General features: G+C 32.6%; 3 protein-coding genes and 1 long non-coding RNA gene across 4 annotated transcripts; 2 read left to right on the top strand and 2 right to left on the bottom strand.

Moving 5' to 3' along the window:
* Positions 1 to 12173: 12173 nt before the first annotated feature.
* LOC134701224 (uncharacterized) lies at positions 12174 to 21274 on the top strand. Its single transcript, XM_063562356.1, has 4 exons — positions 12174 to 12242; positions 14208 to 14513; positions 19757 to 19875; positions 21083 to 21274. Exons 1-4 carry the CDS (start codon positions 12176 to 12178, stop codon positions 21272 to 21274), a joined length of 684 nt encoding a protein of 227 aa, XP_063418426.1. The 5' UTR covers positions 12174 to 12175.
* A 13361-nt stretch (positions 21275 to 34635) lies between these two features.
* Positions 34636 to 40637, bottom strand: LOC134701315 (uncharacterized). Its single transcript, XR_010104088.1, has 4 exons — positions 40396 to 40637; positions 38381 to 38449; positions 35960 to 36028; positions 34636 to 35395 (listed from the first exon to the last, which is right to left on the bottom strand). It is a non-coding gene; the product is annotated as an uncharacterized LOC134701315 (long non-coding RNA).
* A 33165-nt stretch (positions 40638 to 73802) lies between these two features.
* LOC134701319 (uncharacterized) lies at positions 73803 to 102433 on the bottom strand. The gene is made up of 7 exons (XM_063562454.1): positions 102373 to 102433; positions 90806 to 90873; positions 89887 to 90207; positions 87001 to 87116; positions 85150 to 85327; positions 73978 to 74082; positions 73803 to 73882 (listed from the first exon to the last, which is right to left on the bottom strand). The coding sequence occupies exons 2-7, from the start codon at positions 90849 to 90851 to the stop codon at positions 73803 to 73805; spliced, it is 846 nt and encodes a 281-aa protein (XP_063418524.1). The 5' UTR covers positions 90852 to 90873; positions 102373 to 102433.
* Positions 102434 to 119466: 17033 nt separating this feature from the next.
* LOC134701276 (uncharacterized) lies at positions 119467 to 120818 on the top strand. The gene is made up of 2 exons (XM_063562402.1): positions 119467 to 119778; positions 120152 to 120818. The coding sequence occupies exons 1-2, from the start codon at positions 119577 to 119579 to the stop codon at positions 120643 to 120645; spliced, it is 696 nt and encodes a 231-aa protein (XP_063418472.1). The 5' UTR covers positions 119467 to 119576; the 3' UTR covers positions 120646 to 120818.
* Positions 120819 to 124737: the final 3919 nt, after the last annotated feature.

Genomic DNA, 124737 nt, shown 5'->3' with positions numbered 1-124737 from the left:
AGAGATGTACGGGTCGGAGGAAGAATAATGATAACCATATTTCTATATCCAAGTCACCCTTGGGGAGGTTTCTATTGATTCAAATATCCAAAAGAGTCTTTTAATATGACAAGCTTGTACTGTAAGTAACTGTAGTTCAGAAGTACGAGTTTCTACTACTAGTATATTTATCAGCAAAACATGATTTACCTGACACCATAAAAAAATCAACGAAGAAACAGATCAGCAAAATTATCTATTGTAAAGGATCCTACAAATTAATGTAAGAAACAGTCACAGAAAATATTTATAGATATAGGAAGATGTGGTGTGAGTGTGAATGAGACAACTCTCCATCCAATTTAAAAATTAAACCATTATAGGTTAAAGTACGGCCTTCAACACGGAGCCTTGGCTCACACCGAACAACAAGCTATAAAGGGCCCCAAAATTACTAGTGTAAAACCATTCCAACGGGAAAACCAACGGTCTAATCTATATGAACAAAACGAGAAACGAGAAACACGTATATATTACATAAACAAACGACAACTACTGTACATCAGATTCCTGACTTAGGACAGGTGCAAACATTTGCAGCGGGATTAAACGTTTTAATGGGCCCAAACCTTCTCCCTTTTTCTGAAACAATAGCATAACATCACAACATATAAAAACATACGATAAAATATCAATTAGCAGACTTAACTCAATCAAAAAACGTATGATTACACAAAGAATTTATAAGTACGTCTGAGCCAGTGACAACTCTACATCATATTTATCCATCTGATCACCAGCAGTGATGGTGATACATGGCTGTGTACATTATGTATATACAACTCGTCTAAACACCAACCCAACAATATGTAAGATCTGTAAATTTGCTTTCGCAAATTTTTTGTTCATCCCGGGCCGGCATTCGAACCCATGCTACTGAAATAACGTGACATCAAATCGCCTGCACTGTAGCCGTCCCGCTTTTTTTAAATCTTTATTATGTAGCCGTCCCGCTAGACCACACGACCATCTGGCTTCATAAAAATGAAGCTTCCGGTTACCGGGTGTTAACTTTCCACGTAAGTTTTTATCTAGCGTCGTACTACAGTACATGATATATAAGGCATGAAGATGTTATTCTTACAGATGAGCAAAATTATCTATAGTAAGGGATCCTACAAATTAATGTAAGATACAGTCAAAGAAAATAATTATATCTATAGTATGTTTGAGCCAGTGACAATTCTACAACAGATATATCCTTATTGTTCAATCAATTTTTCCCAAATTAAGTTAAGAGGGGGGTAGGGAATGAGTGAAAAAAAGTATATGAATTACAGTGTAAGTTTGTCATCCCACATTGAACTTTTGATGTCGTCCCTTTAGTGTCACGGTCTATTCAATTTCGTTATGCCTACCCAATTCTCCCATTAAACACGCCATTGGATGGGGAAACATCTAATGCGTTTTATTCATACCTTTGATACCATGCACCATACATGTACATGTACCTAGCATCATGAACACTGACTCTTGTAATTTTAGTGACTTTGTCATATTTTGAAATTTCGTATTTCAGGACAGACATTCCTTCACCATAGAATTCATCTGTGTTTCTAGAATTAACTAAACAATTGAAACTTGACCTCAGATTGAATTTTGGTAAACATAATGTGTCTACTGTACATAAATCCAAAATAAATGGTGAATGTGTCCATCGGACACAGATGATACCCCCTCTTGCATATCATATAATTTAAAAGTTATAAAGAGACATAACTGAAGAACAGTAAAAGTGAAGCCACTCATATGTGTACTAGATCTGAGTTTTGTGGTAATAAGTTTCATAAAAATTTGGTTAATGCAAACTTCAGTTATATCGATACGTACACGCAAATTCAGCAATTTTACATTTGTAAATTTTTATAACTCTTGAAAAATAAAAGTGACACCCCTTAATTAAAATTTGATCTTTTATTAGAGGAAATAAACAGTGCGTATAAGTTTCATAGCATTTTTGTTAAAATATTTATATAAAAATTATAAAAAATTGCAGGCAGAGAATAGAGAAAAACTTTGCATAAAATTTACTGAAATACAGAAAAAGGAACCGTGATTAGGACCATCATATAATTTTGAGGTAGCCTTGGGGTGGGGGTTGCTCGAGGGAGATTAATTAACATGTTAAATGCACCTGTCTACCAGTCCTTCGCACTAGATTATTATCTGATATTTCATACAGCTACCATTTTGTTAATCAGCGGATAAATATATGACTGGTGTAAGTAAAATGAGATCGGAAACGGTCTATTCCATTACGAGATTATTGGTCCTTCCTTTTGGGGATTTCTTTACGAAAGACAACATAAAAGTTTTGACCATTTATTTTTAATCTTAAGCGAAAATGATACCTCATAGCTGCAAAAAACGCCACATCATTTAAAAGTGTGTGTATGAATAAGGAAATAATTCTTCCTATTGAATGTGTATTTTGTTTTTATTATTCCCCTTACATCATCATTTGGTCTGTATGTGAAATGAAATTGGACAATCATTTAAAAAGATTATGTTTTGATAAAAATAAGAATTTTCCCTTATTTGTATTTTGAAATACCCCATTTATTGTCAATGTGTATCTGCTATCATTCTTCTATGTGATTTGTCTATTTTAGAATGCAGTGAATGCGGTACGGATACAAGACCGAAGTGTAATATTTACCAATGTATGTGTCGTATAAATTACCGTTTAATGTCAAATTTCTTAATTGGAAAATTTTCAATGAAAATTTACATAATTGTAAAACATTTCAATACATTGCATCAACCTGATAAAGTCAGAAGTTACTGAATAGCACAAGTTTTTTTTGAGGTAAAACACATTATTTAATACATGTAATATTATGTGTCCCTCTTCCCCCTTTTTTCTGTTTCTAAAATATAAGATCTGATGAGTTTTTTCCATCAATTTCCATCTGATTTCGGCAGTTTGTTCTTATGTTGTACAATTTTTTCCGCATGTTTGATTCCGCCACATTCTGTATGTGCATGTCCCATGTCAAGAAGGAGCCTTGTATTAAGTCAGGCCAGTGGCGGATCCAGACCTTTTCATCAGGGCCGGGGGTCCGCTGACTAACCTAAGTCGGGCCCGCTCCGTTCATGCTTCAGTGATTCCCTATATGATCAACCAAGTTTTCCCCACGAAAGTGGGGATAGGGCCCCCAGGTCCCCTATTGGTCCGCCTATGTAGGTCGTTTGGTGCTTATGTCATGTCAGGATTTTATGTGCTTGACAGTATGGTATTGTTTTTGCTCATTGCTGGGACCTTTGGTTTATATAACTCTGTCATATATATATATATATACACTGTAGTTTTCGCTTAATTGAAAAATTATACCACTCCTCCTATATATCTATATCTATATACTATGAATGATAATAAAGCGTACCAATTTATGTTGTCTCCCTCCTCCTTTGATTGTGGTATAGCAGATACCGATCAGTGTAGATTTTTTAATTCAAATGTTAAAATTTAGAGAGTAGCATGACATTCTTGAGTAAGACTGTTCGTGTAAACAAAGAAATGGATGTTTAATTGTCATGGTTTAAGACTGTGATTTACAAAAATAAACAGCAGTGAAAATCTTTTTGTTTTATTCTTTGTTTTGTTTTGTTTTTGTTTTATATTTTTTTTTAACTTTGAGACATGAGGGGAGAAGACTATAATTAAGCATAATTTTCTAATAGAATGTGATGCAAATTTACCTACTTTATCATGTATCAGGCAACAAGTTTTACACAACAGGTGTTATTATTGTATTTTTTGATAACGCATAATATATGTAATACGAACTACATTTTGTCAAATTATAAAAAATATGGACTTTAATTACGACCTCCATATAACTTGGAATAATTCAAATCTATACATGCAGCGGAAGTATCTCTTCTGTAATACGAAATGTAAACGAATACAATCCCTTTTCAGATATAAAAATTCATTTCAAAACATTTTACTAAGACTAAGTGATATGTTTACAAAAAAAGTTGGAAGGACAGGAAAAAAACTAAACATGTATAAATTTGAGAATATTTTGACTAGACCTGACAAAAGACTTAAAAGTCATGGTTATTTCAGTGTACAATTTTGTTCCCGTTAAAACGACTGGTTTGAAGTTCTTAATTCTCAATTGCTTCAGTATTTCTAAGTTACGAGTATTTCTGGTCCCCAAAAATAAATTTAACTGAAACAAGATTCTAATACATAAAAACAAACATTATAGCTCTTTGTCACAGATGTGGAAAAAAGTATGCATATTGACCAACATAACAATAAGAAAATAAAGATTCAATCAGCGAACAATCCTCTTGTACCCCGTTTTCCTCAGAAGAGCAACATGAGCAAATGGTCGCCTTATTGATCAATTAAGGAATAAATGATGAATTGAAAACTAGATCTTAGATAAATAGGTTTATTTCTAAATTTTATATAAATAGGTAGTAGAACTGCAAAAATGGCAGAAGTCTAAAGAATTTTCTTCTCATCATACACCATGCATGTACACACGTGCATGGCTATAAAAATAAGAAAACGATGTAAACATGCATGCACATCGCAATAATACGAGGTGACCTCATTCATCTAAATGCAGTAACAAAGAACTGGGTGAATAACAAAACATGCATAGGGTAAGTATTTCCTTAACTTTCTTATCGTTTATTTGTTAAAACATAAAACATGTAAAACCTAACATTCAATTTGCATAATCCGACTAATAAGTTTAACATGTTTAAGTAAATAAATGTTGAATAATTCATAGGTTTGAATATCGCCTTGTTGCAAGGATTTTCTGACGATGTTGTTCTTGATTGTTAAGAGGGGCTAGGACAGGGATTACAATCTATCAAAAATGCAGGGGGGGAATCATCCTTACCCCTAACCCCCTTAAAAAGATTAACTATCGCTGCCACAGTGAAAAGTAACTTCGAACAAATGTTCAGTAACTATAAGTTCTCTTAGATACTCTGTAGTTAAATTATGTCTTTTTTTTGTTAGTACTATTTGTTTTGTCAAGTCTTTTTGTAACTAAATTGTATATCTTATTCTAACACATATATGTATGATGTTACATTTCTCAGTGAAAAGTGAGCGCTGTTGTGAAATTAAATTGACTCGACCAATTGTGTTTGTGTGGTCTTTTTTGTAAATTAAAGGAGTCGGATAAATGGGCTGCAAATTACCTAGGGCTTAATAAATATACAAACCAGTCGTTTAAACGTTATTTTGATAGTTCCAGAAATCAACTACAATGTAACTTTACTAATAGGGGCATATACAATGTAACTTACCAAGAAAAACTGACGTAACACACTCCTTTTTAGCTAACCTGGACCAAAAGAGCCAAGTGAACTTTTATCAAAACTTGGCGTCCGTCGTCTATCGTCTTCGTCCTGTAACTTTTACAAAAATCTTCTTCTTTTAAACAATTGGGTCAAATGAAACCATAAAGAGTTATTGCCCAATTATTTCTTTCCAATTTTTCGTAATTTGTTTTAAATTTTTATAAAAATATTCGCATCTGAGACTACGGAGCCAAATTGAACCAAACTTAAACTAAAACATCATTAAGGTATCTTGTTTGAAAATTCCAAAAAGTTGTGCCAAAAACGGCTACGGTAATCTACTTCTGGGGTAAGAAAATCCTTAGTTTTTTTCGAAAAATTCAAGTTTTATAAACAGAAAATTTATAATGTGACCATATAATTGATATTCATGTCAACACCGAAGTGCTGACTACTGGGCTGGTGATACCCTCGGGGACGAAACGTCCACCAGCAGTGGCATCGACCCAGTGGTGTAAATAGTTATCAAAAGTTCCAAGATTATAATGTATACGCCAGACGCGCGTTTCGTCTACATAAGACTCATCAGTGACGCTCAGATCAAAATAGTTAAAAAGCCAAACAAATACAAAGTTGAAGAGCATTGAGGACCCAAAATTCCAAAAAGTTTTGCCAAATACGGCTAAGGTAATTTTTAAGTCTTTTCTCGTCTACTATGTTGGAGAGTGTGATTAATGTCCATAGACCAAGGTGAGCGACATAGGCTCTTTAGATCCTCTAGTTTTGTTTTGTGTCGTCTACAACATTGTGCATAATGTTTGATATGTCCATAGACCATAGTTTTGTTTTGTGTCGTGTACAACATTGTGCGTAATGTTTGATATGTCCATAGACCAAGGTGAGCGACGTAGACTCTTTATGGTGAACCGGTCTCTAGTTTACGGTCACTCTCACTGAAAACAGATCCTTAATATATTCAAGATAATGTTGTTTTTACCAAAAAAAAACAAAACTCATTGTGCATTACAGAACAAGGGATGCGCACAATGGTTTTAAAACGATTTCATACGTCGATGGCCCATTTCATAGGCATGCAAAATACGTTGATTTGAACGAACTTTGAACTCGATATGTTTCTAGCTTTTAAATGAGCATTTGTGAGAATAACTCTTAACCGTGATAGTCATGCTGAAATGCGATGGTTTTGCGCTGACGTGTGATTTTGATCAAGCTGAAGTGCGATTGTAGCATATACTGGCGCTTTCTTGCTGACAGCTAAGCTATAACGCGATAGTGCGATGAATTACATAAATAATATTTTAAATTCATGTCGAATTAGATGGTGATGATGATGGACGCTGCTTAACGGCTAGCGATAAATTAATATGCATATTCATGTCGAGAACATGTTAATGCCATTTCAAAAATTACCCTTTTTGTACCGTTTGAGGCGGATTTTTAATGTGCTACATTTAACAATCTGCAGGAAGGCATATTATATGTCACTGATTGGCCAAACAAAATCGTACTTTTTCTACTCAAAATTATGTTTCCATTTATCGACGATGCATGGTATACATTATTTCAATAAGTTATATACATTGTAAGTATAAAATGCTGAGATTATGGATTTTTTTTCTGTTCTTAGAAAAGACTGATTGAAAAAAACGACTGTTAACCACCTAGTGCTATGCATACACATAATTAAAACCTGCTGATTATTCATATTATGTAGTACTGTACGTTTTATTTATTATTCTAGATAAACAAAGATATCAAACATGAGAATCCGAGATAAAAAAAAACTTTTCAATTTAAAATCAAATACCACATGAGGGCAGTTCTTTGTTTTTATAGGGAACACGGTACTCCACCTACTATTTATTCTGCCATAGGCGACAACACTAACATTTTCTAAATTTACCAGTTTTTATGATCAAAACCTGGAGAAAAACAGTTATGTGTGATCTGGTGATGTTAGTACTTTATTACTCTATTTAAAAAAAAATTGAAGTCAAATAGTATCATGACCAATTTCCAACGGAGCTTGATTATGTTATCCAGGCCGTCATTTTGCACCAAATTTATGAAATTTTGGAAGCCTTTTCGAATAATTCTCTAGAAAATATTTCAATTGGTTTTAAAATTTATATATTGTAAATTTACACACTGCAGTTATTCATAGAAAAATAAAAAAATATATTGTACCCTCACATCCAATCACAGCCCTCCTGAGTTGACTTCCTTCACCTGTCTTGGATACACAAAAGGCCAACCTAATGCTGGGAAAATGTAATAGTACCGTTTTCCCTTTGGTAAACTATCTGTAACTGCATTTTGGTTATTTTTTCCGATTGGCCACTCAGTGTTTACAGCGTGTCTTTAATTATGGCGGGCTTTTCGCAACATTGGAATTGCAGTAGTATATGGAGCTCTCTAATAAGGTAAAATCTCTAATCTATGAGTTACACGTATACATTTGTACATTTACAAAAAATGCCAAATTAAAATTCAATCAATTTTGTCTGGGACGACCAATCAAAAATTCAAAATTCAATGAAAAAGACGCACCAATTTACCTTTAGAAATGTGTTTGTTGTTGTTCACTATTTCATCTTTTATAGGCCAACACTGTTAATATAATTATATGTGTTTACATTATAAATAAAGCATGTAATACGATCATAGCAAAGTTATCGAGACAGCACAATCATAAACATGCTGTTTATTTTATATAAAAAAAATAATAAATGGACAACTTAGAATTAAAGCGTTTGTTTTTGATGTATTAATAAAGTTAATGTAGTTTTTTGCTTGGAATACAATCCCTTTTAGACACAAGGATTGTGACAGCTTTAATTAAAATATTTATCTCTGACAACAACAAAAAAATGTCATTAAAATAACAAAGACCATGTATTAATCAATTGTTTTAAATGAAATTAAAGATGATTGTTAACTTTTCATCTTATCTTTGAAAAAAGTTTCACTCAAATACTTTATTAAGGGTTGGGCCGGGGGGCTTGTTGTTTATTTAATTCTTCCGCGTCAAATTAAATCATTCCGAATTATTGTAGTAGGCAAGGGGTACATGTGCATTATCTTCTTCTGACTGTGGTGTTAATTCATTTGTGCGTCTGTCTGTCTGCTTGTCTGTGCCTCGGGGCACAAACTATTTTGACATTTGCACATAATTAACATTCAAGGGTTCAGTGGTATACATAAAACATGCTAACAATTATTTAAAGAAATTGTGACATCGTCCTTTACGAGGGAACGGCAATGAAACTTGTTATCCTTTTTTAATTAATATCTAAACATGTTAAATTCAGTGAAGCCAAGGTGTTACTCTCTGGGGTGTATTCCAGTTATCTGACCATAGATCTGACCAAACGTCTTTTATGTATTGTATTTTGGAATCGAATTTATATCTTCGTAATGAAAGATGAAAAAAGGGCAATAAGAAAAAAGTGTTTAAGATGTGACGAATTTATTGGGAAAGAAGGTGATATTATTGCGACTATTTTACTTCTTAACAAGAACGTGATGATAAGCGGGGAAAATATTGAAATATATCTATAGGTCTGTATTTTTGTTAATTAATATATGACAAGGTATATATTTTTTATTAACAAAATATATGAAAAGGGTGGGGTACTTGATGTCTCAGCTGCCCATCCCTACCAAAAAAAGTTTGAAGTGCCCCCCCCCCCCACGAGGTCTGTGTAGTCCGAACGAAACGCAGTCCCGTATCGGAAGTTTGAGAAAGTGTGGTAGCTTAAGTCCACAAGGGTAAATTTGACACAATATTGATTTGCATATAGATACCCTCATGCATCGTTTCCAAAAAGTAATTTTAGAAACAAACCAATATTTGTTTTTTTCGCCTAAATAGCTTGAGCTAATTTAAGAAAATAAGTTAACGTTATCAAATTCCCAACTAGATCAAGTTACATATTGAATGCGTGTCTTTCCAAAGTCATTATCTCCTTGGTTGTCCTTAAACAAAATAATGTAGTATGTCATATAAAATTGAATATGACTTTCCAAATATCGTTTCAACCCCTAAAATTATGGAAAGCCAACGGGGTCAAAATTCTTACTTCGTAACTTGTAGTTGTGTAATTTCATAATTCGTAATGCGTAAATTGTCAGTTTGTAACTTGTATATTTGTAATTTAAAAATTGTTAATTCGTAAATTGTCAATTTGTAACTAATGTCTTGTATAACTGTGTGATTTCAAAATTCTTAATCGGTAAATTGTCAATTTGTATATTGATCATGTTTTGTAACTTGTAACTTGTCGATTCGTGATATGTCGATGTGTGAAATGTCAAAGTGTTAAAATTAATAACGTTGTCGTTGTATTATGGATATACCTAGTTTCTATGAAGTTAAACTTAAGGTAAAATATTTAGAAAGCTGTGAAAATTGCAAAATTTGGTTGAACAGATAGGGACTTTTAATTGGTGGTGTGACACTTACATTGTATACCATCTTCCCGCAAGTTTATTGTTTTCTGTTTGGTATTACATTTTTATATATCTTTGTTCTCAATAAACCATATACATACATGTAGGTATAGAGAAGACATGTAATTATGTACAATATTTACAACAAGACAGAACAAACAAAATAGTTGCTAAGACAATATATGAAGTCCATTTTAGCCAGGAGCACATACACCTGTGTTAATAATCTTTATGAATTTACATAATTTAATCAACACTCATTTGTTTTTTGAAGACATAATCTGTTTGTATTTGACAATATTTGCATTTTTTAAATAATAATGTGACAGATGTTTTTTTCCTGTTTTCTTCAAAGTATTTACATTTTAAGAATTGAATGCTTCTTTTTGTAAATTCATTGGGGTGTAAAAGCGTTGACCGATTGGAAGTACATTTTGTATGAAGCGCGGAAATGTGCGCACGGTCAACGCTTTTACAACCCTATGACGTTTCAAAAAGAAGCATTCAAAACTTATAATTACATTTTTTAGCTATGATCATGAAAACACGAATTTTATAACTTTTTTATTCAATTCACCTGTGCACTTTATTGTGGGACCACGTGCTATCATGAATGAAAAGTTTTATTGAGTGATGCAATTGCTTGAGGAATAACATGTGATTTGCAGTTAGCCAATCAGAATAAAGTATTAAAATGAAACATACATCTAATGTAATTATTATAATATATAATGCAATTCATCACCAATATCATGTTTATAACATAGAAGACAAATTCTATTGTTTCTAACTATATTGTTCCATCTACCCTGTTCAATAGGGAGCTTGTGATTTGTGGTCCGAAATCTACACAAATCAATTATAGATAGTTTGTTCCCAAGAATTTCAAAATAATCTTCTTTTCCAAAAAAATCTTTAAAAAGTTTGTAATTTAGTGCTTTTGGAGAGTTTTCAAGTAAAGAATACCAGACTTGTACATATTGATCTTTAAGTCTAAGTTTGATGAATGACACTAACCACTTGCAATTTATAAAGATGGCGTTGCCCATACATTTGGAATACCACATTCATTCAGAATAGTCATTATTCTGTTTAACCATGAAAAATTCACATTGTCATTAATAGACATGTGATAACACAATTTATATAAAATATATGATAGTTTTGTCTCTTTACCAGAGTTTAATTTTCCCCGAAATCTATCTAGTTTTTATGTCCAAGTCTATAGGATATCTCCCAAGCTCTCCATAAATCATATTAGAGGGTGTAGATGTTTTCAGACTTAATAACAATTTACTAAATTTTAGATGTACCCTTTCAATCATGTCGTTATTGCCAATACCCCCATACTTCACAACCGTACAGTAGTATTGGCTTTACCATTTTATCAAATAAATCTAGCTGGTTATATATAGAAAGATTATGTAGACGACTTAGTCTAAACACTTCGTAAAGACCCTTGGTAGCTTTTTCTACATTAAACTGTTTTGTTTTATTAAAAGTGCCTACTCTTGTTAGAACTATTCCTAAGTAGTTGAATTCATCAACAATATCTATTTTTTTGCCATTAAATAAAAATTGAAAATTACATGATGGTCGTCTCCTTGAAAAAACCACGACCTTTGTTTTATCAACATTAACTTTAAGCTTCCATACATCTGTGTAATCTTGGAAACAATCTAAAAGTTTTTGGAGTTCAGTTTCTGATTCGGCCATTAAAACAGTATCATCAGCGTACAGAATGACAAAAAGTTTTTAAAAAATGCCAAGTTTTTCCTGAAGCTCTTTTGACACTGATTTTAGGCCATCAAGGTTACAGTTTAGCAAAATATAATCAAGATCATTTAAAAATAAAGAAAAAAGAAAAGGCGATAAATTTTCGCCTTGTCTAACCCCGTTACTACATGGGAAGAAATCAGATAAGGCATTGTTATATGAAATACACCAAGACTTTGTACCTTGATACATATTTACAATTACATTATACATACATCCATTCATATTATTTATAAGCATTTATAAGCATTTTGTACCACAGTGCATCTCGCGATATCGATGCAAAAGCCTTTTCGAAATCAACGAATGCACAAAATAGTTTTTCCTTTTTTAACTGTAAAATTTCGAACAATGTATGAATCACAAATAAATTATCGGTTGTTGAATAACCCTTTCTAAAACCACATTTTAAAATGGTGTCCATTCCAACCATAATGTATAGATTAAGGCAAGGATTTGTATAGTTAGACACGGATTTTAGGCCCTCAAGGTTACAGTTTTGCAAAAAAAAATCAAGATCATTTAAAAATAAAGAAAAAAGAAAAGTCGATAAATTCTAACTATACAAATCCTTGATTAAGGTGACTAATTGTAATTTCAGACAAAAATGAAATGGACTACCGTATGCCAGCTTAATTTCTTCATCACCAATTTAGTATGTACGTCGACATCAGGTATGCAGTGATTCTTAATTTTTATTTATTCTAATCATTGTATTCTCTGGTACTTCTTAGAGTGTTAACCAAGCTGGAGAGAATAACGTATGGTTGAGACACTCAACAACTGTTTCTAATGTTGTTCTCTCTGAAGAAAGTGCTTGTCAATAAAGGCTATTTTAGTATTAACAAGTCTTCTTTTACATAATTAAACCTGCATCAATGCTCCCTAAAACAATATCATATGACAATCTTTTCTCTGAATCTAGTTGCCCAAATTGAACGTTAAGCAAATTTCAAGGAAATAAAAGAAAAGTCCAATACAAATATGCTTTGAATGATGTGGGTCAGAAGACAAATATGACCATCAGAGGCAAAGTTTGAACATACAAGATTCAACTTGTATTATAAATGACTTCTCTTCAGAAACTACATATTAATAGCGACATTTTTGGAATAAATAGGGGAATAATGATTGAAAGTCCCTCCACTGATAGTCTTCTATTTAATGGTGACCATAGTAGCATTGCAGCATTGGTTGAACACACTCCCCGTTACATGCCTATCGTTTCATGATATTTCTATTTGACGACCGATACATATTTTAAAATGTCCTTACGTGTATTAGTTATTACGTACTGTACTCTTCAATTCATAAGGGACTCAACTTTGCGTTTATATATAATTGAAAGCATTTGCTATTCAGTGAATACAAAAACAAATATTTTTCCACAACGATATGATTAAGTAATGCAATATTTGGTCACAAATTGACCACTTAAAAAAAGGTTCTTCATTTCCATTGTATTTTATAAAAGGTGCATAGAAACCTTATACCAAAGACTTACATTAGTATTTTGAATAATTATAGCCTTTCAGATTTAAAGAACAAATGATATTTTAAAATTATACGAAATCTGTAGTAATAATTACATAGAAAACAAATTTCAAACATACTTTTGAAAAAGACTTTTATGTTTAAAATGTTTGGTAAAAGAAATGCAAACCATATTTTTTTTCACTATCCGTCATCAAAACAGACATCAAGAATTAAAAAGCTGTAATGCCCTTGTTTTTTCTCGATTATAAATTTATACCCCGAGTAGGATTTTGTCTTCCCCTTATGAGAAGTGTTCGTCCATAATTTTTTGTTACATGCTCCTCCCATTTGTTGTTTTGGAAGATGCCATGCCCTTTTTTGTACAATAATTTGGGTTTTCCCCTCAAAAATACGTTGTGGTGGGTCATTTGTAGAAGTTGTATTAGAAGGTATTTTTTTCACGTAGTAATTTGCACGTTCCATATATCTAATTCTATTTACCCAAAATTGAATTGGGTTTGGTTATGAGTGTAAACACTTCAAACTTCCAAGCGGCAGAGGACATTTGAGCAAAAAAGTCGGATTCCGTGTACCATGGACTGTTTTATAGGTATAATACAAGTCAGGAATCTGATGAACAGTAGTTGTCGTTTGTTTATGTAATATATACGTGTTTCTCGTTTCTCGTTTTTTATATAGATTAGACCGTTGGTTCACCAATCTAATTAAAAACCGATCTCTCGTCGCTCCCGTTTTCTGATATGTCGCATCGCTTCTGTTTTCTGATATGTCCCATGCGACATTTTTAATTAGATTGATTTTACACTAGACTTAGTAATTTTGGGCCCTTTAGAGCTTGTTCGGTGTGAGCCAAGTCTCCGTGTTGAAGGCCGTACATTGACCTATAATGGTTTACTTTTATATATTGTTATTTGGATGGAGAGTTGTCTCATTGGCACCCACACCACATCTTCCTATATTTATATAAAAACATTTCACCGATTCGCCTTAACTGTGCACTCAAAACAAAAATAATTCTACAACGCAAATGGGATCCCAGAATGGGATTCTTGTTCCTTGTTTATATGCCCGTGTGTTTGTATTCATAGCAACATATATTCCAATTTATTAAGATAAATATAATACATCTATATGTATTGTAGTGACATGGGAACGTGAGCCAGGTGTAATGAGAATCGGCGAACCGGTGACTTTGATATGTACCGTCCATGATGAAAATACTATTGACTATAACCGGACACGCCAATGGTTAAAGGGGACAGAATTGATCGTGTACAATGGTCATTTGGATAAACCTTCAGAATATAAAGAAATATTGACCAGTCATAACCAGTTTAAGCTGTTGATCAAAAACCTTACAGAATCAGATTTGACATCCAATTATCAATGCCGTTACGGTTTCGATACTGTCACGAGAAGGTTACAAATAAATGGAGGGATTTTCGAATGTAAGTAATAGTGTCTTCTTTTTTCTTTTTATTTTGTGGTTTGTCGTTCTGTCATGGTTTATAGTGCATGGATTCACCAAACCTGTTAGTTCATACAAATATTGTCATACCATTTTACAAATGTAGTGGAGTTTTTTTGTTGTTTTAATTAAATTTTTTTTTTTTGGGGGGGGGGGGTAACTCCATTCAATAAGTGTATGCTAGCGGTATGTCTGTTACTTTGGATTTCTTCCTGATCCAATGCTGATATTGGTTTACGTCGACATACAAAACCAACACACATAATATAAAAAGAAAAGACACACGAAAAACGCCTTCAAAGCTTAATCGAATACACAATTTTAACTAATGAATGGACTTGATTACTCCCTTTTAGTTTAGTAGTGTATCAAAATTGTTTGTTGATTGAATGCTACTGACTTGTTTAATATCTTTTGGCGCGTATTTCATGTATATATAGGATGGCTGGTTTAGAATTAATGATGCCATACTATAGAAATAAGGAAATGAGGCAGGATGGCTAATGAGACAACTATCCAACAGAGTTCAAATAAAATTGGTGCAAGCAATCAATCCATATAAAGCAGGTTTTGCATGGTTCTACGACGAAGATTAGAGACCATCAAAAATGTTTGGATTGCCACTGGAAAATAAGGATAATTTATGTTGGACAAGGACAGACATTAAACCCTGTAAGATCCTGTAACAGGTCACACATGGACATTTTAGAGAGTTGTTGCGGTGTTTTTTGAACGTTTAAAGTGTGGCCGTTTGATTTATCATAAACATTCCGATCTGACGTGGTGTGATTCAAGATATTGATTGACAAGGGTTTTAATATCCTCAATCAGGGTAGTCTAGGGACGACAGTATTTGGTATAGCTTAGTCAAAGCCTAATTTGTGGTTTCAACAATTTTAAATTAAAAACATTAAATATGATTTAATGGGCTCATACATTATATAGCATATTCACGGTTTTGATATTTAATTTTTTTTTATGGAAAATTAAACAGGTTTCGAATACCAAAAAAAAAAAAATTTGGAAAAATTACACTGCCAATTCTAAAATAAAATTCGAAATTCGAAAACATCAAATATAATTTAATGAACTCATACATTATATCATATTCACGGTTTTGATATTACAATTTTGATGGAAAATTAAACAGGTTTCGAATACAAAAAATAAATAAATATATATTTGAAAAAAAATGCACCGCTATATTTGTTATTGGTAAAATCTGTATTATGTTAACCTTCATAATTTGTTTACATTATCATAAGCTACATCAATCTGAATTATGATTGTCACGTTAAATTATGTTAACTATTTTTAGCTAACTCTATACATGCTATAGTCGACTATAATGGTTCAAGTGTCACGTCTCTAAACGACACTTAAACTGTTTATCTTGATAAGAGTCTGATATAAGAGTGACTGATATTTTTTTTGTGTGATCATTATACACGTTGGCAAGGCCAACATTTAAAATATCTTTGTTTCCCCTCTCCCGACTGAGTTTGTTAGGGTATGGGTAGGTAGGTAGGCACATTATTTTATTTTATTCCTTGATATGGTTTTCTATATTGATTTTTTTACAAAATTCAACAAGTAAGGCTCAAGTCAAGAAAAGTGGGGTATTCCCTGTATTCTAATTCAGTGTACACCCCAGTTTTCTAGTGTTATACAAAAACAGTATATAGGGACCTCATTTTTTTCAAGTAAAAATGCTACATAGAAAAAAAATCATGTTCATATCATGTATGTACTAATGTGAAATTGTGATTTAATTGAAAAAAGGGGGTCTTGTCACGAAGAATAAAAAGTTACGCTATGTTGAAGTCAAAACATTTTTTTTCTACTTTCTGTTTGCTATTTTTACTTGGCTGCACCACTTCCAGTAATTTAAAACATGATATCCTTCCACTTTTTTGGATTGATATCCCCAAAAGATGCAAGATTTTTTTTAAATAGATATAGGAAGATGTGGTGTGAGTGCCAATGAGACAACTCTCCATCCAAATAACAATTTAAAAATTAAACCATTATAGGTAATGTACGGCCTTCAACACGGAGCCTTGGCTCACACCGATCGCGAACAACAAGCTATAAAGTCTATTTATATATATGTTTCAATTCACCATAAACCTATAATCTAACAGAAAAAAATAAGTTCAAAAACAAATTCAGAGAAAAATGCACTTTTTTGTTTCCCTCCATGTTTTGAAACTGGAGATGTAATACAAGACTGGTACCATCACTACAGCATCTGAAATATATCACCAATAATCAACATAGCAAATAATATAGTGGAAAAGAATGGCCAATACAATTTTTCGGTTCGCGGTGATTTTACCGGGTCGGTCGGGTGAGGGGAAACAAACAATATTTTATTTTTTGCCCAAACATATTTTTTTTCTACAGACTCCATTGTGTACTATAAAGTGATAAAATTAAACAACTTATTCGCACTAGACATGTGTTACCGTTCGTGAACGAAATATATTAAAAGAAGTTTAAAGTCTTTTGTCAAGACATACACCTGTCCAATTTGAAAACAGCTGCACAAGTCATATACAATGTAAAAGTGTGCGAATGATATCGAATTGAAATTAAATATATCTCAGCATAACTTCAACTGCATCTGCTTATGTTTGTACCACGCGCGCATTGTGTAGGACTTAAAAATACCACGCGTCCCTCCGTCCGGCCTTGTTAGCACTCTTTCATTTTCAATTATTGCCAGATTTTTAATGAAACTTATATCAGAGGTTTTTATTAGCAATGTCTTGGACGAGTTCGAAAAGATTACCAATCGTTTTTTTCTACAGATTTATGCCTCTTAAGAACAATATATATTTTTTTTTTTTTGGAAAAATCGCTTTGTTAGCGCCCTCATGTTTACAATTCTTACCATAATTTTATAAAACTTGTATCAAACTGTAAGGTTTATATTTAATAGGAATGTCTTTGACACTTTTGAAAATAAGTGTTGATCAATAATTTTTAACAAATTAAATATACAAATGTACTCTGCGGAAGTATTAATTATTATGGAAATTCCATTGCATTTGCTCATATCAAGAATTTCTCAATTTATATATAATCTCAAAATATTCAAACGCTTAGTTATTTCTACCGTATCCGAGATATATATTTCATAAGCTGTATTTGTAAAACTATTTCGAATTTTCAGTTTCTAATTTGGATTTGCAACTGTTTAAAATAAGACGCTAAAAGTGAGTCTTATGTAGTATATACCTCGTCCTAATTTTAGTCAAAGTACGAACATCCGTAACCTAAATAAAAACAAATTAGATCGTGTCGTTAACTCTATACGAGCCCCTTTAATGGTTATATCATAGTGTCAGCTATGATGGGTCATGAATTCTCATTTAAATAAAATCGATTTTCATAAAATTGTGTTTACCAATTTGTCAAAATTTATATAACTAGTTGCTACTATCAATAAAATAATATTAAAATTAAACGATCACATGGCTGAGTGAATTTTATTGCAGTTTCTTTTTAAAAGAGAACGGTAGAATAACACTATAGTTAGTACATTTTGTACTAATAATGTCAATAATATGTAATCCGAAATTTTATAAAACAATTCGGCTTGCATTTTGAGAACATTGCAAAAATGAACTTCACTTTAAATTGTTACTAATTTATCAGATGTGAGATTTTTGCCTAATTATAGTATAAATAATACATGTATTTACAGCACCCCCCCCCCCCCCCAAAAAAAAAAAACACAATAAAAAAAAAATAACCTCCTACAGAAAATTTATCAATCTCTGTCACAGCCCTCCCCCACCTCCCACCCACCCGACCCTAGGTAAAGGACTCTTGTGTCAATATTTCCAACATTGTTAAAGCCCTATCAGTATCGTTATTGCTGTGTTTTGGGGTGTTTATCAATGGGTTACTGTCTTCTGTGTAACCGATATCTATAAACATGAAAAATGCGCGAACATTTCGAGTGAACAAAAACATTCCTAAATTTGTATCTTTTGTTATAAATTCATGATGTTTTTCAATGGGTACTTCTAAAAAAAAATTTTAACATAAATTAATAGTATGAAATTGTTTTGTCGTTATAACTATATATGATGTATAAGTAAAATATCTTTAATTATTTTATCTATGCGTTTGCTCTGCATTTAAGTGTGAACGTTTGCCGGGAAAATATGAATGCATACTCAAATCCAATCTATTAGAAAAATCGAATTATTACAGAAGAGTGTCCACCGGGTTCTTGCACTGCACTATTATTAATAAAGTAGAATAGAATGTTATACAAATGGATGAATATAATATATACATGTAACGGAAATATGCAAATTTTTATATAAAAAGTTTTTGCGATGAGGTTGAATTCACCGTCATTTATTTATAATCCACGCACGAACTATATTTTTAATAGTGTTTCTATGTTGTGATGTTATACTATTGTTTTAGAAAAAGGAGAAGGTTTTGTACCATTCAAACGTTTATTCCTGCTGCAATTGTTTGCACCTGTCCTAAGTCAAGAATCAGATGTTTAGAGGTTGTCTACTGTTTATGTGGGTCATAAATGTAAGTGTTTCTCGTTTCTCGTTTTTCTATATATTATACCGTTGGTTTTCCCCTTTGAATGATTTTACACTAGTAATGTGTGGGGTCCTTCATAGCTTGCTGTTTGGTGTGAGCCAAGGTTCCGTGGTGAAGGCCGTTCTGTGACCTATACTGGTTTACTTTTATAAATTGTAAATTGAATGGAGAGCTGTCTCATTGGCACGCATATCACATCTTCCTATATCTATTTATCTCACTTTTAGGTATAGAGATGTGATTTTTTTTCTAAGATAAGTGCTTGTGACCATCCACAAGAACTTGCAGTCGTCCGATGTTCAGTACTTCAGTACTTTGATTATTTTATTGTTTTGTTTTTAATTAGACCGTCAGTTTCTTGATTGAATGATTTTGAATGTGTCATTTTGTGTCCTTCGTAACTTGCTATGAGGTGTAGGTTTGCTAATTTTTTAGACCTTATGGTGACCTACAATGTATAGTTGGTATTTTTTATGTCATTTTGATTTCTGTTGAGTATTTGTCTCGATCATTGCCATTTATACCGTTGTACCGAGTCTCCCTATCAAATACTTACTATAACAAGCAGTTGTAAGGAGTTGTTTCTACCAACACATTTTATTTTATTTTTCAACCACTTGTTTTTTTTTTATTTCATTGTAGATCCTCCCACTGTTAAAACAACGAATGTCATATACAACACGTCTAGCAATGGACGGACATCTATACATCTTCATCTTGCAAAAGTTTTTCCATTGCCGAATTGTACTTTAGCTTTAGAGGTAAATATGGCAAGCTTTCATGATTACATTCTATATTAACGTGAATTATGCATTTTATACTTAAAATTTAATACAAAAAAAAATAAGAGCCTTGGCTGAAAAATAACTCAACTTAAGAAAATGTTACATTATAATCATATAGTACGGTTTGAAACATAAATATTGTATTTGGTTTTTTTTACAATTTACAGCTTCGTAATGCAGGAAACAAATCTTATCAATATCATTGTATGCTTTACTGATATAATTTGGTTTATTGAAACACTATCATAAAGCATCAACAACAGGACAAGTTTGAATTTGCAAGATTTCTGTTCTGTGGTTCCCGTATGCAATTCCTTATCATTTGGAACATCGAAAAATAAGAAGTTTCTATGAGTAGAACAACAATTACAGCAAACTTTAAGGCAATTTTTTTCGAAAAAGTTTATTCATGACTAACATAGTTGTCTCATTGACAATCATTCTACAACTCCTTATTTCCATTTTAGAACAAATTTATTTTGGTCTACACAAAGTGACAATGACTGATTTGAGCAATACAAGAGTGCTTGTTGATTTGCATCTTATTTACTCGAACTACAATAAAAACGATAGTATATAATATACTATAGGGGGACTGGCGAATAGAATTATTGTCCATTTTGTGTTCTTCAAACTGCAATAACCCCTTGCAAAAGTAGGGCCTGCACTATGCGGGATGTATAAGTACACAATAACGCCCGGTTTCAATGGGTAATTCAAGTAAGATGCCTCGTTTTGAGTAAATGCAACACTCTCTGCACACAGAACCTTTTAAACAAACTATTTTAGAGGTCTATAAAAGATGGCCTGTTGCAATGCAAAATGTCTTTTCTTTCCAACCTTTATTACAGTACCTACATTTTATACATGATTGTACTCAACACTGTATGTAAATTGATAATTTGTTCTCGTTTTGAACATCCATAAAATATTTGCCACTGGATGTTTTAAATTTTAAATTTTACATGACATTTTGTTGCGGGTTGAACAAAAATGCATGTAAATCGTTTTAACGAAATACACTTTCAATGTAAAAAAAGAAGATGTGGAATGGTGATCTGAAATTAACGTATTTGCGCATGCTGCTCTTTCCGAACAACTGTAAACAGCAAATATATTTGATGGAAATAATAAGCAGTGAATGAGTTCGTTGTCTTCAATTGGTGTTTTTTTTAAATTTCAGAATAACTATTACCAATTCAGAAATTCCTCCATTCTCAGACATAGCGTTTATTACGAAGTCTTCTTGAATTGTGAAGTTACTAGTTGCAACATTAAACCAGAGATACATTGTCTTTTGATTAAAGAATATCCGATACCATGGACGGTGTTTCTAGCCTGTAGAGGTATACTAGTAATTAGGACTATTTTTTAGAAAACCAAACTATTTTGTGCAGATAAGAATCCATTCATTTAAAAAAGGAGGTTCCATCATATGTCCCCTTTCAATTATCTGATCGTAAAAAGGGGGTCCCTTGATCCGCCACTGTACGTTGTGAATAATTCCACTCTCGCAACAGATGTTTAGGCTTCGAAGGAGAAATTTTTACTAAGGGAGCGACCATTTGATTTTTATGTAGGAAGGGGGCAGAGGATTAACTTTGAAAAAAGACAGGACAAGGTTTTTTTTAGTAAATGAATCGAGAGATTCAAGTGGAATGAAACACTAGTGAATGGTAGAAAGAAATGGAAGTTACAGATTTAATAGCAATTTCGGTCATGTTGACTTATTTGTAGATCTTACTTTGCCAACATTTATTGTTTTTACAGTTTATCTCTATCTATAATAATATTCAAGATAATAACAAAAAACAGCAACATTTCCTTAAAATTACCATTTCAGGGGCAGCAACCGAACAACAGGTTTTCCGATTCAGACCTGATTTTGACCTGATAAACAATTTTAATCCATGTCAGATTTGCTTTAATTAAACGCTTTGGTTTTAAAGTTATAAGCCAAAAACTGAATTTTACCCCTATGTTCTATTTTTAGCCGTGGCGGCCATCTTGGTTGGTTGACCGGGTCACGCCACACATTTTTTAAACTAGATACCTAAATGATGGTTGTGGCCAAGTTTGGTTTAATTTGGCCCCGTAGTATCAGAGGGGAAGATTCTAGTAAAAGATTACTAAGGTTAAACATTGACTATAAAGGGCAATAACTCCTAAAGAGGTCAACTGATCATTTTGGTCATGTTGACGTATTTGTAAATCTTTCTTTGCTGAACATTATTGCTGTTTACAGTTTATCTCTATCTATTATAATATTCAAGATAATAACCATAAACAACAAGTTTCCTTAAAATTACCAATTCAGGGGCAGCAACCCAACAACAGGTTGTCCGATTCATCTGAAAATTTCAGGGCTGATAGATCTTGACCTGATGAACAATTTTACCTTGTCAGATTAGCTCGAAATGCTTTAGTTTTTGAGTTATAAGCCAAAAACTGCATTTTACCCCTATGTTCTATTTTTAGCTGTGGCGGCCATCTTGGTTGGTTGACCGGGTCACGCCACACATTTTTTAAACTAGATACCCCAATGATAATTGTGGCTAAGTTTGGTTTAATTTGGCCCAGTAGTTTCAGAGGAGAAGATTTTGTAAAAGTTAACGACGCCGGACGCTGGACGCCGGATGTAAAGTGATAGGAAGGGCCAAGTGAGCTAAAAATGGAAAAATCTGTCAAATTAGAAACCAAACGGCCTGTTTTTATGTACATGTATGTACTAATATAAAACAAAAGACAATAACGATGGATTGTAAGCGACGACAACTTTTGGATTAAAGCCTCCTAACAAAAGACGTTTAGTTTATTCATGTTAGAAACAATAGAATATGAGAACAAACAAACAAAAATATCTTGGGAATGGTTGTGATCATTAGAGTGGTACTAAGTGCAATGACCAAAAAAGCCATTTTAATATAATGTTACAATATCAAGAGGAATAAGAGAAAAAAAGAGGGATCTACACACCGTTTATCAAACACAAAACTTTTCACGATAACATTTATATGTCACATCTAGTAAACAATGGGTTATTGTGGGTAGCATTTAGAATTAAGACTTCAAAAAGTTGAAGGGTGACTGACACTTGTCAAGATCTCCATCTACTAGTATTTTGTTAAGTGTTTTTGCATTGTTTTATTTAACTTTTAGATACGAATCATTAAATATTTGTCACATCAGTTCAAAACGAATGTTCTGCAACATTAACTAATTTTAAATAATGTTTTACCACAAATAATTGTGACCAAGTGATATAAGCAGAAAAGGCACGCAACATATAATCTGTATAATGATTGATACTCTGCTGAAGGATCATTGTTAGTTATTGAGTTTTTCATCAGTTCTGTGGTCCTGTGGTTAGTTATTCGCCACTAAAAAACTAATTTTTCAAAGTTTAATTTACATTTATAGTTTTTTCAATCAATGAACTAAAACATTATTAATTAGACACTTAAGATTCAAACATCCTCTAGAAAAGTTGACCTTATATTGTGTCTTTTTTCTCTCCTTGAAGAAGTACAAACGTAAACACATGAGATATAATATGTATAGACTAATTCAAGACAATTGTATTAGTTTGTGATTGACTTGGGTCTGTTTATTGGAAACCACTTGTGATAGGTCAATGATATCCCTGTGTTAATCGTTGGATTCTATTCATTTTAAGTCTTTTTTTTTTTATCTTTTTCGCCAAAAACTTATAATTCACTGACTTTCAAGTCTTATGATTTGACCATTCAAGACGAAGAATAATCCAAAAAGCTCTTCAGGCTTAAGAATCACTACTTTTATAGAGTGTTATTGTCATGCGGTATGGGAACTTTGGCTACTCCTATAATATGAGAAAGGCCATATACGGGCCAGTAATTATTCACATCTTTGTCCCTTAAAATAGGAAAGATGATTCCCGTATTGGCAATCTTCCTGCGTGTCCTTTTTTTATATCAAAATATCGAGTTTGAATAATTATTACATTTTACCTCTAGTGGCAAAGGATTCAAATATCAAACATCGGTTTGAGATTTTGAAAAGTTGATGACACTTACATATGACTGGTTGCAATGTTAAAATATCGAGGTAATGTATATCTAGGTAACACAGTATATCACACATTATGTTCAGTATTTAGTTAATTCGAATTTATGTTACTAGACATGTTAACAAGAAAACAACATCAATGAAATTGCACATTCCGTTTCCTTTTGGAATTATTCAATGTAAGAACACTGTACAAATTTGAAATAAGGAAATGTTGTATATTGTGTGATAGCCAATGACACAAATCTACTCCAGAGAACAAAAGACGTCACTGAAACAACTATTATAGGTACGACTTCAACAATGAACAAAACCCATACCGCATAGTCAGCTATAAAAGGCCCCGAAATGACAAACTAACGGCATAAATATGTAAAAGATAATGAACGGGGAAAAAAAGAATATGTTTCACAGCAACGAACAACAACCACCGAATCACTTGCTCCTGACTTGGAAATAGCACATGTAGAATGTGGCGGGGTAAAACTCGTTCAAAGGCGCCAATCCTCCCTCTAACCTGGGGCAGTGGTGTTACAGTACAACATAAGAACAAACTATCAAAATCCATTTACACAGCAAGACGTTTTCTTTAAAAAGTGGAGAAAATCAGTTCTGTGTTTTACTGTTTGCACTATTACTCTGCACTATTACATCTATTAATTAAAAATGTTGGTTATTTTCTGTTATTTTTAGATAATGGTGACGGGAAGTCTAATACAATACTGGTGGCAAGTATACTATCAGCGGTCGTCATATGTATTGTTATTATTGTTATCGTGGTTTGCTATAAAAGAAAAAAGAAATACTCTAAAGGTACATACTTACTTCATTTAGATTATTTGTGTATGATTAATTGCTAGTGTTGAAAAGTGTGAAGGAAGTTGACTTTACAGCTTCTATGTGGATTTGTTTATTTTTGAAGGCTTACTTTTCTTCCTTCAAAACGATCTTCTGAAAGTAATTCTATAGTTTCAAATTGATTGTGTGGCAGTAGTGTTAGGAAGGTTTTCAACAAACGAGTTTCAATTTACTCCAATCGTAAGAACAATGTAGCTGCCAGAGTAGATTTATTTGATTGTTATAGACTTACATTAAAAAGAAACTTCGGCTAAAATAAAAAGCAAAAAAGAAGGAAGAAAGGATATGGGTTATCCATCCATGACACAAAATCAGTATATTCACAACAAAAAACACAACACGCAAAAGAAAGTCTTGTTTGGAGATGCAAATGTTTTCTTTTTAATATATACGAATTAAGGATGCACATAACAGGGACTTTCTATAGTATAGAAAGTCCCTGCACATATAAAGGTTCCCATTGACATACTAATGCAAATAATGTCATGCTGGTAATTTTTATTCCAGACTGTTACTTATAAAGTTTCATAGAGTCTATGATATTATAAAACAGATTGTAAAATAATAATCATTATTCAGTTCTGGTCCGATGGAAAACAATGCAGTTTGAGTTATTGGTTATTCGTATTGACAAATAGTAAGATATGATGTAAAATTAAGTGGCCATAGGGAGATATATATCTTCTATTGAGGTCCTACAAGAAATAAGATTTTCATCTGCTCTCTTGCTACTTAGCTCATAGTCTTTTTTGAAGATTTTGCATAAAACCTCCACATGTGATCCGTTTGGATGAAAACATTTTTAATAAGGAAAATGGGTCCATATTCGCAGTTTGTCTATTTTGTGCCCCTCCCCCTTTTTATCTGTTTTAGAGAGTGCGACTAAGTGTCGCTAAAGCCCAAATATCAATTATACAAGATTTGACAGTCCTTACTTCGTCATCATTTTCCATTATTGGTATATTATTCTGTTCGCATGATATATTGGTCCCTATCATTCTGTTCGCAGGATATATTGGCCCCTATTCTTTGTCTTATTAAATTACTTGCTACGGGGAATATTTCACTCCAGTTCAATATGTTGCTTAGACTTTTTTAAATATCACGCATCGTATCAACCCTTAACCACTGCAACCATAATGCAGATTTTCCTTATCACATTAACGCAACTGGCCCAAAGATTCAGAGTTAACGTATGCAATAACATTGGGTCCGTCGTCTGTTGTCATTTCATCGTTTCGACTCCTCTGAACATATACTTTGAACAAATAAAAAAAAAAACTGGCCACAACTATCCTTAGGGTTTTTGTTCAAATATTTGCCTACCCACCACATTAAATATATTTTTAATTTTATCAAATACAGTTCCCGATGGCAATGTCAGAGCCTTCTTATCACCTGCTGTTATATTTGAAAAACAATCTTTCATCTTCGCAGGGTCGTTTGCACCATTTATTTGCAATACAAAAAACACCAGTTTGCCCATTTTAATTTCCCTTGTAACACAAACGTCATCTTCGCTAGCCAAGGGTTACGATCCACTCCCTTTCTCTTCAAGAGAAAGGCTAGCCAAGGGTTACGATCCACTCCCTTTCTCTTCTCTTCAAGAGAAAGGGAGTGGATCGTAACCCTTGGCTAGCGAAGATGCACAAACGTTTGCATAAACGTAATACACGAATATTATTTTCTTGTTAAAACGATAACAGAGATTGAAAACAAGAAAGTCTAAGTTCATACCATATTATTATATACTTTGTTATCTCATTACTTGTTAATAATGAGTTGAGTAATCATGTAATCATAAACTATATGCAGCTGTTTGTTGGATAGAAGTATTATATTTTTCTATTTTGTAATCAATTTGCTTTTGTTAGGAAGCTATAATTGCATGCGAGTTCGAGGTAAAATATAATAGTTGCAGTGCAGACAGGATCGATAAATGCCATAAATATTTTGTAAAATAAAGTTCAACATGAAGATGCTCTTCAATGAAAGTCAATGAACAGGAATAAAGCCCTGTTCAACGACAATTTGTCTATCATGTATTGTGTGCGATTTTGTCCCATGTACGTTTACTCCGTATCCCTATATTTTCTATTAGTGTATTTTTGATTTTATTATCTAAAAATCATTATTCTTTTAAGGTTTTTAAACATGGAAATCCACACTCTTTGGGCTTTGAATTAGATATAATTGAAGACAAGAGTACTGTTTTTTTTTTTTTTAGCTATTTCAAATTTTGAACATTTTAATAGCACGAATTCCTGATTTACAACGATCCGTATGCAAGAACATAGATAACATTGGGACATTTGTCTTCTTTTGGTTTGGACAATTCTTCTTTTCTTACATGTACCTCCTATACATTTCTTGGAATATGATTGGTTAAGAGCAACCGATGGGAGACCTGTATATTCCGTATTAATTTCAATACACGGTTGGTAGTGGTGTTACGTCCTTTATAAAACACAAAACGGTACTGAGAAAAAATCTTTAAAAGTTTCAACCGACGAAAAAAATGATGATGATGAAAGATTGAAGTAAAATCACAAAAACACATTTTAAGCTAACAAGTTAGTATTTTTTTACCGTTTTCTCTTATCAGTATTGCAATTATTACGAACGATCTGACCAGAACGTCAAACAAGGAAAACATAAGTATTGCATTGCAAATTCGAACAGAGAACAACTGTATACGCGCTTATTTCTTATTTCGATAATACACTACATGCATTGTATCATGATTTGGATATTGAAATAAAATTATATATGTAATATGCTTAATTATAAAAAGTTGGATTTCATAAAAAAAAATGTTTAGGGTATACCAAATTGGCAATCAAGATCGTCAGAAACATAATACATGTAGTCATTATTTATTTAATTTGTCTTTCAAATGTTTTAATTGTTTGTTATCAGCTTTTAAATCCCCGATACAATCACACGGTAGATGATCAAGTTAGGCTTTAAAACCAGTTATCAATTATATAGTTTTAAAGGAGTGGTTTAGTGTCGAATCAGTACGAAATCAAGAGGCATATTAAAGATACGATACAAAAAGTACATTCAAGGTTGAAAACAAACGACGGAAGCCTTTTAGGGTCATGCTAGTCTACTTTTATAATTTGATATAACAAACAATTAATTTGATATAACAAATTATAAATTTGATATAACAAATTATAAATTTGATATAACAGATGTTCGATTTTGATATAACACATCATAGTTATTTGACATAACGACTTATGAATTTGATATAACAAAAAAGGAAATTTGATATGTTAAATTACTTATGCATGGATTAGGGTTGCCCCTTCTCAATTTGACATAAAGGTTTAAACTGCTTAGAGATATAGATCTAAATGTTTTTGCATTGCTCATGATCTGAAATCCTTATTCTGTATATACAACGTTATTAAGGTGCTCAGATTATACTCGTGTGGTCTTTTTAAACAGAAATTTAAAGTCAACAAGCATGGCACTAAAAGGCTTCCATACAAAACACAACGTCCCAAATCGGGAGTCTGTAATTCAGTGGTTGTCATTTGTTGCTGCATATCATATTATTTGTGTTTTTTTTATTCGTTATTTTGTACATGTATTATAGCGTTAGTTTTTTCTTGCTTGAATATGTATTTGTTGCATGCTTTACACATATATATATATATATATTTCTAATAGATATAGGAAGATGTGGTGTGAGTGTCAATGAGACAACTCTCCATCCAAATAATAATTTATAAAAGTAAACCATTATAGGTCAATGTACGGCCTTCAACACGGAGCCTTCGCTGACACCGAAAAACAAGCTCTAAATGTCCCCAACATTACTAGTGTAAAACCATTCAAACGGGAAAAACAACGGTCTAATCTATATAAAAAACGAGAAACGAGAAACACGTATAAATTACATAAACGAACGACAACTACTGTACATCAGATTCCTGACTTACGACAGGTGCAAACATTTCCAACGGGATTAAACGTTTTAATGGTACCAAACCTTCTCCCTTTTTTTCTGAAACAATAGCATAACATCACAACATAGAAAAACACACGATAAAATATCAATTGGCAGGCTTTAATCAATTAAAAAAAACGTAAATTAACACACTATGAACGAATAAATGTCATCTGCGATATCTAAATGCAAATGCAGTTAATAAAATACAAGGGACAATCATTCAAGGCCAAAAAGCAAACAAACGATTCCAAACAAAGCCATGGCAAGACACCACTGCGAAATATTTAACCCTTCGAAAATAAATGCACATTTTCAAACATATCAACGGATGTCGTCAAAGCACTATATTATTTATGTAAGGATGTGGATGGGGGTTTACAGAATAGAGAATAATGGGCAAAAAAAACCAATCGAGAATAATGAGGAGCTTAAATAATAGAATAGAGAATAGTGAAAACTTAAATAAAGAATTCAAACCTAGTATATCAATTAATTTTGATAATAGTGAATCTAGATAATATATACTTGTTTAAATGTGATAATTTTAAAAGCTGATCCTTCTACTATAAAACTATTCTGTCGATTCAATTCAATGTACAAATTATTCTAGACAAGAACATAAATAATAGTGGAATATACCTTAAACAATATAGTATCTGAATTTTTAAAGGGGCACACGCTTTAGGTAGCCAGTTTGGTTCAATTTTGTCAAATTATGCTTAGAAACATCGATGATGAATTATTTGACCTCATTTACATCGGAGGTCAACAGGCGTCAAGCCTAAAATACACATGAAACGAGGCTACATATTATCGATCCCATGCCCTGTAAATTGTTAAATTTAGACTGTTTTATAATTTGGATAATCAAAAATGAGAATTTGAGTCAAATCGGCGAACATGAATTTGACATCTAGTGTCCCTTTAAGACTGTGATTTTAGTTTTAAAAGTTTAATATTAATAATTCTTTGACATTTAATTTTGTCAATTTTCTTGTTAGGTTTCATTTGACTGGACGAAATACAGATTGAAGAGTGAAGAATGAAGTCTTGTTCTTCTTTGTTGGAAATATCAAGGTAAAATCGCCACCTTTGGAAATACAGTGAAAGGTCTCGCATATGATGACGATGATGTCAGCTATACAAAACTATTAGCTACTGATGGAAATCAAGTGTACAATATATGAATGCCATACGGATTATAGAAAACACAAATTCTTATTTTTAATACCCAATTTTAGAAATGGTAGACGATTAGAAAAATATCAGTTTAAAATCTGTATAGGCAGCAGAACGTGAGATACACGTGTGTCTTTTTTCGTGTTTAAGAGATCAATATCTCTATTTTGTTTGTGTTCGCTTTAATTCACTTTACTATATTTGTACGTTGGATTTATGCAGCCCACATATGTGTTCATTGTTTTATGTTTTACATCCTCTCTTCCATTTTTTACGGAAGCGTATTAGGGACATAGAAAAAATAAAATTGGCAGTGAACATTTTTTTTTAAAGTCGAAATTATGACTTTTCGAATCTTGAAATTTTGACTTTAACTTGAAATTTTGACTTTTCAAATCCCGAAATTTTGACTTAAACTTGAAATTTTGACTTTCTAAAATCTTGAAATTTCGACTTTTCAAAAAGTCGAAATTTTGACTTTTTGAAACTCGAATTTTCAACTTATAAAAAGTCAAAATTTCCACTTTAAACTCGAAATTTCGACTTTTTAAAAACTCGAAATTTCGACCTATTTTTAAACTCGAAATTTCGACTTATTTAAGACTCGAAATTTCAACTTATTTTAAACTCGAAATTTCAACTTATTTTAAACTCAAAATTTCGACTTTTTTTTTAATCGAAATAGCGACTTTGATCTTAAAATTTTAACTGTTGAAATCTCGAAATTTTTACTTTTTCTAAGTACTTTTAAAACTTTGATGTTAGTATTCAAACAGGTATTACAATTTCAGAAGAAGTAGACATGGACGCAAATTATTAAAGCGTCATTTACTTATTTTGGCAATTTATATTCAGAAACTGGTTTTGTTCTTAAATTAAGATATGGATTAGAATAAATATTAAAGAAACCATTCGTAAAGAACATGCATGTTGACAGAATCCCCCCCCCCCCCCCATATTCCATGTTTTAGTTTCCACGACACTGTCATATGATCGTCAGATCTGAGGACATTTAGCATCACAGTTGATAAAGGCCTGTTTGGTATACCAATAGCAAGTCACTGACTTTGCCTTGTTTAAACAATGGTAAATCAAGTAGCAAAAAATGCCATGCATATTCAGAACGACCAATGAGCTGTCCCAGTTTTCTAGTTTGGGAAGTTTGCATTCTTATAACCCAAATATTAACCCTTGTCTTTATATATCAAACTGTTGAATAAAAGTATGTCGTAATATAGGTGTGTCGGAATAGCGGGGTTACTAAGACAAGACAAGACAAGACAAAATATTTTATTTCCTCAGACACGAACGTGTACAAGAGGTCAAAACATAATAAAGTATACATATAAATCGACAGCAGAGTAGTGTACGATAATAGCACGTGATTTTCATGACATTGAGACATATACATTTTATATATTACCTATTGAGTTTAAAGGATTACATATGTACAGAATTCTTTCTTATTGTTCACTGATTGTGAGTACATAAATATATATAAATGTATAAAAATTGCATCTACAAAAAATAAGTAATCTTTCTAAGGAAAGTACATACTTTCCTATACACCTTTATGTTGCAAAATGAGAGTAAACCGATTAATTTTTGCCTTGATGGATATTGTAGGTAATAATTAGATTTTGTCTAAGAAGTGATATACTAGGATGTGAACAAACACACAAATAGTGGTATTCGTCGCCAATATTTTGATTACATAGATGACATATCCTATTTTCTTTTAAAATATTTTTCCATCTTCCCGTTTCAATTGGGAATTTAAGATTTGAACATCTAAATTTAGCCATATACAATCTATCAGTATTTCCCAATCGAAGTAGATAGGGTTCTAATTCAAATATACTTTTGAATTTACCATAAAATTCTCCTCTAGAAGAATTATTAATTACAGAAAACCATTGTTGTATAAACTGATCAACAAGCTTTTGTTTGACAAGAGATTTCAATATTTTTCTATTCATAGGTATTTGATCATTCCATATAAAAGTAAGACCACATTCATCAAAAATGGATTTAATGTACGTAACCCATTTAAATTGTGTGGGTTTACTCTGGTGAAGTTGTATCATAAGTCTATATAATGTATTAGATAATTTATTCTCACTTGAGAGCATATCATTCCAAAACATAACCATACGTAGCTTAATAGTAATATCAATGGGATATCGACCCAGTTCCCCGTAAACCATAAAATTTGGCGTACTTTTCCTCACGTGCAGAATATTTTTACAAAACTGCAAGTGCATCCGTTCCAACCCCTGCTTATTTTCAAATCCCCATACTTCACTAGAGTAAATCATTATAGGTAAAATAAGACAATCAAAAAGCTTTAGCTGTATATCTACGGGTATTGCAATATTTCTAATCTTTCTATATAGTGCATACAATGCTTTATTGGACTGTTCCAATAATTTCTTTCTAGCTGAACAAAAAGAGCCGTTATAATTAAATACAATACCCAGATAAGTATATGAGTCTAATACATCAATATTTTTACCATAAATTTCAAAATCTGCTTTAACCTTGAATTTCTTTTTGCTGAAAATTACAATTTTAGTTTTACTTGTATTAACTGTGAGTTTCCACTCATTACAATATTGCTCAAAAACTTTCAATGCATGTTTTTGATCCTCCTCTGACTCAGATAAAATAACTGTGTCATCTGCATATAATATTATAAATATTTTTACATAACATAATAAGGTTTCTTTGCATTTATCAGATATATTTTCAAGGTCTTTAACATCATTATCTAGTAAAAATTTCTCCAGATCATTCAAAAAGAGAGAAAACAGAAAGGGGGATAAATTCTCCCCTTGTTTCACTCCTATATTACAACTAAAAAATGCAGAAATATCCTTTCCCATTCTAATACATGTCTGGATATTCTGATACATATTATGTATAACTCTCAATATTTTGCCTTGAATATTATATTGTAGCATCTTTTGCCAAAGTCCAGCTCTCCAAACTGTATCAAATGCACTTTTGAAATCAATGAACGAGCAAAATAATTTTTTACCAAATGAAAAATATAGAGAAATAAGTGAATGTAAAATAAAAATATTATCCATAGTAGAAAACCCTTTTCTGAACCCAGCCTGTGCTCCTGTAATTAAGCCTATTTCATCTGACAATTTATTCAATCTATTGTTGAGCACAGCAGTGAATGTTTTACTAAGACATGAATTGAGAGTAATACCTCTGTAAGAATTCGGGTCAGATTTTGAACCCTTGTTCTTGAAAATTGGAACCATTATTCCTTTGGTCCAACATTCTGGTATAATACCTGTATCTAACACAATGTTAAATAACATTACATACACATTAATCATATCATCTAATGTACATTTAATATAAACGCATTCTATTTGAAAAAGAGAATTTCTATTTTATTCTCTTTTTTTGTGGTTTCAAATTCGGTTGACGATGTGAATTGAAATAAACACTTGTTGTCCACAAATCTTTAAGATAATGGAAATGCGCTTACTTGATGTTATCAAATTTGAGGAAAGCTTCCCACTCAATGAAGAAAAATAATCTTTTTGAATTGAAAAACGTACCAGTGGGGAAAATCCCCACATACACATATAAAACCAATAACATAAGAATGGGGAAATATCCCCACATTCACATATACAACCAAAAACATCAGAATGCGGAAACCCCCACGATAAAATAATTAATAAGAAAATACAAGCTATGATATTACTGACCATCAAATGGGGAAATTTCCCCATAATCTCATTATGTTCAAATCATAGAAATATTGTTGACTATCAATTGGGGAAATTTCCCCATAATCTCATCATGTTCATGTTAGATATTGTTGACTACAAATTGGGGAAATTTCCCCATAATCTCATAAGATTCAAATTTACGGGAAATCAAATAATTGTTTGTACTAAAACTGTCATCCCAAGTCGTGAAATTTAGACAGCGTCAAGACATTTGACTTCTTATGAAACAAATGTGTACCAATGAGACAACTCTCCATCCAGGTCCCAATTTGTAAACAAAACAACATTATGGGTATAAAAAAGGTCTTCAACACGGAGCCTTGGCTCCTACCGAACAACAAGCTATAAAGGGCCCAAAATGACTAGCGCAAAACCATTAATCTATATCAAAAACGAGAAACGAGAACCACATCAACAAACGACATCTACTGAACATCAGATTCCTGACAAAATGTTTGAATATTTTGTTGTTATCCGTATAAAGAAGGCAGATTTGAATACAGAATGCTTTTAAACACGAGGAGCTTACGTTAAATCGTCATCATTAGGAACAAACCTCCTTCAAAGAGAAACAAATGATACCAGAAGAAAATTCAAACTCATAAATAGTCGTGGTTTAAAAAGATGACCAACAGACAAACAATAGTACACAAAACACAACATAGAAAACCAAAGACTAAGCAACAAGAACCCACAAAAACACAAAGGATTGTTATATTATTCTTACGAAACCACAAAAACCACAAAACGCACACAAACAAGGAATTTAAATCTATGGTTGTTTAATCAGCAGACACTACCGACCGCACTACTAAAAAATCAATTCCAATCAATTTGTTATACTAAATATCGATATTATCAAATATCAAATAGTTTTCCTGAAGCTGTTGATGTTCAGAAAATATCTATCCTGTATGTAAACGGTGATGATGTTTTAGTGAATTTATAAAAGTAATTCTGTTGATGATGGAACTCAATAACTTGCACGAAAAATAAAATGTTTGTAAGTACATCATCATAAATTTTAATATGCTAAGATTGTGTTTACTAATGACTATAAAGAGTGCTCTATGACACATTGTTACATGTTTTAATATTGCAACTATATTGAACAGCTTTATGTGCATAATATTGAAACACACTTGGCGATTTATAACTTGTTCTATGCACATCTATCTATTGTTGATGATTTTTGTATACTTTTTCATCTATTTATTTTCGTCATTGGTGTTGTCTCATTGATGGTGTGATAATTACTTCTTATTCTACATACAGTTTGTCATATTAAATTACAAGCACATTCAGACCAAACAAGCTTATTCTGTGAATGTTTGTTTTTTTATCATTAAGATATCATGATAATGTCCTAATATAAATTAAACAATATATATAACCTTGTTCATTCTTGTTTACATGTATAGATATATAGGATCATTTGACTGATGTGAAATGTCTTTTGTTCAAGGACAAGGAAATACAGCTTCCTTGTGTTGTTGATATTGTTTATTATATCCTGTTTTGAGAACATTATCAGATGACTTGTGAGTTTCTTGTAAGTTCATATATATATGAAAGTGTTTTGTTCAACAAAACACCTTCAGCTGAATCCATCTCGATGTCTTTTTTCGTAGATTCTGTAGACTTAACACTCTTACTATGTTGTCGTCTGCAAATACGACTTTGTAACCTGTAAAATAGAGACTATCCAATCAAAGGGACAGAAAACCAAACACATATTAAGCATATTAAAATAAATCAAATATATCTACATCTTTCTTTTCATACGATGTTTCCATTGACTTTATCGAAATATTGATTCCTTAGTGAGTCTTTTTACTTCGAATGCTATGTACATTGTTTCTGTTGATTAGACATGTGATGCTCTGTGTTCTCTCCAGATACGCCAATTTTCTCAGCCAATAAATGCGAACGGTCATTTTAAAATTAGACCGCTATTCGTTTTCCTGTTTGAATTGTTTTACACAGTCTAGTAATAGTTATAGCTTGCTGCTCAGTGACAGCCAAAGCTCCGTGTTGAAGGCCGTACCTTGACCTATAATGGTTTACTTTTATAAATTGTTACATGGATGGATACTTGTCTCATTGGCACACATACCACATCTTCCTATGTCTATGATATAACCTAGGGTGCACATTGTGGCCTTTAACAACAAACATACTACCTGACTATCAATCAATTCATTAATTATCGTTCTTTTGTAATCTCTCTTTGATTTATATCATGGTTTACCTGATTTAGTTTTTTCTAGGACTGTTACATTATACCAGTTCTTTTCCGGTTTCCACAAGCTCCGAAATCCTGAGAAAAAAATTAAAACAATGTATTCATATTAAGAATTTCACCTCTGTTTGAATGCTGCTTTTAATTTTACTGAAATATTATGTTTGAAATATAGGTATACAAAGATGTGGTATGATTTCTAGTGACACTATCACATTGACGTAGATTGATTTGGATGTAAGCAGCTATATTTTACTGTACAATATTCAACAATAAACATATGCCGTAGTGTAAGCTTAAACTAGAGGCTCACCTTGGTCTGTGTTAATATTAAAGATTGTACACAGATGGATTCATGACAAAATTGTGTTTTGGTGATGGTGATGGGTTTGTAGATCTTACTTTACTAAACATTTTTGCTGCTTACAATTATCTCTATCTATAACAGTAGTTTCTGTGGAAAATGTTAGTGGAAATCTACAAATTTTGTGAAAATTGTTTAAAACTGACTTTGAAGGGCAATAACTCCTTAGGGGTCAATTGACTTTTTTGGTCATGTTGACTTATTTTTAGTTCTTACTTTGCTGTACATTATTGCTGTTTACAGTTTATCTCTATCTATAATAATATTCAAGAAAATAACAAAAAAACAGCAAAATTTCCTCAAAATTACCAATTCAGGGGCAGCAACCTAACAACCGATAATCAAATTCATCTGAAAATTCCAGGGCAGATAGATCTTGACCTGATCAACATTTAACTTCCTGTCAGATTTGCTCTTAATGGTTTGGTTTTGAGTTATAAGCCAAAAACTGCATTTTACCCCGATGTTCTATTTTTAGCCATGGCGGCCATCTTGGTTGGTTGGCCGAGTTACTGAACACAATTTTACTAGATACCCCAATGACGATTGTGGCCAAGTTTTAATTAATTTGGCCCAGTAGTTTCAGAGGAGAAGATTTTTCTAAAAGATTACCAAGATTTACGAAAAATGTTTAAAAAATGACTATAAAGGGCAATAACTCCTAAAGTGGTCAACTGACCAATTTGGTCATGTTGACTTATGTGTAAATCTTACTTTGCTGAACATTATTGCTGTTTACAGTTTATCTCTATCTATAATAATATTCAAGATATTAACCAAAAACAGCAAAATGTCCTTAAAATTACCAATTCAGGGGCAGCAACCTAACAATGGAATGTCGGATTCATCTGAAAATGTCAGGGCAGATAGATCTTGACCTGATTAACAATTTAACCCAATGTCAGATTTGCTCTAAATGATTGGGCTTTTGAGTTATAAGCCAAAAGCTGCATTTTACCCCTATGTTCTATTTTTAGCTATGGCGGCCTTCTTGGTTGGTTGGCTGGGTCACCGGACGCAATTTTTAAACTAAATACCCCAATGATGATTGTGGCCAAGTTTGATTTTATTTGGCCAAGTAGTTTCAGAGGAGAAGATTTTTGTAAAAGTTAACGACGACGGACGACGGACGGTTTATGTTCAATGGACCGTGAAATTGTGGTCGAAACTTTAATTTGGAATTAAAATTAGAAAGATTATGTCATAGGGAACATGTGTACTAAGTTTCAAGTTGATGTAACTTTAACTTCTTCAAAAACTACCTTGACCAAACACTTTAACCTGAACTTCGCACTATCATTTTTTATGTTCAGTGGACCATGAAATTGGGGCCAAAACTATAATTTGGCATTAATATTAGAAAGATCATATCATGGGGAACATGTGTACTAAGTGTCAAGTTGATTGGACTTCAACTTCTTCAAAAACTACCTTGACCAAAAACATTAACCTGAAGCGAATGGCCGCACGGACGAATGAACGAACGGACGAACGGAGGCACAGACCAGAAAACATAATGCCCCTCTTCTATTGTAGGTGGAGTATAAAAATTTAAACGTGAATATCAACGACCGATAAATAGAAATGAAATCATAGATCACAAACAGCAGCCAAAACGACCACTAAATTACTGATTTCGGACAGACATATAACATGAACAAATGTGGCCCAATTTAACGTGAAGTAAAACGCAAACAATTATTTCAATTAAGTGTGAAATCGTTCCAGCAATGTCACATGGCTGGAAATAACTTTAGATTATTTTTGAAGTTCACAAAAAATGCAAATGTATCGTGATGTTCAGGGGTTTACATCCCCTCCCCACCTTTTCTGCGAACTTGATCCCGACCGGTTTTCGAAAAAAGCTGAATTGTTACACAACGTGCAAATCTGAACTTAAAAATAATATAAATATATGTTTTCTTTTGGGTGCTCGTTGATATTTAGCGAGGAAGACAGAAATATAACGGTTGATAGCTTAAAACTACATTGCATACACATATTATAGATTTCACTGATTCACTTTGCCAAAGGCATTACTATCAAATCAAACAGTATGAACATACCTCCAAGTTCTTGATCATGACATCTTTTTCTGCCATAGTTTTCTCATTCCGTTTACATTCTTCAGATTTCTAAATTAAAAAAAAAGTCATCCCATATATCAATATAAAATTAGAGATGTGGAATGATTGTCAATGATACGACTCTCCACAAGAGACCAAAATGACACAGAAATTAACATCTATAGGTCACCGTAGGGCCTTCAAGTTCGTAATAGAGGTAACGGTTCTAAGATATTTTGTTTAATGCAATATAATAATAAGATATTGATTACGATGAGTATCATCATTCAATTTTCGAAAAATTATGGCACTAGGAAAAAGATATCGTCTTGCAATTGATAGATTTTGGTATTGTTTTCTGTTTTTCTGTTATTGGATAATTTATTAAACATTTTATGTTATTAACAGTTTAAACATCAAGCAATTTTAAAAACTATAAAGACGTGAATAGGTGATCAAACAGTGTACCTCTTTTCATAAGGCATGCATCGGCTTTCTGTCACGATTAAACATGATTAAAAATACTTTGGCCGTGAACACTAGACTCTTATTTAATTATTTTGTTTCTGGCACTAAGGGTATCACATGCAACACTTTAACCCTTACATTTACATATAAGTTCATATATAGCTTTAAGTGTCAACATAGACTGGTTTATATATTTTTTAGGGAACTAATTAATGGTTACTTCTTTCTCTATGGTCTCAATAAATAGATAGTGCTGTAGCGATTCGGCTTGGTCATTTTTTTGTTTTTCTAATAAGATGATCTCGGAAGCCTGAGGAAATAAAATGTAGGGAAAAATTTTGTATTTTCACATTAAGCATGTTTAATCTAATTCATCTCTTTAAATTTGTAAAAGGGCGAGGTCATACAAACAAGAAATATGTCCCAAAAAGATATTATTTATAGTGAGCTTCATGGACAACCGTATTCTATGTTATACTTAGTAGTTCAGTTATTTGTCTATTTCTTTAAGCGTATAGGAAGAGTCAATTCAAGTCATATGTTGTCAAATAAATATTCATTTATCATGTTTATGTCAGGATGGACAATGATGGAATGAACCTCTCTATGAAATCCTTGATTACTTTTAGTTTCAATCTTAACCTGACAATATATGCTTTTAATATAGAATAATACCGCGGCGTCACACATCAGCGTATAGCTCCGATGTACGTGTTAAAATCATGTACGCTGCCATCACGCTAGTAACTTTGGATGCATTCAACCTGTCAATCATATCTGTAACGTGTGCACAACGAGCTATAAGCGTGCATTTAGCTCACGAGAAGGCTCAGTGCAATAATAAAATCCTGAACCTAGAGTTTGGCTTACTATATTTGAATTATAGTGCGGTTTTGGCTGCATCTTTTAAATGTCGCCGGAAAAATAGAAAATATTTTTATGCTCAAGGAAGCGGAAGCCAATTTTCCCCGTAAAACACGTTTTTTCTGTACATATACATATGTATTCAGTTTTGAGGGTTTTTCTAGAATTTGTATCCATTGTGATTTTTACTCTTAATCGAAGATTTCATTCTTATTCATTTATGAAGCATTGGAATGTGACAGTTCTGTACAAGTAATTTAATATTATTTCATTGCAACATAATTTATGCTTGCTCAATATCAGTTTATCTTTATTTATAATTGTTTTAAAATTATTCTTATTTTTGTTTATCCTGATAAATCTAAAATGATGTAACTGTTATTTCATTTAACTAAAAATGTAAATTAGTAATAATTTTGATTGTTTTTTGTTGACAATGCACATTTCCGTAGTACTTTTTTTTTCATAAAGAAAATATTTAAATTCATTCTTTTCAAATGACCGGCAAAATAACGTATTTAATGTTTTGCTGGAGCCAACTTAAAACCCCGTATATATATGCTATTGTGTCGGCTTTATTTCGACATTTTAACCAAGGCTGATAAAATAGCATATTTTATTATTTTGCCGACGCCTGAAAATTAGTCAATCATGCCTTAAAAAACAATTATAAAAACAATTACCTCGATCTTCTTATACTGCAAGGAGCTTTTAGCATATTCAAAATCTTCAATCCCTTGGATATTCAGTTTGCCATTATCAATTTTCCAATTCACCATTGTTGTAACGGAGGTATATGTCGAAAACGAGCAGTTTGTTTGTTAGATGATTGATTCCAATATGATATAAAGATAAATATATATATACTAATGTGGTTGATGCACGTGACAGATGGACAAACATGTCAAATATCATTCTTGATCATTCACACGGTTTTCCCCCACAGGTGGTATTAACAAGATCCGATGCATGTTTCAAGATCCTTTGTGTAATCATGGAAGTATGTCAATATAATACTTCCATGGTGTAATCATACACTGATAAATGTATCCGTGTCATCGATATAAAATAAACATTTAAGAAACAAACACTGTTTTGTTTTATAAGTTTCTTAGTAGGATTGGATAAATGCTATGTTAGTAACTCAGAAATTACAGTATTTAGACTACATCTAAAGTGCTTGTTGTCACTAGTACTATTAAAATTCTTAAGGTCTCATCATTATATATTTTGATAGATGCATGTACTAGTATAAGAAAAACATTAAAACGCTTTGACTGTCTTGCATTTTCCGATATTTCATTTTGAACATTGCTACCTGCTTTAAAATAACAAATTTCAATTAAAATCAATATTGCACCATTTAACTTTTAAATGCATTTTTTAAATATTTGGGTAAACAAATGGTTTGCCCAGCAGTTTTTTTCTATCAAAAGATGCCATTTTATCCGGGCACTAAGTATACCACAATCAAAAATGAGCAGCCACAACAACAAATCATCTGTTTCTATCACAGTTTCATACTTTTGTCAGTTCTTTACGGATGCTTACTTTGCTGTTTCGTAAACTACATTACATCTTTTAACAGACGTTCTCAAATAGCATTTTTTTTAAACAAAAATTAAAATGTAAAATGTAAAGCTATAAACTACATTCTAGGAGCAAACTTACACGATTTGATCGTGGAGGTCAATTAAAGTGTGCACAAGTGATATTAAATGTGTAACTTCAAACAATCTTTTTGAACATGCAGTTTGTCAGTTCCAAAACGACCGATTCCAAAACGTATAATTTTATGGTTGTATGCATGTAATTAGCAAACACCTTTTACGTATTTCATTTAGAATCTGTTAACATCTGTATTCAATTAAAGCATTTAATTCTGGGGAAGAGGATGGACCAGACCCCTTTATTGAATCATAAACATATAGACTTTTAATCTGATCCACTCAAACGTTAACTAGTTTGTGTCTCTCTAAAAACTTAGACCTCAACGCATTTTACCGCTGTCACGCATTAGCTTAAGGGCATACGATACAGTTTTGAACCTGTATTTACAAGTTGATGAACATTTGCATATAGGCTATTTTTTACCTGATTAAATCAAATATGCAACGAAAAATATACCTTCATGTGCTACTTTTTGAGAAAAATGAGGTCGAAATTTTGTATATTTGCTCAGAATTCAGATTTGTGACCGTATTTTCATTTCGAGGAAATACGTAACTTTTGTGTTTTAAAGGATAAAGACAAATTGTTTTTCGTTAAGTAATCGGTAATTTCTGTATTTTATAAGTATCATTAAAATTATGCAATTTTTATTCAGAAATAACTCATATATATCAAATGTTCATGAATAGGGAAAAAAACGTAATTTTTTGCTGGATGTTTATCAAAATTCCAAAAATTACGCTATTTACAGTTTTATAAAATTTTAGTCACATAATCTCCTTGCAAAAAAAAAAACAAATTGCCGTTTTTAAAAATAGGGCTCTATAATGCACTCGTTTTCAAATCACATTAGTTTGAATGACAAAAATCAGTCCAAAAATGCATCTTTTCCCGATATGTCATAGTTTGACGTCGCGAAAATAACATTTTACGTTAGCAACGTCATTACCTCCACTGTAATTGTATCCGTACAGAGAAATTTGACCAAGAGTGCATTATTTTAACACATAGCATGGATGCAAACGGCTAAACGCGCACATGTTTTGATCATTTGTTTTCTTATATATAAGCTTAACATAAGCTTTGACAAACTATACACTTGCTAAAAATGCGTCTACAGTTTGTCCTTCATCGTTTGTTAGTACAAATGCTACATTTGTTTTAAACTTCAGCCTCATTAAACGATGTATTTGTACAGCTTTTGTAATAAGTCTGTTTATCAACACCATGTGCATGCATTACTGAAAGTTCAAACAGGGTCAGTAAACGCTAATTAAACGCTGTACTTGTTTCTATACTGTTGTAGCGTTTAGCAAACGATAACAAACGACACACAACGTTTAAAAAAATTTGGTTAGAAAGAAAAATTTTATGCAGCAAACACATTTTCATCTAGCTCTAGCGTTGGTCAAGCGTATATCTGTTCGCTACACACACGTATTAAGTACGTTACAAGGGCGTTGGAAAACGCTATATATATATATAAGTTTGAAACAAGTTTAGGGAACGTTGTTTACGCGACAAGATCGTTTGACCTATACTTTGACTTTTACTTGGGCGAATGCAGGGCCTGTTTGTAACATATATATACGCCTGTCGTAGTTTCAGCGCTCCATGAACGTACTATATAAAACGCACCTGTGGCGTATTCAAAAAGTATTCTGACATTCGTATTTAAAACGTACTCTAATATATTCAACGAAACTTGCTCTGACATTTATAGGGCCATATGTCCGTGAATTTACAAGACCATATGGATACAGAAGTAGTACAAAAACCCATATATAATAACATGTCCGAGACACGCCGGCGGCATGGTACGACTGAGACACGTCTCATATACATTCAAATGACTTTTTGCTATATGTAGCTATAGTTGCATCTACGTTAGAGACACGACAGACATAAACCATCATACGTTACTAGAACGCCAAAACGCTTATGTACGATTCTAGTACGTCCTAAATACGAATAAAGCTCGTTGTGCACACGAAACAGATGTGATTGAAAAGTTGAATGTGTCCAACATTTTTAGCGTATGGTCAGTGTACATGTTTTTTTTACCACGCCCAGCGTACGTCGTTGCTATATGCTGATGTGTGACGCCACTATAACTTCATTTATTAAAGTTGTGCACATACAAAATTTGGAAACTTTACTGTGTGACATCTTTAAGATATTTAACCAGTGCAACATTGAAAAGTTGCATATGCAAGTTTCCGTGTTTGTTTTGTTATGCAGTGTACAGCTGTCTCGTTCAGATCAAAATAGCTTTTATGGTCTCACCCGACGGAGGGGGCATTATATAAATAACACATAGCTGAGAGGGTGATAGAGCAGATTGGTACTCCGAGAAAACATTGTCAACCGCGGCGAAGCCAAGGTTGACAATGCCTTTTCGAGGGGTTCCAATCTGCTCTATCACCCTCTCAGCTATGTGTTATTTAATTTATTATACTGAATGTCCTATATATCATTATTGGCTTTTACAGATTAGTTTTATTTTAAAAGTATTTTCTATGACGTCACGTTCATAACAACGTTACGGGCATTAGAAAAAAACAACAAAAGTCAAGCAAGATGTTTTATTTTATTTATTTTAACAGTCGATAATAAAATCTGAGCCAAAACGAAGAACTTAAGCATTGTATTTAATTCCTTGGTGTAAATTCTATTCATTGTTCTTTGAATTATCGATTTCTGATTGGTCTAGACGAGAGGGTAACATTAAAAAAAATTGTCACCCGCTCAGCCATGTGATAGAGTAAATTGACACCCTCGTCTTAGCCAATCAAAATATGGCATTTTAACGTGAAGTATAATAATAAGTTTTATCCTCGTCTCTATATACGTATATGTACGTTTGTCCGTACGTCCCAAAATATGTTTCCATTCTCTTACTTTAGTTTGCCCTCAACACAATGCGTATTACCTGAAAACATAGACTAAGTTTGAATTTTGAAACATTAAAATACAGAAAGTAATTGGGGCCCCGCCGATTAATTGTCGAACGCCATATAGTGTTCAATATATCCGTCCGTCTGTCCATTTGTCCGTCCGTCCGCTAGTAACAAATTGAGACCACTCTATATCTAAAGAACCGTTATGATTTCAAACTTTAAACTTGACATGTATATAAACAAACAACAGAGGGTGTGTCATAATTTATGTACAACTTCTTACATGTACGTCAAGGGTCAATGTCAAAAACTGTTCAGTTGACAACCCCATGTCCTATGGTAAAGATACGAATTTTCACCACACGTTATTGACAGCGTGGCCCACAGCGGTGCATGGCTCCCATCTCAATGATATCTTGTTTTGTAAGTATTTATGATACACAACATGCAGTGCTTTGATTTCATGTTAGCTCATTTTTAAAGTTGACCCATAATTGCTTCAATTCACCTTATATCTGTTCTAATAGTATAGTTGTTCCTTAGTCAATCATATCAGTATTTTATACCATAAAGTTGCGTATATATATAGGCATAGGCGGATCAATGGATGGAGCCCTTCTGTGGAATACATTGTGTTGGTTATATAGGGAATCACTAATGCATGACTGGAGCGGGCATTCTAAGGTCAGTCAGTTGACCCACTCCTTAAAAAAAGTTCTGGGTCCGCTACTGTTAGGCATATCAGTAATGTCATTGTAACCAAAATATAATATTCTCTCTTCTCCATATCAATCAAGTTTGTTTAGTCAAAACGATATCTAGAAATAAAAACATTATCTGTCACTGTATCTTCTGTGCTTCAGAGAAACTGGTCATCTTGCTATAATGTGTCACGCTGTACATAATGCAAGCGCTGGAGATGTGAGGTCAACTGCTGTAGATTTAAAGTCTATCGCTGTAGATTTAAAGTCTATCGCTGTAGATTTAAAGTCTATCGCTGTACATTTAAAGTCTATCGCTGCAGATTTAAAATCATGCGTTGATTTTACATCTCCGGCGCTTGATTTTACATCTCCATCACTTGACTTTAAATCTCTGATTCATTGCATTGCACAAGGTTCTGTTTTTCTTTGACTGTTAACGACGTTTGTACATTAACTCCAATGGATGTTGGATGTGTACTGGATGATAATTTAGTCCAAGGTGCCTTATTTTACATTAGTTACTATCTGCTTTGAAGAAGCTGTCGGTAAATGCGAGTACTTTTAGATCTGTACTTACGTTTCTTTTAGTTGTTGGGATGTACAAGTATAAACCAAGCCACGTCGGACGTTTTTTTTTGAAATACGACATATTGTTTATAGAATCCTCAGTAAACCCATGCGACCTTTATATTGTAAATATAAGAGAATACTGATATAATTTTTTTTGGAATATGACACTTAATGTAAAATAAATTCATGATACATTAGCCATAATTATTTGTCTTTTGTTGAAGACGGTGTTTTCTAAATCTGTATTACTTTATGTTGCAGTCATTATAGCAAAGTATATTCCTTAAATCTTTTTGTATTTCTATTTGCAAACTGAAAATTTTTCAGGTAGCTCATTTTTTTTATATAGGAAATATGAGAAATGTGAAGGGAACTAAGTACTTTAGCAAGACATGGGTCACCGTACGGCCTTCAACAATGAGCAAAGCCCATATTGAATAGTCAGCTATAAAAGGCCTCGAAATGAAAATGTTAAACAATTCAAACGAGACAACTAACGGCCCAATTTATATATAAAAACAATGAAATGACTAAATTGTTTACACACAAATTAAAGTAAAGAAATTCAGTGAACTCTTTCACAATTCATTGTGAAAACAAGGCGCGAGATAGATCCAACTGGTTTGAAAGAGTTGAGTAATTTCAGAACTTAACCGGATGGAATAAATTACTATAGATATAAAATTTCTATTGGAAGTTTATCTTCTATTGTTCTTGTGATATGCAATAACTTGTGTTTATTAGAAATATAAATTGATCTCATTTCATCGTTTAACACATCTACAGGAAATAAAGCATCTGTTGACATGCTGACATCCGTGGTTTTGTCTGTAGTTCAGCTTTGAACTCTGCAATTGATTATATATACTAACAATTAAATGATTATGTTGTTAGATATATTAGAACTTTACGTCTGGACGACTACTGATAAAATCACCTAAATACACAGATTAAGATATGTATGTTCCGAAGGACATTAATAATACAAGCATATTAGCATTGATCATAATCTAACTAAAAATAATACAATAAATTACAAAATCATACTTTTATATTTGAGAAGAAAAATAAAATTAATGCATTCAAATTAAATCACTTCATATTTAAAACCATTGAAATTTGAATATTTATTTTCAATGCTTTTGTGATGATTAAAACCTTTTGAAAAACATTATTCACTGTATTTTTCCAAAGTAGGAAATTTAACCTTATACCTTGTAAAATAAAATAATCACACTTTAATTACTTGGATGGATATACAAATTAGTCAGTAATTGAATTTTGAAAAGGAATGACACTAGCAGAAGTTGATATTTATAAGAGGGACTGTCACAGTCAAACTCATAGTTCGAATTTAAACCGATAACGCCATGGCTAAAAAAGAAAACCACAAACAGACAAATAATATACCGATAACTAATTTAATTGGAAACAATGAAGTAGGTCTGTTAAGTGAGTTTCAACAAAAGAAAAATGTCTTTTAATTTTAACATTTATAAATAATAGCTGCACCACCTATCAATTAAACCTTGAAGTCCCCCTCCAAAAAAAAAAACCAAAATTATAAAAAAAATAGCCCAAGTCATAAAATTTCTGAAATTTTAATCTTAGATTCAGATATTGTTTTCATCATAACTTACGATCATATTAAACTAAGAATAGAAATATGGTCACTTTGGTTTTTTTTCGACCGACAGTAAAACTCTTATTAAAGTGGTTTGTCTATTTGACTGTGCCGGATGTATAAGTACACAGCCACGTCCGATAAGAATCTGTATTTAAGGACCGACATATAGTGCTTGTATTGTAATTTTTTCTCGTCCTGATCATGCCTGCTCTCTTGTCGGATTATTGTCTGTTTGGCACATTCCCGAATTCCATTCTCAATTTTAATATTTGCCACTGAACGTTATGAAACCAACAATCAATCAGTCCGTATTTAAAGTTTATGGAAGTCTTAAAACGTTAATCTCAAAATGTATCATAATGTTAATTAAAATTGAGGATGGAAATGGGGAATGTGTCAAAGAGACAACAACCCGACCAAATAAAAAACAACAGCAGAAGGTCACCAACAGGTCTTCAATGTAGCGAGAAATTTCTGCACCCAGAGGCGTCCTTCAGCTGGCCCCTAAACAAATATATACTAGCTAGTCCAGTGATAATGAACGCCATTAATTAAGACATATTAAGTCCCTTTAGAAGTAAAACTAGTTTATGAAAAAAAGAAATATTTCCAAACATGTTCTCTGAATATTGTCTTGTGATCGTAAAATGACGGTTTGACAAATTTATCGATGTCCAACTTTTTTACAATAGACTGCACTTAAATATTACTGACATCTACGACGGAATGAATGAATGTCAAATCTCTGTTCCGCGACAAAATGAAGCAGGCTTTACATAATTGTAGAAAAAATGTTTTTACAGTTGTATACATTGTACCTATGTTTCCATTGTGTTCAAGTTGATATACCAGTAGCATGAACATTTTATATACTATTTTACGTGACATGGGGCCTCAGCCACTCCGTAACAGGATACCGTATATGAAGCAACCAATGTTCATCAGTTTGACCAAAGTTTAAAAAATAAATCTGTCTTTTATGTTCGATTTATCTTGTTGACAATGGTTGATATTGACCTGGATTTTGGTTTCAAGAGTATATTATTTAATATATTAAGTGGCACGATTGACCGTGAATGTGGTGTTTAACCGTACCAATGAAAGGAGATAGATCCGATGTTAACGTCATTGAGACAAAAACCCAACGACACAACAAGACATTTGAATGATTATCAGCACGTCTGTGAAAAACTAAGTGGATAAAGATTCATCAGCACATTTCATGTGTTTATTTGTGGATATATAAACTTTAATATTTCTTTTGAAAAACTTGTGAGTTAAAGGAGATCATGGTGATATGAGATATTTGTGAGTTAAACAACGACAAAGGGTATCTAGAAAATACAGCGCTATCCAAACAGAGTGCCAAGCTATAAAATACCAATCATAGTCCAAATGAAGTAGATGTATGCAGCCATAAGGCCTTTGTATAAAAGTGACACCTTAAATCCACGTATTCCAACATCAGTCCGAATCCCGATAGCAATCAATCTTATTCGGAAGACTCCGCGTATACATACTATAAGTATTTTATTGTAATTATATTTAAAAATATTGATCACATGATGCTAGTATTACTAGACTTGCAATTGCTTCAAATCAATCCGACATTAATTTAATGTTTCGACGATTTTTGTATAATATGCTACTGATAAATGTATAACATTTATGAAAGGGTTTAAGCATTATAGGCCCGTCATCATCACGGATTTACCTATATCAATTTATTTTGATTTTTGTCGTTGTCAATAGATCTGCAATATTTCTATGCTTTTTATAAGCTATTATTGCATTGGTTTGCGTGAAAATATTTCGTTGCAAACTGCATCCTGTTTTAGTAGATCCCAATGTTAACTAATGCATTGTTTTAATTTATGAATTCATGGATTAAATTTCGTTGCCAATACTAAAGGAATTTCCTTTGTGTTTGTTTGGCCTTTTTTCTGATTAAATCAGATTTATTATATGATCATGCCCCCTTTTTTTTAATACCTCCGCTTTAAAAAAAGGTGGGGTATACTGTTTTGCCTCTGTCTGTCCGTACGTCCGTCCGTCCGTCATTCAGTCCGTCCCATGAATATTTTTCGTCGCATTTTTCTCAGGAACTACAATACAAGGATTTCTGAAATTTGGTTTCAGGGTTTATCTAAGTCAGCTATACCGTGTGATGCGTTTTCAGATTGATCACTTGACAACTTCCTGTTTACCGAACACTTGTATGATTTTACACATGATAGCCAAGTTGAAAATTTTCGTCACACTTTTCTCAGGAACTACAATACAAGGATTTCTGAAATTTGGTTTCAAGATTTATATAAGTCAGCTATACCGTGTGATGCGTTTTCAGATTCATCACTCGACAACTTCCTGTTTACCGAACACTTTCATATTTTTACACTATTTATATTATCCACTTGCGGCGGGGGTATCATCAGTGAGCAGTAGCTCGCAGTTTCACTTGTCTATTTCAATCTCCGAAAACATAAACCTCTAACGAAAACATAAACCTCTAACGAAAACATAAACCGGACGCGCCATGGCAAGCTATATTTGTTCATCCACAATAACAAAAAAAAAGACACCAGGTATACCCATCAGTATACACAGAACTGAGTGTTTCTACAAATGTAAGTTGTGAATACAACAAAAACAACAAATGTAACATTCAGGACAAATTTTATAAAGACCAAAATTAACACAGTATGACGTAGGCATGTAAACCCTACATGATTATAAGTTTATTAACTTATGAGACACACCTATATAGATTTTGCGGCATTAAATTTCACAGTGTGGGAACGGAACTGTACGGTGTTTTAATGTTTTGGTCATTCGGGAGACTGTCAAGCGGGGCTCCGACATTCGAGAGCATTTTCAGCTACGGAGAAATTAAGTGTTTTATATAATTACTATCTCTGGGCTTACTTTTAATGCATATGAGAAAAGTATTGCATCTGTCAATAATATTCAAACATTCCAGGGGTCAGAAAATATTCTAGAGGCAAGAAAACAGGGAAAAAAATGGAATAAAAGTAAGAGCTCCGACCCAAATTATGCAATTGATTGTCTTCATTCAGCTGAAAATCTGACTTTATAAGGTTTTTTTAACAAAATTTTAAGTTGTGTAATAAGAATTATTATATATTTTTCCATCATATACAACTTCACCATGTTTACACTAGAAAATAGTTCTAAATCTTTGAAAACAGAAGTCACTAAATATTTTTCACTGTACGGTCGCTCGTTGGTAAACAACTTTCGACTGTATTATCACTTGGAGCAGTTCTGTAATGTCGCCTGGGAGCAGAGTAATGATTTTGGCTACAGTATTCATGAGAAACCTCGCTTTTAGTACAAATGTGTATAGAAAACGAAAATTTACAAATCAAATATCTTTAAATAAAAACTCAGATTATATTTGATAGCCAATAGGATATTTATAAATATATACATTGACCTGATAAACTTCTTTATATATCTATATTAATATCATCAGTTGTAGTGTTCCTATAAATTATTGAATTGACTCCAAAGTAAGTAGTAATCGAGACGTCCTTATCATTTACATTCACAGAATTGAGCACGGTCACACACGTAAGATCTATATTATTATTAACCAACTAGCTGACAAATACAAACACAAGATAAAAGAATGTACATTTTGGAATTTGTTTGTTTATTAATGGAGAAAACATAAAATAAACTTCGATTTATGTGTCTCTGATTTTGACTTTTACCGTTCAGTATTTATGGTTCATGAAAGATCATAAAATGGCGTTTCCATTCACTTTATTGCATTTACTCATGAACCATTCAATCTAAGCTTTTCAAATTTTAATATGCTGATACTGATGACAAAATGGAGGTCAAATTTGATATGGACGATTTTCACTTTCACCATTCACCAGTAATGGTTCTTTTGATATTGCCAGGACACAAATAATTGTTAATAAATCCGGTTTGCTGTCTTTGTGACAGCCTCTTGTTCATATAATATGATATGTAGACTTGTTCCAAAATTTATCAATAAAAAGTAAACAGACAACCCGTCGATATGAAAACAAACAAAAAAAAAAACTCCCTTATCAACTTTAAACATGGTGTTTAATTTTTATCCCAATAATGCGCTGGAGATTAAAAAAAAAATAATTCAAAAGGATATTCATAACTACACCAATTTTTACAATTAAGCCTTTGGTGATATATAGTCTAACCATTCTGAAAGTTCTATAACGATTGTTTCAGTGGAAAATTAAATAAATCAATTTTCTTGATGTTGGTTGATATTACTGACTGTACAATCACTCGCTCGCCGGCTGTATTCTCGCTCGGAGCCTTTCTGTACAATCACTCGGGCAAAATAATAAAATAGATTGCATATTTAGTTCATTGTTTTCTATTTCTTCACTCAATATTGATGCATTAAATATATAAATAAGAGTGACCATAAATTTTCTCCTCGTTTTCCAATTAAGTTTCAATCGAGTACACCATTCTAACGCACACGTAGTTTTTCTATACCAGAGACACATAAATCGAAAATCAGTATACAAGACAAAAACCAAAACGTAAAGCACACATCATAATGAATATCGATTAAGAATAATAAGCTCGTCACACAAAATTCAGTCAATAAAGTAATTATTTCAAGTATTCCAATATTTTCCATATAAAATGATGAATTTACTTTCAAGCTTTGGGAATTGATTTCAACTTTGGTCACAATATAAAAAAAGCGAGGATTTCCTCTGTTTTCTGTGACAGCTTATATACTAATATTATTAATATTACGGCTAGTCCGAGATTAGGTCCCAGCTTGTCTGGCAAAACAGCCGTTGGACGTCTGAGTAATCTCGGACTATATTACGGCCTGATTATGCACGAACTAATTGTCACTGGACAATAATTAAGTGTAGAATTAATCTTACGACAAAAAAGTTTAGTTGAATTGTTAAGGAATATACATGTAAGATGCATGTAATACTTAAGATTTTTAGTGAAAAGAGTTCGTACAGATTCAAAGATTTAAAGTCGAGCGCTGAAGATCAAAAGTCCACATCTTTTAAAACATTTCAGCTCAAGCGATCGGGATGTAACAAATCCAGTGGTCGACTTTTTATCCTGCAATTGGGTGTCCTACTATACAGATACAGCCCTACAGATATCGCTATGCTGTATCTGTATACTATACAGATATCGCTTCTAGGCTCCGCCCACTGCCGGACTGAGTATTGTTTGAACCTGTGTGACCTCAGAATGTGTTATCCACTTGCATTCCAATGGCGATGACAATTGTCGATTTCAAAACTTGAATGTGTATGATTGTGTTACAAAATCAGCCATGTCAATTCCAGCATGCATGTTTAGTGAAAGTAAAGTCTGAAGCGTAGGACAACTCGTACACTTCTGTTTCAAATTGGACAATGTTTTGTTTTTAATTTTTACTGTTGAAATTAGTTGTTATGTTAAAATAGATATTTATTCACCTTGAGCGATGTATTATTATTGACCATTCGAGATTCTTTTTTTGCGAATCCATCTTCAGCGTAATGTGTTATTTTGATATTACTACGCGGGCCTCAAGGGATTACAAATCGAAAATAAATGCTAAATATGTAAGTTTTTGTGTTTTTACAGGTCAGTCAATGGGCCCCCACTTATGAAAATTTCTGGATCCGCCACTGTAACCCTCCTCCTTTATTTCCAATATTCCCATTTTTTTGTTTTCTATCAATTTCAATATGAACATAGTATTACATTTAGTATGTTATGAACATTCAAGTAAGGAGCCTGTAATTCAGTGGTTGTTGTTGGTTTATGTGTGGCGAATGAGTATGCGGTATGGGCTTTGCTCGTTGTTGAAGGTCGTATGGTAACCTATAATTGTTAATATCTGTGTGCAAATGTCAAAATGGTTGGATTTATTGCATCTATAACTGGCATCAGTGGAAAATCCACATCAGAATAAATAGAGTTTAATTGGTTTGACAAATAACTGATGCATTTACGACTGTGGTTTAACCGCATCAAAAATAAATACGGCCATCTGATTAACTTCAGATACTTATGATATTATCAAGCAAGTGATCATTGAATCTGAATTTCTCACCCTTTTCATATATCATAGAGCATGTAAAAGTGACCTATTACAGCGGCTCATCTATACCACTAATTATATAGTAAGTGTCACCCCCTCGAGGAGAAAACAGCGCAAAGCCTCAGACGCAAAAGAATAGTACATATATAATGATTTTTTTTGCATAGGGAAATTTTATACAGTCTTGTTAAAAATTGTTTGTTATTTTTAACATCTCATTTGAAAAAAAGTAATTTCATGTTGTTTAATCGGCATATATTACATTCTTTGTTTGACCAAAATTTAATTGTTTCCGTTAATTTTGAATGAAACATGTGGCATGCTTAAATCCGAAAGAACTTCAAATCCTAACAGACAAGAAATAACGTAACATTTACAGACCTGAAAGTAAATACGCTGTTATGTAAATATCAGTTATCAGATATTAATGTCCAGGATCTCTGCATGGTTAAAGTCTAATTAGATGGAATTCCAACGGTAAAGATAATTTGTTAAATGTAACACGATATCCTTTCAAGTCTGTTCGTTTGAACTGTGAAGTAAATCAATGTGATAAATCGCACACCCTAGTAGGAAACATTGGAGCCAGAAAACGCGCGTTTTCTTTCTTAACATGAGAGTATTGTTCAATCAAAAGTGTTATTTTGAAATTTTTCATTTCAAATTATTCTTAATTATGATGGTTTGCGTAAAACTAGCAACAGCACCAAGCTAAGACAATCAATTCCAAGAAAATGACAATATGGATGGAGAAGAGGTAAGCATGTTTAACTTTAATTTGATCTTTCAAAGTTTATATTAAAGTAGTCGGGAATGACTTTTCCAATTAAAAAAGAGAAGTGGTTCATATTCTTATTTGCGGTCATTTAAAAAAAGGAATATTATCAATGTCTACACGAATTGTTAAAATATTTTTTCCAAGACCAGTACCAATCTCAAGATTGGATGTAATTGACAGGTATTATTATCTAAGTTACATACAAATTGAGGTATACGAAGGTAGCCATTAATTTTGAAATTCTTTAATTGTGAGTTCATCGAGTTTGCACGGACATATTTCAATCAATATTGATAAAAGTTCAGTCATTATTAAAAACGATATCAATTTTATGAATTAAAGAGTTTATTAAAATGTGTTTCCTACATGGAGATTCTAATTTGATGTTTAAACTATCCAATGTGTTAGAAGATCTTAAAAGGATGTTGTGAGGTAAACTTGACTGACCGCATTATAGATTGAAGCTTAATGTCATATGTGTCGCATGATTTGTTTACTTATATAGATACTGTTTATTTACTTTTTATTTATTGAATATATATTTATGCCCCACCTACGATAGTAGAGGGGCATTATGTTTTCTGGTCTGTGGCTCCGTTCGTTCGCCCGTCCGTCCATTCGTTCTTTCGTTCGTTCGTTCTGTTCGTTCGTCCGCAGGTTAAAGTTTTTGGTCAAGGTAGTTTTTGATGAAGCTGTCCAATCAACTTGAAACTTAAAATTGAGAATGGAAATGGAGAATGTGTCAAAGAGACAACAACCCGACCGTAGAAAAAAACAACAGCAGAAGGTCACCAACAGGTCTTCAATGTAGCGAGAAATTCCCGCACATTAGTACAATTGTTGCTTATGATATGATCTTTCTAATTTTAAAGCCAAATTAGACTTTTGACCCCAATTTTACGGTCCACTGAACATAGAAAATGAAAGTGTGAGTTTCAGGTTAAAGTTTTGGGTCAAGGTTGTTTTTGATGAAGATGAAGTCTAATCCACTTGAAACTTAGTACACTTGATGCTTATGATTATGACCTTTTTAATTCTAAAGCCAAATTAAATTTTTGACCCAATTTCACGGTCCATGGAACATGGAAAATAATAGTGCCAGTGGGGCATCCGTGTACTTTGGACACATTCTTGTTTTTTTTATGTTTGAACTAACCGATAAGAACAACAGAAACATTGAAAAATCCTAAAATAGTTTCTGGTGTGTTATAGAACTCACAATTAATATATATCTTTAGGAAAATAGGTTTAGAATAAAGCTCAAATTGCCGCAATGATCTATATGATTATAATTCTTGATTATTGCTAATCGAATATGCATGTTTGGGTGTGTTACGTTTGTACGGAATTAGAAATTAACGGACATTACATTTTCGCGAGAGAAAAATAGAGTTGCGTGAGTTTTACAGATAAATCTAAAAAGAATGTAAATGCAACTCGTATTAGACCTTTTACTGAGCCGATGCTGATTAAAATCACAAAGATATTTTACCTTACAGAGTGTAAATGTCAAATATATACTATACATGCTATATAGATATAGAAAAATGTGGTGTGAGTGCCAATGAGACAACTCTCAATCCAAACAACAATTTAAAAATAAAATAAAGGTAAACCATAATAGGTCAATGTACGGTCTTCAAGACGAAGCCTCGGCTCACACAGAACAACAAGCTATAAAGGGCCCCAAAATGGTCTTTTGTGGATAGTTGTCTCATTGCCAATCATACCACATCTTCTTTTTTATATAGTGTAAAACCATTCAAACGGGAAAACCTACGTTGTCTATATAAAAAAAACGAGAAACGAGAAACACGTATAAATTACATAAACAAACGACAACTACTGTACATCAGATTCCTGACTTACACAGCAACTTTTGCATATGTACTTTTTCTTTACTTTGAATCTGTAGTACTGGAAATTTACTTTAATATTTTGTACTATTTCTTTACTTTAGAATTATTCTAATATTTAAGTACTTTTTTTCAGTACTTGAGTAGAATACAATGATATACAGACTTAGAGCGATAAAGAGTTACTCTCAGATCCGTTCTTAGTGTCTTTTTGTTGTCGGAATGTACAAGTACTCAGCCACTTTAACTCTGTGTTTTTGTTTAATGTTTTTCTACTTGTATCCATCTGATAAGTTAAGCCTGATTGTTATTATAGTTCGTTCCCTGTGTTGTACTGTTACACCACTGTCCACTGTCCCAAGTTAGAGAGCGGATCCCGCTAACATATTTAATTCAGTGTTTGGCGTTTGTTGATATATTTGTTATTCTCGACTCCTAGATAAAGAATTGAACGATGGACAGTTAGGGCGTGAATTTTTATTGTTACCTGATTTGAAGATATTACGAGACGTGATTCATAATCAAAGTTTATTGATTGGTTAGGACAATCCAAACCAAGTAAATGTCCTTCAATCCCGTAGAGTATCGGATTTGTCCTCTCTATTTTAGCAATTAGATTTTACACCGGTAACCTTTATCTATAAATAGTCGAATCTTCTGGATTAAACGATACTACTTCATAGCGTGTGACCTCTCGTGTGTTGTAAAATTTGTTGATCGATGCACGTGGCTATTCTAGTAAATAAACTAATCTACAAAGCGAGAGCACTTTCCATTTTCATCAGCTAAGAGTCGAATAGCCTTTTCGAAAGGCTAACGCTGGATCATTTTGTTGTTCATTTATTCTTTTTGCCTGGAGAAGTGTAAACCCTAGTTTCGTCATAATTTCTAAATTTAGTAATAAAACATTCAGAAATATACACTTCAAGTCAAATAAAACCTGATGCTTTTTGTTATCTATTAATCATGTTTTTCTTTGTCTAATATGTTCTCCTATTTATTTGTATTGTAGTCCTGTAATATTATGTTGTCATCTCAATGTTATATTTAACTATGTCATTAAAGTGCGAGGTTTGGCATGCCACAAAACCAGGTTCAACCCACCACTTTTATTCCCCTTTAAAAGTGTCCTGTACCAAGTCAGGAAGATGGCCATTGTTATATTATTGTTCGTTTATGTATGTGTTGCATTTTAACGTTGAGTCGTTTGTGTTTTCTCTTATTTTTGAGATATTGAGATAAGACGTGGCACGGTACTTGTCTATCCCAAATTCATTTGGTTTTCATGTTATATTTGGTATTCTCGTGGTGTTTTGTCTGATGCTTGGTCCGTTTCTGTGTGTGTTACGTTTCGGTGTTATGTCGTTGTTCTCCTCTTATGTGTAATGCGTTTCCCTCAGTTTTAGTTTTTTATCCCGATTTTGTGTTTTGTCCATGGATTTATGAGTTTTGAACAGCGGTATACTACTGATGCCTTTATTAATGGATAATTAATATTAACAAAAAAAAAATGATTTCTCGTATACAATAATAACTTTGACATTGATCTGTTTACACCTTATATACTAGTAGAACATTAGTATTTTTCTATGATCATAGATTCAGATAACACAGAAAAGAAAAAGAAAACAAAGTGAACAAGACAAAACCAGATCTGAATTGAAAAAGCAGAAGAAAGTCAAAAAAGGTACGCTATTGTACAGTTATTGTTACAGTGTCATTTGGAGGAGCAATGACGATTTTGTTCAATGCCGTTACCGATGGCAATCATTAACACTGTTTGTTATTACAAAAAAAAAATGGACATATTTTAGTTTGTTTGAATATTCAAAATATTCATAGGGGTTGGGGGGGGGGGGGGCATATAGTATATTGCTTATAGAATTGTTTTAGTTGAACTGATTTCAAAGTATTTTTAATAAGTAAGTCAAACGCGTTGTCTTTGCCTGCTCATATTACTGTGAAAACTAAATATTTTTCTTCATTTCAAATCAAATATTTTTCATTTGAGCAAAACATCTTGACGTTTTATTAGCAAACTCAACATGGAATCGGCTACTTTATAATATTTATTTGTTTTTTCTTTGATCATCAACCAACAACATTTTTTTATTTTTAGGAAATACGAAGAACATGACAACTAGACGCACCATATATAGCTCATATGTATATGGCTATATATGTCAAAAGAAACAGATATTGTATTCTATAATACAGGAATTAAAAGAAATCATTTTCTTTTTTGAGTTGATTTGTTATATACATGAGTTATCATATTTGTTGTGGCTATTTTACCTACCAGTTGAACAACATATGGTTTCAACAGCAACAGTACAATTATGTTTTATTCAAAATAATGTGCAAGCTTTATTATGTAATTTTCAAGAATTTAAATTTTCTACCTGTGCTGTACTGACACTAAACAGTTTGTAGTTATGTTTTCTCTTGAAAAAACATTGATTTCTATCTCGTTTACTTTCCTTTAATTTGATGGATTCACGAATACGTGATAGCGTGATCACCCCGAGTGCGAGAGGTCCTAGGTTGGAACCCGGCTGGATGAAAACAGAGATTTTATAATTTGTATTTGTTGTTTCTCCGCTTAGCACGCAGCATGAAAGAGTTTGATTAAAGGATTGATTGGCTCGAAGTGATAATGCTATGTCCGTTTCTGTGGACTGTTATCTTATGAACAACATGACGGTTTTCACATGTGAAGCAGTATTTTCTTCCCTTTCCGAGATCACCCCCAGCTTTTGGTGGGATTCGTGTAGCTTGTAGGTTTTAATTTCTTTGACTTTTTTCTTCACTATTGTCTGTCTTTTCTTTTGTAGCCATGTTGTTAGTTAACTTTCGATTTATGAGTTTGAATGTCCCTCTGGTATCTTTTACTCCTCCTTTATGAATTAGCTTGTTAAAAATCCGACTCAGCGTGTGGTTCAAGTGAAAAGTAAAGGTATTTTTCATGTTACATTAACTTGTTCTTGTCCTGAATATGCATATTTATTTACCGCTGGACAGTGCGAAGCCAACATAATCACCAAGATTCATCTTTTATTTCGTATTTGATTGTTTCAAAGTCATTTAAAGACTTGTACATGTACATTAGTTTGTGTTAATTATGACCTTCAAATCTAAGGCCCGCTATCTAACTCTGCAAAATAATTTAAAGCAGTATTTTCACTATCTTGACTTGTTTGCAATAAAAAAAAAACTCAGTCGAAAAGTGCATTGAGAATCGCACTGCTTTTCCATGCTTCACCTGATAAATGTTCGTCATTTTTATATTCAAGATTGGCGTTTTTAGACGGAAAGTAAATCTTTGCAAAATGCTGTAGAAATGGATAAATACAGATAATGGGGACATTTCCCCATTCTATGTATATTGTTTATTTCTTCGACATAGAAAATGACCAATTACACAGCCTGTGTTACAGATTTTTTTCATGTAAGGAAATTTCCCCAATATTGTTTAGTGTTCACGTATGTGTTGTCTTCCTGTATGGATGTTTCCCACTACTTGTAATTTAATGGGGAAATTTCCCCATTTCGTATTCTTTTATCACCATATTGAAAGTCATATTTAATGTGGGGATATTTCCCCACTTTATTCATGCTGTTAATTACAATTAGTACTTGCACACACTTCTTAAACTTACAATTATATTTGAGGAAAAGTGGGGATATTTCCCCAGTCTAAAGGTCTTTTTATTTCGGGGATATTTCCCCATTTTCATTTTTTTTAATTCATTATGAGCATAGATGAGGAATAATTTCAATGTTTACATTTGAATGTATGTTATAGCAAGGAGTTTCATCATTCTTTGTTCCTGCATGAATATAAAGTTAACATCAGGTGTTATTCCGGATAAATGTTCACTAATTTTTAGCAACTGAATTGCCTTGCCTTCTTCAAATAAAGATGTTTTTTACAATAAACGTTGACAATCTTTTTGTTTACTGAATTTGAAACCACACTAAAAAGAGAATAAAATAGATATTCTCTTTTTCAAATAGAACGCATTTATATTCATTTAATATATTATCATATCCAGCAGATTTATTATTCTTTAATTTTTTTACAGCACATTTTATTTCTTCTACTGTTATTGGAGAATTTAACAATTCGTCTATATCTGGTGGTAAATTATTAACATCAATATCTATATCAATTTCATCATGTACATTATTTTCATTCATGGATTTAAAATAATCATGTAATGTTTCTACAGATATTTCAGATTTCTCATCTTTATTTTTAACAAATTTATTCAAAATTTTCCAAAACTCTTTCCCTTGTTTTTTTGACGTATTTCTCAATTTTTGTTCAAAGTCAAATTGATAGTTTTTGTATGCTTGGTTTGTAACCATCTTGTATGATTTACTTGTCTCTAGTAGTTGTTTGCGTGTTACTTCATTTTTATGAATGTTATAACGTTTTCTGGCTTTATGAAATTTTTTTCTCGAAGTGAGACATTTATTTGTGTACCAGGGTTTTGAGTTCGGTTTCTTTCGTGATTTGTAGTGCGGTTTTGAAAGTGTCGCCTTTGCAGTATTTTGGAAAAGCTCATTTATTTCTCCGGTGATGTTGTCTATGTCTTGTTGAGTGCATGTATCACGTGTGTGTATGTTTTCAAGGTCATTCATTATATTGGTCAGCTGATCTTGACTATTGTGAAATGTATTTACAAATTTGTTTCTGTTATTGTCGTTCCACTTGATTGAAGTTGAGTTTTGTGATGTATCATGTATAATTTCATCATGTGGTAATACTGATTTAAAAACAATGTGTATTGCATTGTGAACATCAGAAAAAAGTGGTACAAAATCAAGTATCTTAAATTCATTTACTAAAGAGAACAATTTAGATGATAAAAGCAAATAATCAATAACACTGATATCTTTACATGTAGTACGTCCAATACCTATATCAGAACCAAGTCTGGAGTTAGCTATATAAACATTAAGTTTTTTACACATATCCAACAGTTTATGACCATAATTATTAATATTGCAATGACACTCTGACATTCGGGATAACGGTATGTTTTGAAGCTTCAATTGTTCATAATCTAACATGTATGACAAAATTTCATCATCACTTTCTAACTCAAAAATACCAATCAATGACTCATCAGGAACAATAAAATCATCTCGTGTTCCCGTTTTTGCATTAAAATCTCCAATAAGAGAGACATATGAATCAAATTTATCAGCAAATGTCAATAATTCAATTTCAATTTCTTCAAATGCATCATTATTTGCATATTTAGAATTTTCCGGTGGTATATAAACAGCACCAAATAAAACATCTTTTTCACAGTTTAGTAGACATTTTTGGAATTTAAACCACTGTACATATTGACTTTCACTTTCAATAAAACTGATGAACTGTTTCAAAATATTTTTGTATATAATTACAATTCCACCTGACTTTTTAGTTGCACCCTTTCTATTCTTTGTTACATATGAAAAACCATCAGGAAGATCAATTATATCTAAATCATCTAATTTAGTTTCAACAAAAACTAATACATCATATGTTTGAAAGATGTTTGAAAATTCAGTAAATTTTAGTTTAGACTGTAAACCACATACATTAAGATAATAAACATTCAGTCCAGATAAGTGTTTATTTTGATTCAATACAAAATTGTTTCGTTTCCTTTGTCCTCTTGTACGCCTGTCCTAGTGTCCTGTGGTGGTATAGACTCTATAGGATTCATCGGCATGGTCCTGTTGTTGTTCCCAGGTACAGACATCGGAGTGTGTTGGTCAGATGGTGGCTGTTGAGGTCCTTGATCAGATGGTGGTTGTCGGGGTCCTTGTTGATGTTGTTGGTTTATCTGAGGCACACATTGACGTGGATCGAAACGCCTTTTATTGATAAACAATTTATCCTCTACCAATACTGCTTCATGTCCCTTTTCACGAGCATCTTTCAGAATTGGTATAAGTTCACGCCTCCTTTCTATTATTTCTACTGGAAATTGTTCATGAACATAATATTGGGGTTTTTGTTTAAGTTCTTTTTTTGCTGCTTCCAAAACTCTATTTCTGTCTTTTCTCCTTTCAAACTTTGCAAGTATATTGCGTGGACCTCTGTCCTGTCTGGGCCTAAGCCTGTGCACAACATGAAAATTTATATCTTTACTTTCAAGTCCCAGTTCTGTTTTAATAAAGTCTTTTACTTTTTCTTCTGTGTTTTCTGTTGGATCATGATCATCATAAATGCCTTTAAATATAAGATTGTCTCTCATAGACCTTTTTTGCTGATCAATGATTTTTTCCTGCAGTTTATAATTTTCATCAGTTAATGTTATATTTTGTGTTTCTATTTCTTGTAGTTTTGAATGAAGACCACCAAGACCCTTGTCTAATGACACAATATTTGATGTTTGTGCTTTTAAATCAGTTTTGATGCCACAAATTTCACTGTCCAGCTTATTACAATGTTCTTCCATATCTACTAGCCTTGATAGTATATCTTCCAAAATGTCAAGTTTTTGCAATTTTTCTCTAACTTCATGCATAAACACTAATAAATCAGGATGAGGTGGAGTTGATATAGGGTGCATCATAGGGATTGGCACTGACGGTGTCTGATGTCCCATCTGAGCTGGTGTTGTATGTGGGGCTTGTAAGTGATATGGGGTGAATGCATAGCCATTGTCTGCTCCATAAAGAATTTGTCTAGATGTGGAAATAACGTTACTAGATAGCGGAGTATCATTTAAGTTCGGTGTTGAATATTGATTAGTACATGATTGCATTAGTGTTGGAGGTAAAGAGTACTGTTTTGAACCTGAGTCGTTCAGGTCGGCCATCTTGTTTGGTTTGTTTGGGGACGGAGTATCTGTTGTTTTTCGTTTATTATGATTCATACCAGATAAAGTTCTTCATAATATAGTTGGATCATTAGTTCAATCAATGTTTCACACAAAATAACTGATCATTGTGTTATCACACTACTTATAACTTCTTTATAATACTTTTAGTCTCTACACACTATTTCACGACTCCTACCCCTGCCGCCATCTTTCTTTCTTACTTGATACCCATATCTGAAGTCCAGACTTGAAATATGTATTTGAACGTGAAACATATTTTATTTATTCTTTGGCAAGAACAAGATTTTCTATCTAAAATGACCTCTTTAAAATGGTTTAGATAATTAAAATATGCTTATGAATCTTTTGTGGATAGTTGTCTTATTGGCAATCATACCACATCTTCTCTTTTTTATTATGAAGTTTATGATGTAAATGGCTCTCCACCTCGTTGATATAACTGACTGTGAATGTGGTAATCGCAAACGTATAAATACTGAGGAAAAGTCGAAATTTTAAGTTTTAAAAAAGTCGAAATTTTGAGTTTAAAAGAAGTCGAAATTTTGAGTTTAAAAGAAGTCGAAATTTCGAGTTTAGAAAAAGTCGAAATATCGAGTTTAGAAAAAGGTTGAAATTTCAAGATTTTAGAAAGTTAAAATTTTAAGATAAGAAAAGTTAAAATTTTGAGATTTGAAATGTCAAAATTTCGACTTTGAAAAAAAAGTTCACAGCCAATTTTATTTTTTCTATGTCCCTAATACGCTTCCGTAATATCTCTATTTTGTTTGTGTTCGCTTTAATTCACTTTACTATATTTGTACGTTGGATTTATGCAGCCCACATATGTGTTCATTGTTTAATGTTTTACATCCTCTCTTCCATTATTGAGTATTTGAAGCATTGTTTAAAACAAGTATTCATCTGTATGAATTATGCGACGAAATTTTCAAATCAATATGATTATATGCGTAGACTATTCGAAAATATTTCAACTTCTAAAAATTCTTTATAACTTAACTCATAGTCTGAAACTGACAATGTGTGGAATTTGCATTTGATCAATATTCAAACATATTTCATTTTGGCAAATTATAAAAATCTGCTCGAAATTACTATGCTGAAGCAGAAGTTTCTATGCATAATTATTGTATATAAAACATGTTTAATAACATATTTGTATATGCAATTAGCTTCAAGTATTAAAACGAGACTCTGTCTAATAAAGCATTCGGCTGTGTACATTTGTTATTAAATTTTAGGGGTTAGACAGTTTCTCCCTTATTTCAACTTCACTACCCCAACACTCACTTCCCTCCCTCTAACGCCTATTTCCCTATTTCTTTTGCATGAGACGGAAATCGGTCACCTTTCCCTGATTCTCCGAATCCCATTTTGAACACCTTAAATCCAGCTTCTTTCCCATGTTCTCGTACCGCTATCCATTCCCACACAAAATGTGTGATAAGACAGCTTTTCATTCATACACCTTTAGACTAAATAAATATCAAACGTTACCGTTTTATTGTATTATTTTTATGTTTTATTTTTCTGAGATGCATAAGTACATGTAAGCGTTGTAATTTGTTAATTATTTCTTATGTCCCCGTAGTCAACGGGGGCATGAAACGTTCCCCTTGACTGACCGTCCGGCCGTCCATCATTCCGTCCGTCCCATATTCGTTTCTGCACTTTAAACTTTTAAACAGATTTTTCTCGTCCAAATTTAAAGCCGAGACTCAGAAATTGCAAACAAAGTTTGAATTTAGACAAAAAGTCTTTTGCCGGTCTAGAAGATAGAGTTAAGCCCTTTTTAAATTGGAAAATAGCTTGAGAGGGGATATGGATGTTCTCAGCAACATTCTTCATTTATTTTATATATTTTTTTTGGAAAACGTTCTGAAATGACCTTTTATATTTTTATACATTTATGTAATGTTTTATATACTTATTAAAGAACTGATGTTCAATTATTTTTTTTATTTGGTCTTTTCTGGTTGCTGATTGATTTAAATACTCATCCTATGTCAATGTTTAGACAATCTGATTAAAATTGAAATCTGTCACAACTCACGTGCTCGTATATAAATATGAAGATTTCGAAATCAGAGGATATATTTTGATTCGATTGGTGCTTTGCTTACTGAACAGAAAGAACAGAATGTAGTCATCCATGTAGGCAAAGCATAGACACAGGGTCGGTATTTTAGGCCGATTGTGTTTTTTACTTCTTCCAAATAAAGGGCCTTGCTGTAATCGTATATACGTTTATGTCTAAGTATATATGTTTACATATTGAGTCTTTACTTTTTATAGCTGACTATGCGGAAAGGGCTTTTCTCATTGTTAAAGGTCGAACGGCTACCTATAGTTGTTAATTTCTGTGTCACTTTGGTCTCTTGTGGAGAGTTGTCTCATTGGCAATCATACAACATCTTCTTTTTTTTATATTTACCGTTTTGTCACATGTATGTAATAATTAAGTATAGATAAGTAAACAAAACATTAGAATCCCAAACAATAATTGAATCAGTTTAATGTGCAAAATTAGTTCAGCAGCATACGGTTTTATATTTACACAAAAACGCGATCTGATTGTCAAGTACGAAGATAACGTATTTAGATTTGGTTTACTAGGTCATGTTTTGAAGTTTCAGAAAATGTTTACTAAGCCAAAACTATAGGTGAATGTCAATCTAACATGACTTTGTGTGATATGACATTGGATTGATATTTACTTCTCCTTGAATGGGATACTTCAGTGCACATGTTATAATTATTATCTCTGAAGGTTTCATTACTTATATACGTTAACTTAGTTAGTGTTATTATATTTCAGTATATCGGCAGTTTTTTTTTCAGAAGTCAGTGTATGTGCTTCAGTGTATTATAGAACTGACAAACCTGACTTTCCCCCGGTTTTTGGAAGAATTCGTGTTGATTAAATATTTTGTATTCTGTGATTTTTGTCAGGTTGTTTCTGTATTACTTTAACATATATAAATATGCAAGACAGAGGCGGATTAGGGTTTGGGGGGGGGGGGGGGCAGGGGGCTTGGTTCCCCCTTTTGGGAAAACATTTGGTTGCTTATATAGGGAATCACTGAAGTGTGACTGAAGCGGGTCCCCTCTTATGTCAGTCAGTGGGGCCATTTATGAAAATTTCTGGATCCGCCACTGCAAGATATGGTTTAACCTGCATCTTTGGTATATAATCATCTTTTTTCGATATAAGTATATTAAGGAGATGTACCAGGTATGATTGGTAATGAGACAACTATCCATCAAATGTCAAATGAAGTTGATGTTAGCATTTATAGCATTTATAGACACTGACGGCCTTCAAAATGAGAAGAAGAAAAACAACTCAAACTGTATGGTCTGCTATAAAAGGCATGGAAAATATAAAGCAATTCAATTGAGAAAACTAACGGCCTTGAACAATCAATTTTATGAAGAAACAAAAATTGATAGTGTAAAGTATGTCACATCCGTTACATGCAAAATAATTTTAAGGAGGTTACGAAAATCAGACAAAAATTCAAAAATATGAAATGCGAGCATCCTTAACCATTTTATCTATGACCAGATATACTCCTTTGAATTTGACGTTTGTACGAAACCAACCCTACATTTCATTGCAGAAAGAAAATCTGAGTCAATAACTGTGTTTATAAATATTTTCGATATTTGAGGTGACATGGTACAAAATGTAACTAAAAGCTTGTAGTAGCTTACTGGACAAGATTAAAGTTAACTCATGGCAGCATTATATATATATTTGTTTTATTTGAAACAAAGAAACATTTTGCATTATTTGTTTTTATGCCAACTTAACAAAGACTAAATATTTAACCATTGTAGTATTAATCCATTACATAGAGATATACATAACATGCAAGCTCTTCTTGTATGATCATACTCACACCACATCTTCCTATATCTAGATGAAAGAAAGATAACTCCACTTAACATGTAGGCCTCGGACCACAATTATTCTTCGCATTAAAAAATGTGCAGCGCTTCAAATATGAAATAAATTTAGCTGCTTTTAGACCATAATTATTATAATAAAATATGCTTGTCCCAGATCAGTGTTTTTTCTTTGTGTAGCCCTATTAGCATGTCAATTGTAGCATTTGAATCTTGAATAAATGACGAAGGCTAATTTCTACCCTACTTTCATTTCAGCCAAATCACTTCTTTCACTTTCAAAAATAATTTTTATCCACATATGCACCTGATATGCCCACTTAAATAGTAAACATTCTAAAGAAAACAGACAGAACACTTTATTTAATAGTGTAACGAAAATCGGTCATAGTTTATTCATTTTTATGTGAATCATCAGTTGTCTTTCCCTGTTAATTGTGGTTTCTATATGTATATCAGTTTCTCCATAGTTGGAGCACCATGTATTTCTTAAAACACCCCTAAATATAGTCTTGATTTTCACCCCTTCAAGTATAATGGACCGTTCCATATGGTAGTATATAAGCCATCTCAAGACAGAGAAACTTTGTCAGTTATATGTGGACCGTTGAAGTGTTAACATCAGGATTAAATATTCCAACTGGTAAGTAGAGTGAAATAAGTGATTCCAAAGGATATATATAAATAGTGTTCGGATTTATATGTGGATGTTGCAATAGTGATTGTGATACAATGTATAAAGTGAATCTGATATATATAAGTGATTTGTATTTGTGAGAATACAACGTGTTTACTTGCTGGTGTTGCAAGTTGTAATATTGTGGAAGTGTATTAGTGAAAGTGCACTGTGTTAAACCTTACCAGTTGGATAATATTCATTGTGTGTGAACTCAAGGAGATAGTTAGTGCGTGAGTTCAGCTGTGTTTATATATATATTCCTTGTGCATTGATGGATTTGTGCATGTGTAAAGGTGTCATTGTGTTATTGTGGTTAGTTGCAGACTAACAAGGTGATACTACATATTGGTTGTAAATAGAAGTTGTATATATGTGATCTTGTGTTAATACGTTTTGTGTGATACTTGCTTGATGCATGTTGCAAAGTAATCTGTTGGTGACATTGTGTAATAAAGGGCCGTTAGCATGTTGCATAATAATTGACATTGTGAATAAATCGGTCTGATACATGTTGCATAGTGATTGCATGGTGACATTGTGAATATATATTCTGTTATGAAACATTGTGTCTGTGCATTGTGAATGAGGTACTTCACCTCAGTAATTAGATTTAAGTGCATTGTGCTGTGTATGTTCGACATTGTGAATTCATTTAAGGGTGTGTTAATTGTTTTGAATAGGACAACTGGTTATGGTGAAAAATTGAGTTGAACACTTGAAATCCTGATTTATTCAGATACGGATCCATTGATCGTCCGGTTACACGTTACAAATTTGGTGGCAGCGGTGGGATTTCATGTGTTGATTTTGCTACTGTAAATATTTATATGATTGAACCAGTTGTAATATGATAGTTGTGTTTGTAGTCAAAGTCTTGTACATTTTAGTAAGAAGGGACATTTAGTCAGTTGAAATGGCAGAAAATCTGTTTGATTTGGAAATTGGACATCAAGTGAAATTGAAAACTTGGAATATTGTTTCAGACAATTTTTTATGCAAATTCATCCTCTTATTCTTTACAAAAGGAAAATGATTCAGGAATTAAAGATGGTGTTGAATTAATAAGATATACTGTAGTGTTTGGAAGAAAGTAACCGTGAGCATGAAAAGAGGAAGCATTTTGGGGTAAAGGATCAATGTATATGTGTCTATAGATAGTTTTGTAGTGTATATAGTGTACATAGTTAATTTGAGTCCGTCGGATGGGGACGTTAAATCCGAGGCCCCGTGTGCAGGAATATGTCACGCCCTGTGCATGTAAAAGACCCCTCCTGTAGATTTCGATAAGAGTAGGCTCCTTGGGGCCGCTGCAGAGGCAAAATTTGTTAGGGATTTGTCAAGTTTATTCTTTGGCAGTGACACTCAAAATTACAGATGTTAATAGGAAAAAGGTTTATGTTGGAAACAGCTATTTTGAAGTGGGAAATTTTAAAAAGTTTTATTCGGACGAAAGGAAAGATCCGGTGAATAGTGTTTGTGTATAAGAAGAAAGTTTAATGTGTTTTGATATGGCTGACAGGAATTAGGACATAGGTAGACTTTGTTTCTACGGGTTGTGCCTTGTGATGTCATCAGTTAAGACCTGATAGACAAAATGGTAGGCTGACGTTGTGGTCAGCAGATATGTCCAATGGAAATAGTGACTGCACTATGGTAAGAGTTCGGGTATGAAAAATGACCACTTTGATAGATGATTTATCAGCATGTCAGATGTATTCAAGGAGTCATGCGAGGACGCATGGATTTTTGAGGCGTGGGTAGTGTAACGAAAATCGGTCATAGTTTATTCATTTTTATGTGAATCATCAGTTGTCTTTCCCTGTTAATTGTGGTTTCTATATGTATATCAGTTTCTCCATAGTTGGAGCACCATGTATTTCTTAAAACACCCCTAAATATAGTCTTGATTTTCACCCCTTCAAGTATAATGGACCGTTCCATATGGTAGTATATAAGCCATCTCAAGACAGAGAAACTTTGTCAGTTATATGTGGACCGTTGAAGTGTTAACATCAGGATTAAATATTCCAACTGGTAAGTAGAGTGAAATAAGTGATTCCAAAGGATATATATAAATAGTGTTCGGATTTATATGTGGATGTTGCAATAGTGATTGTGATACAATGTATAAAGTGAATCTGATATATATAAGTGATTTGTATTTGTGAGAATACAACGTGTTTACTTGCTGGTGTTGCAAGTTGTAATATTGTGGAAGTGTATTAGTGAAAGTGCACTGTGTTAAACCTTACCAGTTGGATAATATTCATTGTGTGTGAACTCAAGGAGATAGTTAGTGCGTGAGTTCAGCTGTGTTTATATATATATTCCTTGTGCATTGATGGATTTGTGCATGTGTAAAGGTGTCATTGTGTTATTGTGGTTAGTTGCAGACTAACAAGGTGATACTACATATTGGTTGTAAATAGAAGTTGTATATATGTGATCTTGTGTTAATACGTTTTGTGTGATACTTGCTTGATGCATGTTGCAAAGTAATCTGTTGGTGACATTGTGTAATAAAGGGCCGTTAGCATGTTGCATAATAATTGACATTGTGAATAAATCGGTCTGATACATGTTGCATAGTGATTGCATGGTGACATTGTGAATATATATTCTGTTATGAAACATTGTGTCTGTGCATTGTGAATGAGGTACTTCACCTCAGTAATTAGATTTAAGTGCATTGTGCTGTGTATGTTCGACATTGTGAATTCATTTAAGGGTGTGTTAATTGTTTTGAATAGGACAACTGGTTATGGTGAAAAATTGAGTTGAACACTTGAAATCCTGATTTATTCAGATACGGATCCATTGATCGTCCGGTTACACGTTACAATATAATAATTGGGAACTATATTCCTTCATTATGGTCTGAAGCCTGCACATTTCCAGTATACATTGTATGCATGCTACTTACATGTAGGTGTTTTGCGTCGATCATCATTAGATACAAACCATATGAATAAATTCTCTACATCCATGGGAAGTCCCTTTGAGTATTTATTTGACTAATCTAATTGTAACAAACGTTAACAACAACAACAACAACAGAGTTTCACCTCTTTAAAACATTTGATATAAACACAATATAATATTAACGGATCAATTTATAAAAGAGTTACGAGAGACTGTAATACCAAAATTAAAATACATTTATATTATCTATAACATATATCAATATATCTAGCATAAAACACCATAATATTAAAAACAATTATACAAAAAAAAAACCAATTAAAATATTACAGTTGCAACAATAGTCACAATGTCGACGTCATCTTCCTATTTCCTGTTTGCACCAAAATTATCCTTAAAACCACGAGTTGGCAAAGTACAAAATTTAATGTAACTCAAAAACTATATTATGTTCTATGGCAAAAAGAAAAACAATATAAGTGGATCTAAATTTTAACCGTTTATTTACTCACTAAGGTGCTATAATTGCAGGTAAATGACGAAATTTTGACTTATTTTAGTGTTCTTGTATTTTATCTCAAAAACTATAATAGACACATGCAGGTAGAAACTTGAACAATAAATATGATAAAAAATACAAGATCTGCAAAAATACAAAACAATCGGAACAATAGGGTGACAACTTAAGGAAGGCATTTTCTCTTTTGAGACTATTGAACCAACTTTATAATGTATGTCCCGACCCTATACCATGATTATAACTTTTTTGTCAGTCAGTCAATAATATGGCCTAGTTTCACATCTAAATAAATATCTTATATCTCGAAAATGCAATAAACAGAGAAATTTGAAGAGGCAAACATTGGTCAAAATGGTAATATCTACATACAGTAAACTTCTTCTATGCACCAACATTATCATATTTATTATTATTAAGACTCTTTCGTGTATAAGAGTCATTGCATTAAATAATGTTGTTATGCCTAGGCCACGACCGTCCGTCCTTCTGTCTGTCTTCCTTCTATTTTTCCTTTCTTCCAAATTTCTCTCCTTCCGACCTTCCATCTTCCCGTCCAATTTTGTTTCGCCACTCTAACTTAATGTTTCCCTCATGTAAATTTAATGAAATTCAATGCAAGAACTACAACACACAGACAGGGCTCGAATTTGGGCAGTAAGTCATTTATCGTTGTAGAATTATACCCTTTAACGTTTACTTTGGAAAAATAAAAAAAAAATACCTTGAAAAATACCTTGAAAAAAAACAGGTTTTACCTTTGGAAATTGAAAAGGCTTGGTTGGGCTATTGAATGGTGTACTTAGACGTACGCATTTTTCTTTTAGTTTACTTATTGTAACCAACTATCTTGCATGAAAACTATACTAGTAGTATTAAAAGATAGCAACACATGATCACCAATTCATGATCTAAAAATATCAATTGTACCATTGGCTGACATCTTTTCGTAGTCATATCCCTTAAAAGACGTTTGTTTAAGAAATAATTCTATCCTGCCATGCTCTATGCTCATTTTAACATGGGTAGGCATTATATTTGTTAATATCTTAATACCGAGCGGCTGTGTTTACAAAGCGTCATAAGGACGTCATATTAGAATTGAATTTCCCTTTTAATGATTGTTTTTACCATGTGAGCTACATGTATTCAGGCTCATATAGAAGTATCTAGTAAATTAAATCAAAACGTGTAATCGTAAGTTGACATACTTAAAACTAAGAAGCCAGGATGTATGGTAACAATACACCTTATCGCTAATCCCGGCTGACCCTGCCGCTTGCACTTTTAACGTCAACAACAATCACTTTTCCATTGTGGCGTCAGATATTTTATTTTATCGCACCGCGGGTAAATTATCACGTTGTGATTGGTTTAACGCCGTCACGTGGTGACCCCCTATGAGACCGTAGGGGGTTAGTAAGTTTCATAGGGGGTTCGTGACGCGGTAATGGTGACGTCATCTATTAATGCTGTTGTGTTTCGTTGTTTATTTTACAACAAAACGCAGCAGAAAAAGTATAGCGTGCGATAAATTCGTTATACGGTTAACTACTGACCCCCTACGGATCCACAGAGGGTGAATAAAATCCATAGGGGACTCGGCCTCCGGCCTCACCCCCTATGGATTTTACTAACCCTCTATGGATCCGTAGGGGGTCAGTAGCGAACCATATAACTTATATTATGACGTCAACATTTTACGGGAACCTGTGTGATATCCAGCAATGGCGGACAAATAGCGATAAGGTGTATTGTCTAACGTGTATGTGGAATATTCGTCAAGGGGAATCGCACAAGACAATAGTCATAACATTACGAGAGCTAAATCACGAACTATCCAGAGCATACAACACCAATGTTTTAAACAGAAACAAACATGTTATTGTCTCTTAAATAAAATTTGCCCGAAACAATTTCTATCAGTCAATACGGATTAAGTTTCCTGTGTATGGGGTAGTATTACGTGTAAAGTTCTTGTGGTGTATCGGTTGTATCTTCTAATACATCAGAGTCTTGGAATAAGATGTCCATTTCGTTACCTAAAATGATAAGAGATATATTCACATTAGAACCAGACAATCATCAGATCTATTTGTGTTTTCTTGGAATATACGTTTTTCCTTGGTTACTTATTTGAACAGTTTTTCCTTTCTCTGTCTCTATAGTGTGGTGTAGGAAGACACAGCGGAGGTCGTTAAGCAATTGACATTATTTGTACGATCTTTAACAGAAAACTTGAAGTAAATAAATTCTCTGTTAGATTATAGTAATCATTGTGAAAAGGAAATTACTCTCTTCGTTATCATTATCGGAACTTTTTTTTGGGAAAATTAAATAATCTTCATGAGAGTCACAAAATAATATTTGACTATTCCATGAAAAACAGGTTACATCGTCTATGGTCAAATATCATAACGTAAAGAAGATGGTTGGTGCCTTCAAAATAGTTTAACTTCGTCACATTTTTTATGTGCCTGTCCCAAGTCAGGAGCTTGTAATTCAGTGGTTGTCTTTAGTTGCTGTAATCATAATATATTAATATATTTTCGTTCATTATTTTGTTATATAAATTAAGCCATTCGTTTTCTCGGTTGATTGTTTCACATTTGTCATTTCGTTTTTTTTGTATAGCTGACTATGCGGTATGAGCTTGGTTATGTGTAGAAGGCTGTACGGTCATCTATAGTTTGTAAAATTACTTAAATTGAAAACGTTTACTTAAAAAAAAATGATGTCGATTTCAACTCTACGTAAAAATTCCACAAAAGAACTTTGCAATTTTCTAAATTGCATGCATGTATGATATTGATCAGAAGAAAAATTTGCAGGAGTTTAAAACTATTAATGTCCACAAAATGGTGCAAATATAAGTATTGTTTAAAAGTACCTATGTGCAAACGAAAGTACTATGGAAGCTAGGAACAAATGGAGGACAGGAAGTCTCTGAAAATAAAACCGTCTATAAAAGATACTTAGTAATTTATCTTTGAAAAGAAAATAACTCTGCTAACCATCATCTGATGTAACCATCCCCTGACTTGATTCACGTGGTTCATATCTAGGCTGACGTGTTTGTAACAATGTGCCTAAAAAAGACAGATTTCAATATATAAGAAGCTGAACAAGTTTTAAAGTATCATTTATACATGCATCATATTTCTGCATCTCATAAAAAACTTACATTTTCGTCGAATGCAGTAGACGATCCACGAGGCAATCAAAGCTACTAATAACAATGCCCCACTCGACAGTAATAGTGGTTTCAAAATCTGCACAGTAACTGATGCTGAAAAAGCAAATTACGTAACCTTTATTTTCATCAGTCAAGTCTAGTTGGAGGACCCTTTAATTGAAGTAGTTTTGATCAAATTTATTAAGCTGTCCCGCATGTACTTTTTTTGATAAGCGCGTCAACTGTTTCTAAAAACTGTTGTCGTGTGTCCTGTTTGTGTTGGTTATGCGCGGGTCAAATAGATTAAAAAAATCTTTGAATATAAACAATTATATATTGATTTGCATTGAGTGTATCATGTGTATGCTGATTATGTTGACAACATTAAACGCGACCTGATGTTTAGTTTATATATACGAACGCAACCCTAAGTAATGCGACGGAATTGCTTCCCTTAGTAAGTTAGTAGTTAGTTAGTCGTAAGCGTTTGAGTTAAGAAAGGGCTTCTTAAGCTCAGTTGGTATATGAGCTGCCTTGTAACACAGATGTCCTGGGTTCGAGTACCGGAAGAGACAAAGATGATTTTTTAAGAAGAATCATGCTCTGTCTAACAATTAAAGACCACGGAAAGTATATCTAAATATAAATGAAAGTATCATCACTATTGCTTCGCATCACGGTGCGGAGCTATTAGTTTCAGTCGATATACACGCCTTCTTGAAAAAGTTACTTATCACATACAGAGTCTGATTGGTGGCTTTATGGCATTGGTGCGGCTTTTTAGAGAGCTCAAACTCGTATAGAATAATGACTCTAAGGTGGGCGAAGAGTGACCGGATTCCATCATGCGGTAGATACTTATATAGTCAGCCATCAGTCAACCATCAGCGATTGAGCTCATGAAGTACGTCTGTAGCTCAATCGGTATACGCGCTGCCTTGTAACACAGATGTCCTGGGTTCGAGTTTAATAGTACAATTTTTCGATGTCATTATAGATATGGTACCTCAGTGGCGTCCCACAACTGATCGTCTATTTCCAAGGGGACGACAATGTGTTAAGGGAATGGGGTTGGTGTGGCTGTTTCCGTATCATAATTTATTATCGTCTGGTGCAACACTTGCTTAATATTTTTGTTGCTCGAAATTTTCACATAAGATCACATTGTACACTTTTTACTAGACCTAGTTCTGCATTCTGAATTAACATGGGGACATTTATACAATCATAACATTTAAATACTTTGTTACATGTAAACTTAAGTGAATTTTACCTTTGGTGGAGGTTTATTAGTTTGAAGTTAAATATAAATACACGTTTTATATAGTATTTTAATTACAGTTTTCTCTTTATTTATCTTCATATTTTATAATTTTGAATTCAACACAAGCTTTTAACCCAGGAGGTCAAATTTTTGTTAAACTATACTAGTCAATGTACTGTAACATATATATCAGTCTATGGAAGAAGCGTATCGATAAAAACTTTTCTTATATCAATGAGCGATATTGTCTAATATCAAACTGTAAATATGCAGACATTCCATGCGGAAAATGTTGTTTTCGGCAATGAAAAATTAAGAAAATACTAACTTTTAAACTTATTGTTCAAATATAAATAACAATTGAGTCTAAATATACATTCAGAAGTTAGTTAGAAGCTAAAGTTTATGTCCGTGTAAAATTTGAAGTGCTGTGTTTTTCTTATATACATAAATAAACAATGCGATGCTTTTAAAATATCAATGCGATGCTTTTAAAATATCAAAGCGGTGTTTTTGTTATATCAATATTAGTACCGATTTGTATAAATATTAGACTGGTGTACCCATATTTTGACAACTTTACCTATTATGCCTGTTTTGTTCACGCATAGTTGTAAATATGACAGAATTTGATTGGACTGTCATACACATGAGATGTTAAGCGCTATAAAACCAGGTTCAATCCACCATTTTCAAAACTTGAAAATGCCAGTAATGAATCAGAAATATGACAGTTTTTATTTATTCGTTTGGTGTGTTTTATCATATGATTTTACCATTTAATAAGGGACTTTCTGTTTTGAATTTTCCTCGGATCGGAGTTCAGTATTTTTTGCGATTTTACTTCTTAGTAGTATTGTACGTAAATTAGCAGTTTTAAGAGCATTGCTTACATTCAAATTGTTTTTGGTAACGTCTTACAAATTTCTCAATAAGTTTTGGAAGCAAAACTAATGAAAAAGAGTTTAATAAACAATGCCGTAATCAAATAGCTAACTATCAAAATGATTGTCCACATAGATAACATTTAGAAAATTTCATAATGAACGCACCGAAATAATAAGATAAGATAAGACAAGATAAGATATTTTATTTTCCAATTATGGGCCCCAAAGGGTATAAACATTACAACATCAATAATTTTTTTTCATAATACAATACAAACAATGAGATAAAAAAAAAAAAGTTAAACGAGAACTATTTAAGTTCTTAAAGAATACGTAGATAAAGTATCTATAGTATGTTTTTTTTTTAATACTAATGCATTTTATTGCAAGTGTGGTTGATATAGATAACAAACAAGTAGCTCAAAAAGAAAAAAAGAAAAATAGATATCCACATATGTATAGTACAAAAAAAGTTGGATCAATTAAATATATAATAATTAGCCAAAAAGAAAGTAGAAATAAAACATGTCCATGACTCATCCTGTGTCAGCAGCAAATAGGAAAGCATTATGGTTTCCTAAAGGCAGCTGACACCAGGGGGCGATACCTTATGGGCCATAGGCATGTAAAATGTGTGTAAAAATGTCTCTTTCCTACCTGTATCAAAAGCAAACAAGGAAGCATCATAGGTAACTTGAATGCAGTTGATACCAGGGGACGATGCCTCAAGGATATAAGAGAACATTTGAATAAATAATATATCTTAACAATTTTTTTTTTTTTAATCGGCTAGTATGTTTGTGATATTCAGATGAATATAATTTTCTATGTCCAATCAAATGTATATACACACATAGATCTCCTTTAACTAATCTTCACTAAGGAAGATGTTTGTATATAAAATTACATATTATTTTAAGTAACTCAACATTTTCTACACTAAATAACCAGATAATTTTGCTTTGACTGTTCATATGATTAAAATAAGAATTATATTGTGCAATACTAGCTAACATACCATTTCTATCATCCTCAAATTTGTTACAATCAAATAGAAAATGAGCCTCATCTTCGACAGTATTGGAAGAACATTTATTACATATTCTGTTAATTCGGGGAATACCCTGATATCTACCTAATTCTATTTGTAATCTATGAGAAGATACACGTAATTTAGTAAAACTTCTTCTAAGTTCAAAATTCTTGATCAATGTTAGATATTTTTCAAAACCAAAATTTGTTTTATATAAAAGGTAGGTTTTCAGTTTACTGTCTGAAAATTTATCTATTTGTTTTTTCCAACAGCTAATAAACAATATTGATAGCTTGGTTTGTATATATTTCTTAAATTTGTATAAGGATTCACCAATGGAGCATTTATGGCATTTGTATAGTCAATACCAAGTATTTTAAAAACAACATTTATTGAACCATACCATGATGTTATATTCATGTGATGTAGTGTCTTTGATTGTGTATATGCCTCTTTTAATAGAGGAAAATTATCACCTAAATTCTCTAATCTATACCAGTACAATAACATTCCTTTTATAATATTAAAATATATTGGAAATCTTCCAAGTTCAGATAACACTGCAGCATTTGTTGTTTTCTTGTGTACCCCAAGTATAAATTTACAAAATTTTATATGAAGTTTCTCACAGGGTAAACCTGAATATAATTTTTCAAAAGATATATCTTCCTTCTTACATTTAGAGGAAAGAGAATTAAACATCCCCCATATTTCGCTACCATATAATAAAATAGGTTTTACAGTGTGGTCAAAAACATGAATATTTGTTTTTACATCAGGATTAAGTGATAAAAGATCTTTCCTTAATTTGAAATGAGCTTTCAGGGATTTTTTGTATAGTTCATTTTGAGCATAACTGAATGAACCAGATGAGCTTAAATATAAACCTAGGTATTTGTATTTTGAAACACATTCCAGATTTATATTCTGAAATGTGAATATCTGTTTTACATGTCTGCCTGCCTTGTTGAAAATCAGCACCTTTGTCTTATTAGTATTCACATTGAGACACCAATCTTTGCAAAATTTATCAAGCATTCCCAGCTTTTCTCGTAGTCCTTCAGCTGATGTAGATAATAAAACAATATCATCAGCATACATTAAACAATGTAGATCTTTGTCATTGACATTAACTGGGTCTCTAGTATCTGACAAATATCTGGGCAAATCATTTATGAATATCTTGAATAAATTCGGACTGAGGTTGTCACCTTGTTTGACTCCAATATCTAATGGGAAAAAATCACTTACTTGATTTTGAATATATATCCGATATGCTCGCAACGCACGTATGTGAGACTTTCATTGGATAACAATGAAACTAACTTGTGACAAAGATGAATCATACTGTCCTCGTTCAGATTGATTCGACAAAATCTGACCTGTACTTTTGAATCTCCTTTTTTTTTTTTACAAATTAGACCGTTGGTTTTCCTGTTTGATTGGTTTAACACTAGTAATGTTTTGTTCCTATATAGCGTGGTGTTTGCTGTGGGCCAAGTCTCCGTATTTAAGGACCTACTTTGATCTATAATGGTTTACCCTAAACAAATAATAACTTTGATGGAAAGTTGTCTCACTCGAACTCATGCACCATCTTCTTATATCTATAAATCTTTAAAATTTCCCTTTATAAATACCTGCTTTCCAGTCCTCCAACTGAACGATCTAATTGTATGAATATAGAAAAGATATATACACATTTATTACGTCAAAGGATTTTTACATCTTATTTATTTGTGTTCTAAACATTTGTTTTAGTACTCAATGAAGAAATGAATTTACAACAAGCGATACGGATTTTTTTTTGCATTAAGAAAAGTACACGTATTTTTACGATCGGTTACTAGACAAACACGGAAGTCAAATATCTGTGGCAACAATACATCGGAATACCCTCACGGTCATCGCGATTTAAAAGAGCGTCCACGCGGCGAGCTGATTATGTTCATAGAGATATCGATTTACCAACGGGAAAAGTCTTTGATATCCAAAAAAGAACTGTTTTCCTTCTCAATATCTTTTTCCATGTTTCGATATTACCAAGGTGGATAGGCTATAGCAGTGTGACCAGTATATTATAATCTAATAGTATTTAGACGTATTTGCAACCGCATTTAAATTCCGCCATTGGATCATAACTTCAAATAGAATTATAAAAAATAAGATGTGGTATGATTGCCAATAAGACAACTGTACACAAGTGACCAAAATAACACAGACATTAACAACTATACGGCCTTCAACAATGAGCAAAGCCCATACCGCATAGTTAGCTATAAAATGCCCGATAAGACAATGTAAAACAATTCAAACGAGAAAAACTAACGGCCTTATTTAAACAACCAAAAAAAATGAACGAAAAACAAATATGTAACACATAAACAAACGACAACAGGCTCCTGACTTCGGACAGGCACATACATAAATTAAAGAACCTTAGTGAGCACGCTCACATACCCCACGTCCCCACATTGTCATTGGAGAAATTAAATAAGTGTAAGAAAAAAAAATCGTGTAAGAAAAATTTATTTCCTGCCAATATGCACATCTAAATAGTATGTCCTTATTATCTACAAAATTTCATGAAATTCTGTTGTGTGGTTTCAGAGGAGTTGAGATGACAAACTGTTGCAGAAGTACATTGAAGCAAATAAGTTCAAAGGGGCGTAACTCCTAGAAAAAAAAATTGAATCGCAATTTCCCGTCGATATGCACGACTGCATAGTATGTCCTTATCATCTGAAAAGGTTTCGTGAAATTCTGTTGTGTGGTTTGAGAGGAGTTGCGATGACAAGAAACAGGACTGACGGACGGACGGACGGACGGGTCAAAAACATTATACCCTCTGCAACTCGTCGCGTTGGGTATAATAATGTTGCGGGATTAAACATGTTACAGTTAGTCGGTTAAACGATGTGATTGAAAACAATAGACTGAAAAGATTATTAACACTTTCAACTATCAATAGGGTCAAGAATCATTTTTGAAATGTTAAGTTCATGTAAGCGTTAATTTTGTTACAGTTACGAAATTTTAGTGATATTGATCCTAAAACATTAAACCGGTCATGATCAAAGTTTGTGACTTATGTTTGCAGTTTTCTAGACATGCATTGTGACGTGTCATCGTATTCATTTTATATCAGAAAACTATAGCAGTTATATTAGAAAAGTATCGCATTCATAAATTTTTGATATTAAAAAATCATCGCTTTGATATAAGACAAATATCGCATTGATATTTTAAAATATAGCAGTATCGTTGACTTAAAGTTGATTTTGGCGTAGCAAACCATTGAATTCATCTCAATTGCATTCCATTGAATTTGCTACATGATATTTATAGAATGTGTACATTTACAAATGATAAATCGTGCATTTATGTTTCATTTATTCAATTATTCAATTTTCTCGTTTAAATACACCTTGCTTGTTATTACATAAAATAACTCATGAAATTATACACCAGACGTATGTCGTGTTAAAAGATACCCTGTTTTAAGAAAAGAGTCATTAGTTTATACCGAGAAATCTGCCTTTCTTCGTACAAAGGCGAAAAATTCGTCTGAAATTTCCCACAATGCAACTCGTTGATATAAGACAATATCGCTCATTGATATAAGAAAAGTTTTTATCGTATCGCACCTTCCATAGACTGTATATGCTATTTAACTGTAAATATTTTTTGATTGTATAGCTCAAACATTTAATTGCATAACAACTGGTAACAAATTTAATTGTATGTAAAGTTATAGTAAATAGATCATTTAATTATTTTACAGGTTTGTAATCGTTTCCCATGTAATTTCAGAATGAAGATCTAATAAAATCGAGAAAAAAACTCAATGATATTGATGATATATATGTATTGTTTTGCTTTTCAATTTTTAATTCAGCATTCTTTTTTTTTTAATGTTTAAAATTGTTAATATTTTATGTAGGAGTCTAAGATGTTTACAAGAAATAAGTCCCTCAAATGTCAGTGTTTACATATTTGCCTTCGACTTGCACGTTCGCGTTAGACTTAAAAAAATTTCAAATACCCTTCTTTCGAAATATTAACATTCATTTTCAGTTACGAATCATTTCCTGAAACACTATTATTTTATAAAACAAGTTGTTTAAAAAAGATGCTTATTATGACTTTTAATTACGTATATGAAAAGTGCCATCTATATTTGTTTGCCAAATATGTGTGTGAAATTACCACAGGTATTGTGGGCATGAACCCCCCTTTTTAGTGCACCACTGTAAACAAAAATTGTTTCCCCATATTTACAATTTTCTACGATCATGTATAGACATACAAGAAGTATAAAAAAAAAACATAACTAGTCGATTACAATACCTTTTATACTATCACACGAACCCCAAGGGTTTTATAAACTAAGTTATTGATTTTCAAAATCCCCCCTTTTCCCCTATACAATCAAGTGGTCGTCCCCTTAGGTACATGGATCTATTTCGAATCAGTGCGTTTACATCTATTAAATAGATGACATATTTTGGAATAAAAGAAAAATCTTACAATATCTTTTCTATTTCTATGAGAAATTAATAAGAATATCTGAAAGCCCTTTCTTTATCATCATCTTTACTATTAAACGAGAAGACCTCATTTTGGGTGTCGCTTCTCTTCTTTCCACAATTAATTGATCAACACGCCTCTGTGACCTATAGGTACAGTGCATAGTGCCATTTGTCATCCATTCCTATAGGTACAGTGCATAGTGCCATTTGTCATCCATTCATATGATTATTCAGATTGAGTTATTTTTGGAGAAAAACGAGAAAAAGGCATCCGGATATTGTCCCGTCATTGGAAGAAATTTTAAGTCAGATTAGACTTCCGGTTTGCGTTTTTCTGTATACTTTGAAGAGGGGGGATAGGACCTTTACCGGGACTGCGGGATCGGGTGTTCTTAGCTCGGGATTTCGGGATTGATCCTTTCGGGATCCGATAATTCCTTTTTGGAATTTCGGAACCTCGGGATTTCGGGATTTCGGGATCAGGACCCCTCCAACCCCCCCTTTTTGAACATACATATACAAAGAATATTAAAGTGTATTTTTAGAATTCTATCTGCTATCATTTTCAAGTTAACTATCCACGGCAGTCACAGAGTTTATCAAATAGAGAGGGTCTGTATACTATATTATTAAATAATACGATTAAAACAGCCCTAATACGGATAAATCGGCATGTGCAATACTGATTACGTTCCACTGTCGATATAAATCAAGAGCTCATATTGCTTTTCGAACAGGGCCAATACAGATAAAAGCTGTATTGGCCCATGGGCTAATACAGGACGTTTACTTCCGGTTTCAATTTTCCAACGCCATTACTTAACTTTTGGGGTACATTTGTGTAATCATAAAATAAAAAGGTTAATTAAATGATGTGCAATGTTAACTTTTTTAACGTCTTGCAGTCTTGAAACGGAAATAATTCACAGCCTTTTCGAGTACGACTTTCTATTATTGACACTGTTGCATTTCCGTTAGGTAAACAATCATCACATTCAAAACGCAGACGATCCAAGACAGAGTAAGAATAGTTAAACTGTCTGATTTATTCTTCCCAGTTACTTTATATTTGCTACATAAAATGAATTGTTATAGCATTTTATTAAGTACTTGGACAAGGAATCAGAAATTTCATCTGACAATGGTGACAAGAAATCCATGCATGATGCATTGATGGACGTAAAAGCGAAAAGCAGTGACGAGTTCAGATATGAAATGATTTCTGTATCCTCTTTTCGGTAGGTCCTATATTTATTCTTATTGAAAAAATATGAATCTTACAAATATGACAGTTCATACAAATTTGTCTTTTGAAATATTGACCGCTGATCACATTATGACACATATCAATGACATACATGTAACTCTGTAAGCTGGATTCAAAGCAAGTCAGTATTTAAAAAAATATTGGCCCTGTAAACATACATTGTGAACAGATCATAAATCATGTTATGGAGTGGTATTTGCGAAAAATACCAGTCAAGGGGCTGTGAAATTTCCCAAGCCAACAAGGCGATGGAAATCGGTCCCAATGGAAAAAGTTAGTGCGAGTGGGGCATCCGTGTACTTTGGACAAATTCTTGTCCCAAAAAAAAAATGTTAGAATATGCGAAAAATACACTGGCTACCAACGGTTGAACCAATAAAATTCTGGCAATCTTATATTAGGTGTAATTATGCATGCAATTCAGGATTCATTGCCAGTCCGTATTGGAAATATTGGCCCTATATATACATGTATATTCACATCATTGCCAGTCCGTATTGGAAATATTGGCCCTATATTCACATTTGATGTATGTAATACAGCATTCAGAACAAGTCTGTATTGAAAACGTTGGATTATTTAATAAAAGTGTTATGAACTGGCTGTTTCTGTATTGGCACTGGTATAGATTCTCGGTCAGCTGTATTGGCCCTCGACCCTACGGGTCTCGAGGCCAATACAGCAAACCTTGAATCTATACCAGTGCCAATACAGAAACAGCCAGTTAATAACACTATATCAATGACCACTATGGATCGATTAGTAAACTTAGAATTTAAAGTAAATACACTATATTTATTTTATGGGCGTATGACATTTGCGACGATTTTGAAAATTTTCATTCTTTCATTTGCGCCGATTTTATATTTTTTCCTAATTGGATTTACAGGTAAGTTACAGGTAATTTCATACTTTTACATTGGCCGAGCACAGAGTATAAAGACAAATCCAGTGACATTGCAATTGGTAAATGGCTATCCCAATGTTTGGGGTTACCCTAAATGAAATCGATGACTGCTTCACGTTTCACATTGTCTGACGCTCCGCTCCTTCTGATGACAAATTTCATACATTCGTAGACAACGTACAAGTACACATTCCATAACAGTCAACCAATTCATGATGGCGTCCATAAAATTAACGAAGGGATGATTTCAACTTCACCATGTGGAACTCTTGGTTTAATAGCTCCCTTGTGAGAAAATGCGAACTCTAGAAATGCCCCCACCAGTACGTATGCCAGACAAAGAAAAGATGGCCTTCTGTATCAACAATTACGCCAAAAATAATTCGTCATTTTAGTATAAACAAAGTGCTTTTATCTTAGGTTTTTACTTCTTGATTTAAAACAGGAGACAACAGTTATAATTTTTATGCATGTTATGATTGACAATTCATAACATATGTACAACTGGCTAACGGAAGAGGTCTTTAATAATAAACGAAAATAACTTTACTGGGATGGTGAGTTGTCTCATTGGCACTCATACCACATCTTCTTATATCATTTCACCTGTAATTTACCTGTAAAAAAATCGGCGTAAATGAAAATCGGCGCAAATGCAAAATGCCGATATTTATATAGTAATGAATGTTCATAATATACAGATAAGCGCTAAAAAGATGTGGTATGATTGCCATGTTGAGACAACTCTCCATAAGAGACCAATATGACACAGATATTAACAATTATAGGTTATCGTACGACCTTCAACAACGAGCAAAGCCCATATAGCATACTCAGCTTTAAATGGCCCCGAACTGACAATGTAAAACAATTCAAACCAGAAAACTAGCAGCCTTATTTATATACCAAAAATGAACGAAAAACAAATATGTAACACATAAACAAACAAAAACCACTGAATTACAGGCTCCTTACTTGAATATTCATAACATACTAAATGTATGTTCATATTGAAATTGATGGAAAACCAAAAAATGGGAATATTGGAAATAAAGGAGGAGGTATAAAAAAAAAAGGCATTTTCCTCTCCCCAATAATGATACTTTTGCTGAAATTCTCCAGTCATTCAATATTTTACAAAATTCTTCCAACAACACTTTACATACTTTAAACTACGCTCTGAATACCCGCGATTTCGCGGGTGTGTTCTAGTGATCATAATTATATGCAGTACAAAACATGTATTTAATTTATTTTTATAGATATATTAAATATTTTTACGGCTAATTACCTTCTTGACAAGATATGGTAGTATTTACAATTGTCAAATGTGTTCTTCCTATTGTACATTGTACTACGACTATTCTATTACAGCTGTTTCTTACGTCATATAATAGATTGATGTTTGATGTGAAGAATATTCCATTTTTATCTGTTTTAACATGTAGTTTGCTGGATATGTTATGAACCTGTTCGATAGAAAATAAAACTAATTCAAGTTCAAACATGATTTTCAACAAACAATTATACCTCTTATGTTTCTCGTGTAAAATTCACATTGGCAAAATAGCACATCTAATTATTTTCATATCATATATCAGGCACGTTGGACAAGCATAATGTTTTCTGCAAACTTCTATAAAAACCTTCTGCCTTTAACTTCATTTGTGCAATCTCAAGCCTATAAAATAAGCCTGGTATATGAGTAACAATAGAATAAGAAAATGTGGTAGGATAGCCAATGAGACAACTTTCACCAGCTAGTTGTTGGGACCAAAATGACGAAAATGTTTTTAAATGATACGCCCGTCACTTTTTCAACGAATAAAGTTCAAAAACTCCTCAATGTCATATCAGACATTTATAATAGAAAAAAATAATAGGAAGTTATTTCAAAATATATGAAGCACCCAGCAAAGGTTCATGAAAACAACTCAAAGCACTTTTGAGTTATTATTCACAAACTGAAAAATCACTCCTTGTTTATGAATTTGAAACGTAAAATCTAAACTTTATAAAAATCGAAATAGGGATAAGTACATGTACGTCAATAGACATACACAATTTATGGACGTTTCATTCAAATGGGTTAATTAAAATGCTTGTTTGAATTATTGTCTGACCTGTTAACGACGCACACAGACAGACGGACAACGGTATACTATAACAAGTCCCGTAAACAGGCGTATAACAAACCAAAACAAAATACCAAATTATTCATATACAACATAAAACGGTATTTGATTTTCATGATTGAATTGCAACATGTATTATCTTACCTCCTATACATTTCTAGGAATTTGATTGGTTAAAAGCGACCTCGTGGAGACTGTGTATATTCAATATTAGGTTAGCAGGGAGGCGGGGCTTATTTCAATACTGGATTAACGACTACGGAACTGTTTGATTGTTTAAAACTAAGAAAGCTCTGTTTAATATTGTTGATATCAAGGTTGTTGAAAATGAATATTTATCGTTTACATAAGTTGTTTAGTGCAGACCAATTGAAGAAGGTTCTTAAAATTGAACACTTGAACACTTTAATACAGAACTAAGAAGATGTATTATGATAGGAAATAATAAAATTGAGAATGGAAATGGGGAATGTGTCAAAGAGACAACAACCCGATCAAATAAAAAAACAACAGACAACTTTAGTCTAAATTCAACAAATAAAGATAGTGGGTAAGATAAATTCGTTTCATAGTGTGATAGTGACCTAATATGGTATATACAGGGTTCGCTCTCGCCCCATATGGAATTTACTGACCCTGTGTATATCATATTAGGTCACTAGCACACTATGTAACTAATGGTACAAGTCTTCAATATTATTCATATCAGGTCGTATGACAATATCAAGGGACAATAATCTAAACCTGATGCTAGCTTTTTTTATTTTTGAACTTGTGTCCTCATTCTTTTCCTACATGCTATAGGGTCTACTATTTATATTAATCCCGTAAAAGGCCGTGTTTGTGTACAGTTTTTTACAAGGTCAAAATATTCGTTTTCGAAGTCCCCATATCACATGCTCGTCCACTAACCGTAAAGTTCACAAGCATTTAATCAGCCTATTCATTTAGAAAACAAATCTCTACAATAGTTATTTTAGTAATTTTGTATTTATTCTTTTACTTACACCATCTGATGCTGAACAAACTGGAGCAGGAAATATAGTTTTGAATGTGACGTTTAAAGCAGCAATACGGTTTTCATCAATAGCTAGGTCAACTGGAATTTGTTCAGCCGGATAAACTTTAAAAAAACGAAACCCATTGAAAATGTATATCAAAATTAGTTAATGGATGTTGTACTCGCTAATGTAAGCCTTAGGAAAGAAGATGACACCATAGTTATATCTTTTAACATTTTTTTTAAATACTCGTGTACATTTCAAAGGAAAAGAAATACATTCGAACTCAATAAAAATATGACTTTTTCGCCTAACGAACGTAAGCATATTAACGACTTCTCACATATGCGACGTCACTGATAACTTCACTCAGATATTACATGTATCATTGTTGATCACTTGTACACAGACATTCTGACATGACATGTGTCGTCGCTGATAATTACTACTCAGATACTGCATGTGTCGTCGCTAATAACTTCTTCTCGAGCATTGCATTTGTCGTCGCTGACAACTCCGACATTTCTTGTGTCGTCGTTTATCACATCTGCTCAGACATTGAGCCATTCCAGTTAATTTCTGATATGTGGGGATGGATGGGGAGATATTTTTTTTTATACGTATCAGAAAAAAACATCATGAAAAACTACCTATCAGATTTAAAAATTAAGACCTATCAGATGTAGAGTTTCTGTTCATATTGAGTGGATGGGCTTTCATGGGGAAAAAAATACCTATCAGAATTTTTTACTGCAAGGATTGTACCCATCAGAATTTTAAATACAATACAGATAATGCATGATACAAAACTGTTTACATTCCGTAGCACCATTAAGATCTGACATAGGCATTTTTGTAACCCCTAAGATGTAATTATTTTAAATTATTTACTGCTGCAAGACCCTCAGAAGTTTTATGCATATAAGTGTTCGTGTCAGATGAAAAAAGCCAAAATTTCACCCCTAAGATGTATAAATTTTACACCCCTTATGAAGGTATTACTGGAATGAATGTGACATCGCTGATTACGTCTACTCATTCATTTTCATGTAACTTTGATGAACAATTCTAATAATACATTGCATGTGACGTCGCCGATAACTTTTACTCATTATTATGATACATTAAATGTGACATCGACGAACATTTTAACTCAAACATTGCATGTGACGTCGCTGATTACTTCTGCACATACATTGCATGTGTGGTCACTGTTAACTTCTACTCAAAACAAGCATGCATGTTTTTGATCATACCATCAAACCCATTCTATTATACAGCTGTGAGATATGGGGTGCCTTTAATCCTATCTCAGTCGTCTAAATATAGAAATGGATTTTTTTCATTTGACCATATTTACTCTAGATTACCTGCTGAAAAACTTCATACTAAATTCTGTAAATTTATTTTTGGAGCTCCAAAAAAAAAGCACCAATTTTGCAGTATTAACTGAGTTGGGAAGACTACCAATATATTTTAACATGATTAAAGCAATGACTAAATACTATTACAGACTAGAAAAGTCAGACACTAACTTTCCATTGTTATATAATGCATTTATGGAATCAAAGAAATTGTACGAGTCAAAGAAACCATCGTGGTATATGTCATCTGAAAAACTTCTTTTACTGATTAATAATTATCAAATATCCTCAGACACGGCTAAACCAATTGACAAAAGAAAACTAAGAAATGCCATGTTGAAAGATTGGGAAAAAAATCTCAAAACTCACTCAGAAGGAAAACTATGCGCATATGTTACTTTTAAATCAAATTTTGGTTGTGAAAAATATCTTAATATTGTTAAAAAAATTGAAGATAGACGGAGTCTAACAAGATTTCGCATATCTGCTCACCATTTACTTATAGAGAGAGGTAGATATAGTAATACTCCCCGACACAATAGAATTTGTAAGAGATGTTGTAGTAATGAGGTCGAAGATGAAACACATTTTCTTTTCAAACTGTGATAGTTTATCGGACCAAAGGAAAGACATGATAACAATGATAAATAATTGCTGCAAGAATTTTAAAAATCTTGACGCTAACCAAAAACTGATATGGTTAATGAATAATGAAGATGAGAAATTATTATCAAAATTATGCATGTTCATAAAGAAATATGAAAAGTTTTAATGGGATTTATCTCCCTCTACTACTTGTAATTTGAACTTTATATTTTCTCTATAGTGAGTTCTAGAGCACCGTCCCTTGATGAATATTGCCCAGTAGCAATGTCAACCCTTGCTGCTGTGCATTAGTCATGAGGAGAATCACTATTGGAGTAATCTCATGTATCTGTAGCTAGTTCTGAAGGATCTCCCCTTGATGACCTTTGCATTGTTGTGATGTAAAAGTCCCGCACTGCTGTGCACTGGTCATGAGGAGAACTACTGCAGAATGAGATAGTATATTCCCGGTTCTATCTTTACTTTTTTTTGTTTCCGTATTAATAAACTTTATATCATATTCTTTTAATATTAAATCGGCCTTATTACACTCAATGCCTCTTACCATAACTATATCCTACATTGCTCATATTATCAATTTATTATTATTACTTATTGTGCATTTCACTAATGTTGATATAATCATTGTATTGTGATGTTGTTTTTTAATCTTGCCAGACAAGGGCCCATGATTGGTATAATAAAAAAATGTCTAATGTATAATGTCATAAATTGCATGCTGTAACGTTGTTGATAACGTCTACTGATACATTGCATGTCACGTCACTGATATTTCTACACATAAGTTACATGTGACGTTATTGATAAGGTCTAAAAGAAAGACCACCGATATCATTGTACAGCCCCGGGGTGCAGCAGATATAATTTTTTAAGGTTTGCAGTACAAAAATAAGCACTAGATTAAAAAAAATATCTAACTTACATTCGAAATTTGCTTGAGTCAATTCCAAGGATTTGCTGAATGTGTCAAATCCATATGTACACTCGTATGGTATATTAACGTCATTTTCGTTGAAGTTTATGATGGTCAAAGTAGTAGTATTGAATCTATTGTCTACTGTTTCTGTGTATTTCGTAGCATTTGATGAAACACCGTTCATCATGATTAAATCAAAAGTTTTTCCAGCAGACCATTTGCGTGCAAAACTGTCACAGCATGAATACTCTGACGTGAGATGACACCTAAGACTAACATCGTTCCCAAATATTGCTGGCTTAGTTAATTGAGTCCATGATATATTACCTGAAAGAAACCAAACAGACAATATTTGTTAACGTTTAGTATTTCACATGAACCATTAGAAAACTGCATTTCAATGATTACAATTTAACGTTAAATAACATTTAGCTTTTGAAAATAAAAAAAAAAACCCACCTAAATTGGGTACAGAATAAAAGTTCAATCATGGTCAAAGCATCAACAAAACAATTCCATTGATTATGTAAGAATGAACAGTTTTAGATTAAAAAAGGCATAACAAAATTCTATTCTGAAAATGGTAGAAGTTAGAAGCAAGAAAGAAAAAACGACAAACAATATTGAAATAAAATTGAATCAACTACGATTTACTAAATTCGACCTAGTATTACGAGTAATTATAACTCCCTATATTTGCATGTATTTTGAAAATACATAGAAATCGGTATTGGATGATTACTAAGTTCCAGTCCTCGAGTACGAAGAATTTAGAATACAAAGAATTAGAATAAGAAGATAAAGAGCTCAAGATAGTTTGATAAGAGTACACATTATTTCCCCATACTTGATATTTTTTTCCACTAGCGAATCGGTTTGCAACATACTTTTTTTTTTATATAATATGTGAAAACAGTAGTCTTACCTGCAGATATCTTTAGAAAAATTAATATTAAAAGGTTGACCTTCATTCATGTTCACTATTTGGATACGCTGAGAAAAGAAATAATTATACCTGTAGACATGTACAATAAAGATAAGAGAGATCAGGTATTACCATTTATTATACAATACAAACAATAGGATATTTACTAAATATCATAAATATATACATTGTATATACAAATATGTAACATGTACATTGTACAAAACTAAAAAGTTTAAACAATGAAAGAGAACAACGGATACAACTGTAGCATGAAAAAAAAATGCAGATCTTATATTTTTCGTTTTAATAGGAGCGGATCCAGCCATTTTGAAAAGAAGGGTTACCAACCCAGGATGAATCAGGGGGTTTTAACTGTATGTCCTTCTTCAAATGCATTGCTCGTCAAAAAGGGGGTTCTAAAACTATTGGACCTCCACTGAAAAATGGGATTCCAAACCCCTGAATCCGCCACTGCTAAACATGTAATTTGTAAGACCTGTATAACCCGTAATTACATGGTTATTGATAGAGAAAGTCAGTCGTAGAGTTTTCACATACGTAGAAGTATACATGTACGAATGTTCCGGATCATATGAGTTTCCGGACAATACAAGCATTACCTTTATCATAAGCCAGTGGGCGGATAGGGTAATTGGAGACGGAGAAAAGGAGAGAGGGAACGACAGAAATTAGTACAGGGATAGGAAAAAAGAGTAAAAGGACGAAACGTTTATAAAAAATAATAAAAGTGAGCCGGAATATGATAATTAATTTTCATTAAATTAGATTAAAAAAAAAGCTTGAAGAATATAATAGAATAGAATACTTGTATTTCCAAAATTGCAGCCGGGCATATAAAGGGCATAAAAGCAGATACAATTGATTTACATAATTGGTAACAACAACAATAATAGAGGCATATACATATATATTTGGAATATAAGCATTGGTCAGAATCAAGCTAACAACCACATATATATTATGTAAATAAAAGAATAATAAAATTACATTATACATGTATATGTATTTATTTCCAAATTATTTACTTGACTTACTGTCAGGGTTCATGCCTGATCTGCTTAATTTAAAACAGTAACAAATATAACAGCCCAGTTTTTCCATAAGAGTAACATTTTCCTGAGCCATAAAAATTTAGAAGATTTATTTAAATTCATAAAATTATAACAATTGTTAGAAATGTCTTGAAAAAAATCGTTCCTTTGAATATCATAGAGAGCAGCCATACTAATAAAAAATGAAGCTCATCTTCAACTTTACCAGGTGAGCAATTAGAACAGTGCTACCAAATGTCAAAGTACAAATATTGTAAACGACATTATAAATACTGCAAGAGTCGTCACTTCGGCCGTGTTCACATTGACCTAAATTCGGTGTTGTGTTAGTGTAACTCACACGTAATCTAAACACAATTGCGTTCCCATCGATAAAACTCAGTACACACTTTACTGATGTAATCTCATTGCAATTTATACCATAAATCTCACTATAATACATAATATTAATACAATAACCAAATATATATTTGCCGACTGCCCAACGTAATCTAGAGATCACAAAGAAAGGGATGAAAAGAGCCCAAATTATAAACCAAGTTTTCTAGATACTGATAATCTCATATCTAAGGAATCAGCAATGTAACCATCTTTGCTTATATCTGATTTCCACCTTCCATGACGTTTAATACATCTCTCATTTACTTCTGACCTGGCTGCTGCAGAAGCACCACCAGAACGTAAAGAATGCAAACCTAGGTTCAAGTCAGGAGCTACAGTCTTTAATCTACGTACAATATTCTCTTTTGTGGCTGTATAGCTTAACTTCTTATTCTTATATATCAACTTAGCTAACCCCTTAGACCTAAAAATCGGTCGAAATATAAAATAATCCGAATTAACATCCAAACTAGCAAGTGAAATGTATCGCTTATACATAACAACTGGACATGCCAAAGTGTTACCCCTAGAAATAAGTATCTCGTTACCTTGTCTGTATTGATCGGTCTTGGACCGGGGCAGAAAAATAGAAATATGATCATCAAAAATCTTAACATCCCTACATGTAATAGAACTTAATTCGTCAAAGCGCAAAAATCCAGCATAGCCTATCAAAATCATAGTCAAATCTCTAACAATAAGCAAGTCATTTTCAAATTCATTAATTTTACAGAGTTCAAGTATTATATCCGAGGTAACAGGGTCCTTCTTTACGACTGGTTTTCCATTTAATCTTTTACATGATTGAGCTAACGAATGAATGTAAGCGTTATTTGTAGGATCAACGTAACCATAAAGCTCATGTACCCACTTTAAAGCATAAATTATCGAATCTAAAGTACAAGGTGATGACTTCTTGTCAATCAATAAAGTTAAAAACAATGAAACATGAATCGGATCTGCTGGTAATTCTTTAAAACCATATCCTTGAGCAAAAGATCTCCAACGATTATAACTAGCAAAGTACTTTTTTGTAGTATTGTCACTTTTAGACTGGATAAGATAAACCGACATCTTTTCTGCTAATTTTCCAAGTTCAACCGAACATCCTACAGTACTCTTCTCTACAATCTCCACAACATGTTGCCTCAGTCCTAAGCCTGAAAATCGCAAATATGGATCATTAGAACATAATATTTAAAGCTATCAACCTAAATTTAAGTGGCCATTTCCCGAAAATGCCGTTTTTACCGGCACCCTTCACTATAACTTTGTCATTTGTAAGATAAATAGCGTCTGAAACAAAACTCTTAAAACTTTCTTGTGCACAAAGTAAAGGCCAAAATGCCGCCGATTTCCATTCTGGTATAACCAAAATACCATTAGCACGCTCATTGCACATTTTGTTTACTGTTTTTGCAATCAAAGAAGGTGGGGGTACCAACCAATTGTTGTCATTTCCCCAATATTGACTAAAACTGTCAACTGCTTCAGTTCCTGGGCACCATATAACTGAATTGAAACGCGAACAATGTGTATTGTAATGAGTGGCAAATCGGTCTATGCTACACGGACCCCAAATATAGTTTAAGAAACTGAATGTTTCATCGTTTAAAGACCAGTCATCGTGATCTGTATAACGACTAAGTTGATCTGCATACACATTCTGAGCCCGAGGGACCCAGCGAGTCTGAATATTAATGTTTTTCTGTTCACAAGATTCTAAAATATTAATCGCAGTTTTTTGTAGTGACAAATTTCTGCTCCCCACCGTCAAAATACGTGCGACATTTTGATTGTCACTGTTGACTCGAACTAATTTGTTCTCCAACAACGAATCTTGAGTATACAAAACTCTCTTGACGCATTCAAGTTCACGCCAAGTTGAACTCTCAAAAGGTTCATTACCTACCCAGTTACCGAATACTTCGGTACGATCATAAGTGGAACAAAAACCACCAAAGCCTACATCTGAGGCATCACAAAACAAATCGACATCAAAATTGTCGTGAAAATTAACTGTGCTTATATTCACACCTTTACTATTCCTTGCTCTGCAAGAAACTCTCCAAAATTCTAACTCATCAATAGCTTCTGGTGTAATTTTTACAGATGCCTCCCAGCTTGCTCTACCGTTAACACAAGCATATAAAAATCTTGTTCTCAATCTCACGAGATCACCAAATACTATTTGCATTGATATGAGTTGACCGACTATGCCCGCTAAAATTCGAGCCTTTAACAAAACTTTACCTCTCCCAATCTCGGAAAGTATATAGTTTACAGTTTGCTCTGCTTTATCTATTCTCTCAGGACTGACGAATATTCTACCAGTTTCAGTATTCCAAATGAAACCTAACCATTTCAATTTTTGGCATGGATCCCAAACACATTTTTCATGTGCAATAAGAAAACCTAGCTTTTGAAGGTGAAATTTTACAAACTGACTACTTTTTTGACAAGATTCAAAATCTTTACCACCTCCCAAACCATCATCTAAAAACATAATAATTTGTTCGCCTTTAGATCTGAAATACTTTACAACTTCTCTGAGAACTTTGGTAAATATGTAACCAGCAGTAGCCAATCCAAATGGCAAGACATTAAAAACGAAATATCTGTTTGCACCATTTATCTCCCATGCAAAACCTAAATATTCTCTGTGCAATTCAACAATCTCAATATGGTGATAAGCACTTTTTAAATCATAGCCATATAGAAAATCATGTTGGTGAAAAATTTCCCTTGCTAACTTTGTGTCTTCATATTTAAATCTAAATTTAAATAAATGAGGATTGATGTGTCTACAATCCAATACCAACCTGGGTTTGCTCGATTTATTAAAAGCAACGGTCAAAGGATTAACTACACAAGGTATATCATTCACTTCTGATATACAACCTTTTGACAGCAAAGTTTCAATTTCTGACTTAACAAAACTTGCGTTATCAAGAGATGATCTGTTATTTCTAATAATTTTATGATCTGGTTCTGTTTTGAAAGGTATCTTATACCCGTTTTGTATAACATCAATTATATGTGTATTACCTGTGATTAATCTCCATTCATCGATAGCATTTTTCAATCTACCTACTGGACTAACCGGTTTTTCCACATAAGTAACAAGATCAACTTTTTGTAAACAATCAATTGTTATTGAAACCTTCTCATTGGCGTTTCTAATTTTGGAATTATTGCAATAAAAATTATCATCTGAGCTACAAAATAAGCTTGAACTATCTAAGTTTGATAAATATAAAGAATTACTTATCTTTTGTTTTCTATCAGGACAATTATCTGCCCAGTGCCCCCTTTTTCCACAATTGAAACACTTTCCAGGCTTGAAAGAATCATCTTTATCTGCATTCCTGGCATAAGGAACTTGTCTGGGTTTGATGCTTTTCTTGGTTTTCTCTGCTTTACTCTTGCGCTCTGCTCTAGACTGAGCTCTTAACATTTTTCTCTCATCTTCGGAGTCTTCTGCTATTGGATTGGCAACATACTCATTAACCACTTTCCAACCGAGTTGAGAAGAATCTGCAAGTTTAATTAACTTTTGTCTCTCTTGCACAATGTCAATACCTTCTGAAATCCTGGATTTAGCGTTCTGTACGGTCGCTCTGGTCAAATCATGAACTTCTAAGCTTGACTTCGCCTCTTTCAGCTTTGTTAGAACCTTCACACCATACTTGAATTGGTTTTCGTTGCCCTTCCTCTGAAAATTATAGTTATCGGTCAGAGTTTCCTCCATCTTGGCCATTTGAGTCTGCGAAATTTCTTGTTGACTTTCTTGTAAGGTGGTCTGCAAACTTGTCAGTTTACTGTCCATTATACCGTTTATACTGTTCAATAAATCCTGTTGAGATGTTGATATGGCATTGGAAACTTCTCTCGAAATGGCATTTCTTAAAGGGCTGCTCAACATATCGGTGTCCATCTTGACTGTATCAGTGTTGGGTAGAGAGTGATTACTCCACGGGATTATTTCCCGCTCATTTATTACATGTACATGTAAACATGTGATAATCACATGATTAATCAGACGGAACGTTAGTACAATAATTTTCCTCTATACTGCGAAACGCGGAAAATTATAAATGTTTACATGTAGTTTAAATCATGTTTTATCTACACACAGTCGATAGTCAATGTAGGCCTTGTGTACACAAAACTAGGCATTTAGGACATGAGTTTAACCTTGTATATATTTAAGGAGGAAACTATTTTGAAGTAAAATTGATATTTTTGATAATTATTAGTATAGTTCTTTACAGAAAATGTTGTCTAAATTTTACAGACTATTTATTTTTGTTAAAAAAAAATCACGTACTTTATTAACCCCTGATCAACTTGAAGACTCAAAGCAGAATCATTGCCGAACCCTTAAGGTAGCAACCAATTGATTTTCGGGGGGGGGGGGGGCTATTATAGTTGAGTCTAAAACATAAAGGCAAGGGGGTGGGGTGGTGAGCTATGGATTTTGTTTTGGAAACAAAAAAATGTTTTCAGTTTTTGGCCCTGAAAAAAAAAATGTTTGTTTCATCCTCAGCTGCCACTTTATATAATTCTAAAATTGATTTCGACTTGTCACCAAACCAAAAATCAATAGCCCACGCCCCTCTATCCCCCCCCCCCCCCTTTCTCTCCCCCCTCCTAAAAAAATGAAGAAAATAGTTGCTGCCTAATTCATTTGAAAAGGTCTTCCCGAATCGACTTGACGTACACAGAAATATTCGCCACTGGTCTTTACTCAAACAACGATTCACGCATAAATGCATGACTAAAAAAAGTGTGGGGTAAATGATATGTTTGTCTAGTATCTCAGATCCGTTAAATAACACTTAAAATCAATAAAAAAAACGTTACCCTATTCTTTTACCAAATACTCCTAGGAGAAGAAATACCACTTGAAACAAACAGAAAAGATAAAAATGCAGTGATCCCTAATATCTCAATCCTTTTTTTCAGCTGTAAGCACGCTGCTGCAGCTAACGTTTTCTAGTGCGTAATCGAGACATCTCTAGTATATTCAAACTACTGCAAATTATAAAAATGGCTTTCATAAAGTAGCAACCACTTAAATTAAAAAAGGGGGAGGGTTATTTTTTTTTTTATCTGAGTCAGTTTTTTTTTCGCGCGTACGGTTTTATTCCTTTTTTTCGATGCTAGTGATCAAATACATTTTTTTCAATATTTAACACTAAAATGTATGGGGAAACTCATGATTCAGAATATTTTTTTATCATCTGTATGACCATTTTTTTTTTTTTATCAAATTGGGGATCGGAATATTTCCATTCCCAGCCCCCACCCCCCTTTTGAAGTCAAATGTTTGTTCCCTTACCGCTAGAAAAATTGTCCAAAAATTTTGAGTTCAGTACTACGTAATGAACATTTAAATGACATATAGTTTACAAGTGGGAACAAATCTTATGTACAGGTAGCTAAACAAGGTGTATAGATGTGAACAAATGTAATGTGAAACCAGTGTACACTACACTAAACTAATTGTAAACATGTTTACTCTACACGGCGTTTGGTGTGAACACGGCCTATTTCAATCAAGACCATATCTAATATACCGAGAAAGACCAAATCTTACAGGATTGTATACTGAATCCGTGCACCATGCACTATTAGAAACAAATATGCTTCCATTCCTGTGTTTTAGAGAAATTGCTGCAAAGCTGATCAATAATTTGACAGAAAATGCCGGATGAGGTTATACTGCATACCAAATAACTTTTTTGTTTACGGAGAGGTATGAACATATATGTAACGGGATCTTAAAAGAGTTTGTTATTTTGTTTGTTATTTTGTTTGTTATTTCCCCTGTCCGGCTACTTAAACTTTATCCTAACTGGGTGCACAATCGCCTATATAGAAATCCAAATCTGTAATTTAACCCTACCAAACAAGACAAAGGTGAGGCCACCGCTACTGTCGTGTGTCAAATATTTCATGCATGCTTTATTGAATCTCCCATGTCTCCAATAAATGGAGACACTTTATTTTACACACACAATTACGTGCATATGCACTTGCTACTAATCTCATTTAAAGATCCCGAATACCCTCTGATGTTGTACGACGCACATATCAGCTATGTTTCCGTCCTCACAAAGATATCTTTGTTAATAATTAATGAGTCGTTTTGACCCACCATTTTATGAAATAGTCGTTTTTTTTATCATTTCTACTTGTACAACATGTTCAGCTCAAACAATAAATACAATCACCCCTTACACCCAAGCGTAAATTAACATAAACCTATATTAAAATCATTCATGTCCAGGACCAGTCCAGTATATCTTAGTATGATCCTTTGTAATTAATTTCAATTTGGAGCTAGTATGTCAAGGTATCATACACATTTCTTGTTGTGGAATATATTTTTCATAATTCATTTTGATATTTTGTTTTAAGAAATTCACGTTTGTATGCTTTTATTGTAATTATTGTGTGTGTGTGTATTTTCAGAATAGAAATCCAGATCTGGTCTGTGTCTCCACATCTATACGATGTGTCTCGGTTATGATCATGAAAACCTAGGCCTATCTCCATCAGGTGGACCTAGCCTGTATGTAACCTCTCTTGTAATATATAGAATGGTTCCAATTTGATTTCATTCATGGGGATACTTCCGAAACCATATCGGATTTCTTCTGCAAAATGTTCTGTACAGACCTATATTTTTTAAAAGTTGGAAAAAGGAAAGGTTGTGCTGCAAAATTACCACCTTCAATGTTTCTACTTTGTTAGTAGCGTTAGGATTTCTACTTTTAAAATAAATCATCGGGAAACGTTGTGCATCAGACTTAGTTACAAATTCCCTGCAAACAGACAACTAAATAGTCAGTGAAATTAAGGTTCTTGAGGCAGAAAAAACAATACTATCTTGTGAAAAGTTAAGATAGGGCCTATAGCCAAAAAAAAGCAACACATTTTATTGATTTCTATTAAAACGAGCTTTCTATATACCTTAATTTTTCATGATTGAGGTCGGGATACAAGAGAAAACGGTTGAGAGAGAGGAGAAAAGGGACAAAAGAAAGGTTAAAGGTGGCTGGAGAAAGGAACTGGATGCTCTTAAGAGCCTGTGTCGCTCACCTTGGTCTAGTATGTGCATATTAAACAAAGGAAACAGATGGATTCATGACAGAATTGTGTTTTGGTGACGGTGATGTGTTTGTAGATCCTACTTTACTGATCATTCTTGCTACTTACAATTTTCTCAATCTGTAATGAACTTAGCCCTCTAGTTACAGAGGAAAACATTTTATAAAAACTTACCAAATTAATGAAAATTGTTAAAAATTGACTATAAAGGGCAATAACTCCTTAACGGGTCAACTGACCATTTTGTTCATGTTTAACTTATTTGTATATCTTAATTTGCTGAACATTATTGCTACTTACAGTTTATCTCTATCTATAATAGTATTCAAGATAATAACCAAAACCGGCTAAATTTCTTTGAAAATTACCAATTGGGGGACAGCAACCCAACAACCAGTTGTCCAATTCATCTGAAAATTTCAGGGCAGATAGATATTTACTAGATTAACAAGTTAACCCTTGAAAATGTGCTTTAAATGCTTTGGTTTTAGAGTTATAAGCCAAAAACTGCATTTTACCCCTATGTTCTATTTTAGCCGTGTTGGCCATATTGGTTGGATGGCCGGGTTATCGAACACATTTTTAAACACGATACCCCAAAGATGATTTTGACTAAGTTTTGAATAATTTGGCCCAATAGTTTCAGAGGAGAAGATTTTTGTAAAAGATTACTAAGATTTGCGAAAAATGGTTAAAAAATTACTATAAAGGGCAATAACTCCTAAAGGGGTCAACTGACCATTTTAGTCAGGTTGACTTATTTGTAAATCTTACTTTGCTGAACATTAAGCTATTTACAGTTTATCTCTATCTACAACAATATCAAGATAATTACCAAGAAGAGTAAAATTTCCTTAAAATTCAGGGGCAGCAATCCAACAACGGGTTGTCCGATTAATTTTAAATTCAGGGCAGATAGATCTTGGCCTGATTAACAATTTAATCCCATGTCAGATTTGCTCTAAATGCTTTGGTTTTTGAGTTATAAGCCAAAAACTGCATTTTACGCCTATGTTCTAATTTTGGCCATAGCGGCCATCTTGGTTGGTCTGACTGGTTACCGGACACAATTATTAAACTGGATATCCCAATGATGATTGTGGCAAAGTTTGGTTAAATTTGACCCAGTAGTTGCAGCGGAGAAGATTTTTGTAAAAGTTAACAACGACGGACACCAAGTGATGAGAAAAGCTCACTTAAAGGTACCCCCTGGCCACCCCTCATATGAGTATATAATATATACATGGTAAACATGTAAAACAGAAATTGATTACCCCTCTCAGTTCCCTGCTTATCACATGAACTGAATAAATTATGTGGATTTTAACACCTGGGGAAGATATAGTATATGTATAGACATATTGCGTTTGAACGTCATCAAATTGTAAATGTTTTATATATTCCCATTACATTGTTAGGCAATCTATATTTTAGTATGTGTATGTGTATTGGCATTTATGTCCTGATCAATACCTTGTATATATACTCATTAAATATATATTAGAAATATACACGTCATGCTTAAAAACAATTATTATCGTGGTAAGTCTTAAGTTCAAAGGGCACAAACCGAAACTATACTGACTACGTCGGAAAAAAACCTACAATATATAGTTAGTGACCATATTTTCAGGACACAGCGAATGACTTAAATTCAGTTCAGGAAAGGTTTTCATTACTAGACACCTCAGCTAAACAAATCCAGCTCTTAACACACGTATGCATAACGCTCATACTCAGATACTGTCAGCCCATTTATCACCTTTTGCTTCAAATCGCCACACACGAATATTTTCAACTGCTTACAAAAAAAATATAGGTAACAGTTTCCAGTTACTTCAACATTTGGTGTATATTTTCTTTAAAAAATCCCGAAAGGCCCTTTTATGTATTAAATTTATACAAGATTATGTCTAACACCCCGTATACCTAATCATATTCTATAATAGGACAAACTTAACTATCACATGTGTTTACAGAAACGTCGAAACCATTTTTTTGAAACTTCTATTCATATTTTACACTTGAATATTACAAGCTCTTACAATGTAGTTCTACTTGCTGAAGATGCAACGGTTTTTGTTGTGAGACTTAACTCTGAATATACATTTAAACCGAAACCAAGATATGTAAAATAAATAGAAAACTAGAAACCATTAGATCATGACAGTAAAATATTATATCAGATCTGGATACAGAAGGGGTCGACAAAAATATGCAACATTATATATAATCTTATTTGTATTACGTGATTTTTATTGATTTTCATACAAGTGTCTTACTAACACCATATGTATACCAAATGTATAAAGCATAACACAGGTGTTATTTATCACAAAGCTTGGCAGCGCTGATCACTTTGAGAAATTAAAATTAAGCACTCAAATCAACTATCAATCATTGATCAAGATATGCTTGCTTAACACCCAGTGGCAAATTTTTCATACAAATTTATATATAGTTATTTCATTTAAATGATTGGATTTACTATTACGAATATTTGTCAAATCGCTGAATTATTTCATGATTACCAGCATATTCAAAGGAACCGTACTGAAAGTGAAACTTGTGTACTTTGGACCCGAGTGGATTGAAATCAACCCGTGTAATCATCCATTGGTGTCCAGACTCTGAATTTATTGAATCTTGACATATGGTATAGATAATCAATTATGGAAAAAAGAAAATATTTCAATTGAAATGAAGGTTGTCTTGAATGTCTTATTTGATTGTGTGGTTCGTTCTCTAACGTTTCGTGTGCTGCTTCGATGGTGTATCTGATTTATTCACAAAACTATTCAAGGAATTTATAATACATTCAAACAATGTTGTATATCATCACTCAGTTTTATCTGAAAATAAAAAAAAGCGATGTTTTCAATCTTCAATTTTAATATTCTGTTATTGATTTATTTACGTAGATACATGTACTAAGGATTTGATAATATTCAAAATATTTAAGAGTATTAATTGTAGCTACACAAAGCTTACCTTCTTTTCTATCGATCGTTCCTACACAAAAAAATATATGTACATACAACGTATATATATATATAAGTATAAATGTAGATCATCAATCAATGACATACACCGTTTAAAGGCCTCGATATATCGATCAGAGGATTGCTTTACTTTCGTTTTTTCATATGAAGCAGAATATAGAAAAACTGTTGTCTGAGTGTACACATTTTTATTTTTTAAAGTATTCTAATAAACCTGACTTAAAAAGACTGTAATACCGCCAGTGTAATCTATCGGTCCCAAGCCTTGATAGAAGAAGAGGCTGAACAATTTTTATTTTAATCGTATATTTTATTGTTGGCGTAATTGATTCTATGTATTTTCAAAACAAGTTTAGTAAACGAAACGTAGCATTTATGAAAAAGAAGTTGTGGGGCAAAAGGAGGCCTTTTTTTGGGTCACAAATAGATTACCCTCCTACAAGGTAACACTTGTCGATCTTAAGGGTGTACACTTTGTAAATTAAAACAGATATAATTCAATATTATTTTGCGATTGTAAATAGTGTTTACATATGTTTGATTGGATCTCAAATGTGAAGTTACTAATTTTGTAGATGCTATACAGTTCACTTTTTATTATTCCGCCTATATATATACATTTACAAAATAAGATAAGATGAACAAACATACGCAGCATTTTGTTTTACAAAATTATAGAGTATTGTTTTCAACGGTGTGTGTATGAATAATAAACTGTCATGCTGTCCACACTGGCCCTTTATCAAATCTTTAAAGTATGTTGAACTGAATCGCTATTTATTCATGTTTTTTATTTATTTTTATAGTTTAAATGCAAAAACAAAATTGTTGATCAAATGCAAACACTTCAAAAAGATGTATTCGTAATTAGTATTGAAATAAGTGAAGGTTTGCATATAACTAAAACATAAATAATGATTCAAAGTTTATAGTATGTATTTAAAAATATTAAAACATGAGTAAATTATTACAATCTTACATTTTAAACTCTGGTATTGAGCGTGTCTGATAAACCCATGTATATAGAGATGTATTCGCAATTAGTATTGAAATAAGTGAAGGTATGCATATAACTAAAACATAAATAATGATTCAAAGTTTATAGTAGCATGTATTTAAAAATATTAAAACATGAGTAAATTATTACAATCTTACATTTTAAACTCTGGTATTGAGCGTGTCTAATAAACCCATGTATATAGAGTGTCATGTTGTATATAAATAATCCTTAAAATATCTATAAAAAATGGTTTCATATGTGATCTGCTGCATGGCTAAATTTCTATTTCTGACAATCCTATTTACCCTCATTTTCCAGTGGCAGCATATATTCATTCCGCTAAACTACCCCTATTACAGGACCTAACTATTGTATTAAATGTTAATGATAAATCGTCGTGGATATGTTTGAAATATTAGCCACTGGACGTAAAGCAATTACTAACAGTCAGGTTACAAGGAAGTAATTATTTACATAGGCGATAATGGTAGCCATATTTGTTCCTGCCTTTTCACTATCAAAGATCCATTGAAAAAAAATCGAATTCTGAATTACCAACACCTTTGGGTGTAATTGCAATGGTCAAACACATATTTTGTGTTAGAAAAATGGCATTTTTAATGGTACTCATGATCAACGGTTCCGGAGTTTTCGAAATATTACGAATGAAGAACAGCCCTTGCTTAATTTGGCATAGACAATGTTGCTTGTCTTAGAGAGTTTTCTCTAAATTTTTCGCTATTTCTACACTAACGGCCAACACCCATTTCTCACTATTTCAATTTTAATTTCTAATTACCAAAGCATCAGAAAAAAATTTACTTCTATATTATCTTGAGTTTAGAATCTAGGTGGCGCCAGTCATCTTCATTTAATTCCTTTTATTTTAACCATTAGTCAATCGCTAATGATTTGCATCATAAGTTATTGAAACTCATTTAAGGGGAGAATACTCTAGCTATATACTTAAAGCATAAATTAGATACATACAATTTGACTTAATTCCCCTTGTACGGTCAGTTCGATAGTGCGTTGATGTGTATATAAATTGCAACGTCTTTCTATTTCTGCTCCTGCATTGCCTGTGTCATGTGGGTTGTATACCATAGTTAAAGTATGGGAGTGGATGCAAGAGGATTAACAGAAATGTGTTATTCCATCCTTGTCGACATAAAAATGTAACAGTTGTTCAAAAGTGTAAAAATTTAATTGTGTACTAGTTTTTGATTACATGTATGACATTATCCATTCTTGTATATCTATTTGACTTTTCAGGCTGGATCTCTGTAATTGTTCACTAGCTCGAAAAGTATGTTACCGTATGATGTGAATATGTGTTTGTTTTAGTTATATCTCATTATTTTTAGCTACATTATTATTAGCTACAATGTAGCTTTAATCTATCATTGATTAGTTTTAATTTCCGATGTTTTAAATTTTCAGTTTCCGCGTTCATTTTTATTAATTGTTAATTTTGAGGAAACAATTGCCAATAGCTAACATAACTTCACAGATAAAGCAATTCAACGTAAGGTAGGAATTATACAAACTTGCATTCTATATTTTTCTTCTTCAAATATAAAAAAACATGATTAATCACAATATGAATATAAACAAACGTTTTTTTGTAGCTTAGACATGGCATTGTATAATTTACAGACGTAAAGATTTTGAATAGATGAAAGTCGGAAAATGATGGACCATTGTCACACTATTCTATTCTGAACAATGTACTGCTTTATGCTGAAATTGATGGTTTTAACCTTTTGTCATATTGTTTGTAAGTATGACATGTTTTACCTTTATATTTAATTATTTAACTAACCAATTTGAAATAAAATTATGACAATGTTTTTAACAATAAAACACATGTGTTTAAAAAAAGATTATATGAACTTACATATAAATACATTTTATTACCAAAATCGGATATATCTTAAACGCCGAATGCAATGTGGTGAGAAAATCTCAGTTGGTCCTTCGTGCCCGGTGAGCTAAAAAAGAAAGAAAAACAAAGATGTAATACATAAACAAACGACAACCACTAAATTACACAGGCTCCTGACTTGGGACAGGCACATACATACATAATGTGGCGGGATTAAATATAATAGCGGGATTATAACCTGGGACAGTGGTATAACAGTACAACACAAATACGAACTATACAAATCAGTTGAAAATGGCTTAACTCATCAGATAGAAAAACATACAAGTGCACGTGGCCGGGTACTTGTTCATCCTAACAAGAAATAGACACTAGGAACAGATTTGTTAGTAGATATAGGAAGATGTGGTGTGAGTGCCAATGAGACAACTCTCCATCCAAATAACAATTTAAAAAGTAAACCATTATAGGTTAAAGTACGGCATTCAACACGGAGCCTTGGCTCACACCGAACAACAAGCTATAAAGGGCCCCAAAATTACTAGTGTAAAACCATTCAAACGGGATAACCAACGGTCTAATCTATATAAACAAAACGAGAAACGAGAAACACGTATATATTACATAAACAAACGACAACTTCTGAACATCAGATTCCTGACTTAGGACAGGTGCAAACATTTGCAGCGGGATTAAACGTTTTAATGGATCCAAACATTCTCCCTTTTTCTGAAACAATAGCATAACATCATACCATAGAAAAACACACGATAAAATATCAATTGGCAGACTTAACTCAATCAAAAAAAGTATGATTACAAAATGAACGAATTTTGATCTGCGATATCTGAATACAAATGCACAGTTAATTAAATATTAGAGACAAACATTCATGACCAAAAAGCTAACAAACAAATTCAAACAAAGCCATGGCAGGACATCACTGAGAAATATTTAACCAATCAATATTCACTTTAGAAAAAAACCGGTTTTAAAAAAATAATTATAATCTTGAAGTTTATACAAATGTAGTAAGAATAAGTGAAAAATTGAAAATATTACAAATAATCAAAGCTAGTGTACAGACAAGATCCATATAAATAAAAAATAACAAAAAAGCATTATAAACAGTATCAACAGGTCGAATCAACAAGAAAATACGATTTGAGAGTACTCGCAGTTACTGACAGCTAGTTAAACGCCAAAACCAATTAATAATAAAAAATCATGCATCATAGACTAAAATCAACTAAAACACATCCCAGGGATTTAGTATTTTAACTTCATTAATAGTCAAAGAAGACATGACTTGTGCAATGCCAAAAATAAATGTATCGACAGGTAGTAGGATAGTGAAGAGCGACTTCTATAGAAATAAAAATTAACGTGTCTGTGTCTCTATACATCTCGCCTCAAAAGATAATGAAATTTAGTTAGCATGTTTTTGAGTGTTTGAATTTTGATATATCTTTTGATGTACGAATGGAGTTTGCAATTATGTTTTCGTCCGTTCAGTATTCGCATAGTTATATATAATGTCACAATCTACGTTAAAGTGTCGTAATAACGGGGTGTCGGACTAGTAGGGTGTCGGACTAATGGGGTGTCGGAATATCGGGGCGACCCCGTCACAATTTATGTTCACTGTTTTGACACAAATTCCTAAATTTGACTGATACATTTATGTAACATACTAAAATGTTAATTCGTATTGCAATAACTCCAAACAGAAATAATTGACAATGAACAATTTGAATGGGTATTTTTTTTCGCTGATTTTACCTTCTCAGCTTTCTGAGAAAAGATCTAGGTTCACGAGTAATTCTAATCCAGAAAACAATGTTTCGTGTACATTCATATCTTTTCTCGGCGAATTGATTTGTCTGTTGTAATACACAAATTTCTTACTTAAATATGTTTTACATAATTTTATTTCTGTTAGTTCTACAATGTAAGTGCAGCACGCTATTTTGAGTTCATTGATGAACACTAGTCTATTTCTAATTATCACAGGGTAAAGTTAAAAGAGAGTGAAAGTAAAACGAGTGAAAATGTTTGAATTAAAGCTTAAAACGACTGAAATGCTGTCTTAGCAGTCAAATCTACAAACATAAACCTCAGTAGTCAGCACTTTTGTATCAATACATAATATACTATATTTGTTTATTGTATACTATGAAAAAGTGTTTTTTTTTTCCAATATACTAGGTTTTTCTATTTCCTCAAATTTTTTTAAGTTAAAATTGTTTTTTGTGCTCTACAACCTCGTTTAGGTCTGGCTTTCCAACGTTCTTTTTTTGCCGCCACTAATCATTCTTATGAAGACGAAAGCGTGTCTGTCGCAATAAATGATGATACCTTTATGCAAGATATTCCATGTCTGAATTCAATGCAGTTACAAAACCAGAGCAATGGATATATTTTAATAGAAAATAATTGCAAATGTTGTAACATAGTTTTTTGAAAGAAACAAAAATGTCATTAACTACTGAATTTAAAATTTATTTCAGACCTCAGAGCAAACAATATTACAAAGTATGTATCAAGAGGGATGTCAACAGTTCTTGAGTGTCAAGTTGATTTAAATAGCAAAGCTATTTGGGATGGACCAAATTGGGAATCTGGTTCTGTCGTATACGCCGATGGACCAAATATTAATCCTAATTTGTTTAACAAAAGAAAACTTAAATTAGTTGGAAGCATTGCTCATGGAGAATATAACATGGAAATACGCAATATATCTGCACGAGAAGAAGGAGTTTATAGATGTTCCCAGCGAAATTTAATCAAAATGACGGGTCGTGACATTTTTGTCTTGTTACTGATTCAAGGTTGGTACAAGCAATCGTAATGATTAATTTTCAACTGTAGTGTGTTTCTAGAGTGAGTATCATGTTTAACAATGTATAAACTCATGTTAAATGTTGAATTATAGATCAAATGACTGGTGTGTTATGTTACTTCAAGACCTGTTGTCTATTTCACGGCGACAATTTATTATTTTCGGGTGAAGTTGAGTTGCTTGGAGAGAACCACCGACCAATGGCAGGAAAACTCACAACTCTAGAAAAAGAACTGCCAGTGTTAAGAGGCTAGTGATACAATAGGTGAACTACGTATACTACTCAAACATCGAGTCCCACATAATGGATTGAAATGAAGAGTACCTATCATTGTTAATTTAGTATTAATTTTAATCGTTTACACCTGTCCTAAGTCATGAACCTGATGTGCAGTGGTTGTCGTTTGTTGGTGTGGTTCATAAGTGTTTCTCGTTTCTCGTTCTTTACATAAATTATACCATTGGTTTTCCTGTTTAAATGGTTTTGCACTAGCTCTATATAGCTTGCTGTGTAGTGTTTTACAACTTGTGACTTGGATGCAGAGTTGGCTTTTTGACACTCATACAATATTTTCTTATATCTATTAAATGACATTTCACAAATTCATTTTTTCGATAAAAACAGACCATTCAAGGATTCTGACATAAGACAAACACTTGATAAAAACTGAGTTGACCTGAAGCGCATTCTTGATTTGTAATATTTCTAATTGTATCCATTTATTGACTTAAGCCTTTTTTAATTGATTTTTATAGTTTTTTCTTATGTTGTCCCAGGTTAGGGGTGGGAGATCCCGCTAACATGTTTAATCTCACCACATTCTGTATGTATTTGCCCGTCACCAGTCAGGAGCCTGTAATTCAGTGCTTGTCGTTTATATATGTGTTACATATTTGTTTTTCGTTTATTTGTTGTACATAACTTCGGCCGTTAATTTTCTCGTTTGAATTGTTTACTTTTGTCAATTCGAGGACTTTAATAGTGGACTATGTGGTATGGGTTTGCTCATTGTTGAAGGCCGTATTGTGGCCTATAGTTGTTAACTGTCATTTAGTCTCTTGTGGAGCGTTGTCTCATTGGCAATTATACATTTCTTTTTTTATATAATCTTCATCAGGAACGTCAAGAATCTTAAATCTAAGTGAGGTCAAAGGACTATATGATAATACGGTTAAAGCTAAAAATGATATAATATTAGATGTGAGCAATTTAAGCAGCAAGTTAAATGGAAAAAAAATGGAAATAATTTTATTTTATTCAAATGAATAATAGAATGACTGTGCATCAGTCATATATCGCCAAAGGTATGTTGTCAAGCGCTTAATGTTTTGTGATTTTAACAAATTATTATACAGATAGCATATAAAGCAATCGATGTCTCAGGATCAACCAAGAGTTATTCAAATTTAGATAGATACCAATTCATATAATTCAGAAAATGTAGTACGTCTCGTATGGGCGTTAATAAGACAACTGTTAAAATGCATACAAATAAAATTGAGAATGGAAATGGGGAATGTGTCAAAGAGACAACAACCCGACCGTAGAAAAAAACAACAGCAGAAGGTCACCAACAGGTCTTCAATGTAGCGAGAAATTCCCGCACCCGGAGGCGTCCTTCAGCTGGCCCCTTAACAAATATATACTAGTTCAGTGATAATGAACGCCATACTAATTTCCAAATTGTACACAAGAAACTAAAATTAAAATAATACAAGACTAACAAAGGCCAGAGGCTCCTGACTTGGGACAGGCGCAAAAATGAGGCGGGGTTAACCATGTTTGTGAGATCTCAACCCTCCCCCTATACCTCTAGCCAATGTAGAAAAATAAACGCATAACAATACGCACATTAAAATTCAGTTCAAGAGAAGTCCGAGTCTGATGTCAGAAGATGTAACCAAAGAAAATAAACAAAATGACAATAATACATAAATAACAACAGACTACTAGCAGTTAACTGACATGCCATCTCCAGACTTCAATTAAACTGACTGAAAGATTATGATTTCATCATATGAACATCAGGCACAATCCTGCCCGTTAGCGGTTTAGTATCATACCATCAGTTTGCAAGAATAGAACTAAGTATGGCATTCAACACAAAGCCTTGGCTCACAGTAAACAGCAAGTTGTAAATGGCCACAACGTGACTCGTGTAAAATATTTGAAACAGGAAAACCAGCTGCCTATACAAAATAAACCCCAAGAAAACACACATGAATCGTATCAACAAACGTAAACCACAGTGTACTTAGATTTTAAGATGTGAACCAATTTAACAGAATATATCAAAGATTTGCCATCATTAATACCAACATTCTAAAAGTTTAATATATAAATATATTATTAGTTTTATGGTGTGTTAATGACCTAATACGGTATATATGGGGCCAGTAAATTCCTTATGGGATGAGATCGAAGATCGTATTAGGTCACTAGCACACCGTGTAACGAATGACTTAACATGTGAAATTTATACTATCCGCCTATCAAAGTGATTATAAGTCTTCAATAATTAGTTTTAAAATGTTTAAGAACCTACTTCCATTTGTTTATAAAAAAACAAGAATGTGTCCTCAGTACACGAATGCCCCACTTGCACTTTCATTTTCTATGTTCAGTGGACCGTGACATTGGGATAAAACTCTAATTTGGCATTAAAATTAGAAAGATCATAACATAGGGAACATGTGTACTAAGTTTGAAGTTGATTGGACTTCAACTTCATCAAAAACTACCTTGACCAAAAACTTTTACCTGAAGCGGGACAGACAGACGAACGGACGGACAAACGGACGGACGGACGCACAGACCAGAAAACATAATGTCCCTCTACTATCGTAGGTGGGGCATAATTAAAAAAATGGCAACACTATAAAACGTGTTAGCTTTAAATTTGTTCCAATCGTTCATTATTAGTTTCTTCACCTGTTTAAACCGTTCAGATTTCTGTTCTGTTTTGAAAGGGAAGTGACTCCTTACAAATCCTATATGGTTGCTAACGCTATATGGTAACTAACCATGTATTTTTAGGACCCCCTATACCAAATATATATAGTCACCACGTGTAGTCCGTTAACCTATCATAAACACATAAATCGATAGGAGTTAAGATGCCATTGATTATCGTTCATTTACTTTATATGAAAGTTTTACATATTATTGAAATTGTTTTGTTTGAAATCTAAAGTAGTGTTATTAGAAAAAAGAGTATACACTTATATGTTCCTGAATGTGGCAAAAAAAGGAAATTAAGTTCAAGTAGATCATTATTTCAGACAGATAGTAAGATGCAATGCCTCAATTAATGATCAGTTTGTTCCAAAACCGAATACAATTTTTTCCGACTTTTTCTTCAGGCAAGGTGGGAAATAATTTACCATTCACATTTAAAATTCTCGCAATGAGGAAATTCAAGGAACATTGTTATAATCATTGAACTACAAATCACATAATTAACTGCATAACGAGTTAGACCAGGTTTTTTGCTCATTTAACTTCAAACGTTTACGAATGCAAAGTGAGGTTTGTGAACAGGGAAACATTGATATTTGATGAAATATCAAATTGGTGGGGACGATATATGTTACTGGTTTTCACCAATTAACGTTATATTATTCAAAGTGGTGATATACCTTATTGAATATAGCATTCCGTTAGTTATATAAAAACTGTGTATATTAAGAAAATACCAAATAAAATGAAAAAAAAATAAATCCCGAAGACAGCTGCAACCTATAAACTTTTTCATATGATGTATTGAAATCAGTGAATTAAGAGATATGTACCATAAGAAATCAGCAATTAAAAATAACTGTTTATAAATTTCTTGCCTGAACAGAACTGTTCTGTTACCTCCAAATCATGTCACCCAAACGCTACTGATGCATACGACATACACACGTTTATTATAAACAAAAAGGACATACACATATAGCAAAGTTCATCAAAAGTTGCCTGAGTTAGTCGTAACATTATTTTCTAAAAACCTTACTAATTTATGAACGAACCTTTTGGTGGAAGTATTACGCGTTGTTTAGAACTCAAACGTTTTGAAAATATAATTTGATAAAGACTATTTTTAACTTATTGAAACAAACCTGTAAAAACGTACAATTAAAACTAAAACGTCAATATAATGGGTCGACGTGCTCTAAATCTGTTTAAGATTTGTCACTTAGATATCAATTATAGGGTCATTTTTTTGAATTTACTGTTTGCAAAAGTATAAAATATTCGGAAAACAAAGGATTGTCCTATCTCAGACATGAATTACCTTAGTCGTACTTGGAACAACTTTTGGAATGTTAGTTCTTCAATGGTAAGCGTCACTTATGAGTCACATGTCGACGAAACGTGCGTCTGGCATATCAAATAATAAACCTGGTATATTTAATAGCTGTTTAGACCCTCTTTTTGAAAAAAAACCAAAATTTCTGTGACTTCATCTTACGATCCTTTACGATAGGTAATTTAACTAATCAGCAATCGATTTCATCTTCATGCTGAATATAAAAAAGAAGGTGTCGTATGATTGCCAATGAGACAACTGTCCACAAGGGAGACCAAAATGATAATATATCATGTATTGTGATACAACTCTATATCCTACTGATGATGAAAGATAACCTCAGGCCACAGACAGCTGAATATTAAGTTCAGTCTATGTAGCCGACTGGTGTAGAGCGTTGAACATAGCTTTGACGGTTTTGTCTCGATATTCCAATAGCATAAGCTCGAATCCCGGCGAGATGTATAAACTGGTACATCATATCAAGAGTTCGAAAATAAAGGTCTCTTCGGTGATGTTAGGAATCGTTAGGGTTTTTTAAAGGCCATACAATTTACCCAAATTTAGGATTGACTCCTAAATTTGAAGATTTGTAAAAGAATGAAGGGATTATATAAAGTTGACAGCAAATTTAAATAATACTAACCCAAGGCCTTGATTTGCAGTTTAAACTTCATTTTCTATGTGAAGCTCATTGTTTTTGGTTTTATTGACTAAAAGTTTAGAGTTAAGAGGTTTAAGAAAAAGTAGTAACAAATGAAAAGCAAAATAATAAATGCAAAATTCCTTCAAACAATAAATAAAAAAATATTTTGATACTACCCTTATGTATCTTCCATATACAGCAATACAGTGTTTCTAGCTAATTTGTTTTAAACAAATCAAGTGATATAAAAAAATTATTCAGGTTTAGACATAAATTATATCCGGATAACCGAAAATCGGTGTACTAACACAATTAACCATAATACATGTTCCATACAAATGTTACGGTGTCACAACACCAATTAAAAGTCCCTATCTGTTCAACCAAAATTTGCAATTTTCACAGCTTTCTAAATATTTTACCTTAAGTTTAACTTCATAGAAACTAGGTATATCCTGAATTGTACAGGTGTCACCGTTCTGCATGCCAATTTTTAACATACATTCAAAATCATATAAGAAAGAAGAGAGCTCTCGAAAGGAGGTACCACTAAAAATAAACCCTGGTTTTCTAAAAATCTTAAATTAGTATACCATGGAGCGCATTAATTTTCCATTCAAAATGCAAACTCCTAGACAGGTAAAATTTAGCTCAAAATGATTTTAATATATTTCTCTTTCATCAAAAGTTTCATTTCTGCAAATTTGTTGGTTAGTTTAGGTGAACAATGTCATCAAATGCACTATTTTTTGTTCGAGTAGGCCTTCTTTCACATACGTTCTAAATTTGAGGGAGTAATTGGTGGTATGACACCTACACGAGGCCGGGATAAGGTACCCGTATTTTTTTGTACATGTATCTATTAACAAATGTAAATATGTTAATAATTACATCAGATGTATGTTTAATTATATTACTTTATTCTGATGGTTAACTAAAACATCACGTGTTATTCCTTAAGCAATTGAATCACTAAATAAAACTTATCATTCATGATAACACGTGGTCTCACAATAAAGTACACAGGTGAATGTTTTCATGATCATAGTATGACCGGACTATTTGGACAGTGCAATGAAATTAGTTTTTTAACAATATTTTAGTAATTCAATGTATATTTAGGTTTTGTATTTATTTAATATTCTAGACTTTGTCGTAAATTTAGGCATAAGTGTTTTACACGGATTATGTGTCATAATCTTGGACAAAGGTCTTAAATGCATTTACTCTATTTATTTCATTATTTATTCTCTGTGACAGTTTGGACTACAATTTACAAATACGTGTCGGACACTAATTACTTTTTTAATCTATTTCTATTTCTAATTTGTCATCTGTAAATCTGCTTAATCCTTTAATTGCTTGTGCTTATATATATTGTTATTGTTTGTATGTGACATTACATTTAGTTTGGAGTTTGTTGTTCGGTCTTGCCGGGCTGCTAAAATAAAAGTTTAAGGAGCGAATCTTCCTTCTTGATTTACATTTAGTCGAATAGCCATTTTACCCGGCTATATCTGGTGTTAGGACGTACGGGCAACGCATCTTTCGGATACCTTGTTCTACCTGTGTAGCGGATCCCCAGCAAACAGAAAAATGGATACGCAGAGAACCAGAAATTTTGGCCGAAACTGGAGATACCAGATGTCTGATAATGGAGCTACCTTTCAGACCAGAAATTCAACACAACATATGGACAACTGTCTATGTAAGTTTTGTGGAAAGACTGTGAACAATCAATTTCATTTTAGACAATGTATAGCAAAAACGTCTTTTTTGCTATAAGTGCAGAAATTTTGGACATTTCGCCAGAATGTGCAGTTTTCACAGACAACCGGACGTGAAAGTTGTCAAAGTTAAATCGAAATAAAAATTACGCTGCGACGCAGAAAGGATGAGGATATTCAATGAAAACAAAGCTATGTCAATATTTCCATGTGCGGAACTGAATACAATAGAACTGATGGACTCTTTCCAAGCTTAGAATATAACAAGGAATTTATAGATAACGTAAGACTCAGGCACGACCGAGTGAATTCCGAGAGAGTTAAATTCAAAATTAAAAGTGTGCATTATGAGAAGAAGTTCAAAGATATAAATCAAAAGCATTCCAGTGTCGTTAGCAATTTAGAAAAACTTCAAAAACAAAACGCAGATGACCAAAAAGAAATAGTAAATTACAGGAACGCAATACGGATCTTAAAGCAGTTCATTCTCGGATATACGATCAAAGATGTAAAGCCATCGACCAGCAATATCAATTACAGCGCGACAAAGAACGTATGTTGAATCGATTCACAACACTAGAAGACGAACTGGACAGTATTCGGGAAAATACAAGACAAGATAACCATTCAAATCAAAACTATCGATACAGAGGACGCCACAATCACAGAAGAAACTTAAGGAACAATTTCAGTTGAATATAATATTAAGGCCCGGGACGTGTCTTCAGAGGCCGCAGACATATATGACCGGTATATTTGGACAGTGCAATGAAATTAGTTTTTAAACAATATTTTAGTAATTCAATGTATATTTAGGTTTTGTATTTATTTAATATTCTAGACTTTGTCGTACATTTAGGCATAAGTGTTTTACACGGATTATGTGTCATAATCATGGACAAAGGTCTTAAATGCATTTACTCTATTTATTTCATTATTTATTCTCTGTGACAGTTTGGACTACAATTTACAAATACGTGTCGGACACTAATTACTCTTTTAATCTATTTCTATTTCTAATTTGTCATCTGTTAATCTGCTTAATCCTTTAATTGCTTGTGCTTATATATATTGTTATTGTTTGTATGTGACATTACATTTAGTTTGGAGTTTGTTGTTCGGTCTTGCCGGACTGCTAAAATAAAAGTTTAAGGAGCGAATCTTCCTTCTTGATTTACATTTAGTCGAATAGCCATTTTACCCGGCTATATCAGCTAAAAGATGTGTTGATAAGTATTGAATTTTTTGCACTTTATACAAAATGAACTTCGGTCAACGCTTTTACACCCCAATGAAGTTACAAAAAGCAGCATTCAATTGTTAAATAAAATTCAGTTTTAAGAAAGAAAATCAGTGGCATCATTGTAAAATATATTCACATTACAAACAAGTGCCTGTTTCTTGAAAACATTCAGGGGTAAACAAGAACAAATACATGATATGATCATGATGATGAATGAAAACGTTTTCTTAGATTAGAGATGATTCCAATGTTAAAAAAGGCAGTTTGCCAATTATTATCGAAAATTTAAACAGGTACATGTATGTTGTTCATGAATCATCTAAAAGCTGGATTTAAAATGAAAATCATTCCAAATATTCCTTTACCACAAAAAATACATATTTAGTGTGTTCTCAGTCTTTACTTTCTGTATCGTGTTTAAAGATTATTTTGTTGGTTGTCAAGGGGTTTGCTTTTTCCCTGGTGTAGTTGAATGATCTTCGAAATATGATATTTGATCCCCCTTTAACACTTCTCCCTCTTATTCAATGATAAACTTAGTATGTTGTAATAGTAAGCGCATATAGCTCTTATATCGGATTTAGGTTTAGACTGTCAAAACCTGCTCTGAAATAGAAGAGCTTCCTTCGGAAATTGTACTGAAGGTGTCAAGAGGGAAATCTATGCTCGAGACTGTTTATGAACAATTCTCTTATCAGATCCGCGCAGTGTTTAGATAGGTCATAACCAACCCTTCTAGTATAATTACTGTATTAGTATTTAAAATCATGTTGTAATGAAGTGAAGACAATCGATATTTTAGAAGTGATTTTTTTTTCAGTTGAACCAAAGAATGCAAAAATTCATGGAAAGATCAACGGTAGACTGGTTGGGCAGGAAGGTGTACATTTACAGTTACTTTGCACTGTTACAAGCGGAATTCCGAATGAAACCATTACTTGGTATAATATGTCTTCAGCAATTGATACAGGAGGTCCTGCAATTTTGAATACAACTATCACACCATCTAGATACGATCATAAGAAGACATATATATGTAGAATTAACAATACATTATTGCAAGAATCTTTACAAGAAATTGTGACACTAGACATACAATGTGAGTTTTAATATAATTCCAATATCCTTAAAATGTAAGAAAAGGTTTGTTATTGTTTGGTCACATATGAAAGCTCTGTACCTTCTGCACCATATCATGCATTACAATTTCTTTTTTTATATTGAATACATTTGGTTGATTTATAATTTCAATTACTATTAAGGAGGTGGTAACGACAAAGCATACCATTTTCAAAGAAAGAAAATATTTATTTAAAGGCTTTCAGAGAATATTTTTTGAGAAACTAGTTTTTTTTTCTTTTTGTTTGTGATTGATCATGTATTACAGTTACGTTTTCACACAAAAAGCTTTCGTTTATTCAAAAAATCATTATGTCGAGTTTACTTGACGATTATAAATTAGTTTAATTATATTAATCACGATATACAAAATGTGTTATACCACCATTGATTTCTTTCTATTTGTTTTTGTTAAATTTTGCACTTTTTCTTAAAAATAATGTGCACATTTTTTTTTTGTTTCAAATAAAGAAAGTAAAGTTTTGCCATGATCAGTACTATAAGAAAAGTTTCACATAACATTTCATCATGTTCTTGCATATACGAAAATAACCATCACAGTAAACCAATCAAATATTCACCTCTTTGTAATCTGTTTAAAAGTTTCAGTAGCTATGTAACCTCAATTTTCCAAAAAAATCTATAGGAACCCGAAATATAACATATAATGGTGCTTTAAAATACCCACGAAATATGTTTAAGACCCAGAAATGTTTTACTGCAATGAAAGACAGGATTAATTACACACATCTGTCAAATTCAAGGGAATATTTTTTTCGACCTATTTTCGTATACAACCGGATGTGATTTGCCTAAACGGTTGGAATTGGTTAGAGTTTATTAATTAAATTATACTTTCTCTATAACACAGATGCACCGCGGATGAGCTTTAAACATCCAAATCATTTGAGAACAAACGAAGGCACAAATGTAACCATTGTATGCACATGGGACAGTAATCCTTTAACTATGGTTAATATTCATAAAGACAACAAGCTTATCAATACTCGATGTCATCAATTCTCTTGCTCGTTTACTTTGGAAAATATTAGTTGGATTGATAATGGTTTGTATAAATGTAGTGGATACAATAAACTTGGTGAAGGACAAACGAACATTACCATTATTGTACAGTGTGAGTAAAATTAAGGAGTTTGTTATTCTATCGTATTTCCCTTGCCTATATCACACTTATTGGTCGCTCAATCTTTTCTTGTATGACGTATTTTTAACGTGAAAACACATTTTCAATTACATCATATTGTAAATGGGGAAAACTTATATTATTATAATCAGCGTAACAATATATGAGAAGACGTTATCAAGCTTATGTTCTTTGAAACTAAAAACAAATGATCTATTAGAAGAATAACAGAAAAACCTCACAAAAGATACACGGCCTATAATTTGGTGCGTTTTGTCTATGTAAGACCCACCAGAAGAGATCGAATTTTCACAGATGAAAAGATTGATCAAATAGTTGAAAAGCATTGCGAACTGAAAATTTCAAAGAATGTTCCTAAAAACCAAAAGAGGCTATCTATCCATAAAAATAGAATAACCTGAAATATTTCTACATTTCATGAACTGTAAATTTACAGAAAATGAACTTATCATTGATATACCTTATCAGCACAAAACTGCAGAATACTTGACTAGTAATATTATAAATAAAATAGAATTCAAAAAAGATGCTAGGCTTACAGTGGTAAGACAGACGTGCGTGTAGTCTACAGGAGACGCATAAGTGGTGCTCGAATATACTAAAAATTAACAAATTAATGATGACTATTATATTGTATAATGTATAACAACATGCTGAAGACTGGGCTGGTAAAGTGCGCACAAATATACTGATCTACAGGTAGTAAAATGTCTCAAAATACCATGTTCATTTTGTGGTTCGAAAGACGCACATAAACGCTTCTGAAGACTGGGGCATGACACAAAACAGTCAGAAATCCAATTTAAAGACACAGTTGAAGGCCGACAGTCGTACCAAATATGATTGATACTACCTAAAGTTTACAAAAACATAAATTTGAACAAATTGTACATAAAGCACAGAAAATGATAATTCGAAAATAACAAAAATCGCTTATCATAAATAAAGCATAATTTTACAGTGCATGCTCAAGTCTTGAAAATATTGCCAACATGTATTGGCCTTATTTCTTGTCTTCTAAAAAAAGTGAAAGAATTGTTCTGACTATTGAATATCGTTAATGTACATTAATAAAAGTAATTTATTTCTTTATAATTAAAACGAAAAAACATATTCACAGTATACACAATATTATTATTATCTTATTAGCACCGCCTATTTTCCTTGCGACAAACAGAAGAGTACAGTTTGGCCAATATGGACGTGATCTTAATATTACTGTCATTTTGTACAGTAAACTTGATATTATACGACTGAACGTATCAAAGATGAACAACACGCTGAAGCCAAACATTACAATAAGTAGATTTCATACTCCTGATCTATTTCGTGGTCTTGATGAAAGAGTATCTGAAATTACAGTAGTGTTTAATCTTGGTTTAGCAACAGAGAAGGACTTCGTAAATTATACAATAGATGCTTGTAATAGAGAAGGGTGTAATGCATATTATGTCTACCTCAAATCTGCCAGTACGTATTTCGTCTTTCAGGTCCAATATGAGATTTTATAAATTCAGAAATTATAGCACATATTTATTAATGCCAATTGTACAATGTATGATAAAATCGACTTAAATTCGAGATATTTCAGTAAAATCTGCATACAGTTTTATTCATTAGATTTAAAATGCAGGGTCCTATTATTGCAATACTCATATAGTAGCTTTTTTTGCATTAATTTCTGAATTACTATATTCTGGAAAAAGAAATCAAATATATAACATATGCACCGATATTAAATAGAGAATATTTATGTTTTCTAGAAATAGAAGTGGTCTAGATCTCTTGTGATCCAACAGTTCAGAAAACTGACAAGTATTACTTTTATCATGTTTATTTACAGAGTATGAACAAACGATACTTCCAGCATACAATGCTTGCTCGGTGATTATAGGGATCATTATCGGAGGAATGTTTATATGTTGTATTGCCTCATATATTTATTGCCGTTTGAGGCGACAAAGAAGATCTACTGCGGCTGTGGAAATATCTCCAGATGGTCAATATGATGAAATTGGTACAATAAATTATAATAATGGGATTGTTGATCCAATAACTAACTTTGAAGTAGATAACAATGACCATAGACCAACAGAAGAGCTGGGCATTGATGTTATATCGAGTGCTGGTAGTGATAGTTCAAGCGCAACCTCTTTCATAGGACAAACTGGTGACGGTTATGAAAATGAGTATAAGGCAATAATTCCTTCAATTATCGAAATGCATCAATACCTTGGCATCATACCAAATATTTATCAAAACACAATTATATCACCGGCAAACTTAGCGACATCATCTGCAGAGTACATTAATACAACCATTCACACAAAGTCCTAGCTTGGTACACACAAGATTATGTAATAATACAAAAGTAACTGCATAATACAAAAGTTTTTCTGTATTAGTTTTCTGTTTAAAAATGTATGGCTAAGTTCGGTCTGAACAAATACTTGTCACAGCCTATAGCATAACGTGTGTAGGCAAAGGTAATATCTTTGGTTAGTTTGTTTGCTAGATGAACCTTAAAGTCATTATCAGGTTTAGAGTAAACTAGTCCGACAGATCACGAATCTATCTGTCTGTAGAACTAGGCTACTTTGGAAGGAGGGTAGTATACCTTACCTAATATAATGACTTCAAAGTTCAGCAAACTAGCAAGATAACCAAAGATATTACATTTGCCTTCACACCCAATGCAAGTGTCTGTAAATGTTTTAAGTATTATCTTGTATTCATAAAAATGTGTTCGTAGAAAAAAAATTGTTGGTATAATATTTCAATTAGAGTCATGGGCAGAAGAAGTTCCCAAAGTTCAAATAAAGTTTAGAGATAATATTCTAAAATTATAGCATGGGGAAAGTACAAAAACAACATATAATTTTTGTCCAAAGAACAAATATGTTCTACTTAGAATTCACATTTGAAGGTAACAAAAGTAAATTCCTGTTTCAGAAGATAATTTAAAACCGATCGTATGCCACAAATATAAACTGTATTACAAAAGGAATATAATAAAGCGTATTTACCTGACTATATCGGAATATCGGTATTTAGTCCGATCTTAACAGGTATTAATGATAATTAAGAAAACCGTGCAAGGATAAATAAAAAAAAATGCCAAATTTTCAGGCTTTATTTAATCTGTATTATGGTAAGTTGGTGCAAGCAGACGAGTTGTATTGTGTCTTATACTATGAGAAGCAAATAATCTTTAACTTCTATATTATATTATTGTGTAAACACTTTACTTGTGAGCTATACAAGTCAAGTAGTTCGAGCATTTTTCTGAGTAAGTTTACACCAAAAAAAGTTCAAACAAATGTTCTTAGTGAGAGATAGCTTTCATTTGTCGGCATTATCCTATAGATTAACATCTTTTGGTTATATTGATAATATAGAATCTGCATTGAAGGTGGAGCACGAATGCACAGTTAATTGATTCTATTAATGTGTCATTTATATGCAAGAGTGATTTTCCTTTGAACTATTTTCAAATTCGGAAAAGTCAATTGAAGCTATGTGAGTCATGATTGTTTTCCTAGAACAGGTTCATAATTTTATAATGGAGGATAGTTATTTGATTTAATTTCAAATCATAAAAAAATATGTACATTCAATAAATTTCAGTGTATTGGTTTATTGAAGACATTGATGTATAACTATAATTTTGTTAACTTGTTTTGAAACTTTCAAAATCATTATATATCAATATAAAGAACCTTTACCGGCCGTGCAAGGGTTGTATAGCCAGTCAAGGTCGTTAAAAACCTCCATTTGTTATTGTCTCATGTATTGAACGCCAAAACTGTCTTGTTATGACAATTTTCATTATATGATGTGCATTTACCTTTACATGATGTGCACTTGTCATTATATGATGTGCATTTACCATTATATGATGTGCACTTGTCATTATATGATGTTCAAACACCTTTATATGACGTGCAAATATGCTTATATTATGTGCAAAGATCTTTATATGATATCCAAACATCTTTATATGATATGCTAATATACTTATATATAATTATATGATGTGCATACATATTTATATGATGTGCAAACATATTTATATGATGGACAAATGTACTTATATGATGTGCAAACATACTTATGTGATGATATGATGCGCAAACATTCTTATATGATGTGCAAATATACTTTTATGATGTGCAATGTACCTATTTGATGTGTAAATATACTTATATGATGTGCAAAAATCATTATATGATGTGTAAACATCCTTATATTATGTGCACTTTCCTTTATACTATGTACATCTTTAAATGATGTGGTTGTGTCATTATATAATGTGCTTTCATCGTCGTTAGGGTCAATGAACATGATTACGATTAGAATGATTCCTGTCTACGTCTACTAATTCGGATCTGCTTCTGCGGAATAAATATAAAGTCGGCTAAAATATGTGGCTTCCGTTTTTAAAATAGTTGCGATTTAAAGATAGAAGAACCTTGACATGTTCCTCGATTTAAGATGAAAAAAAATCACACCAAATATTGATGGAAAATTGTCAAATTATGAATTTTAATCGATGGAGGAAGCCGAATTCAACGGAGAGAACCACCGACTTTCGGTAGGAACAACTAATAATTGTATTCAAATAAGTTTGGAGTCCTTACATGCTGCTCACAACCTAAATGTTGACAAGCTAGATATTTGGATCACTCGGCTAACGCGCCCCACCCCTTCCAAAAATGAATTAAAGGTGATATGGGATGATCATCAACTCGGTGCAAAACATTTGCGTGCATCATTTTATTATGTTGTCATGCGTTTACTGCACAGCTTTACTTGCATGATTATAAATGGACGTTTGACGTCCAGCAGAAAATTGATATATATATATATAGGTATCAATTATGTAATATTATGGTCCGAGTACACAGTTATCGTCCTTTGACGAATATAGTCCTTAGTGTGGACAGTGTGTTACTTGCCAATGTTTGTTATACCCCTTCCAAATTTATTTCTCCATGTTTTATGCCTCATATTGCAAGTTGGGGGATGAAATGACACTGTGAAAAAATTTGGGTCATAAATATTAATGTAAAGTAGTGATTAGGTCCAGCTGAAAAAGGTAAAAAATTAGCACTTCGGAAGCTGTCAAAAGATTTCAAGACCCCCTCAACATACAATTGTCCATATTTTGAGTTAGAGCTGATGAAGTTTTCTATAATTTTGATATAATTTGTCCCAAAAGTAGTACAACACACTGTAAAAATATTATTGAGAAAGCGCAGGTGGGATTTTTTTAATTTTCATTTATTGTCTAAAAGAAATGCACTACGAAATAACTGTGAACTCGGACCTAAGAACGTGACAATGTATAAATGCACCTTTTATGCGCTTCTGGTGCAGGTAGATTTTGAGGAATCAATCTCGATTGGTACTTTATCGTTAGGGTACGTGCTATATATGGTATGTTTGTTTAAAATAAATACATGTTTTGAAGTACCATGTGCAAAATACGGGACTGGATTGTGCATTTTGTGGTTTCGACATTTTGAACGTATTCAATAATTTTTGTCTGAAGATCATGTCTTAAATATAATGACCGAAAATTATTTACCTGTCATCATTTTCAATAGTTATAATATTAGAGAGGTGGTAGAATTTTTATATATATTGATAATTTCGCAGAATTGGCAAGTTTACCAGTATTACACAAATCGGATGACCATATATCCATACTGAGAATTCAACAATAATAACAAATTAAATTAATGTTGAAGTAAAAAATAGAAATATGATTTAAATTGTAATACAATTTTATTAGACACGACTTCTCAGTATGCACGTTTTACATACTTAAGGGGGCTCGCGGGTCCAAATCAATTTTTTTTATTTAATATAAGATTTCGCTATATTTTTCTATAAATGAACTTTATCTTATCCTGAATGGAAAAATGAAATAAAAAAATGGGGTCACCGGTCATTTACGCTCACAATCTGCCTTCGAAAGAAGCATACATTTTTGTTAATGTCCTTTTTTTCTATTGAACTAATAGGAGACATAGCGGTAATATCGAAATAAAAAAAGAACTAAATTACAGAAATCGTTTAAATTTTACATTTATATAGTTTATATACAGCTTATTCGAAAACAACAATAAAAAATATAGGTCACCGATGAGTTAAAAAAGATATTTCTATTTTAATGCCAAAAAATGGCATTTTTTTCACCAAAGGGAGATAATTTAGAGCTTTTGCAATGATATCGACATTTTAAAAGTCACCTGGGGTCAACATGAATTAATTTTTTGGAATGATTTTTGTACCATATGATAAAGTTACAACTACTGAAGGTAATGTATCGAATTTGTAATGTAAAATAAAAGTTTATATTTTTCGGAAAATCTTATACCCGCGAGCCTCCTTAATGTAACGAGAAAGAGTGGTTATACAGTG

The sequence above is a fragment of the Mytilus trossulus genome, unplaced genomic scaffold, assembly GCF_036588685.1.
Source record: "Mytilus trossulus isolate FHL-02 unplaced genomic scaffold, PNRI_Mtr1.1.1.hap1 h1tg000234l__unscaffolded, whole genome shotgun sequence".
Taxonomy (NCBI): Eukaryota; Metazoa; Mollusca; class Bivalvia; order Mytilida; family Mytilidae; genus Mytilus; species Mytilus trossulus.
This window is presented reverse-complemented; position numbering and strand designations above follow the sequence as displayed.

Bases quoted from the DNA above. Each gene is read 5' to 3' on its own strand.
- LOC134701224 (XM_063562356.1), top strand. From the start codon at position 12,176: ATGAAATGGACTACCGTATGCCAGCTTAATTTCTTCATCACCAATTTA. The intron at 12,243-14,207 runs GTATGCAGTGAT...TATGTATTGTAG, and splicing joins AGTATGTACGTCGACATCAG to TGACATGGGAACGTGAGCCA. The intron at 19,876-21,082 runs GTAAATATGGCA...TTTAAATTTCAG, and splicing joins ATTGTACTTTAGCTTTAGAG to AATAACTATTACCAATTCAG.
- LOC134701319 (XM_063562454.1), bottom strand. From the start codon at position 90,851: ATGAAGGTCAACCTTTTAATATTAATTTTTCTAAAGATATCTGCAG. The intron at 90,208-90,805 runs GTAAGACTACTG...GGTTTCTTTCAG, and splicing joins TTTTCTAAAGATATCTGCAG to GTAATATATCATGGACTCAA. The intron at 74,083-85,149 runs GTAATTAGCCGT...TTGCTTTTTCAG, and splicing joins TACCATATCTTGTCAAGAAG to CATCAGTTACTGTGCAGATT.
- LOC134701276 (XM_063562402.1), top strand. From the start codon at position 119,577: ATGAACAACACGCTGAAGCCAAACATTACAATAAGTAGATTTCATACT. The intron at 119,779-120,151 runs GTACGTATTTCG...GTTTATTTACAG, and splicing joins TGTCTACCTCAAATCTGCCA to AGTATGAACAAACGATACTT.